Consider the following 144179-nt stretch of genomic DNA (forward strand, 5'->3'; position numbering starts at 1 on the left):
AATGTGAGATTTACAAGGAGGGAAAACAGTACACCTCTCTGAACAGTGTCTGGGAGGCTGTGGTTGCTGCTGCACGCAATGTTGATGGTGAACAGATCAAAACACTGACAGAATCAATGGATGGCAGGCTTTTGAGTGTCCTTGCAAAGAAAGGTGGCTATATTGGTCACTGATTTGTTTTTGTTTTGTTTTTGAATGTCAGAAATGTATATTTGTGAATGTTGAGATGTTATATTGGTTTCACTGGTAAAAATAAATAATTGAAATGGGTATATATTTGTTTTTTGTTAAGTTGCCTAATAATTATGCACAGTAATAGTCACCTGCACACACAGATATCCCCCTAAAATAGCTAAAACTAAAAACAAACTAAAAACTACTTCCAAAAATATTCAGCTTTGATATTAATGAGTTTTTTGGGTTCATTGAGAACATGGTTGTTGTTCAATAATAAAATTAATCCTCAAAAATACAACTTGCCTAATAATTCTGCACTCCCTGTATATATGTGTGTGTGTCTATATGTATGCATGTATGTGTGTATATATGTCTATATTTATCTGTGCATGCATGTGTGTGTAGATGGATATATACACTGCTCAAAAAAATAAAGGAAACACTTAAACAACACAATGTAACTACAAGTCAATCACACTTCTGTGAAATCAAACTGTCCACTTAGGAAGCAACACTGAGTGACAATCAATTTCACATGCTGTTGTGCAAATGGTATAGACAACAGGTGGAAATTATAGGCAATTAGCAAGACACCCCCAAAAAAGGAGTGGTTCTGCAGGTGGTGACCACAGACCATTTCTCAGTTCCTATGCTTCCTGGCTGATGTTTTGGTCACTTTTGAATGCTGGCGGTGCTTTCACTCTAGTGGTAGCATGAGACGGAGTCTACAACCCACACAAGTGGCTCAGGTAGTGCAGCTTATCCAGGATGGCACATCAATGCGAGCTGTGGCAAGAAGGTTTGCTGTGTCTGTCAGCGTAGTGTCCAGAGCATGGAGGCGCTACCAGGAGACAGGCCAGTACATCAGGAGACGTGGAGGAGGCCGTAGGAGGGCAACAACCCAGCAGCAGGACCGCTACCTCCACCTTTGTGCAAGGAGGAACAGGAGGAGCACTGCCAGAGCCCTGCAAAATGACCGCCAGCAGGCCACAAATGTGCATGTGTCTGCTCAAATGGTCAGAAACAGACTCCATGAGGGTGATATGAGGGCCCGACGTCCACAGGTGGGGGTTGTGCTTACAGCCCAACACCGTGCAGGACGTTTGGCATTTGCCAGAGAACACCAAGATTGGCAAATTCGCCACTGGCGTCCTGTGCTCTTCACAGATGAAAGCAGGTTCACACTGAGCACATGTGACAGACGTGACAGAGTCTTGAGACGCCGTGGAGAACGTTCTGCTGCCTGCAACATCCTCCAGCATGACCGGTTTGGCATTGGGTCAGTAATGGTGTGGGGTGGCATTTCTTTGGAGGGCCGCACAGCCCTCCATGTGCTCACCAGAGGTAGCCTGACTGCCATTAGGTACCGAGATGAGATCCTCAGACCCCTTGTGAGACCATATGCTGGTGCGGTTGACCCTGGGTTCCTCCTAATGCAAGACAATGCTAGACCTCATGTGGCTGGAGTGTGTCAGCAGTTCCTGCAAGACGAAGGCATTGATGCTATGGACTGGCCCGCCCGTTTCCCAGACCTGAATCCAATTGAGCACATCTGGGACATCATGTCTCGCTCTATCCACCAACGTCACGTTGCACCACAGACTGTCCAGGAGTTGGCAGATGCTTTAGTCCAGGTCTGGGAGGAGATCCCTCAGGAGACTGTCCGCCACCTCATCAGGAGCATGCACAGGCGTTGTAGGGAGGTTGCAGGTAAGGAGAAAGAAGGTCATACAGGTTGTAGGGAGGTCATACAGGCACGTGGAGGCCACACACACTACTGAGCCTCATTTTGACTTGTTTTAAGGACATTACATCAAAGTTGGATCAGCCTGTAGTGTGTTTTTCCACTTTAATTTTGAGTGTGACTCCAAATCCAGACCTCCATGGGTTGAAACATTTGATTTCCATTTTTTTATTTTTGTGTGATTTTGTTGTCAGCACATTTAACTATGTAAAGAACAAAGTATTTCAGAAGAATATTTAATTAATTCAGATCTAGGATGTGTTATTTTTGTCTTCCCTTTATTTTTTTGAGCAGTGTATATATATATATATGTGTGTGTCTATGTATCTGTATGAATGTATGTGTATATATGTGTCTATATATATATATATAATGTGTGTCTTTACGTGTATAGGTACCTATTGTCTATGCATGTACAGTTGCAAGAAAAAGTATGTGAACCCTTTGGAATGATATGGATTTCTGCACAAATTGGTCATAAAATGTGATCTGATCTTCATCTAAGTCACAACAATAGACAATCACAGTCTGCTTAAACTAATAACACACAAAGAATTAAATGTTACCATGTTTTTATTGAACACACCATGTAAACATTCACAGTGCAGGTGGAAAAAGTATGTGAACCCCTAGACTAATGACATCTCCAAGAGCTAATTGGAGTGAGGTGTCAGCCAACTGGAGTCCAATCAATGGGATGAGTGTGGAGGTGTTGGTTACAGCTGCCCTGCCCTATAAAAAACACACACCAGTTCTGGGTTTGCTTTTCACAAGAAGCATTGCCTGATGTGATCGATGCCTTGCACAAAAGAGCTCTCAGAAGACCTACGATTAAGAATTGTTGACTTGCATAAAGCTGGAAAGGGTTATAAAAGTATCTCCAAAAGCCTTGCTGTTCATCAGTCCACGGTAAGGCAAATTGTCTATAAATGGAGAAAGTTGCTACTCTCCCTAGGAGTGGCCGTCCTGTAAAGATGACTGCAAGAGCACAGCGCGGACTGCTCAATGAGGTGAAGAAGAATTCTAGAGTGTCAGCTAAAGACTTACAAAAGTCTCTGGCATATGCTAACATCCCAGTTAGCAAATCTACAATACGTAAAACAATAAACAAGAATGGATTTCATGGGAGCATACCACAGAGGAAGCCACTGCTGTCCAAAAAAAACATTGCTGCATGTTTACAGTTTTCACAAGAGCACCTGGATGTTCCACAGCAGTACTGGCAAAATATTCTGTGGACAGATGAAACCAAAGTTGAGTTGTTTGGAAGAAACACACAACACTAGGTGTGGAGAAAAAGAGGCACAGCACACCAACATCAAAACCTCACCCAACTGTGAAGTATGGTGGTGGGGGCATCATGGTTTGGGGCTGCTTTGCTGCGTCAGGGCCTAGATGGATTGCTATCATCGGAGGAAAAATGAATTCCCAAGTTTATCAAGACATTTTGCAGAAGAACATAAGGCCATCTGTTCACCAGCTGAAGCTCAACAGAAGATGGGTGTTGCAACAGGACAACGACCCAAAGCATTGAAGTAAATCAACAACAGAATGGCTTAAACAGAAGAAAATACGCCTTCTGGAGTGGCCCAGTCAGAGTCCTGACCTCAACCCGATTGAGATGCTGTGGCATGACCTCAAGAAAGCGATTCACACCAGACATCCCAAGAATATTGCTGAACTGAAACAGTTCTGTAAAGAGTAATGGTCAAGGATTACTCCTGACCGTTGTGAACGTCTGATCTGCAACTACAGAAAACGTTTGGTTGAAGTTATTGCTGCCAAAGGAGGTTCAACCAATTATTAAATCCAAGGGTTCACATACTTTTTCCACCTGCACTGTGAATGTTTACATGGTGTGTTCAATAAAAACATGGTAACATTAAATTCTTTGTGTGTTATTAGTTTAAGCAGACTGTGATTGTCTATGGTTGTGACTTAGATGAAGATCAGATCACATTTTATGACCAATTTGTGCAGAAACCCATATCATTCCAAAGGGTTCACATACTTTTTCTTGCAACTGTATTTGTCTCACTCTCTGTCTATATATATAAACATTTTTTTTGTATGTATGTGTGTCTCTGTGTGTGTGTCACCATCACCATGCCCACGGTGTTCCTATGTCTTGACGCAGATGCATCAGGACGTTCTGTGCGGGGCAAGAAGAATAAGATGGAAGAGGAGGCAGCACCGCCAGCATGAAGTCCGTGGGAGAGACACAGGGAGGCACACTAAGGACGTAGGTAACACTACCACATTATCTACACTACTGTTATCTGTGGTTTTACATAGGACTGCAGGTAACACTACCACATGATCTACACTAGTGTTATCTGTGGTTTTACATAGGACTGCAGGTAACACTACTACATTTTCTGTAATCAGAGAGCCATCACTGTGTTATTTGTGGTGTTACGTAGGACTACAGGTGACATCTACTACATTATCTGTACTGAGAGCGTTATCACTGTGTTATTTGTAGTGTTACATAGGACTGCAGATAAAACTTTTATGGAATATCCACAGGAGTCCCATAGATTCAGATACCACAGGGTTTTGTTCCTACAGCATTCCTTTTGCCGCAAAACTGACCTGTGCCCTTCATTCTCTGGGTCAGTACGAATACGTACAAATGTATGTATACATTTCTTTATTGGCAAATGGGGAGGTGGCAGGGGAGGAGCCAGAACAGGAGATGGAATGGGCCAGGGGTGGGTAGTGATTCTTGCTATGGAGCCCAGTGATTTCTATGTACGCCCCTGGTTCTTCCTATTATTGGTGACCTTGGTTCCTATCTCCAGTTGGCGAGGAGACAGCAAGGATTCGATTTCTTGGTTGATGACACGGAGCAGTTCCTCCCCAGTGTGACTCAGTTTGCCAAGGCTGACCAAGTGCGGAACTGCTTGACAACGCCATGCTTTGCATAGGTGGTATGCTGGAGGACCACTCTGAACTATGCCTATAGTGGAGGCTGAGGAGGACATTAGTTCAGAAATCCCACGATTACACCTGGCCAAGTTGCTGGTGTGCCTGGGCTGGAATTTACCAGGTGGGCTGTAAAGGACATATATTGTCCTTGACCATAGCTACAGCTACACACGTCAGCGCTGGTATGAACTGTACCAGACACCGACAGGCCTAAGGACTGGCCCACCTGCTGCTCACCATACGTGTACATGGCTGTTACAGCTTTTTTAGAGACTTAATGAGGTCTTGGGACTCTCCACATTTGGTGGGCACAAGCCATCAGTTCTCTGAAATGTTCAGAGTCCTACGATATGGAAGCAGAGTGCACAATATGGAAAGGGAGGGACTGTAGTACCCGCAACATGGTCATTCAGCTTCTGAACCATTGAATGAGTGCACGCATACTATTGTCTCTTTGCAATCGCCTTGGTGAACGATTGCTGGCGAAATACATGACGAGGAGGGACAAGGAGGAGCAGCATCAGGAGCAATAGATGAAGGGAAGGAACGACAGCTTTCTTCTGCTGAGGTTGAGGAGCTCTGACTGCTGGAGGTGTGCGGGCTGCTGGGAGATGTAGCTGTTTCAGGCTGTACCACTACATTAGTGCAACGGTTTTCCTAGGCCACTTTATGGTGATGCTCCATTTGTTGAAACAGGGCCGGGCTGCAACCATTAGCACCCTGACCGCGCTTCACCTTCTACCCACAGATCATGCATACCGCCACGCTAACATCCTCCAGCGACTTGATAAATAGTGCTTCCATACTGCTGGCTCATCGGCACGCTCCCACCTTGCTGCTGTCTTACAGGCCTGCTGCCACCCTTATCCCCTGATGATGATGTTGATGCCTACTCTTCACCCAGCTCCAATCGACTACATCATTATCTACTACAGTCTGGTCGTCACTTATATCACTCTCGCTAGTCTCATGGCCACGTCCCTATGCTCTCCCTACAGTGTCTGAAAACTCTTCCTATGATCTCCCTACACTGTCCCGATCCAATACTGTACAATTAAAAGCTTTGTTAACCACTGTCCCTAGCACTTGTCACATCTCTCGCTATGCTCAGCTCACAGTAAAATTGCAGAGACCGAGCAGGATGAGGCTTTTATTAATCTGCTGATTCGCTGGCTGCACGGCATTATGGGTCATATTGCGTTTCCGGGCTTCTTACTTTTATTTTGTAACACGTGTAGCTGCCATTTAAAAAAATGGATCCGTTACCACAAAGCGCAAGGAAATTCAGATTTGTGTCAAATCGAATTGTTTGAAATTCGGATCGAATTCAATTCATTTCACTTCGTAAATTAAACACTAACTACAATGTTTAATTTACACATTTTTTGATAATAAAGAAACGAAGACAACCATAAAGACGGCAGTTCTCCAGCTTGACTGAACAAGTTCTGGGTGTTTTCCTCTTGAACTCCTGATACAGGTTATGGAGTTCAGTGAATGCCTTATCTGATGAATTTACTGTTTACAAGGAAAATTCAGGAACAAGAAAGAAGCAGGAAGTGTACAGTAGGGTGCGCTGTACTACTGGGGTTCTGCAGCACTGGGGATTTTAACTGTGCAAAGTAAAATTTACACAGTGCTGCTGATCTATTTTAACCACCTCAGCCCCCCTAGCTTAAACACCCTTAATGACCAGGCCACTTTTTACACTTCTGACCTACACTACTTTAACCGTTTATTGCTCGGTCATGCAACTTACCACCCAAATGAATTTTACCTCCTTTTCTTCTCACTAATAGAGCTTTCATTTGGTGGTATTTCATTGCTGGTGACATTTTTACTTTTTTTGTTATTAATCGAAATTTAACGATTTTTTTTGCAAAAAAATGACGATTTTCACTTTCAGTTGTAAAATTTTGCAAAAAAAACGACATCCATATATAAATTTTTCTCAAAATTTATTGTTCTACATGTCTTTGATAAAAAAAAAAATGTTTGGGTAAAAAAAAAAATGGTTTGGGTAAAAGTTATAGCGTTTACAAACTATGGTACAAAAATGTGAATTTCCGCTTTTTGAAGCAGCTCTGACTTTCTGAGCACCTGTCATGTTTCCTGAGGTTCTACAATGGCCAGACAGTACAAACACCCCACAAATGACCCCATTTCGGAAAGTAGACACCCTAAGGTATTCGCTGATGGGCATAGTGAGTTCATAGAACTTTTTATTTTTTGTCACAAGTTAGCGGAAAATGATGATTTTTTATTTTTTTTTTCTTACAAAGTCTCATATTCCACTAACTTGTGACAAAAAATAAAAACTTCCATAAACTCACTATGCCCATCACGAAATACCTTGGGGTGTTTTCTTTCTAAAATGGGGTCACTTGTGGGGTAGTTATACTGCCCTGGCATTTTAGGGGCCCAAATGCGTGCAAAGTAGTTTGAAATCAAAATGTGTAAAAAATGGCCGGTGAAATCCGAAAGGTGCTCTTTGGAATGTGGGCCTCTTTGCCCACCTAGGCTGCAAAAAAGTGTCACACATCTGGTATTGCCGTACTCAGGAGAAGTTGGGCAATGTGTTTTGGGGTGTCATTTTACATATACCCATGCTGGGTGAGATAAATATCTCGGTCAAATGCCAACTTTGTATAAAAAAATGGGAAAAGTTGTCTTTTGCCAAGATATTTCTCTCACCCAGTATGGGTATATGTAAAAAGACACCCCAAAACACATTGCCCAACTTCTCCTGAGTACGGCGATACCAGATGTGTGACACTTTTTTGCAGCCTAGGTGGGCAAAGGGGCCCACATTCCAAAGAGCACCTTTCGGATTTCACCGGCCATTTTTTACAGATTTTGATTTCAAACCACTTCTCACACATTCGGGCCCCTAAAATGCCAGGGCAGTATAACTACCCCACAAGTGACCCCATTTTGGAAAGAAGACACCCCAAGGTATTTCGTGATGGGTATAGTGAGTTCATGGAAGTTTTTATTTTTTGTCACAAGTTAGTGGAATATGAGACTTTGTAAGAAAAAAAATAAAAATAAAAAAATCATCATTTTCTGCTAACTTGTGACAAAAAATAAAAAATTCTAGGAACTCGCCATGCCCCTCACGGAATACCTTGGGGTGTCTTCTTTCCAAAATGGGGTCACTTGTGGGGTAGTTATACTGCCCTGGCATTCTAGGGGCCCTAATGTGTGGTAAGTAGGTAAATGACCTGTGAAATCCTAAAGGTGCTCTTTGGAATGTGGGCCCCTTTGCCCACCTAGGCTGCAAAAAAGTGTCACACATGTGGTATCGCCGTATTCAGGAGAAATTGGGCAATGTGTTTTGGGGTGTCTTTTTACATATACCCATGCTGGGTGAGAGAAATATCTCTAAAAGACAACTTTTCCCATTTTTTATCCAAAGTTGGCATTTGACCAAGATATTTATCTCACCCAGCATGGGTATATGTAAAATGACACCCCAAAACACATTGCCCAACTTCTCCTGAGTACGGCGATACCAGATTTGTGACACTTTTTTGCAGCCTAGATGCGCAAAGGGGCCCACATTCCTTTTATGAGGGCATTTTTAGACATTTGGATCCCAGACTTCTTCTCACGCTTTAGGGCCCCTAAAATGCCAGGGCAGTATAAATACCCCACATGTGACCCCATTTTGGAAAGAAGACACCCCAAGGTATTCAATGAGGGGCATGGCGAGTTCATAGAACTTTTTTTTTTTGGCACAAGTTAGCGGAAATTGATTTTTTATTTTTTTTTCTCACAAAAGTCTCCCTTTCCGCTAACTTGGGACAAAAATTTCAATCTTTCATGGACTCAATATGCCGCTCACGGAATACCTTGGGGTGTCTTCTTTCCGAAATGGGGTCACATGTGGGGTATTTATACTGCCCTGGCATTCTAGGGGCCCTAAAGCGTGAGAAGAAGTCTGGAATATAAATGTCTAAAAAATTTTACGCATTTGGATTCCGTGAGGGGTATGGTGAGTTCATGTGAGATTTTATTTTTTGACACAAGTTAGTGTAATATGAGACTTTGCAAGAAAAAACCAATAATTTCCGCTAACTTGGGCCAAAAAAATGTCTGAATGGAGCCTTACAGGGGGGTGATCAATGACAGGGGGGTGATCAGGGAGTCTATATGGGGTGATCACCCCCCTGTCATTGATCACCCCCCTATAAGGCTCCATTCAGATGTCCGTATGTGTTTTGCGGATCCGATCCATGTATCCGTAAAAAACATACGGACGTTTGAATGGAGCCTTACAGGGGGGTGATCAATGACAGGGGGGTGATCAATGACAGGGGGGTGATCAGGGAGTCTATATGGGGTGATCACCCCCCTATAAGGCTCCATTCAGATGTCCATATGTGTTTTGCGGATCCGATCCATGTATCCGTGGATCCGTAAAAAACATACGGACGTTTGAATGGAGCCTTACAGGGGGGGTTATCAATGACAGGGGGGTGATCAATGACAGGGGGGTGATCAGGGAGTCTATATGGGGTGATCACCCCCCTGTCATTGATCACCCCCCTATAAGGCTCCATTCAGATGTCCGTATGTGTTTTGCGGATCCGATCCATGTATCCGTGGATCCGTAAAAAACATACGGACGTTTGAATGGAGCCTTACAGGGGGGTGATCAATGACAGGGGGGTGATCAATGACAGGGGGGTGATCAGGGAGTCTATATGGGGTGATCACCCCCGTCATTGATCACCCCCCTGTAAGGCTCCATTCAAATGTCTGTATGATTTTTACGGATCCACTGATACATGGATCGGATCCGCAAAACACATACGGACATCTGAATGGAGCCTTACAGGGGGGTGATCAATGACAGGGGGGTGATCAGGGAGTCTATATGGGGTGATCACCCCCGTCATTGATCACCCCCCTGTAAGGCTCCATTCAGATGTCCGTATGTGTTTTGCGGATCCGATCCATGTATCAGTGGATCCGTAAAAATCATACGGACGTCTGAATGGAGCCTTACAGGGGGGTGATCAATGACAGGGGGGTGATCAGGGAGTCTATATGGGGTGATCAGGGGTTAATAAGGGGTTAATAAGTGACAGGGGGGGGGGTGTAGTGTAGTGGTGTTTGGTGCTACATATTACTGAGCTGCCTGTGTCCTCTGGTGGTCGATCCAAGCAAAAGGGACCACCAGAGGACCAGGTAGCAGGTATATTAGAGGCTGTTATCAAAACAGCGTCTAATATACCTGTTAGGGGTTAAAAAAATCGCATCTCCAGCCTGCCAGCGAACGATCGCCGCTGGCAGGCTGGAGATCCACTCGCTTACCTTCCGATCCTGTGAGCGCACGCGCCTGTGTGCGCGCGTTCACAGGAAATCTCGTGTTTCGCGAGAGGACGCTTATATGCGTCCAGGAGGAATGGAATGAATCAGCCACCTCCAGGACGCGTCGCTGCGTTCGGCGGTCCGGAGGTGGTTAATTCTTTCAGCCCAAGAAGTTTTTGATTTTTGCGTTTCTTGGGCCATAAAATTTTTATTTTTCCTTTCACATAGCTGTATGAGGACTTGTTTTTTGTGGGTCAAGTTGCACTTTCTAATTCCACCATTTAAATTTGTATACGATATTATGGTGGGCTGGAAACAAAATTCCAAATGGGGTGAAATAAAAAAACAAAACAATACCACAACCGTTATATGGGTTTTGTTTTTACGGCATTCCCTATACAGTAATACTGATTATGGCGATACGACATATGTATGGTTTTTCTTGCGTTTTAATACTGAAAAAAATAAAAACCTTAAAAAAATATATATTTTTTTTTTCATCGCCATGCTCTGACCCCTATAACTTTTTTGTAGTTATGTGTACAACGCTGTGTGAGGGCTTATTTTTGCAAGGAGATTTGAGCTTTTCATTGATACCATTTTAGGGTGTGTTTGCCTTTTTGATAACTTTTTATAAAAAAAATTGTGGGAGGAGAAGTGACCATAAAATTACGAATTGGACATTTTGAAATTTTTTCCATTTTGCTGTTTGCCATATGGGCTAATTTAATAGTACAGGCGTTTTCGCACATGGCACTGCCCATGATGTGTATTTTTTTTTATTGTTTACATATTTTTATTTACACTTTGGGAAAAAGGGGTTGATTTGAATTTTTATATATATATATATTATTTTTTTTACCCCGTAAGGAAATATAACAAGCAATCATCAGATTGCTTCTCTCATACACGCCAATGCATTAGCATTGGAGTGTATCAGAAATATTCTATGGGGGTAATTTACGATCAGAAATACAACTATATTTGGTGTATTTCTGTCAGAGATTGCGGCGCAAAGGTTACCTTTCCCCGCTCACGCCAGTGGGTGTGGTGTGAGTGGGGAAGGGGGACAGGCCGGCAGGTCTGTTTTAGGCATAGAAAATGGTCTAAACACAAGCCGGCTAGGAAGCTGTCTTACATTTAGACCAGTGTTGAATACACTGAAGTTATGTAGAGGCTGGCGCCTCTACATAACTTCGGTAGATCCAGCTCAGAGACTTACTAAGACCGGCGTCTAAAATGCCAGTCTTAATAAATGATGCCCTATGTTCCTATGAAGCCCTACCACAGGCAGGGGCTCCATAAGAATAAATGTGTCGAGGCTTCTTGTCGTTTAGGGGGACAGAGGCTGCTGCACACTGCATCTGGCTTCCCCGAACTTCGCCCACAGATGCCGGAGCACACCCGGAAGCGCCCGCCTCGAGGTTTTTGGTCGTACTAAGGCTCCATTTACACGTCCGCAAAATGGGTCCGCATCCTTTCCGCAATTTTGCGGAATGGGTGCGGACCCATTCATTCTCTATGGGGACGGAATGGATGCAGACAACACACAGTGTGCTGTCTGCAGCCACAATTGCGGAGCGCGGCCCCGATTTTGGGTCCGCAGCTCCGCAAAAAGATAGAGCATGTCCTATTCTTGTCCGCAGCTTGCGGACAAGAATAGACATTTCTATGGGGGTGACGGGCTGGTGTGTTGCGGAATGTGGTCACATTTGACTGTGGCATCTGAAGTTAAAAGTCTGCAATTGGAGTTACTGCTGATCCCAGGTGCCTGCTATTTAAAAGAGCAGGCATTTGGCGGCTATGGTGCTTGGTCTGCTCGCGAGCGGGCCCATATTTAAAGTCCCGGCTAGCATGTACGGCACTGGTTGGGAAGGGGTTAACTATTGTGAGACAGGTGCAGTCCTCATGATGACATAATCTCAGTGGGATAGATATAAGTACTAAGACTGACATTAAAAATGCCAGTGTTAGTATGAAGTCCGTTGGTGTATAATATGTCAAATTTATTAGGAGACATGGGGCTCTTAATAAATATGACACACTTCCAAGCAGTCCATATGCCAGAAATTTAAACCAACAGCTATGAGCTATTACCAGTATCTGGAGTAAATGACAGTAAATCTGTTGGGCAGCAGGAGGCTATTCCCCTTCACGTTAAGACCAATCCTCTTTTCTTGCCCATTCTCTCAACGCTTTTCAGAAGTGAGAAGTTGCAACTTATGGTACAAATATAACTTGATAAATGTTCCTAAATGTGTTCTTTTGGACTGCCATGATAGTCAATGGGGGAGATTCATCAAACATGGTGTAAAGGAAAACTGGCTTAGTTATCCATACCAACCAATCAGATTTCACCTTTCATTTATCAAGGAAGCTCTGAAAAATGAAAGGTGGAATCTGACTGGTTGCTATGGCCAGGAAGCCAGTTTTCCGTTACACCAGTTTTGATAAATTCCCCTATTGTGTTCTTTTGGACTGCTGTGGTAGTTCTGTGTTACCATCAATCAGTAGCATTACGGAAAGTCTGTGTAGCCCTAGTCTTATATATAATAAGAACGCTATATTTTTATAATTGTAGACAGAGCTCTGAGGGTAGATATTTAGGTCTCTTGATGCAACTTTGTCAGCCAAAACCAGAAGTGAGTTCACAAAAGAGAAGCTGTATATGTGTTCTTTATAGTTTTCCTCCTTTTATGATCCACTCCTGGTTTTGGCTTCCAAGGAAACCTGAACGTGTAGCCCTACCAGGCATGGGATTCAGCCGGTACCCTCCGGTTCTCCAGATCCAATTGTTAAAATTACAGCCGGATCGAAGAACTGTGTTACTGGATGAGTCCCGATCTAGCACTCTGGTGGCGGTGGCAGCACTCATCTCCCTACATTCATCTGTATTGATGTCCTCAGGACAGCGATACAGATGATAGCTGCAGCAGGTCAAGGGAGAGGTGTCTCCCTTTTCTGTTCCTCTGATATTAGGCCAAGTTTTATTGGAATTGATACAATAGTAGCAAATCTCCATCTTTGAGAAGTACAGTAGGTCTGAGTTTGATCCACAGGATATTAACAAGAATGTTCACAGTCTCTGAGAGCAAGTAGAAATCTTGAAAAATGTGAGAAATTAACCTTGTATAACAGAATATTTCTTAACTGTAGTGATTAAAGGGATTTTCCAATATCCAAAATCTAAACTTTTTAATCATCATAACTAGGGTTGTCCCGATACCACTTTTTTAGGACCGAGTACAAGTACCGATACTTTTTTTCAAGTAGTCACCGATACCGAATACCGATACTTTTTTTAAATGTCATGTGACCGTTTTGGGGGATCTGTGGATCTGTGGATGACGCACTGTCATGTGGGGGATCTGTGGATGGCACTGTTATGGGGATCTGTGGATGGCACTGTTATGGGGGATCTGTGGATGGCACTGTTATGGGGGATCTGTGGATGGCACTGTTATGGGGGATCTGTGGATGGCACTGTTATGGGGGATCTGTGGATGGCACTGTTATGGGGGATCTGTGGATGGCGCTGTTATGGGGATCTGTGGATGGTGCTGTTATGGGGGATCTGTGGATGGCACTGTTATGGGGATCTGTGGATGGCACTGTTATGGGGATCTGTGGATGGCACTGTTATGGGGGATCTGTGGATGGCACTGTTATGGGGGATCTGTGGATGGCACTGTTATGGGGGATCTGTGGATGGTACTGTTATGGGGTGGGATATCTGTGGATGGCATTGTTATGGGGTGGGGGGATCTGAGGATGGCATTGTTATTTGGTGGGGGATCTGTGGATGGTGCTGTTATAGGGGATCTGTGGATGGAACTGTTATGGGGAGGATCTGTGGCTGACACTGCTATATGTCATCCACAGATCCCCCTCATAACAGTGTCCCCCAATACACCGGGCCCCGCCGCTCACCGAAGTATTTATAAACGTGAATCCTTATCCTGTTGTTAAGTTGAACTAACGCTGCCCTCTCCCATGTTCCCATGTCCCCCCTGTATCCCCATAGCACTTACTTAAGCTTCCATAGCAGGCAGAGCGGACGGCACCAGTAACGTCACTCACTGACGTCGCGCGCCTGCTCCGCCTGCTTCACTCATAAAGTGGGCGGAGCAGGCGCTCTACGTCAGTGAGTGACGTTACTGCTGCCGTCTGCTCTGCCTGCTATGGAAGCTTAAGTAAGTGCTGTGGGGATACAGGGGAACATGGGAGAGGGCAGCGTTAGTTCAACTTAACAACAGGATAAGGATTCACGTTTATAAATACTTCGGTGAGCGGCGGGGCCCCGCCCATAGTTACGCCCATAGTATTCTATTTATGTATCGGGGCGGGGTATCGGCGGCTGAGTACCGCCGAGAAAACTCGGAATCGGTCCCGATACCGATACTAGTATCGGTATCGGGACAACCCTAATCATAACTAATCCCATTGTTAACTGCCTCAAAACTCTTTATTTCCTCTGTCCTCTGTTACAGTGCTCATCGCCATGGGCCCAGATATTTACAGCATGAACTTCTGTGTTTTGAGGTGCATGTGCAGCGAGCCCCTGAGTAGCCAGAGCAGAGGATGAGAATGGTAGTAATACTGATGGTGATGATGTGTCATGGTGTACTCCCTCAGGCCATTGCTCCCTGCGGTCAGTGCAGTGAAGTAGAGGCATCCTATGTTCCCTCAGGTCACTCCCTGTAGCTGTGGGCTCCCTGCCTGATGATGGTTTTGGGGTGCTCATGGTGTGCTAGGCATGGCACGTGTTGGAAATGCAGTGGCCAGCATGTGGCGTTAAAAGAGTCAGACACCAGACCAGATTATGCAGAACTGAAGTTATAGTACATTCAACAGTAGTTTGTATAAAATTAAAAGTCCTTCCAGATATCCCAGCATGAGGTAAGCCGATGAATACTGCATTGACCCTCAGATTACTCTGACTAAAATATCTACTATAGAGATCTCTGACTAAGGGCTTGTTCACACGGTTCCATGTGCATTCCGCATCACGGATGCGGACCCATTCACATGAATGGGTCCGCAAATCCGGAGATGCGGAACGGAAGTACAGAACGGAAACCCACGGAAGCACTATGGAGTGCTTCTGTGGAGTTCCGTTCCGTACTTCTGTTTCGCACAAAGATAGAACATGTCCTATCTTTTTGCGGAACGGAGGGATGTGGACCCATTCAAGTTGAATGGGTATGGATCCGTCCCGGAGGCCTCACGAACGTTCTTCGTGCATTGCCGACCACAAATTGTGGCCCCAATGCATGGAACGGAGCCCATACATTCGTGTGAACAGGCCCTAATACAATAGCTGTGCTCAGGCAACTGTAGCTGCAGTGTCCATCATTCTGAGGTACATAGGGTGTCTTAACTTGTTAGCCCTCTGCAGCAGTAGGGTCTGGATCACCTTAAACTGGGTTACCTTGCAGTCTCTCTTTCTCTCTCTCTCTGAAGCCATGCAAATCCTTCTCCCTCTATACAGCTCCTCTCCTAGACTATTCTGGAAACAGGGGGTGGAGCAAGCCCACACCCTAAGCTCCAGAGAGGGCTGGGTTAGGATTGTTACCTCTGTCTTTGCCTGGCTCATGCTGGAACAACAAGTGTGCAGTACATAGCATTAGAAACATTATATAACAAGCCAAAGTTTCCAGATACCCCCTGTAACGGCATACAAGGGAATGCTCCAAACTCTGAATGGAACCTCACGAATAGCTGCTAGCAGACGAATAGGAAAACGCACCCAAGCGGCTTACACTCCTAGCAATCAGTCTCTAACAGCAAACAGTGAATCCCCCCAAGAACGAGACGAGGCTCCGTGTTGAGGGTCAAGCAGTGGACAGTCAGAGCTGTGTGTTTATTGTTCTTATATAACATTGTTACACACTAGTACCACCCACAGGGTTTTGTAAAAACAACCAATAAACACGTACAATACAGTAAAACACTCCCACACAAAATCCTCCCCTCTGCCTGTGATACAATTACCTTACACAATGGGTTGATGTAATTATCACAGGCAGGAGAATACACAATGTCTTCTGTCCTGGAGACAACCGAGGAGTAATTCAATTATCTCTCAGGACAAAAGGAAATCGCCAATACACACGTGGAGACAATAGGACAGACATCACTACTCAAATATACAATGTCCCAACCATTACAGTAAGCATAGACATTTAACATATTCCCAGATGGCTTGGATCTGAGTGCTCAATATATCCAAACAGTGCTCAGATGCCACAAACACAGTCAAATCGCCATGGGGTTTAGGTTTAGCATGGGCTGATGAGAGGGCCCATAATCCTGGGGCAAGAGGCTGGCAACCAGGCTTCTCCACCACCCAGTGGTGAGGTTGGTTTTGCCACATTTTTCCCCTTTTCCAAACAGACTAACAGGGTATCTGACCTTCTGCCGATCAGTGCCCTTGTTAGTCCAGCAGCCCACCCACAAAATAGAAACAGCAGTACAGCCCACCCACAATAAATGGTTACTACACCTTTGCAAGGGATAAACTTGTCCATGTCCATGTGCCTCACTACGGCTTCTCCACCAGTGGCGAGGTTGGTTTAGCCACACCCCCAGTGCACATACACAGTAGTCTGTTAATACTGCGCATATGTTGGGGAAATGCTTCTTCTACTAAGCTTCTAGACTGCAATGTATGTGACGCCAGTGATATCGCCCTTACACTGCATGGCCCGGAAGAGAGACCTCTGCATCTAGAATGACATATCAGCAGAAGTGCTGAGAAAGAGACAGGGGGTGTCACATGACCGCTGCCTTGATGAAGAAAACAGGGTTGCTTCACACAGGTAGGTTATATTTAATTAATTGTATAACTTTCAATTTGTACCAGAAAACCCCTGCAAATCTTAGGCCACTTTCATACAGTCAGTGTTTGATCAGTGATTGTGAACCAATGGAGGCTTCACAAAGATAAGGTATGACAGGAGGATTTGCTGTTATTCTGTGTTTTTGACCTGCACCTGGTTTTGGCTCACAATCACTAATAGAAATCACTGATCAAATACTGACTGTGTGAAAGCGGCCTTTTTTTTTTTTTTACTTAACACCCCTTTCAGGCCAGAGCTCACGGCAGTATTCATGCTTTATACAGTATGTATGTAACTATGTTTTATGTCATAGCAGTCACTTATCAAGTGCGTCAAAATGCTAGTTACAACTTGATTTCCGGAATGCAGAGGATGCAGTGTCCGGCTGATGCAGATAAAGTAATTCAGATTCTGAAGCACTAATCTTCTCAGATGTGAAACGCCTCTGTATTTCAAGCAGTACAGCCTGGTCCCTCTTTTCTGCCAACCTATTAAACTACAAGAAAAATATCTGTAAGGTTATTCGTTTTTACAAAGTGAAGAACTAAGCTACAAAAGTAATTTCTAGAATCTTAATTGTACTACTAAAATTGTTAGTGATCGGTCACCTGCCCTGGATTATGGCAACCATCAACAGGAGTAACATTTTTCATTTACCAATGAACTGGTTATAACGACCATATTGTTAGGCCTCATGCACATGACCGTATGGCTTTTTCAGTGTTTTGCGGTCCGTTTTTCACGGATCCGTTGTTCCGTTTTTTGTTTCCGTTGTGTTTCCGTTTCTGTTCCGTTTTTCCGTTCCGTTTTTTCCGTATGGCATATACAGTATACAGTAATTACATAGATAAAATTGGGCTGGGCATAACATTTTCAATAGATGGTTCAGCAAAAAACGGAACGGAAACGGAAGACATACGGATGCATTTCCGTATGTGTTCCGTTTTTTGCGGACCCATTGACTTGAATGGAGCCACGGACTGTGATTTGCGGGCAATAATAGGACATGTTCTATGTTAAAACGGAACGGAAAAACGGAAATACGGAAACGGAATGTATACGGAGTACATTCCGTTTTTTTTGCGGACCCATTGAAATGAATGGTTCCGTATACGGACCGTATACGGAACGCAAAAAACGTCCAGTAAACGGGGGAAAAAAAACGTCCGTGTGCAATAGGCCTTAGATGTTTACCACACAGGACACAGATGAAGCTTCTAGATCTGCAAAAGTTTCCATCAAAGATGCTTCTAGTATACATGTAAAAAGTCAAAGTTGATGTCACAATTCTGTGTATTGCTAGAGGCAAAAATCATGCATGGTATGTAGCTAATGGAACTTAGAAGTTAAACACGTGGTATTTTCAGATGGTGATAATGTCAGGTATGGAATCCAGTTTCAGGGTGCTGGTAAACAGCTGGATAACCGACCTGTAATGGAGGAGGAGGAGGAGACCCCACTACTGCAGTTCCTGAATGTCTATTACTAAATAAACCCCAAAATTTCCATCTTAGTGTTCAAGACCATTGGAACTATTGTCCTAAATTCGTAGATCATCCTAGACATACGTGTTAACAAATCTCCTCCTCTCTATTCTCGATTAACAGTATGAAGCGATGCAAAGGAGAGGCCTTTAGGATCACTTCCATGTTTCAACGTAAAGTATATATTAATCACTGAAGATCTCACCACAGATGGATCTTTAACGTTCTTGGTTCCAGCACTCAGGTCTCTGAATTCCCTCTTGTTTTTCATTGCTTGTTCTACCAGCTGGAGGAATTTTTCATTGAGGACATCTATTGCCTCTTCCTGTCATGCAATAGAAGTAGTAAAAATGTTTTATGATATACAGTATACTGTAAAGGTTGATCATGAATTCTACATTGTGAAAACATAAGCATGCAAGATTGGATGGATCTGAGACCAGGGCCATAACAGGTAGGTAATGGCTCCCTGGGCACAATGCGGAATGGAGCCAACCCCAACCTTACAACAGTTCAGAAAAACAAAATGTAATGGTGATTACAGACTATATCCCGATGTCTTAAAGGGGTTGTCTGGGTTCAGAGCTTCACCCAGGAAGCCTCCACCTGGTAGTGTAAAAATATTTACAAAAAAGCCTTTGCGCTGTGCGATACAATGCAGGGCAAGGGAGAGCATTGGAACATGAAATGGTCCAATGCTCATGTCAGAGGGGCCGGAGGGGTGAAAATGGGGATATGTCCGGATTCAGTTCTGAACCCGGACAACCCCTGTAACTTCCCCTTGTCTCTGTCCTTGGCTTCAATGTGTTCTTTCATCCAGTAGTGTGACCCTCTTAATCACTGGTTTCTGTGAGATCTGCTATGGCCTGAAATACTAGATAGTAAATACTTCATACAATATGTAATCCAAAGATATTAATGACCTACCTGCATAGCCATCTGATCTGAACTCTGCTCTTTGGGACTCTCTCTGAGACATCCAGAATTCTTTATAAACACATTTTCCATGATTCTCTGGTTTTTAAACTTGCTGTAAAATTCACAGCTGATAAAAGATGACAAGAAAATAAATGTGGAGAACGCCGATAAAGCCAGATCAATGTGCAGATTTGTGTAATGACATACAAGATGCTGTGGATAATATGGGTTGTTACATATATAGGCGACAAGGCATAAGTGTGTGATTGGCAGGGGTCAGTCCTTTGGGACCCTGAGAACAGGAGCCCTGTCTTCCCTCAATTTAATGGAGTGGCAGTAGATTAAAAAGCTTGGCTATCTACGGCAGTCCCATAGAGTTGAATGGAGAGGCAGTGAGCATGTGAGACCACCACTTCATTTAAATAGAAGCCCACAGTGGCCCCATTCTCTTGATTGGCAAGGACCCAGTAGTCAGAGTTGGTAGTCGGACCCCCAATTCTGTTTATTTGTTCTAGCATAGAAATAAAAAAAATAGAATTGCTGTTGGACACCACTGGGATCTCAAATTTTTTAGAATCTTAGTCCTCTTGTTCCCTCCTTTTGTTCCTGAAAAGTGCAATCATAATACATTGAGAGGACTTATGAGTTCACACTCAGAAGGCCCTCTCCATTAAACTGGTTTCAAAAGAATTCAATATCGAATCCCACTGACTATAACGCATACCTCCCAACTTTTTGGACGGTTAAACAGGGAATCGTATGGTTCATTGTGTGAAAGTCAATTTTTCATGTATATTTATACACTTTTGTAGTTTCCTTAGTGCACAATAGTGCAAAAATGATCTAAATATAGAGATTTCTAAAATCCAAATTGCATCCAATAATGAAATAATATACAAGGTAGGTTCTAATATACAGATAGGAACCAGACAAACACTTTCTTGATTATTATTAGAAATGTAACAATGCAAATCTATACCTCAGATCAAAAAGAGGGACATTTAAGGAGAAAAGATCAAAAAGAGGGACACTTGGTGGGTCTGTATAATGGGGTCTGCCGGGTTTCTAGTATGGATTCCATTATTCTGCCAGACAAAATATCGCTGAATACAGTATTTTTTTTTGTGGAACCTCCACTGCAGAACCAAGCCTAAGGCCTCCTGCGCACCGTGCGCCCTGTGGCCGTGCTGCAGGCCACAATGCACGAATACCGACTGTGGGGCAGCCGCAGCGGATCGCGGACCCATTCACTTTAATGGGTCCGCGATCTGCCCGTTCAGCAAAAAGATAGGACATGTTCTAGCTTTTTGCGGAATGGAAGTACGGGACAAAACCCCATGGAAGCACTCCATAGTGCTTCCGTGGGTTTCCGATCCGTGCCATTCTGCATCTCTGGATTTGCGGACCCATTAAAGTGAATGGGTCCGCATCCGTGATGCGGAATGCCCACGGAACGGCACCCATCTATTGCGGATCTGCAAATGCGGTCCGCAATACGGCCACGGGGTGCACACATTCGTATGCAGGAGGCCTAAGGATATATAATTTTTTTGCATTCCAGTCTTAATAAAAAAAATACTCCATAAGATGGGTCAAATTTACTAAGAGGCCTATGACTGTTAAAGGAAAGTTGTCACCTCCCTGGACTGCTATTAGGAGCAATACTACATGAATAATACTGCTACTACTAAGCTGGGATCTCTACACTGATTTCAGAGGATTTTAATATTTGTGGCCTGTCCTCAGGAAAGCTCATCAAAAAGGCTATGGGCACATTTGGGTGCACTCTTTTATTTATTTATTACAAATTTTAAACAGTTTTTGTTCCGCAGTCTTCACTTTCAGTGCATCTACAGACCATTTATTTTAGCTTTACAGTGAATCTGTAGGGAAGCTGCTCTGAGGGTTGAAGTGTATCCCCTATCTCTGAACTCCTGACAACTCATATACACTCATTATAACTAAATTATGATCAAACTGATAACAATATGGGTTAAAGGAGTGCTAATGAGCAGCCAGGTTTTCGGTGATCAGTGGCTATGCAGTGAACCACCATAGCAACAACCTGATCAATTCAGTGTAAAACAAAAAGCCAAAGTCTGCAGATAGACTGAAAGTGATAGCTATAGAACAAAATCAGTCCAAAATGGAACCTAAGCTTAGGATAGTCCATCAGTATTAAAATACCAGAGAACCCGTTTAGGTATGTGTGGGTCAGAGTCCTCTCAATATATTACAATGATATTAATTATTGATATGAATAATAATTGATATATAGGGGTATAATTGAGTATGTCTATTATTAGCCCATTATTAATAGATGGTAAAACTTTAAGATGTGATTATAATAAATCATCTACTGATGACTCTGTAAGTGCTGGGAAATAGTATGATATTGTCTGCATAATGACCAATTTGGTCTTCCTATCCCTCCACCTGTATCCCATGAATTAGTGGGCTATTCCTAATCCGGATGACCAGAGCTTCTATTGCCAAGGCAAAAAGAAGTGGCACATGTTTTTTAGGGACTTCACCTGTATTTCCTGAGAAACCACTGTGTTATGGGGTTTAAAGTTCTGCTATTTATTTTCTTATGTCTTTATCTGCTCAATGTACACAGCTTTGATAAGTGAGGTCCAGTTTAGAGTCCTTTTCAATTGAGTTATTTGAGCCCCAAATGAGCATTTATCGATAATATTTAAGTCTACTGGCACTCTTTTGCACACTTTTTTTTTAAACGGTCTGACAAAAACTGAAAGGAGGACGATCAGTCGTTACTAGAATCTTTGGTCCCTTATTCAGTTTGCATGATGTTGGCATAGCATGATCTGCTGCCAACAAGCAACAGTTTTTGGTGTCGCACAATCAATGCTAATATTTGCTCATTTGGCAGGTGGTTGCTGGCAAGTTTATATACGCCAATGGTCAGGAATGAGCATTTTCTGTTCCCAATAATAATCAGTCCATGGAAAAGGACCCTTATCTGCATTGTCTACTAATGCTCAATGTATTTTAAATTCCATCTAGTGTCTCAACAGATGTGTAAGGGTGCCTTTGCACATATCAAGATTTTGTTACAGAAAATTTCTGCAACCAAAAATCAGTTCCATTGATTTGAATGGGTTTGTTTTGGTGGGAAGCACATGGATTTCTGCAAACCCCAATCAGATGAATGGAATCGATTTTCAGTCTTTCTGCGACACAATATGCCACGTGCGAAGGCACCCTGTCTCTTTCTCAAGCTTACGTTGCAGCCATGCTTATTCAGATTACAGAAGCTACTGTTTAAAAGCATGAGCTCAGCAAAAAGACAGTTCCTGAAGATAGAGTTACAGCAAAGAGCTAGTGGCCACAAACTACTACCAACCAAACTGGGAGACCTCAGGCTCCTCTGCTGTCTAACAGGCTTGTCTGTATGTATGTGGGGGGGGGGACTAGACTTCTCTTTATAAAATAATTGCTATGACAAATCTAATATGCAATTTGTTTTCCTTTTGTGTTACCTGGAGAATACGACACCTACCTTCTCTGCTTATGACAATGATCCGGTAGTTTGTGGATCATCAGAAGGTCTCTGAATGCGGTTTTCATGTCAGACTGTCCTTCACCCATGTCCTGGAACAAGAAGGTCAATGTGAGAATCATACGAAATAAAAAGAATAGGAAAGAGGGTCGAGGAATTTGGGTGATTCAGGCTTAGCTTCAGATGATGAAAGAAACAGATATTTCATTGTTTTGCCTCATGGATGAGGCTGCTCTTGATCGGTCTCGTGAGTTCCTGGAGCTTTATGCTGGGTTCACCAGGATGCTCATACAGTATTACCAAAACTGCACTTAAATAAAAAATAAATAAAAAATACTTATTTGATGGGATTTCTTATTGGGAGGTATTCTCTACAGCATGGGTGTCAAACATGCGGCCCGCAATGAATATCTTTGCGGCCCGGCAAAGATGCAGCATCGCAGACTGCTATGTATGAGCCGGGAGAGAGGAGGGGCTGGAGTCCGTCACTAGGGGCGGGGCCCGGTGCAGTCACTGTACTCTTACACCGGGCCCCGCCGCTCACCAAAGTATTTATAAACGTGAATCCTTATCCTGTTATTAAGTTGAACTAACGCTGCCCTCTCCCATGTTCCCATGTTCCCCTGTATCCCCATAGCACTTACTTAAGCTTCAATAGCAGGCAGAGCGGACGGCAGCAGTAACGTCACTCACTGACGTCGAGCGCCTGCTCCGCCCACTTTATGAATGAAGCAGGCGGAGCAGACGCGCGACGTCAGCTCTGCCTGCTATGGAAGCATGTTCGTAAGTGCTGTGGGGATACAGGGGAACATGGGAGAGCGCAGCGTTAGTTCAACTTAATAACAGGATAAGGATTCACGTTTATAAATACTTCGGTGAGCAGAGGGCCGGTGTATTGGGGGACACTGTTATGAGGGGGATCTGTGGATGACATATAGCAGTGTCATCCACAGATCCCCCCCATAACAGTTCCATCCACAGATCCCCCCACCTCATAACAATGCCATCCACAGATATCCCACCCCATAGCAGTACCATCCACAGATATCCCACCCCATAACAGTTCCATCCACAGATCCCCCACCTCATAACAATGCCATCCACAGATCCCCCATAACAGCACCATCCACAGATCCCCCACCCCATAACAATGCCATCCACAGATCCCCATAACAGTGCCATCCACAGATCCCCCATAACAGTGCCATCCACAGATCCCCATAACAGTGCCATCCACAGATCCCCCATAACAGCACCATCCACAGATCCCCCATAACAGTGCCATCCACAGATCCCCCATAACAGTGCCATCCACAGATCCCCCATAACAGTGCCATCCACAGGTCCCCCATAACAGTGCCATCCACAGATCCCCCACATGACAGTGCGTCATCCACAGATCCCCCATAATAGTGTCATGCACAGACCACCATTAATTCAAAGCCCACCAAAAGCACAACTTTTGGTTAAAAATATTTTTTTCTTATTTTCCTCCTCAAAAACCTAGGTGTGTCTTATAGTGAAGTTTAATATTTGTATATATATATATATAGGTCTCACTTGTGTTATTGGGCAACGGGATGTTGGGGGTCAGCAGTCATGAAACAACAATGTTGTTCTATGAAAATGTACGATTTTTTTTTTGATGCGGCCCACATAAACTTAAATTTTGTTTTTTTGGCCCATGTTAGCCTTTGAGTTTGACATGCTTGCTCTACAGGGCTGATTCAACAGTAACTGCATATGTCAATAAGTGTCAAATATGTATATAGTAGCTGCGGAAATATGTATGTAACTCCACCAGCATTGCATTCATAGAACATACCCATGACTACCAGTAACTACGTTATGCAAAAATGCACGTTCCCCATCAATCAATGCAGTCAATCAGCGCTGACATCCTCAAGTATGGTCTGATGTGTATTGTCTGACAGCACTTACTGTGACCTTCTCCGATCTCTCTGCACCCCAAGAATAGAAGAACGCATGGGATAGTGCCCTGAAAGATCCATTCATGCACTGTAGATATTCACTATTAATGGGTGTCTGATGCATCCCTAAGAACAAAAGCAACGTTTCAGCCATATTGTACGTTGAAAATTGTCAATATTGTAAAAGGTTACATATAGAGTTTTCCAGTACATGGTTATTGATGGCCTGTGGTCAGAATAGGTCATCAATATCATATCAGTGAGGGTCTGATACCGCGCACCCTCATGATTAGAGGTTTCGGGCAGCTGTTGGTGCCAGAAACCATACAGTGGACAGAGCTTCCTTTCACTGAGTGAGAAACAGCTGCTTGGTGGAACTGTGGGGTTTTGGACCCACACTAATCTTATATTCTGAAGATAGGCCATCAAGTAAGGGAAGCCCTTTTATTAAAAAATATATATATATATTCTCATTTTATAACAGTGGCTTAATTCATTATAATCAATGGGTTTATGGCCTCTCTGATATTTACCTGTACTGATCTGTGCCACCGCATGCACAATGACCACTGCTAGCTCCCCAACATGATCCAGGCATGTAGGTGGTACAAACAAAATTTTATTTTCTGCATCATAATAGGAGTCTCCAAGATGCAGATCCTCCTTCTGCTGCCCAAAACTCTGTATTCTTGGAATTGCTTGAGCGATCAGAAGTAGCAGAGGATATTGGGAGCAGCTATGACATACAAGATGGAGGAGAGCTGAGCCAAAGCGGAACACAATCAACTGACGGGGGGAGAGCTGGCTCATGTCCATTGGAACAAGAGTGCCAACAGTTACTGGCTCGCAGCTTCCCTTAACCTCTTTCTCTGAAAAACAGAAGACAAATATTGAGTAGAGAGTAAGGAGGATGTTGTAATGAAACTTTTTTATTGGCTACAGGCAGCCCGCACGCTATCTTTTAGGAACTGCCACTAGGTTTATGCAATAATATCTTAGGGCAGAGTAATATAGTGACTGACACCCTTATTTTAGTGCTATTTTTTTGCTTACTTTAGTAATTTTCATAAAATCAGTTTATCAGGAGAGAACTACAGGTCTACAGTCATTTGGCTTTTTGGTTCCTTTGAATACACATGCTCTAACCTTGACAAGTATTCAATAATGGAGCTTCCCCAAAACTAACGTCATAGAGTCATGGGTTCCATATTCAGATGAAGGCTAACAAGCCTGAAGTAGCTGATTGCAAGTTAGAATAGTCTGCTCTGTATGCAAAGTCCCATTGGTTCAATACAAATGGCCGGCTACAGGGGCATAAAGAAACAATTTGCCTCTTTCCCTCCCCTACTGACAGAATGAGGATGAACCTTCTCATTTTGTGCATATGCGATAGAAGATAAAATAAACACATTCTCTAAATAAATTTGCTGATTTAGTGGAAAAGATAAAATAAAATTTTCAACATGGAGAAGACCAAACATAAGCAACACCTTTTTGAGACTGTTTTTTTAGTGCTTCTTTGATCTCCTCTAAAGTCTTTGTTAAAGGGCTGGCAGTGATCAGTTTCTTCAGTTTCTCCTCTCTGTACAACGCTGTCATAAAAATCATTGGTGGAAACTGCAAACCTAGGAAAGAGAACAGAAATCTACATATTCATATCCTAATGAAACTGAACATAAAGGTCCTCATTCGATTGCTATATATCACGCACCTACAGAGGAAAGCATTGGTATGTTGCCGTTGATGAGACCTTCGTAAGCATTCTTATTGGCCAAGGTCTAAAATAAAGTAACACAACATTCAGAATATAGCAATTATTTCACTTAGTGTAGTGCAATGCACAGTGCAATTTTCATTGAGGCCACCTTCACACAGTCAGTATTTGATCAGTAATCTATGAGGCCTTGTGCATTTGCCTGTTTGGCAGAGAGGCAAAGACTGCCAATGTCTTTTTGAGTTCTGCTCCCCCTGATTTGCATCAATATTTGTAAGCCAATACTAGGAGTAGAAACTACAAAGGAGAAGTACAATGGGAATATTTGCGCCTCTTCAGTATTTTGGACGCCCTCCTGATTTTGGCCTACAAATACTGATAACAAAAATACTGGACAAATACTGTCTGTGTGTACAGTGGCCTGAGGGAGAGGAACTGGGTAAATGAAAGCATTTGCATGATAACCTTTAGATGGAAGGTGTGTGAGCTGTAATTTTTTCTGCTACCGTAGTAAAAACCAGACAGTGACACATATTCTTATTCTTTAATCTGTTTTTTATTTTATGATTGTGGATTTTTTTTTTCTGAACATGATTATGGGGGCTGCCATCTTTCCTGAGATGCATGTAGAGATATACTTGTGTAGCAGCCAACATGGTCCATAGATAGAGATGAGCGAACTTCTGTTTTAAGTTCGGCGTCTAAAGTTCGGCTTCCGGTTAGCGGAGGATCCCGATATGGATTCCGAATTCCGTTGTGGTCCGTGGTAGCGGAATCAATAATGGCCATTATTGATTCCGCTACCACGGACCACAACAGAATTCGGAATCCATATCGGGATCCTCCGCTAACCGGAAGCCGAACTTTAGACGCCGAACTTAAAACAGAAGTTCGCTCATCTCTAGCCATAGACACAATGGACAGGTGTGGACCTCATGGACATTTATAGGAGAGTTTTCTAGACATGTTCTGTGACCTGTGCAGAGGTCATTGTCCAAGGAAAGGATAAGCTTTGACCATCATCTATTGTGAATGATGAATCCTGTAAATATATGTTAAATATTCACATATACTACTTACAAAAAGTTAGGGATATTTGGCTTACGGGAGAAATTTATGGAAAATGTAAAAAGTTCACTCTACAGTGATATTATATCATAAAAGTAGAGGATTTAAGTAGAAGCATGTAATGGTGATTTCCTCATCTCAAACAATTTATTGAAACAAAAGCCAACACCAGTGGTGGGTATACCTCCACAAAATGTCAGTGTCTCAATCACTTTTCACGTGGCCTTGTCTGCTGAGGCATGGCTTTCCACTCTTCTTGAAGGGTGGCCCTCAGGTCATTGAGGTTCTGGGGTACAGAGTTACAAGCCTCTACACGGCGACTCAGCTGACCCAATACTGTAGGTTTTCAATGAGATTCAGGTCTGGAGAAAGTGCAGGCCGGCCACTCCATTTGAAGTACCAAAGTCCCCAGCAGCCGTTTCCTAATGATGCGACCTCGATGAGCTGGCATATTGTCGACTATTAAGATCTAATTAGGCCTGTGTTGTTCATGCAGAGGCACAATGACTGGATTAATGATGTTATTTAAGTAGTATGGGCTTGTCACTGTACCATTCACAAAGTGTAGGGCAGTTCTGTATTCACTAGACACACCTGCCCACACTGTAACGCCACCACCACCAAAGACTCATCTGGTGACAACAGTGGCTGATGCATAGCGCTCTCCTTGACATTTCCAACATTGTTGGTGGTCATCATTTCTGCTTAGTGTGAATAGACTTTCATCAGTGAACAGCACTGAGGCCCACTGATGCTTTGTTCAGCGTAGATGCTCCCTGGCCCATGCAAGACGGTGACTCCTGTGCCTGGTGGTGTGGTCAGGTACCCTTGCAGGTCGTCTAGCATGCAAAACACGCTGATGTAAACAGTTTTGAATGGTGTACACTCACCTCCTTCAAATATGCCTGGAGTTGTGTGGCATTCAACATCTGGTTCTGCAGGGCAATGAAGCAGTCATCAGTGTGGGATGTGGCCAAAGGACGTCTACTTCTATGCCTTTCTGTGACTCTTCCAGTCTCTCTGTATCTCTGTGAGATTCTAAGCTCAGTGGCCACTTCCGTCTGAGAACATCCTGCTTGAAGCCTCACAATGGTAAAGTACTGTTGATCAGTTGTTAGGTGTCATTTTGGTCTCATTATGTCAAAATGTGAACAGCATGATGAGGAGGACTGTTTAAATACCAATTCTAATTCAACCAGGAAATTTATTGGGCGATTCATGGATCAAACACTTGTTGTGAATTTTGCCATTAAGCTCCTTGTTAGAGAACAGCAAGTTGTGCAAAAAGTACTAAAACACTGAACAGTTGTACATCTTCATTCAAAAGTTTAGAGAAGGTCACATTAAAGTGTAACTGCCATATTATTTTTTTTGGTAATGTGTAGGGGCAGTGATACTGACCATTTTTGTAATATACTTTTATTACTGAAATCATACATTTCTATTAGAAAAGTAGCTCTAAAGTGGCCCATTTTGAGCCTTAGCAACGCTCCTCTGTCTCTGTTTATATAACACGGTCAGTGTTAGCAAGTCTCCACAGTTATGTAAACAGAAGACAGAGGAGCGTTGCTAAGGCTCAAAATGGGCCACTTTAGAGCTATTTTTCTAATAGAAAAGTACGATTTCAGTAATTAAAGTACATTAGAAAAATGATCAATATCACTGCCCCTAAACAATTCACACAAAAAAATAAAAAAAAATAATAGAATGGGAGTTACACATTAAGTTCACCTGTAAAGGTTAGAGAGCATTTTATGATAAGTGCAAGATAATGCACCTGGGACGTAAAAACCCAAGAGCAGAATATAAAATCAGTGATACAGTCCTAACCTCAGTATCTGAGGAAAGGGATTTAGGGGTCATTATTTCAGAAGACTTAAAGGTAGGCAGACAATGTCATAGAGCAGCAGGAAATGCTAGCAGAATGCTTGGGTGTATAGGGAGAGGAATTACCAGTAGAAAGAGGGAGGTGCTCATGCCGCTCTACAGAGCACTAGTGAGACCTAATTTGGAGTATTGTGCTCAGTACTGGAGACCATATCTGCAGAAGGATATTGATACTTTGGAGAGAGTTCAGAGAAGAGCTACTAAACTGGTACATGGATTGCAGGATAAAACTTACCAGGAAAGATTAAAGGACCTTAACATGTATAGCTTGGAAGAAAGACGAGACAGAGGGGATATGATAGAAACTTTTAAATACATAAAGGGAATCAACAAGGTAAAAGAGGAGAGAATATTTAAAAGAAGAAAAACTGCTACAAGAGGACATAGTTTTAAATTAGAGACGCAAAGGTTTAAAAGTAATATCAGGAAGTATTACTTTACTGAGAGAGTAGTGGATGCATGGAATAGCCTTCCTGCAGAAGTGGTAGCTGCAAATACAGTGGAGGAGTTTAAGCATGCATGGGATAGGCATAAGGCCATCCTTCATATAAGATAGGGCCAGGGGCTATCCATAGTATTTAGTATATTGGGCAGACTGGATGGGCCAAATGGTTCTTATCTGCCGACACATTCTATGTTTCTATGTTTCTATGTTCATCCTGAAATTTCATCCACAAGTGATATGTCATTGTAATCCTGCCTGTGATGATAATTAGATGACTTCTGAAAAGTGATCTGTACAGACCAAAAAGAGGCTCTATTATTAAGCTTAGTGGCCAGTGCAAAAACTGCAGGAATAATAGATAGTGACAAGGAAAACTAAAAATAACCAAAAATTCTTTAGAAATATGTTTAACATAAAAACTTGATTTAAAGGGGTATTATCATCTTATTGATCAGTGTTAATTAAAATCCTTTGCCCCCATTGAAGACTTTTTCCTATACATCTCATAAAAAATATCCTACCATTCTATTTAAAATTTCTTCTTTCTCTTAGTGCTGTTTATTTGCGCTTCCCATGGATACGGCCACATCTCGCCTGCCGCATTCATGGGCCGCGCCTGCGCACTGCAGCGTCTGCGATCCTGCGGCCGGCCTGTTGAATAACTTGTGAACGCGCACGTCGCTATCTATTTCGGGTGGCCGCGCATGCACAGAATATCCATCCCGTCTGAGATAGAGCCGCGCATGCGCGGCCGTACGAACAGTTCGGGTGAGGCAGCGGAGTGTGTGGACGGACATCGGAGGACCTGGAGAGACTATTTCCTAATAGGTAAGTATCATTTCTACTCGCCCCACTAAATCCACCAACGATTACTGAAGATGGAGGCACTTGAGGGGGCAGATGGAGGCACTTGAGGGGGCAGATGGAGGCACTTTTGGGGCTATATGAGGCATATGGGGGGTATATGAGGCATATGGGGGGCTATATGAGTTATATGGGGGCTGTTTAATACATATTGGGGGCTGATGGGGGCTGTTTGAGGCATATTGGGGGCTGATGGGGGCTGTTTGAGGCTGATGGGGGCTTTTTGAGGCTGATGGGGGGCTGTATGAGGCTGATGGGGGGCTTTATGAGGCTGATGGGGGGCTTTATGAGGCTGATGGGGGCTGTATGAGGCTCATGGGGGCTGTATGTGGCTCATGGGGGCTGTATGAGGCTCATGGGGGCTGTTTGATGCATATTGGGGGCTGTTTGATGCATATTGGAGGCTGATGGGTGCTATTTGAGGCATATGGGGGCTGATGGGGCAATATGAGGCATATGGGGGGCTGTATGAGGCATATGGGGGGCTGTTTAAGTCATATGGGGGGCTGTTTGAGGCATATGGGGGGCTGTTTGAGGCATATGGGGGCTGATGGAGGCACTTGGGGCTGATGGATGTAGCAGAGCTGAATATCCTGCTGTTCAGCCATAGTTCTAGTGGGGAAGGGAATAGACAAATGTAGCAGGGCTGTATATGTGTCGGGTCAGCATCAATGCTGGTGGAAGAGAGAAACTGATGTAGCAGGGCTGTATATGTTGCGGGTCAGCATCAATGCTGGTGGAAGAGAGAAACTGATGTAGCAGAGCTGTATATGTTGCGGGTCAGCATCAATGCTGGTGGAAGCGAGAAACAGATGTAGCAGAGCTGAATATGTGGCTGTTCTGACACAGTGCTGGTTGAAGAGATAAACAGACAGATGTAGCAGAGCTGTATATGTAACTTTTCAGACACAGTGCTAGCGGGGGAGTAGAATAAAGATGTAGCAGGGCTGTATAGGAAGCCATTCAGCCAAAGTGATGTTAGGGAACTGGAGAAGACACATGTAGCTGAGCTGTATATGCATCTATAAAGATACATAGTGTAAGGTTTATACACAACTGGAGTACAGCTGTAATGGAAACAAATCTGCATCAGTGCTGGTGGGTGGGGGTTGGTCAAGCTTTTGGGCTAATGTACTGTATAATATGGAATTATAGTTTTTGATGCCCAGAATAGGTTTGCAAAAGATCAGACTGAGATTTTGTGTGTAAAACTGCAGAACAGCCAGGTGTTACTGTACACTGAGCTCACTTCACATGGCTCTCTGATTCCCCAGCAGGGGGAGGGACTCACAGACACTGCAGGCTGCCAGACTGATGAGTCATACTATTCACATGAACTAGCACGCAGGACTCAGCTCTAAGTGTGATGTCATAATGAGGTGTGGCCGGCCTTCACTCTAGCTGCCTAAGCCAGCCCAGCCTTAGCTGCAGAAAACCAGGAAGTGAACAGCTAGCTGGCAGCAATTGAGAATGAAGTAGCAAGATGAGAATACCCCTTTAAACAATAGATAATTTTATAATGACGACTTGCTGACCACCCATTTACTTCATACGTCCAGGTGGTTGGCACATATCTCGGCATGGACTTTTGTAAACGTCCTTGCAGGGATCAAAACTGCAAGAGTGGGGAGACTGATGTCACTGACCATAGAGAAGGCAACAATGGGTTTTCACCATCCCTGCTTTCACCATCCCTGCCAACGAGCGCTGTGTATAGAAGTCAGCAATAAATAAAATAAAAATGTAATGTTAAATGTCCCCCACAGGGGGCAACAAAGTGTAAAATAAAAAAAATGGGAATTAGTTATACCAGTAATTGGTTTTCCAGGAGTCCAATGTGACAGCACCACAGGAGGTTGTCCTTACAGGCTTTTGTTGAGAAGGAACACCAAGAGGTAAAATCCTCCCCCATCCTCCAGTGATTTTCCCAATTACTACATCAGCATAGATGCAGTCAATTTATTTATATACTAACAATGTTGCATCACATCGCAGTATACTGAACATGGCAAAAAAGAGAGGGTAAATCAGGGTGCTATCATGTTAGACTCTACAAACACTATCCGCTGCATCACTGTTGAAGAGCTGCAAGCAGTATCAGCCAACATAATCCAACCTCCCCAAAGATGCATCTTTTGTGACTTGTGGGCAATTAAAAAACAAACAAAAAAAACAATCAACTTTCTGGTTCATCTTGTCATACTATCACTGGTGGCGGGCTACTTTTTCGTGGGCCATCCTGTATTAGGGGTAGCCTTTATGTTCCGCAAAATGAGGTATGCACACAGCCAGCATCCGTGTTCTATGGATCCGCAATTTGTGGACCGTAAAACACCAAACGTTTGGGGCACAGTCTGACGGTGTGACAGATACCTGGGTCAGTATGCATAGCTTTTTGCTGATTGTATGATAACCTAGCAAAGTATTGTGTTTGATAGTGTCCGTAGCATCCAGGGTCGGTATCCCTGACTCTGTAACCATACATTGTGGACAGGATAACACTTTGTATATGCACTGATTATACTTTTCCATATATACTCTTGCACTTTATCTATATGAATGGTAACTGCCATACACCCGAAGTCTGATGGTTGATTTTAAATGTTCTTAATGTTGTGAGGCCAGCAATGGTTATAACTCTGTGAGTACCAATAAAAATGATGATTATTTGAAAGCAATTGTTGATGGAGTTATGATTTGTGATTTAATCTTATCTATGTATCTATGATTGGTTGCGCTATTGGTGATACTGGATCGCTGATATAATAAATTTAAGGGAAATAAGTGTTGGTTGTTTGTGTGCATGAGCCTTAAGGTTGAGATACAGATTTTTACGGTACTTGGTCTAAGTCCACCATTAAAGAGGACCTTCATCTGTTTAGCCCTAGTCTAATTAGGGTCTTACCTTATAGGGCGGCCCCCACTAATGTCATCGCTCATAGCCATGGAGAATGAGCACCTCCCTGGCAAAGAGCGGTGCGCTCTGATTGGATGCGCTCACAGCCAGGGAGAAGAGAACCGCTCCAGTCTCTGCCTAGTATAACCAAGTCGGGTAATTAGAATATAAGGCACCGAAATCAACGGGGGACAACATCCTTAGGATAGGTCATCAATATTAGATCGGCTGGGGGTCTGACACCCGGCACTCCCGACAATCAGCTGTTTGAGGAGACAGCGTGCGCACAGCGCACGTGCTGTCTCCCTTCTCTCTTCCTGCTCTGCTGCTGTATGTCTATGGGACAGCAGCAGTGAACAGCACGCGCCGTCTCAAACAACTGATCGGCGTGGGTGTCGGACGTTGGACTGTGATTTTAGCACATTATTACAAGATTTTGCCCAGGGCCACATTTTGTCTAAACCCGGCCCTGCACCCAGGTATTTATCTTTGTGGCAAATAAGTCTATCTGAGGTGTGCCCCACTTGAGGGTTAGTTCGTGAAAACCTCCAGCCTGTTTCACACTTGCATTGTAGCATTCCAGTTTTGAGATCCAGCAAAGGATCTCAAAACCTGAATTAAACAGATCTGTGCCATTTAATACATCCAGATGCATCCATTTTGGCCGGATTCGGTAGTATTAAATCAAAACTGAACAAACCAGATCTGGTATGAAAATCATTGTAAGTCAATGGGCGCCAGATCTTTTTTTTTTTTTTTTAACGTATCTCGCGCCCATGACTTACATTGATTTTCATGACAGATCTGGTTTGTTACGCAACAACGGAATGCATCCTGAACAGCTTTGTCCCCATTGACAATGAATGGGGACAAAACTGATCCGTTTTGGCCCAGTTTTGAGATCCTCTGCCTGATCTGAAAAACAGAATGCCACAACATAAGTGTGAAATAGGCCTTCTTTGTTTAGGAACCACTCCCCTGGGTCAATAAGATGTTTGCTTAAGAAGTCTGTTGTGGTGTTCTCCATGCCTCTTTCGTGAATAGCTGATATGGAAAAAACATTCTCTTCTGTCCCGGAAAAATATTTGATGTATTAACTATTGACTGTAGTCATATTGTTGGACCATATTCTCAGATGGAAACTTTGAAGAAGAGCACTGCTTTGTGATAAAGTCCATACTGCTCTTTGTTCTCTGAAATTGGAAGAATGTTCTTTGATTCCCTAAGGCCAGAGACTTTAAAAATACTGATTCTTTATATGAGCTCCGCAGCCCCGCTTGCTGGCATTCATAGTGATCATAGGAGTCATGTTCCAGGTTCTCCTGGTTGGTCCACCATAATAGGGAGCACTTTATCCTTTCTGATAGGTGAATTCTTCTGTATAGAGACAGGTAGCTTTTCATCCAGGTGGAAAAAAAAAATCCTCTGTCATTGACTCTTTTTGGATAACTCTCTTCCTTACTTGTAATTACTTGTAATTAAAGAACTGTTAAATGAAAGCACAGCATTCTCTCAGATTTCTCTTCCAGAAACCTTTTTTTATATGCTGCCTTCTGCAAAATGTTATCTAGAACTAGTCCAAATATATAATTCCTGAGAAGGAATTGAACATAATTTATTCTTGGAAAGTATATCATGCCCGAAGTCTTTAACCAGAGGGCATGTCTTGCGGTATTAAATAATGCTCCATACCTGGCGGCGAATTGGACCGACTATGCCGAAGTGTCAGCCATAAACTCTGTGGTCAACTTTAGCAGAGGAAGGAAGTCAAGAATCTCTTCCCTGGAGGTCTTCATATTAAGATGAAATTGAAGCTGATTGATCTAGTTACATTGATCTAGCTACCGACATGGCAGCTATATTTGTATTAATTAAGGCTGAAGCAGATTCCCAGGTTTTCATTACATGGCTATCCCAAAAATTAAGCCATTCCTGAACTCAACGTTCTCCAGCAGACTGAAGCATTGGTCAACCCCAGAGGAGAAGCGAGAGAAAAAAAAAATACTAAAATAAAAATAAAGCCATATATATGCAAAAATCATCTACATAACCCGAATGGAAAAAACTTAAAAAAATTTGTACTAAACAAACAGGAGGGAGAGAAAATGGCCCGGTCTTGGACTGGTTAAATTCATTAGTTTAAATGCTTAAATGCGAGAAACAAAGGTGTGCACATGGAATTCAGCTTCAGACACAAACAAGTGTTTAAATATATCTCATACAATGTCATTATGGCTAAGGCTACATGGCGACACTGGTTGTGCAACAGCTGTTACAGCCAGGATTGCAGGATAGCAGTGATCCCCTAGAAATGAATGGGATTGCAGAGCGAGTTGGAAAAAATCCAACTCTGCAATCCCGGCCGCAACAGTTCTCGAGCGACCAGTGACGTCATATAGCCCTAGCCTAAGATAAATATAATTAATGTGCTGCAATCAATTACTGGAGTTTCAAGATGATATCTGCTATCATCCAAACATTTAAAGGGTATACCCATGTTATAAAGTTAGAGCATATCACTAGGATATGGCATTATTTTATGATTGTGGGGGTCCAGCCTCTGGAACCCTTACCCATCCAGAGAATAACTCTAATATAATGCTGGTGTAGCAAGCACCGGAGTAGCCAGTGGAGAGGATTGGAGTGGTAGTCGCCCTGATGAGATGATGTGCCACAGTATGTAAATATGTACTCCCTCAAGTCGTTGCTACCTGGGGATCAGTGCAGTGGAAAGGTGGTATAAGGAATCAGACCCGAAGTGTTAGATCGAAACGCGTTGGGCGTTACCGATTAGCATGCAGAGATGTATTTGTAGATGAAGCTTAAAAAGACTGAAGATTTTATTTTCATCTTAGTCCTGGACATCTTAATCCTTGCACAAGAGGCTATACGGGTAGTGCTGGCTTGATTACTGATTTACACAGTCCACTGGGTAATGCAGGCTTTTTTATTTGACCTGGCCTGGATGTGATCTGTGATGTGATGTAAGTGATGGGTGTCTGAACCATAGTCTCTCAACTGCAGCAAAGCTTGGATAGCTATGGTTGCTGGTCTATCTGCTGACTGTAAACCCTGTAGCTTTACAGAATATCTGTAGTTTTGTCTTTGAAGTCTCTCTGGAGTAGTGGTCTCACACATAAGTTTGTTATCTGGTCCCTAGGAGCAGGAGCCATAGGAGGTGCTTCCTTACTCCTCACAGTCCTAGCTAAGACTCCCATCTCCTGCCAAAGAAGTAGAACCAGCCGACTCCTACAAAGATGCCAACAATACCTCACCTGCTGTGTACAGTGCAAACATGACATAACATTACCTAACAAACCAAACTTTGCAGATACTCCCAGGTCTGGGGTACTACACTGAGTTCTCTCCTAAGTTTTCCCTGCACAGCTGCCCCCTGACCACCAGGTTTTGCAGGGAAATTCAGTCAGCTCCATTCATCATATATGATTAAATAAAATAACTCAGTATAAAGACCAGTGTTAAATATTATCTGACCTGGTCTTGCTCAAGGGGTCTAGCAGCTCTGGGTTCAATATGACCCTTCACATGGTTGTGCTGCTCCAGTGTCGATATATTTTTCTTTGCTGCTAGTTCAGAGGTGACTTTCATCAATGAGAGCTTTACGATTTTCATAAGAGCAGTGGCTTCTTGCATGAAAACACCTAGAATTATATACTGACCATAAGAATGTACACATTTGTATAAAAACACACGCATTGTTACTGCAGGTTATTGTCCTGATAAGATGGAAGAAAATGGAACTTAATATGCCCCTATTAAGTGTAAATTATGACGGGAATCAAGTTAAAAGATCCCTCTTAAAGGGCATTGATATAGAAATATTAATAGTAGAAATCCGCTCTCATCAGACTTTGTGTAAGGACAGGCGAATCCCTCAACCGCAGTCAGACAAAGGTGTTACCATCTTGAGTTCTTCTGATCAACTGCCCCTCCTCCACAGTCTGCTCACCTTTTATTTAGTCACAGTAACAATAGAAAGGGGCTGGCCCATCACCTGACCACTTACTTCATGTAACAAGAATACAGGAAGTGATGACACAGGAAGATGAGAAAGTTCAGGTACATATCAAAGGACAGGGGATTGCATCAACGTGGCTGGACAGTGCAATGCACACACCCTATCCCTGTATAAGGAAGGATGAGTCATGTCCATTGTCTGATCAGCCAGATGGCCGCCCATCCCCCATCACTGTCAGCATGGACCCCATTCAATACTGCTCAAACTGACCAGTATCTGGTGAAGATCATTCTACTGGTTCTTATAGGTTTGAGATTATCTGCGAGACATTGCTACAGCTATTGTCAGTATATGGTACGAGTATACCGACAAGGCAGATATGCATGTCTTAAAAGCAGATATGTTTCCAGAAAGGGATAGCGAAGCCGGCGTGGTTTAGCATGGTTAGGGGCATGGATTAGTGGGGTTTGGGTGTAGCCTATGATGTCCTATGTTTTGGGGTTATGCAAGTGGCCACCCTAATGGGAACATTGCATATTAAGCATAACATAATGGGCTTACAATAATTATGAAGTGATGATGCAAGAGACGTAAATTTTTTTTACACATGCTCAGAGAAATCCATGTTATGACATTGTTGGTTGGATTTTATTAAATATCAGCCTGGTTTATAAGTGTATTTTACCTATACTGCCCCTACAGGTATAGAAGGAGATGCTTATGCTAACCTGGTTTCCAGGCCTTACCTTGAGTCTGGTTGGCATTATACGCCTGGTTCATGATCAGGGATGAGCTCTGACTCTGTTGAGAAGTCATTGTGGCTCTTGTACTTTCCTCTTCACCTTCAAGTGGAATTTTCCTCCACTCAACACATTTATTGGACCCCAGTTCTATGGTCTGTAACATTTCCTGGAACAGATAAATACCGTATTTTTCGCTTTATAAGACGCACTTTTTCCCCCCCAAAAGTGGGGGGAAAATGGCAGTGCGTCTTATAAAGCGAACACTGCCATGTTTACTTTGGTGACGCTGATACATCGCAAGCCGCAATGTATCAGAGGGGTGGGAGGAGGGGACGGAGGCTGGCAACACTCGCGGCGGGGCCCGGTGCAGTAACTGTACTGTAATTCATCGGGCCCCGCTCACGGCAATTATCACATGTACAGTCTATAATCTTCAAGCAGTATCTCTGCTTTTAACTAGGGCAATCCTCTGTAGTGCAACTCACTATGAAAGCGGCAGGCAGAGCGGCAGCGTAACCTTGCGATGCTCACTCATTCACGCTCCTCCCACTTCCTTCATGAATGAAGTGGGAGGAGCGTGAATGAGTGAGTATCGCGAGGTTACGCTGCCGCCCTGCCTGCCGCTTTCATAGTGAGTTGTACTACTACAGAGAATTGCCCTAGTTAAAAGAAGAGATACTGCTTGAAGATTATAGACTTTACATATGAAAACTGCTTCATTACAATCTGCTTTCTTCTATACCAGTACTCACTATGAAAGCAGCGGTCCAGCCGGCGCGTGACGTCACTCACTCGGTCATGCTCCTCCCACTTCATTAATGAAGCTGGCAGGAGCGTGACTGACTGAGTGAGTGACGTCACGTGCTGCTTTTATAGTGAGTACTGGTCTAGAAGAAAGCAGAGCATTTAAAAGATTTTACATATAAAGTCTACTGTGTGCCCTGAGGTGTAATGGGGGTCACTATTCGCACAGGGACAATATACTGTGACACATATGATACTGTGACCAGCATAAGATGATCTTATGCTGATCACAGTATCATATGTGTCACAGTATATTGTCCCTGTGTGAATAGTGACCCCCATTACATAAGATGCTATATATGATGCTACATCCCCCATAGTAGTGTATCATCCACACATCCCCCTCATAACAATGCGTCATCCACAGGTCCCCCCATAACTGCGTCATCCACAGGTCCCCCCATAACAGTGTCATCCACAGGTCCCCCCATAACAGTGTCATCCACAGGTCCCCCGATAACAGTGTCATCCACAGGTCCCCCATAACAGTGTCATCCACAGGTCCCCCCATAAGTGTCATCCACAGGTCCCCCCATAACAGTGCGTCATCCACAGGTCCCCCCATAACAGTGCGTCATCCACAGATCCCCCCATAACAGTGTCATCCACAGGTCCCCCATAACAGTGCGTCATCCACAGGTCCCCCCATAACAGTGCGTCATCCACAGGTCCACTAATAACAGTGCGTCATCCACAGACCACCATTAGTTCAAAACCCAGCAAAAGCACACCTTTTGGTTCAAATATTTTTTTTCTTATTTTCCTCCTCAAAAATCTAGGTGCGTCTTATCATCAGGTGCGTCTTATAAAGTGAAAAATACGGTAATATTTTATGCATATAAAGTCTATGATTACTGTTCTCTGGAAACTGCACTTTAGGGCTACTTAGAGCGAGGGACTACAGGGGGTTGCCCTCATCAGTGTGGTATCAGAGTTTGGCTTTTAGGGAATACTAGGAATAGATACATCACTTGTCTCACCTTCTAATATAAGCCCATTTGACCTGGTAAGAGTCTTCCAATGATGCTTTATTCGGATACAATTGCATTGTATGATTTTCTCACCACACTTTTGCCCCTTCATATAGGTTGTAAGTGCATTTTAATACTTCTTGTGGCAACAATACTACTGTTAGGACTGATATACTACTGTTAGGACTGATGTTATCACATCTTATATGTTTATATTTCTAATGTACTTAGTAAAAGTTATTAAGCGGTATTCCGGTTGTTACAAGTTACAGGACAGAGGATAACTATTAGATCCATATGGGTCCTACCGTTAGGATTAGGGATGAGCGCTCCATACAGTATTAGAATGTATTGGCTCAGATGAGCCGAAGTTATTGCTTCGAGACTTTGCATAATAATTTAATAAATTAATTTTTACTGTAAAAAAGCATTTCCCGAACTCGGGTTCGGTTCCAAGCGGTACCTAGCTCAGTACAGTATTCAAATGAGGTTATTATGCGAATTGACTTTCATCCGAAGTTGATTCGCTCATCCCTAGTTAGGAACCTCACTGATCACGGGAATTGGGACCTGATACCCCTCAGAGCAGCAGGTCAAGCATGCACAATGCTGCCCCACTCATCTTTACAGGAGTTTTGGAAACAGCAGAGTACAGTGCTCGACTATTTCTGGAACTTCCATAGAGATGAATGCAGCCGCAGTTTGTATGTCCAACTTGCTGCTCCATTGATTTTGGGGGGCTCCATGGGGTCCCCGTGATTGGTGGGGGTCCCAGCGGTAGGAACTGGAATACACCTTTAAATTCTAATACTTTCACTCATGCTGTGAATATACTGTAATAAAGGAGTTTTCCGGGACTCAGCAGGTTCCAAAACTCACTGGCTTTCACCAACGGCATTTGCTAGGTTTCCAGGTCTCAGGCCCAAACTATTCCTCTCCCTGATGCATGCTCAGATGAGGTAGATTCAGGAGTTTGCACATGCGCCAGGAAGAGGAATGGCCCTAACCACAGATGAAGTGACATCCACAGCCCAGGCTAGAAGCTTGATAAAGTAGGTGACATTGGCAGGAGAAAGTTTTCAAGAAGCAGAGTATTATGTGACTGGATTGCCAAGAGGCTGATCCACATGACTTTGGAATGGAAAGTACAGTTGAAACCAGAAGTTTACATACACTATATTAAAAGACACATATGCATGTTTTTCTCAATATCTGACATGAAATCAGAACAAACCTTTCCTGTTTTTGGTCAATTAGGATTACCATAATTATTATTATTTGCCAAATGCCAGAATAATGATAGAGAGAGAATGTTTAAAGGCATTTTTATTACTTTCTGCAAAGTCAAAAGTTTACATACATTTTATTAATATTTGGTAACATTGCCCTTAAACTGTATGACTTGGGTCAAACATTTTGGATATCCTCCCACAAGTTTCTCACAATAGTTGGTCGGAATTTGGGCCCATTCCTCCTGACAAAACTGTTGTACCTCATCCATGTTTGTTGGTCGCCTTGCTCACACCTGCCTTTTCAGCTTTGCCCATAAATTTTCAATAAGATTGAGATCAGGGCGTTGTGATGGCCACTCTAAAACACTTACTTTGTTATCCTTATGCCACTTTGTAACCAGTTTGGCAGTATGCTTTGGGTCATTGTCAATTTGGAAGACCCATTTCCGCCCAAGCTTTAACTTCCTGGCTGATGTCTTGAGATGTTGCTTCAGTATTTCCACATAATCTTCTTTCCTCATGATGCCATCTACTTTGTGAAGTGCACCAGTCCCTCCTGCAGTAAAACAACCCCACAACATGATGCTGCCACCCCCGTGTTTCACAGTTGGGATGATGTTTTTAGGCTTCCAAGCTACTCCCTTTTTCCTTCCAATGTAACAATGGTCATTATGGCCAAAAAGTTCAATTTTAGTTTCGCCAGACCACAGGACATGTCTCCAAAAATGTAGGTCTTTGTTCCTTTGTATATTTGCAAACATTAATCTGGCTTTTTTATGTTTCTTTTGGAGTAATGGCTTCAACCTGGCAGAGTGGCCTTTCAGCCCATGTTGAAGTACTCGTTTCACTGTGGATATTGACACAATCTTACCAGCTTCTGCCATCATCTTCACAAGGTCTTTAGCTTTTGTTCTTGGGTTGATATGCACATGTCGGACCAAAGCACGTTAATCTCTGGGACACAGAACCCGTCTCCTTCCTGAGCAGGATGATGGCTGGACATTCCCATCTTGTTTGTACTTGCGTATTATTGTTTGTACAGATGAACATGGCACCTGCAGGTATCTTAAAATTGCACCCAAGGTTGAGCCGGACTTGTGCAAGTCCACAATTATCTTCCTGATATCTTGGCTGATTTTTTTAGATTTTCCCATGATGCTACACAAAGAAGCAGTGTGTTTCAGGTGTGCATTTAAATACATCCACAGGTGTGTCTCTAATTAACTCAGATGTTGCCAACAAACCTAACAGAAGCTTCCAAACACATGACATCATCATATGGGCAGTCCAGAATTGTTTAAAGGCATAGTATTCTTAGTGTATGTACACTTTTGACATTGCAGAAAGTAATAAAAATGCCTTAAAACATTCTCTCTCTCATTATTCTGGCATTTGGCAAATAATAATAATTATGGTAATCCTAATTGACCAAAAACAGGAAAGATTTATTCTGATTTCATGTCAGATATTGAGAAAAACATGCATATGTGTCTTTTTATATAGTGTATGTAAACTTCTGGTTTCAGCTGCATATTACAAGTATATTACAAACTTTCTTCTGCAGGCATGTTATGAGTAATTACTGTAGATTTGCAGGACCTGCTGCTTACCAGAAACCCCTTTAATTGTAGAAAGTTCAGTCAGTGACACAAGTTGTATTCCTGGGAGGAAGACAACAAAGACTACAAGGCTCATTTATTAAGACCGGCGTTTTAGACGCTGGTCTTAATAAAGCTCCTGCGCTGGCAGTGGATTGCGTATCCAGCGGCGCTTCTAAATGTAAGCTAATTTCCGAGCTGGCTTACATTTAGACCAGTTTCTACGCCTAAACCAGGTGTAGAAAATGATGAACTAGATGGGCCTGCTGGCCCGCCACCTTCCCCACCCATGCTATGCGCACTTTTTTAGACCTGACATGAGCGGGAAAAAGTTGCAGATTGCAGCGCAACTAACCACTGAATCACAATCTACGCCTGTATTACGCCTAAAATACGCGGATTTCAGGTTAATGAATGACCCCCTACATGTATAGCTGATGCATAGCCAAGAACAGAACATTTCATAAAACAGATAAACCTGGGCTTACCTTGAGCACCTGTATCCTGTGTATAAAGGCCTTATAGAAGGAGAGAGTTTCGCTCCTATGTCTTCCCAGCTGGGATGTCAAGTGAAGATTTTGATCTTCAAGTTTGTCAAACAAAGTCCGTACATTAAAATCCTCCAAGACACGTATTGAGTTCCTTTGATCTGAAACAAAAAATGTTTAACATGCACAAGGTTTCTGTGGCCACCATAAACATAATATGTAGAGGAAGTATAATTTACTTATATAGAGCAAAGGTATGCAACTATATGTTAGGACCCAGTTCAAGGATTTACTTTTGAGATCCCCAAAGTATCAGTTAAATTATTAAAGGGTCCCATTTATAGCGGTCCAACATGAACGGCACAATGACCAGCTAAAGAAAGGCTAGACACCATTGATTATAACAATACTGCATGTCTGTACCTAATCCATAGAATATTTCTTTCTTCCCATTATCCAGTATCTCTCCAGAGCCATGACGTCCAACCGCTTCATAAAACTGGAGACTGAGTAAGAGAAAACATCCAGATATCATAAAAAGCTGTACGGAGAGGTGGTGTGCATAGAGACAAGTATGGCAGAAAGTCACATGTAAAAGTATTATCTGTTACATGAAGATTTACAATATACAAGGTCCTCTAAGGTGTTTTGTATACTGCATATATGAAAGATATTTTATATACTGTTTATAAGGAGGTCACATTGTACATTGTATATAAGGAGGTCATATGTGGTATATTACGCATATGACGGGTGCATGTTATAATGTGTATAAGGAGCTCCTGTGTGGTATATATGGAGGTCATATGGTATATACTGTATATAAGAAAGTTAAGTGTGGTACACTGCATATAAGGAGGTGATATGGTATATAAGGTCATATGGGCTATATCGTATATATAAAGAGGTCACATGATATGGTATAATACTGTATATAAGGTCATGTGTTGTACAGCCTGAATATATGCTTTATAATATACTGTATTTTAGTAAGGCTTTGTTCACATCCCATTTTATCTGTATACATTGGAGGTATACATCAGGGGCATTGCCTGACATATACATCTGACGTATGTCACTATATAGACAGCTCTTTGCGGTGGCCCACCGTATGTACTAGGCGTTTTCCTGGCGTATACACCAAAAGTATTCACCTGAATGTGATGTGAACATGGCCTAATACTGAACATCATATGAACACATGTATCACCAGGACAACCTGTCTCTTGTGAGCACATATTCTGGTGGGATATAGGGTTCTCCAAGACTCCTCCACCTGGGCTTCCAGTTTTTTAGGGGGCTGGGGGTGTAGAGTGAGGGTCGTAGTACCCAGGTCAGGACCAGCAGAGCTACCATTACTGTGAAGAGCAGCAGCAGAACACCTAAATAACATGCAAAGTAGCAGCGTTATTATTAGAGCTGTGGGAGCAGGTTGATTTCTGATATAACATTTAAGAGCGCAGTAATAGGACAGCATGCTGAAACACTTGCCCTAATGGCTGCACAGGGATGAGAGCATTGCACAGTGCATTACCCAGGATTGCTGCCCAGTTTGGTGCCAAGTTGAGTCTCTGCTGAGTGACTATACCCTGCTTGACAAGCTGATAAGGAGAAGATGGCTGGATACGGGAAGCTGCTGGATCACAATACACATTATTCTCTTTCACGGTCACAAAAAGGGATCGATCCCTAATCCCGTTGTCCAGGAACACATATGTACCAGGATCTGTGAATACGTGGGCAAATCTACAACACACAGGTAACACACAATCAGTGCTCTGTCACGGATTAGATGTGATGAAAACTGTGGTCATACAGTGGCTACCTGGAAACATTAATATGGGTCTCCTTGATGAGATGATCAAGTCTCCTGAAGGCTCCAAAGTCCCAGTGCGAGTTGGTGTTAAACAAGTGGTCTTTCTGATACAATGGATAATGACTGGACATCCGCTCTGTAATTTGCAGGTAAGTGATAACTTTTATTGTCAATAGATATGAGACTGATATTAGGTAAACATATGAGATAGATATATGAGATAGATATGACACAAATAGACAGACAGATAAAGGAGGCTGTCCACCTCCGAGACATGTTGCTCTCTGTTTTTATTTTATTTATCAAACTACCATTTTAGTGATCAGCACCTGAAACCATTTTTTTCTCTCCTCTTCATCATATTGTTGTCTCCCTTTTTGTAGTCCCGAGTGGTGGGAGCAGCAGTCACATGCATATGTCTACTCCAGAGTTGTGCCTGAGCGCTACTCTGAGTGCAACTGTCTCCGGAAAGCGCAACCATAACGCTGAGTTTATGCGAATACCTATACAGTACTTCACTAGGAAGCTCACCTTCTCCCTGGCTGTGACTGGATCGCGGCACAGCCAGGAAGAAGGAGACGCCCATTGAGAAACCCTGGCGTCTCCTCCTCCCTGTACCGATGCTGAGTATTAACATACTGAGCGGGAAAACTGCTGGGGGGCACAGCGGGGCGCAGGAGCAATATTTGAAAAAAACAGGCAGGGTGGCAGCATCAGTGGGGGGTACCCCACAAGTAAAGGTATTTATCTAAACCAAAAAAAACATGAAAGGTCCGCTTTAACAAAAGATAACTATACTTGTAATACCGGTACAATGCAGTGAGAACACAGAGAAAAGGTCTACACTGCATATTGTTCTCAGAAACTAACTTAAAGGGAGTCTTTCACCTAAACTGACCATTATAGAACACTAACACCATTATCAGCATTATAGTCCCCATATTGGAATGCTACTTACTGTTTAGCTGTCCGTCGCCTATTTTCTTCAAAAAACACTTTTATTCAATATGCAAATTAGGTCTGAAGGTGCCCAGGGGCGACGTTCAAGCGGCCAGTGCCCAGGCCCCTCGTCGCTTTTCATATGAAACCCCTCCCCTTTCACCTCTCTGGCCCGCACTAGGTTCTTCAGAAATCCAGCGCCGTTCACAAGATTCACCGCGCCTGCGCACTTCATTCCCCATTCCGGCACATTCCGGCACATGCGCATTAAACGCCCTTGTGCCTCTGCCCATAATGGGGAATGAAGTGTGTAGGCACGGCAAATCTTGTGAACGGCGCTGGCGCTGGATTTCTATAGAACCTAGGGCAGGCCAGAGGGGTGAAAGGGGAGGGGTTTCATATGAATAGCGACGAGGGCCCTGGGCACCGGCGCTTGAACGCCACCCCTGGGCACCTTCAGACCTAATTTGCATATTGAATAAAAGTGTTTTTTGAAGAAAATAAGCGACGGACAGCTAAACGGTAAGTAGCATTCCAATATTGGGACTATAATGCTGATAATGGTGTTAGTGTTCTATAATGGTCAGTTTAGGTGAAAGACTCCCTTTAAAGGGAACCTGTCACCGGGATTTGATGTATAGAGCTGAGGACATGGGTTGCTAGATATCCGCAATACCCAGTCCCCATAGCTCTGTGTGCTTTTATTGTGTAAAAAAAACTATTTGATACATATGCAAATTAACCTGAGATGAGTCTTGTCCCTTAGATGAGTCCTGTACATGAGATGAGTCAGGGACAGGACTCATCTCAGGTTAATTTACATATGTATCAAATTTTTTTTTTTACACAATAAAAGCACACAGAGCTATGGGGACTGGGTATTGCGGATGTGCTAGCGGCCATCTAGCAACTCATGTCCTCAGCTCTATACACAAAACACGGTGACAGGTTCCCTTTAAAGCAGATATGAAAATTACCTAGAGTTACATACTGTGCAGGAAATCAAATGTGAGTCTTATAGACATTTAAAGGGCATCTGTCCCTTGTTCATATGGGCCCCCATTGCTGAGAAAAATTTGTTGTAATATATGCAAATGAGGGGGGGGGGCGTTACTGCTGGAGGCTCTGATCTCTCTGCAACTGCCACATCTTCTGCACATTGATTGCCAGGGACAGGCATGATGATATTTACACTGCCTGGCCCTGTCAATAAAAGTGGAGAGGACACAGCAGTTGCAGAGACAGCAGAGCCCTCTAGGTGTAATTGTAACGCCCCCATTGCTCTTAGAGGATCATTTGCATATATTAAAACTTATTTTTTTCTCAGTAATGTGGGTACATAGGATCATGGGACCAACACAGATGCCTTCAGCTGCCAAGCGCACATGTAACAGGTCAGCCAGGGTCATAGGTACAAATCTGCTGACAGAACATAAAGCATGTTAGGCCGCTGCCACACATTGAGGTTTTCTGATTTCTGAAGCCAAAATCAGGAGTGGATCATAAAAGAAGAGAAATTATTAAGGACAGATACTTCTCCTCTTTTTTGAATGTATGACTAGTTTTGGCTTAGAAAAAAGGCCATAAAAACCTCAACGTGTGGCTGTAACGTGTGTAAGTGTATACAGTAATGTGATAATTAAAGAGGACCTTTCACCGATTCTTACCCTATGAACTAACTATACAGATATGTAGAGCGGCGCCCGGGGATCTCACTGCACTTACTATTATCCCCGGGCGCTGCTCCGTTCTCCTGCTATGCCCTCCGGTATCTCCGCTCACTAAGTTATAGTAGGCGGAGATACCAGTCCCTAAGTTATGGTAGGCGGAGTCTGCCCTAGAGCTGGCCAATCGCAGCGCAGAGCTCACAGCCTGGGAGGTTATTTTCTCCCAGGCTGTGAGCTCTGCAATGCGATTGGCCAGCGCTAGGGCAGACTCCGCCTACCATAACTTAGGGAACGGAGATACCGGAGGGCATAGCAGGAGAACGGAGCGGCGCCCGGGGATAATAGTAAGTGCAGAGAGATCCCCGGGCGCCGCTCCACATGTCTGTATACTAAGGGTACTTTCACACTTGCGTTGTTTGATTCCGGCAGGCAGTTCCGTTGCCTGAACTGACTGCCTGATCAGGCAAACTGTATGCAAACGGATGTCATTTTTTCTGACTGATCAGGCATTTTTCAGACTGATCAGGATCCTGATCAGTCAGAAAAATGCCTGATCAGTCAGAAAAATGCATTGCAATACCGGATCCGTTTTTCCGGTGTCATCAGGCAAAACGGATCAGTTTTTTTTTTTTTTTTTTTCATTTTTAAAGGTCTGCGCATGCGCAGACCGGAAGGACGGATCCGGCATTCCGGTATTTTGAATGCCGGATCCGGCACTAATACATTCCTATGGAAAAAAATGCCGGATCCGGCATTCAGGCAAGTCTTCAGTTTTTTTCGCCGGAGATAAAACCGTAGCATGCTACGGTTTTCTCTTTTGCCTGATCAGTCAAAACGACTGAACTGAAGACATCCTGATGCAAACTGAACGGATTACTCTCCATTCAGAGTGCATGGGGATATGCCTGATCAGTTATTTTCCGGTATAGAGCCCCTGTGACGGAACTCTATGCCGGAAAAGAAAAACGCAAGTGTGAAAGTAGCCTTAGTTCATAGGGTAAGAATCGGTGAAAGGTCCTCTTTAAGCTTTAATTGGTTTCAAAATGGCAGCTTGCAATGGTGGATCATGGGAGATGTGTATTACAACAAAATAATTTATCGATTAACCTGACCTCCTATGGGTGCACTGTCTATAGAAAGATAAAATTTCCACAAACAGTTGGGTCACTATGTAAATATATCACATTACATAATCTGCCTGTACTGACGATCACAACTGCAGTCGCAAATGTAAATGGAAACGGACATCAAGCTTGTGGACAGACATTCACCCTCTCTTCTACATCAGATGACTGTACATTGCCTGGTGTAAAGACGACACTTTCCAGAACAATAAAAAAGTGCGCCAGCTCTGTGCAGACACTGAATAAGAAAGGAATGCTTGGAGATTTCAGCTCTGAAGTTAATAGACTTGTGACTGCAGTTCAGGGGTATAATACAGGCAATAATCCAAGATTAGAACAAGATACATAATGCAATACAAGTAATGCAGTCCATTTTTATAAATGACTCATCTATGTAAATGATGTACATGTACATCTACCGTATACAGACATTGTAAAATGCTGTTGGTGGGAATGTGTTACAGATATTGGGCTAAAGTGGAATTATAATTAACAATTAAAACTTATTTGTCAACTGGTCACATCATTACCGTTCGGTGATATGCTCAGCTGAAATAAAACAACGTCGCCCTTTTTGAGGCACAGGATAGGATTGGGTATTCTGGGCAAAGATACAGCGCCTGCCGATGTGAGGACCTGATCAACAGCACGTGATTTCCTGGGTGTTGGCACTGACCACGAATCTCCTAAAATAATTGAATAATAAAAAATATTCAGATACAGCTCGCAAACTCAACACTTTATAAATGCAAACCTTCTTCTGACCTGTCAGAAAGGCTTCGATGACTTGAGCGCTGGAAAGAATGACACCGAATACCCCACTAGGACTGAACAATACAAGGTGCACTTGCTCACTGCTCCACGTGTGGTGATCAGGACCCAGGACATTCATCACCTCCTGAGCAACACAGAAAGTAAAACTCTAGTTGTAACTCCACTAATAAACGGATAAACGGTTACCACTGGTCCGAGACAGATATCTGGCCTGAATATCACTAGTGATGACATTTTTTAGGAAGAGGTTGTTCCATGTGATTTTTTTTCCAAGTTTATTTTTACAAATTTCATTAATGAGCATCACCAAACAAACATTTTATATCATCTATACTATGACTGGAAAATTCATTAGTAGGTAAAGACTGGTGTAGATTTAATCTAAACTTGATGCCAGTTTTCTGGCATAAATTATGATAAATGTGTCAGAAAGAGAAGGCCCTGTCCACCTCTTGCTAAGCCTGGTTCATTCTTTGGAAAAGTGGTGTTAAAGCTGCTCTCAATCAAAGCCAAATAAATTTGCTCTACTGCTCCAAATTATCTTAATCTTAGGATTCTACATGCATGGAAGAAACAGCACTGACACCAGACTAGGGTCAAAGCAGTTCTAATTTATTACAGGAAGTTAAGCATCCCCCCTGAGGGTCGTGGCATTGTTCCATTGGCTAGAATACAAAAATAAGAAAAGAGATAACACTTGGCATCTGCGCATTGTGCATACATTTACTAACTTTGATATGCAAAATATGTAAACATCTAGGTGCCAGCGCCATATTGTAATGGCTTCACACTAACAGCAGTACAGCAAATGTCATATATGACACATCAGGGAGGAGGGTCCTCTTGGATAAGGTGAATAAGGCGTTAGCTAAGAGCTGGAGGATATGGGGGCCATCTTAGTTTATCAAGAATGATATCCACATCTCTATCAGTGGCATGATCATCATGAAATCCCAAAAGTCACACATTTTTCCCCAAAAATGCTGCCTATGTATAAATGTGTGACTTTTGTATGTCAGGAAACTGGTGTACAGCTTAACAATTTCACCTCTGTGTCATATTTTACTGGTGCACTAGTCAGTCGCTAGAAAATATTGGTGGCAAGCTACTGTGTGCCTTCTCAAACAGTTGATCTGTCGGAGTGCCGGGTGTTGGATTCCCACCGATCAAATACCGATCACCTATCCAGATGATAGGCCTTCAGTATAAAAGTCCTGGAAAACCCATTTAATACAGTACATGCCAATCTCTTTCTAACAAAGCTAGAACCAGTCCTGTACCCCACATGGATCCAGAGATCTCCTCATTCATTGCTCTATTCCATTTATTTCAAGCTGGCAGCTCAGAGGGGATATCCTGTTCAGGAGGTGTGTCGTTTTTCAGGGGGTGTTTTCCTTTCACAGGTTCGAACAGTATGGCTGGTGGCAGTAGTATGGAATTGAGCACGTGAGACCACCTCAGCAAAGTAAACAGAGTAATGCGTAAAAGAACAAACAGCAGGAGCCGTTATACAGGCAGCTTTTATTGAATAACTCAGTGGCTATACTAAATTTTTAACTACATGTGATTACATAAGTATTCACTCCAAGTTCTGGTTTGAAACTTGTAGGTTATTTTTTATGAGACAACCCCTTTAAAAGTTAGAAGAAAAGAGCAGCAGTTATATCTGAACGACCAGAGGAGATTTTTGTTTTAATGCCCGCAATAAAGGTAAGCATTCATTCACTCTATTTCTACCAGGCTTATTCTCCTATTCCAGCCCCAGGAGAGTCTCTATCATGTAAAGCACAGGACGCATTCTACACTTAAATACAGAAGATCAAATCAATCAGAATGAGAAACATGACAAAAGATCTTCTGCAAACAGCCATGTCACATTACAGATGCAAACTGACACCGCATACAGTGCACTGCAGATCTTCACCCAGTCTGTGAACTTGTGCTATGACTCATTGCAGCTTTCTCAGAAAAGTTATATTTGTGCAGGATATGTTGGCTTGTGCATGTTCCTGATACACTGTATTCGCGCGTTCTGAGAATTCTAGTTGTAACATAGCAGGAAGGGCGTGAATTATGTGCTAACTATACTTACACAAGTAAAATTATGATTTAACCACTAGCATAATAATAATACTATAATACTCAAATTATATATACAGTGGATATAAAAAGTCTACACACCCCTGTTAAAATGTCAGAACTTTTTCCACCTTTAATGTGACCTATAAATTGTACCACTCAATAGAAAAACAAACTGAATTTTTTTAGGTGGAGGGAAGAAAACAAACAAAAAAAAAAAACTAAATGTGGTTGCATAAGTGTGCACACCCTCTTATAACTGGGGATGTAGCTGTGTTCAGAATTAAGCAATCACATTCAAAATCATGTTAAATAGGAGTCCGCATACACCTGCCACCATTTAAAGTGCCTCCGATTAACCTCAAATAAAGTTCAGCTGCTCTAGTTGGTCTTTCCTTAAATTTTATTAGTCGCACCCCCAAGCAGAAGCCATGGTCCTCAGAGAGCTTCCAAAGCATCAGAGGGATCTCATTGTTAAAAGGTATCAGTCAGGAGAAGGGTACAAAAGAATTCCCAAGGCATTAGATATACCATGGAACACAGTGAAGACAATCATCATCAAGTGGAGAAAATATGGCACAACAGTGACATTACCAAGTCCCTCCAAAATTGATGAAAAGTCGAGAAGAAAACTGGTCTGGGAGGCTACCAAGAGGCCTACAGCAACATTAAAGGAGCTGCAGGAATATCTGGCAAGTACTGGCTGTGTGGTACATGTGACAACAATCTCCCGTATTCTTCATATGTCTGGGCTATGGGGTAGAGGGGCAAGACGAAAGCCTTTTCTTATGAAGAAAAACATCCAAGCCAGGCTACATTTTGCAAAAACACATCTGAAGTCTCCCAAAAGCATGTGCGAAAAGGTGTTATGGTCTGATGAAACCAAGGTTGAACTTTTTGGCCATAATTCCAAAAGATATGTTTGTCGCAAAAACAACACTGCACATCACCAAAAGAACACCATACCCACAGTGAAGCATGGTGGTGGCAGCATCATGCCAAGGGGCTGTTTTTATTCAGCTGGAACTGGGGCCTTAGTTAACCTAGAGGGAATTATGAACAGTTCCATATACCAGTCAATATTGGCAACAAATCTTCAGGCTTCTGCTAGAAAGCTGAACATGAAGAGGAACTTCATCTTTCAGCATGACAACGACCCAAAGCATACATCTGAATCAACAAAGGAATGGCTTCACCAGAAGAAGATTAAAGTTTTGCCATGGCCCAGCCAGAGCCCAGACCTGAATCTGATTGAAAATCTGTGGGGTGATCTGAAGAGGGCTGTGCACAGGAGATGCCCTCGCAATCTGACAGATTTGAAGTGTTTTTGCAAAGAAGAGTGGGCAAATCTTGCCAAGTCAAAATGTGCCATGCTGATAGACTCCTACCCAAAAAGACTGAGTGTTGTAATAAAATCAAAAGGTGCTTCAACAAAGTATTAGTTTAAGAGCACACTTATGCAACCATATTATTTTATTTTTATATTTGTTCTTCCCTTTACCTAAAAGATTTCAGTTTGTTTTTCAATTGAGTTGTACAGTTTATAGGTCACATTAAAGGTGGAAAAAGTTCTGAAATGATTTATCTTAGTCTCATTTTTTTTACATCACAGAAACCTGACTTTAACAGGGGTGTGTAGACTTTTTATATACAATGTATCTCTCTCTCTCTATATATATACACAGTATATATAAAGGCAATGAAATCGGCATCAGAGTTTCTGCCTACTGTGCCCGTGAACACCAGGTAACCATCCAGAATAGACAAGCAGCAAAAAGACCATGGCATCGCAGGCTTTAAATGCAGCTCCAAGGCATTTTATTCAAGCAGTCATGTCCACCACAAAGATAATCAATGTTTCGGCAGTGCAACTGCCTTTTTCAAAATGACTTGGGGTTGCATTTGAAGTCTGCAATGCTGTGGTCTTTTTGCGGCTGATTATATATACTGTATATACTCATCCGTTTCTCCAGCGCTGCTCTCATATCTTCGCCGCTGTTTGCGGTGACATGCCTGGATAAGGCACATTATAGCTGCATCCAATCATTGTCCTCAGAAGTCTACACCTGAGGCCAGTGATTGGCTGCAGCAGACAAATGCTGTATCTGGGCAAGTTACGGATACTGTTTGAAAACAAACAGTGGCAGGAGTACTGGACCAGCTCTGCAGAGAACAGCGTTGGAATAACGGGTGAGGATGTAATATTATTATTTTTTATTATAAGACATCGTAGGAATTGTCCAACATTTTTAATCATCTCAGACAACTCCTTCAAGCAGAATTAAAAAAGTGTAGCAGTGTTATCTCAGAAAAGGATCCTGCCTATAGACGTAAATGTTTGTAGAAGTTCTGCAGAACACTACAGTCAGGCTCTCCCAAGTGGTTGGTAATAAGATGAAATAGACTGCATGTGTCTGTCTGATCCACTGCAGAAATATCTGCGACTGGCCTGCTCATCTGAAATTTATGCACCTGTTGCATCCAATTCACATATGTGGAACTGATCTTCAGCTACGGAATTTTCTACAACAAATATGACCATTTAAATTGTATATATTTTACAGCTAAAGAACTCCACCTTGTGGCCATCATGTGTGCTACGCATTTCAAAGTTAATTTGTTAATTAATCTTGTGGGTTCCCTAGGCAACACAGTGGAATTTATATTTTCTTATCATCATTTGGGTAAGAAACAAAAATGATAATCTATGGCATATGGTAGAATTACTTGTAATTTGTTGCTAAAAATTCAGAATGTGTGCCTGATTTGGAGGGATATAGTTAATGGCTACCAGTATATAACTATATATATAACTTCATACATTATGCAATGAATGCGGCGGGCCGCAGGGGTGGTTCGGAGGATAGGAGGAGTTGTACTCATGGTGGCAGCTTTTACTCCAGTGCTCCCTCAGGCCATGTAGTGGTAGGGGGCACACTCTTTGTTCCCTTGGGACACACTCAGATTCTAGGGCCCCCTTTCTGGTGGTAGTAGAGGTGCACTTTATGTAAATAGGTTTTTGGGGTACAAGACAGAGTCCCTAAATGTGGAAATGCAATGTAAATGTTGGAGCAGACAATGAGGAGGCCAGTATTCCCACAAACAAACAGGTGATGCTTTACTGAGCAGCTCGGCATCCATGTACTTGCAAGGGTCAGTCCAGTCTTTTCAGATGTTTTAGACAATTTCCCCCAAGGCTGTGGTCATGGGAGTGTAGGCTGTTTACTAGTCTCTTGTGAGTTTCTGTCCAGATAAGCAATGGAGCCTCTCTATATTCTGCGTAATCTCCTTGAATTAGGCCAAGGGGTGCTGTCTTTCTCTCTTGCAGATTTCTGCACTCTCATACTTTTTCTGTGTAGCCATGGTTTGTCCCCTATATGATAGAATAAGTTGTGTTCCTTTCTCAGGTTGCTGACTCTCTCAAAATGTGGCACTACAATGCCCAGCTAGCTCAATAAGTACTTCTGCTGTACCCACTGCGGGCTCAGATTATAACAGGTGCTCATGCTGTTTCTTAAGTATGGCAGGATATCTGAAACTTCTATTCTCACCAAATGGAAGTGAAGTCCATAGCCTTAATTCATACCTCCCAATCATTCCAGATCCGACGGGACAGTCTCAGGTTTCAATGGCTGTTCTGCAGTCCTGGAACAGCTGAGATATGTCCTGCTCTCATAGGACGCAGAGACAGCTGACTGTAATGGTGAAGCAGGGAGCCACCCGCTCCCCGCTTTACCATTCAGCTCAGCTGCCGGCCCTCCACAGCAGACACAATATGCTGTCACACATCGCCTGGTCTGTGTAGGAGGAGCAGTACAGGCTGGGAACTAGCTGGTGCACTCCTCCTACACTGCTCAGCAGAGCCATGTGTGACACCATATTTTGCCTGCTGGGGAGTGCTGGGTTAGCTGTGATGATCATTGGGTGACCATTTATGTTTTTTTTTTACTTCCTGTAAAGGGGACACATCTGGGCATAACTACTGTGAGGGAGCACATATCTTACATAACTACTGTGAAGGGACAATGTGGGCATAACTACTATGAAGGGACACATCTGGGCATAACTACTGGGAAGGGTGCACAAGTGGGCATTACTACTGTGAGGGGACAATGTGGGCATTGCTACTTTGAGGGGCACAGTGTGGGCACTAATACTGTGATCGGGCACAGTGTGCACACTACTACTGTGACAGGGCACAATGTGGGCTTAACTACTGTGTGGTGGAATAAAGGGGAAATAATTACTATGTGGGGGCATTAAGAGGACTGGGTGTGTATAGTTATGTTTTGGGTGGAGTTAGAGGCCTAGCCTAGTATGAAAACATGTGCCAGTGTCTTGTATCCCTCAGCACTCTCCTTTGTACTTGGTAACTTGTTTTTCAGGGCTGTTATCTCCCTGTTGTTCTGTTGCTGCACTCTCTCACACAGCCACACACTGAGGCCTCACATTTCATTTTTTAAGAGACGTGCTATCCACATTTTCTGCGGACAGCACACGTACCCATTGATTTTAATGTGTTTCTTCACACATCTGTAGTTTTTTACATCTGTGGGTCAGTAAAAAAAAGTCATGGAGATATGCGCTACCTTGGTCCATGAAGTGGACCAGACACACCCATACAAGTGGAAAACCTGCCTGCCACATACCAGTTTCCGGCTTCTTCTCTTCTCAGACTCTTCAATTTGTAGCTGGAACCGCATGTTGGATCCAAAGCTCATTGATATACGTGGTGCCTTCATGAGGCAGAAGCGATCACACAGTTCTTCAGCTGAGACATACTGTAGACACTGGCACCTGAATAAGATAATATAGACATCGGCTTAACCAAATCAGAGTTCAGTTTACCATTCTTCAGCTCATCAAATTATATACATTTCATTAATTGTACCCTGTACTAATCCGAATTACAGCCTGTATTATACTCCAGAGCTGCACTCAGTATTCTGATGGTGGAGGTACTGTGTACATACATTATATTACGTATCCTGTACTAATTCTGAGATACATCCTGTATTATACTCCAGAGCTGTACTCACTATTCAGCCAGTGATGTCAATGGGAGACATCTATCAATGTCTTTATGTCACTAATGTGGTGTAAAAAAGTTGCAAATGATGGCGTTCACCATATGTGCACCAAAATCCCTTGGTTGAACTTGATGGACTTATGCCTTTTTTGAACCGTATTAACCATGTAAAGGTCAATTCACACATCCGTGTGTGTTTTGCGGATCCGCAGATCCGCAAAACACGGACACCGGCAATGTGCATTCCACATTGCAGGCACTTAATAGAAAATGCCTATTCTTGTCCGCAATTGCAGATAAGACCTGGACATGTTTTATTTTTTTCGGGAACGGAAATGCGGACCCGGAAGTGCGGGTCCGCATTTCCGGATCCGGGCTGCACATCGTGCGGCCCCATAGAAATGAATGAGTCTGCAATTCCGTTCCGCAAAATGCGGAACAGAATTTCGGGCGTGTGAATGGACCCTAACTATGTAAAAATTTGCTACTTTTTAAGCTTTTCGATACTCTTCCCATGTGCCTAGAAAAGGGATGGGGCTTACTGGAAGGGGGTGGGGCGTCGCAAAGCCTGTCAGATTTACTATAACTTTCACTGGAAAGCGATGCAAGTTATAACTTAAGTCTACGCCAGTCTGTAGCTGGTGTAGACTTGTGCCTAATTTATTAAGAGGTATCTGCCTCTTAATAGGGGGTCATGCACATGGCCGTTGCCAGGCCGTGCTGTATTGCTGCCCGCAAACAGCAAGTCCGCAATATGCGGGCACCAGCCATGTGCACCCCTCATGACGGATGCAGACCCATTCACTTGAATGGGTCTGCAATCCGGAAGGTCCGGTTTCTCTCCATGCTTCCGCGTGCTTTTCGTGGTGCGGTCGGATCACGGACCCATTCAAGTTGAATGGGTCTGGATGCATCTGAGAAATCCGCACGGATGTTGCCCGTGCATTGGAGACCACAAATTGCGGACACCAATGCACCAAACGGCCGACCAACGGCCGTGTGCATGAGCCCTAAATTAGATGCATCTCACACCAGTGCAGTGAGATCAAGACTGGCATATGGGTATGCCAGTCTTGATAAATGTTCCCCATTGTGTACATACATTACACTACTTATCCTACAATGTTCCTGAGTAACATACAATAGTATATGCCAGAGCTGCACTTCTATTCTGCTGGTGGAATCACTGTGTACATACATAACATTACTTATCCTGTGCTGATCCTAAATTATAACCTGTAATATACTCCAGAGCTGCATTTACTATTCTGCTGGTGGAGTCACTGTGTACATACATTACTTATCCAGTACTGCTTCTGTGTTACAGTGTATTCTGTATTATACTACGGAGCTGCATTTACTATTCTGCTGTTGGATTTACTGTGCACAGTTTATACATTACTTAACACTTACTGATCCTGAGTTACATCCTGTATTATTCTCCAAAACTGCCCTCCCTTTTTTGCTGATTGAGTCAGTATGTACATTACATTACTTATCCTGAACTGATCCTGAGTTACATCCTGTATTATACTCCAGAGCTGCGCTCACTATTCTGCTGGTGGAGTCACTGTGTACAGACATTACTTATCCTGTACTGATCCTGAGTTACATCATGCATTATACTCCAGAGCTGCACTCACTATTCTGCTGATGGAATTACTGTGTACATACATTACTTATCCTGTACTGATCCTGAGTTACATCATGCATTATACTCCAGAGCTGCACTCACTATTCTGCTGATGGAATTACTGTGTACATACATTACTTATCATGTACTGATCCTGAGTTACATCCTGTACTCTGCTAGAGAAGTTACTGAGGAATATTTTTCAAAACTGGTGCTCCCATACACTAATCTTGATCCTTTGCTGGAGACTTCAGCTATAACTTACACCCGTTTCTGGTGTAAACTATACTAAATCTGGTGGACTGTGCGAAGCCCCGCCCCTCCTGATAAACCCCACCCCTTTACCAGCATTTTCGAAACAGTTTGTGAGAACCTCTATAAGACGCAAATATGGCGTGCACCATAATCTACAATTTTTGAACTGCACTATTGTGTAAATACATGACATTACTTATCTTGTATTGATCCTAAATTATATCCTGCATTTAACTCTAGAGTTGCATTCATTGTTCTGCTGGTATGGTGTCTGTCTGCCTCCTGTACTGTTCCTGAGTTACAACCTGTATTATACTCCAGAGCTGCACTCACTATTCTGCTGGTGGTCTCTGTGTACATACATTACATTACTTATCCTGTACTGATCCTGAGTTACATCCTGTATTATACTCCAGAGCTGCACTCACTATTCTGCTGGCGGAGTAACCCTGTACAACCATTATATCACTTATCGTGTGCTGATCCTGAGTCACATCCTGTACAATACTCTAGAGCTGCATTCACAATTCTGCAAACTTCAAAGTTGAAATCTCCTTGTTGGTTCTCTGTCTGCACAGGGCTTACTCTGTAAATTGAGGCTGTAACACCATTCATTTATAAAAAAAAAAATTCTATGTAGCTCATTTGTAGGCAAACTGGACATACTGTATGCTTTAACCAATCAACAAATATGCTAAATGTCGCCGTACAGAGGCGACTAACTAGATGAGACTGACATTCCCAGCTCTGCGCTGAGCTCTCCGCCCTGAAGACCGCATGATGGCGTACAGTCATGATGCTCCGGGTGTACACACTTTCTTGTAGATGAGAGGCGCACTTCAGCACTAGAACAGCGTTCTGCCACCTGCACGTAAGCATGGAAACACAATTTCACATACACTCAGCGTTAACATTTGGAAAGTTAAAAAAAGGAAATATAACACTCAAAAAGGCGGAAATCGGCAATGTGTGAACTCAGCTCTATTTGGCTAATACTCAATACTCTATGGTGCATTAGTCCTATATGCCAGTGGTCACCAGCTGCTGTAAATCTACAACTCAAAGGATGCACTGGTGGGCAAAGGCTGCAAAAGCATGTTGAGAGTAGTAGTTTAGAAACAGCTAGAGAGCAACAGACTAGAGACCACTGCATCCTGCTATCTCTAATCATCCAGATGGCTGTCTTATTTTCCATGCTGAGAACACATTTGCCTGTTCTTTTTGCTGTACCTGTGGCTGGCAGTCTAAGTCACTGTTGCTGTCCGATCTCTGTTGCTCCCGGTTGTCATAAAACACAAATCCAGCCTGGCAGATGCAGGAGCCATCAAATTCCTGAAATGAGCGGTTCAGTCCTCGGCAGACACAGCTCTTGGAACCTTAGGGTCGTTTGCAACAGAAAAACCATCAGGATAAATGAACCTCACCATGAGATAAACCATTAAAGGGGTTGTCTCATCATAGACAATGGGGGCATATCGCTAGGATATGCCCCAATGGTCTTATAGGTGCGGGTCCGACACCTATATCGAGAATGGTGGCTGTAGGACTCCGGCCACCACCAAGCCGGCTCCCCATAGAAATGAATGGGAGCGTACCACGCATGCGCAGCCCCCGCTCCCATTCATTTCTATGGGGCCGACGGAAATAGCCGAGCTATTTTTGCTGGCCCCATAGAAAATGAATAAAGGGCGGCTGCGCATGCGCAGTGCGCCCTCCTTCACTTGTGGGGCTCCATTCTCGATATAGGTGCGTGTCCCAGCGGTTGGACCCGCACAAATAAAACAATGGGGGCATGTTTTAGCGATATGCCCCTATTGTCCATGATGAGACAACCCCTTTAAGTAAGAGAAGGCTTGGGATAACCTTCGTGAAACTTAGAATGTCAGCACAGTATATGGTCTGACCGCAGCAATAATTGTATGTGCTACACCTGCCTGTACAAATATATGTGCACGGCCGGTATAAGGCCTCATGCACACAGCCATATCCGTTTTGGCAGTCCACAAAACACGGATACCGGCCATGTGTGTTCAGCATATTGTGGATCGTTACATTCTGCTCTCTGTTAACATCACATTTTTGTCATCTGTTTGACATATACTTTGGGGAAAAAAAGATACAAAAGAGCAGCACACCACGGTTTTGCATCTTGCAGAGTCCGGTGAAAAAAACGTGTACATTAACGTGTAGTTTTTTTTTTAACTCTATGGTGAATGGATGCCACTGTATGGCATCAGTCTGAGGCATCCATTAACACATGTTTTTTGTATACGTTAAACAGATAACAAGGACAAGAACAGGACATGCTCTATTTTTTTGGTGGGGCCGTGGAACGGACATACAGATGCAGACAGCTCCATTGAAATGAATGGGTTTGCAAAAAATTTGAATCTGATATGGACATGAGGCCTAAACCTGCCTTTACACACAGGTTTTTGCAGACATTTTTCTGCACTTTCAAATTTTTAGGGGTGTTTTTTGTGCCTGCCTTTTTGTTAATTTGGTGGCTTTTTTATTTTTCTTACTTCTTTTCAAAAAACGAAGCATGCTAGAGCTCTTAGGCCTCTTTCACATGGGCGTCACGTTTTGGCTCCACATGTGTCCTGGGTGCATTGTGGCAAACCCGCGCGTGTAGGTACGCAATTGCAGTCAGTTTTGACTGTGATTGCGTTCTGTTGTTCAGTTTTTATCGCGCGGGTGCAATGTGTTTTGCACGCCCGTGATAAAAAACTGAATGTGGTACCCAGACCCGAACTTCTTCACTGAAGTTCAGGTTTGGGTTCAAGGTTGTGTAGATGTAATTATTTTCCCTTATAACATGGTTATAAGGGAAAATAATAGCATTCTTAATACAGAATGCTTGGTAAAATAGGGCTGGATGGGTTAAAAAAAAAATAATTTAAGATTTAACTCACCTTAATCCACTTGTTCACGCAGCCCGGCTTCTCTTCTTTCTTTTTTCTTCAGGACCTGGGTAAAGGACCTGTGGTGATGTCACTGCGCTCATCACATGGTCCATCACCACGGTGATGAATTATGTGACAGACCATGTGATGAGCGCAGTGACGTTACCACAGGTCATTTTCCTCCTGCACAGCAAAGAAGAAGAAAGAAGAGAAGCCGAGCTGCGCGAACAAGTGGATTAAGGTGAGTTAAATTATTTTTTATTTTTTTTAACCCCTCCATCCCTATTTTACTAAGTATTCTGTATTAAGAATGCTATTATTTTCCCTTATAACCATGTTATAAGGGAAAATAATATAATGATCGGGTCCCCATCCCGATCATCTCCTAGCAACCGTGCGTGAAAATCGCACCGCATCCGCACTTGCTTGCAGATGCTTGTGATTTTCACTCAGCCACATTCATTTCTATGGGTCCTGCGTTGCGTCAAAAAAAACGCACAAAGTAGAGCATGCTGCGATTTTCATGCAACGCACAAGTGATGCGTGAAAATCACCGCTCGTGCACAGCCCCATAGAAATGAATGGGTCCGGATTCAGTGTGGGTGCAATGCGGGTGCACCTGCGTGGAAATCTCGCCTGTGTGAAAAAGGCCTTAGCATTTTTTCAGGCGTTTTCACATCACCTTCTCTATAGGGGAAGCATGCCATGAAGAAAGTGGCAAGACAAATCTCCGTCATTGTATCAAATTGGTGTAAAGGAAAGCTGGTTTAGTTACTCATAGCAACCAATTAAATTCCACTTTTCATTTTCCAATGGAGCTCTGAAAAATAAAAGGTGGACTCTGATTGGTTGCTATGGGCAACTAAGCCAGTTTTCCTTTACACCAGTTTTGATAAATTGACCTCACCGTGTGCAAAAAATGGCTGAAAAAAAAATGCCAAAAGCATGCGGCAAAAACAGCAGATGGCCAATGAAAAATGCATGCTGTTATCCTGCCTTGTTTACTGGCAAAAAACACCAGAGAAAATGCACTTGTGTAAGGATCCTAAGAGTAGCATTGTAGTGCACATCTGTATATTACATGGATAACTATTCATGTGAACACCTACCATGACATTGAGGCAAGGGCTATACGGCGACACTGGTCGTGCGACACCTGTCACGGCCAGGACCACTGAGTAGTGGTGATCCCATAGAAAAGAATGGGATCGCCGTGGCAGTTGCAAGATATCCATCACCGCTGCTCTGCAATCCTGGCCGCGACAAGTGTCGCCGTGTACCCTTGCTTTATTTCCAAAAATTTCTTTCAGACCATTTGGGTGATTTTACAAACCTGGCTGGGAATAGGATGAGCTTCCACACAGAAAGCATGACACCTGGCCTGAAAGGTGGTTGTAAGTGCCAGCTGGGCATGGCTGGCAGTCATCTAATTCTCTTCCTCGAGTGCTGTTACCATAAGTCCCAGGTGGACAAGGCACTGGTGCTGTGGCACTGGATGGGCAGTAATGGCCAGCCAGGCAGGGGAAGGACTTGTAGTTGTCCACACCTATAGTGGAGAGGATGGAAAGTACATGGACACATTAGGTGCTACACATACAGTTGTTTTTTTTTTACCTTAATGAGGTAGTGCAAGAATGAGGAGATTTTTGGCAAACGTCTCCATTCTACTAGACCTGCAAAGGGAAGATGACTTACCTGCTTCCTGGCGCTGGCTTCCTGCACCTTTTCCTGCAGGCCTGCAATGCTCCACTGAGCTACATTGATGTCAACCTGCAGTTTGCCATCGCCGCAGCCAATCACAGGCCATGGTGGTTTCTGACTCCCTTTCACGTCATGAGAAATAGTAACATGGCACAAGGGGAGCTGGACACCTCTGTGGCCAGTGATTTGCTGCGGCAATGTCAAACTGGATGTTGATATCGATGAAGCCTAGCAGAGCAAGCCTACAGGAAAAGGAGCAGGGAGCCGGAGCCTCGAAGCAGGTAAGTCACCTTCCCTTTCCAGGTCCGACAGATTTGGGGGGTTGCCATTCTTGCATAACCCCTTTAATCATTTTAGCTATGGGCCCTTTCTGAAACACCAGGGTGAGACCACAAGGCTATGTACACCTTTAGTCCTATATTTCTCCATGATAACATAGAACACATTTTCTGTAATGTAATCCTGCTGTCTTGCAGTCTTGTATTTTCTCCCATTTGTCCCCTACTAGGGATTAGTGAATAATGTTGATATAAATTATTTTTTTTTAAGTCAGATTCTACCAAATTTGGGTGAGAGGCATAGAGAGACAGAAAGAGAAAGAATATAGAGAGATGGAGAGAGAGAGAAAAAGAGAGAGGGAGGCTTTTCCAGATAATTAGCACTTTCAATTTGGGTAGAATTTATTCCGACCAGAATCAAATTGTATGGGTGAATCAGCTGAATCGGACCAAAATCAAATTTTGAAAAATTCGGATCTCTGTCCCATACTTTGTTCTATTTGTTAGGTTGGGCTACTGTAGTTTCACACTAGTGATAGAGATCCGGTAGAGTGTTCTGGCAGCGAACAGCCTGCTGGATCTTTTTGCATTCCAGCATTGCCAGAAGCTGGCAAGTCCTCGTCAGGCCCATTAACTATAATAGGGACCGGAGGAGATCCGTTCGCAGTCCAGCAAATATGTTGAGAATTGGCCAGAAGAAAACTGCTGCAGCCGGATCTCTGCCGGGCCCCATTATAGTTAATCAGAATGGAAAGAGATCCAGCGGGCTGTTACACGGCAAATAAATTGGCAGTAACAAGCACGGATCAATAGCACTCGTTTATTTTCATTTTTCTGTTGCAGTTATCATGGGGGGGTTGTACAATCATTAGTGCGTTCTTTTATTTCTCCCCTCCTCTCATGTAGCACATCCTCTTTTTACACAAGGGAATAGTCTGTCGACAAATGTTAATTTTCATGTCATCCTAAAAGATGTGATAAACGACTAATGCACGTTTTATCGTTTGATCACTGGGCATATTTACACTGGTCAAGAATGAAGGTTCATACTAACTACATATCATTCAGGCGCTCTTAATAATGAATTCTTACTCTGTTCAACTGACTTCCTAGAATACATGACAACGGCCCTTTTACAATCTTGCTCAGTTATTTTTAAAATTCATTGGCCAAGATTTACTAATGTGCCTGCGCCTACAAACTGGTGTAAAGTAGAACTGGCTTAGTTGCCCTTAGCAACCAATCAGAATCCATCTTTAATTTTTGAGAGCTCCTTTGGAAAATGAAAGGTGGAATATGATTGGTTGTTGTGGGCAACTAAGCCAGTTCTACTTTACACCAGTTTTGATAAATCTCCCCCAATGTGGTCAAAATTGTTCCATAATTCTGATGTAAAATTCTGTCTCAAAGTAAACTAGCCAATAGTTAGAGAAAAGTGTCTATCCCTGTGCCACATTTATCATCCAGCCCAAGCCCCTCTGAACAATCTGGTGCAGGTCTAGGCAGCTTGTCTAATTTTGCGCCATCTATAATGGTATGACCACACTGCATGGTTATGATCCTGGCGAGTCGCGGCCAGTTGCAGTCAAGAACCACGCAGTCAATTAGACTGCAGCTGTCTGATATGTTACTATTTAAGACTAATATAACCAATGAAGTATCTTGAATACTGCACGGCCATTTAAGGGGTTGTGTCACTTCAGCAAGTGGCATTTATCATGTAGAGAAAGTTAATACAAGGCACTTACTAATGTATTGTGATTGTCCATATTGCCTCCTTTCCTGGCTGGATTAATTTTTCCATTACATTATACACTGCTCGTTTCCATGGTTACGACCACCCTGCAATCCATCAGCAGTGGCCGTGCTTGCATACTATAAGAAAAAGTGCCGGCCTCTCTAAGGTTATGCTGGTGCTTTTTTCGAAAGTGTGCAAGCGTGATGGAGAAATCAATCCAGCTAGCAAAGTAGGCAATATGGATAATAACAATACATTAGTAAGTGGCTTGTATTAACTTTCTATTCATAATAAAAGCAATTTGCTGAAGTGACACAACCTGAAGTCTTCATTAGTTAAATATAAAGCATCTGCATCCTAATTGTCCACAGCTGGCTGAGATCTGACCGGATCACGACCACGCCGGGTGGTTGTACACTAAGCTTAGTAAATCTGCCCATTATTCTTTTTTTTTATAATACCCCACCTGTATTTTTGGTGCATAAGACAATTATGTGATGGGGGCATGCTTTACAGTTTCAGTGTTGGGCAGGTGGTTCTTGTCCTGTCCAGTCTCTTTTAGTGCAATGGCATACAGGGTAATAAAGCAATGCAGATATGATCTAATAGAGGGAATGTTTAGAGAGGAGAGCAAGGATGTGGAGGTTTTCTGGAGACTTGAAAGTAAGCTGCTGGATTGTACTGCAAGGGAATATAAAGGGGCACATGACAGCAAGAGGATCAGAAGCATAGTAAGAACATTAGGAAGGGATTAAATGGGTTTTCCAGGATTTTGATACTGATGACTGTAGCTGGCCAACTAATACCTGTCCTAGGTTGCTAACATAGCTTATATGTTTATACAGCTAGACCTGCCAATAACCTTAATACAGTTCCTATGTTTGTGTGTTAAAGACAAAAGCTGATTTATTTACAGTGACTTCATGTTTGGATGTCATAAAACTGTTATATATATTGTGTTCACAGAAGCAGAAAAGATAATATGCCTTTAGGATTCATCATATGATGTGAGGTAAGCTCAATGACACAGCAGAAACAACAGAAAGCATAGAGTTAAACTGTTGTTGATGAGCAGGAGTCTAGACCAATCACAGCCAGCCTCACACACAGCAGGAGTCTTGGCCAATCACAGCCAGCCTCACACACAGACTGTGTGGGAAATTCCCTAGCAGGAGCGACTAGAAATTATTATTCACCAGAGAGAGAAGCTGAACAGACATTCACTTCACTAAGAGCTGTGATTTAAGGAAGCAGATAGGCCAAAATAGGTATTTAAAACAGTTATATAATGTTCCTACTGTTAATATAGTGATTAGAATTGTATACTGAACCAGTTATGTGTGTTTATTTACAGTTCCACCAACTGCAAACTACAAAGTTCACAATCCAAATTCAAATTCCAAATTGCAATCCAAATTGCATACAACCATACCAGATCATAATCAACCAATCTGCAAATAGTTACTGCTAACTGCATATTGCAAATTGCGACCAAATTCAGCAAGTGAACTATTAGTTAGACCTCAGATATACCTCTCAGAGAGATCATAAAGTGCTAAAATAACTTAAAGTGAGAGTACAGATACTCAAGAGAGAAATATATCCACCATTTTATGTTGAATGACAAGATTGAACAGTTGAACCACCATCCTATGCATACTGCCATTTTGTTATATCTTTTCAACACCTGTTATGTAAATGGACGATCTGCTGCGGAGGCGGCAGTGTTATATGAAGAAAAGTTGAAGTTAATAAAGAAGTTATTTCAAGCATTTGGTGTGCTACTTAAACCTACTGTTTCCATAGAACGGCACTAGAGGAATTACAGAGTAATAGACAGTCTGGTTAGACTAAAAGTCGAAGATATCAAAATTCTTCTAATGCCACAGCGCAAAAGGCACTTCATAGTGCTGCGCCTGCCACAGTGGAACTATTACCCTCAGAGGGCGAAGCGATAGCGCTCCTCAACTTGCACAGAAAAGAGCGCATTAGAGCAGCGGAGCGCCAGCATATACAGTTGTGCAGCAACTGATCCCTGAGTGAGCAAGCAAAGACGCCTCAGCGGAGCTACCATAGAGGCCATTGAACGTGTGCATTAGTCATTCTGCAGCTGACTCTTAAAGTGGCAGAACGGCAAAGGCAAAATAGTCAGAGAAAGAGCGCCAACCCTCCTGCGATCCCTAGAGAGAGAAAGAGACGCATGGTGGGAGGCCAAAGTCCAGAGCTAGAGTGCCCGCACCGCTATCCACGAAGAGGCAATGTAGTGCAGCCAGCTAGTTCCCACCACTAGGCCCAAAGCCTGCAGGGGCGTATCCAAGCCAGCACATCGCAAATCAGCGTATTCAAGCTAGCGCATCGCAAGACAGCGTATCTAAGCACAGATTATCGCAAGTCAGCACGGTGCATCGCAAGTCAGCACAGAGCATCGCATCACATCAAGAAAAGACAAGTCTCCTTTAAGACTGACGTTTGTTTGAGCAACCTACAGATCACAGTATCCTGCTTTTTAGAATAAGGTCAGAGCTTTCCTTTAATACTTCTCATTGCATATAGGCTTTGGCATAAAGAGACATTTTCGTGTTTAGGAATAAAGTAAAACAAAGGACAGTTTGTATTACACAGACTCTAAAGTATTTAAAGTGAAAGTCATTTATTGTCTGCATATATTGCTATTGCATTTAAGGTGAAAGTCATTTATTTCTGCATTTGTCAGTATTGCATTTAAAGTGAAAGGTTTTTTAAAATTCGTATTGATTGTTATAGCATTTAAAGTAAAATGTCTGAACCTGATATTCCTATGCTACTGTTAGAGGATGCAAAGATAGATAAAGTAGAGGGGGAAGAGCAAGAGAACCTGTCTTGAGTTAGAAGAGTCTGATACAGCATTACTCTTGCTTTAAACAAATATAGCCCAAACAGATTAACTTTGGAAGTTGCACTCTGACAGTGCCAACTGGTGGCTGAATAGGAAGCTGAAATCGAGGCACAACACCAACAGATGAAAAGTCTGGAAAGGCAAAAAGAAGTTAAGATCATAGAAGCCAGACTTAGAGTACACAAAGAGCATATGAATCAGAGTAGTCTTAGGTTCAAATCTGTACTAAGTGAAGAAACAAACTCCTATTTTCCTCCATACGCCCAGGAGAATGGAAGGAAATCTCCAGCACTTAGTGAGGAAATAAGTCATTATCCTTCCATCCCTGCTCAGAAAGACAAAGAGAGACCTAGTCCAGTGTTAGGAAAAAGGTGTGTGAACTTACCTTCTATCTTTAACGGAAAAAATGAAGAGGACTCCCCTAATTCAGAACTAAATAAGAAAATAGAACTGGATGATTCTATTCCTAGATGTCACTGCAACTGTCAGGAGAATGTTACAACCATTGTCCCAGTAAGACCACAGAGAACAGTCCTCGCTAGACTTCCTGTTCCGGAACTTACTGTATTTTCAGGAGAAGTACTGAAGTTCATAGAGTGGAAGGCAAGTTTTGAAATGATCATTGAGCATCATTGCTTCAGTCCAGTCGACAAGTTATTCTACCTTCAGAGATATGTTGGGTGGAGAAGCCAAGGAAGTTCTTGAAGGTAACTTCTATAGAAGAGACGAAGAAGCCTACAAACAAGCTTGGGAAAAGTTGAATGCAAGATATGGTCATCCTTTCTTAGTACAAAGAGCCTTTAGAGAGAAACTGAATAACTGGCCTAAAATAGGTCCTAAAGAACACTTCAGACTCCAAAAGTAGGGTGACTTCCTGCAAGCATGCAGCAATACCATCCAACATGTTCAAGGAATGGAAGTACTGAACGATTATCTAGAAAACCACAGGATGCTAACTAAGCTACCTGAAGAAGTGGCTTCTAGATGGAATCGCTATGTGACTAAACAGTTAGATCTAGGTAAGAACTTCCCAAGTTTTAAAGAGTTCTCTGACTTCGTCAATGAGGAAGCACGGATAGCATGTAATTTAGTAACATCATCTTACGTCTTAAAATCCTTAGAAGAAAGGCCTGTAAGAGAGATAAGACATGCCAGAGCAACTAGCATTGCAACCAACACAGCAGCTAAAGGTCCAGATACCTACAAGAGCAAGTTCAAAGTCACTACTGGGATCAGTAGAGAGACAGAACTGACAAATCTTCAGACTACCTTCAAATGTATGTTCTGTGGAGAAAACTACTCCATACACAAGTGCCAACAATTGAAGGAGAAGTCCTCAGAAGAAAAAAAAAAATTGTACTGGATACCCAACTGTGTTTCAGATGTCTAAGAAAAGGCCATGTAAGAAAAAGTCCACATGCAGCGTTTGCAAAGGACACCATCCTACACCACTACATGAAGAACATCCAAAGAAAGATAAATTCTCAATACTTAAAGATACTGAGGAAGGAAAGAAGGTATTGGTATTGTCTTGCAAAATAAGGGAAGGAGAAAGCAACGGCACATCAATAGTTGTACCAGTGTGCATTTCAAATCCTAAAAGGAGGAACAAGAAGGTATACGCCTATGCGCTACTGGATGCCCAGAGTGACGTCACCTTCATTGATTAAGAAATCTGCAAGAAATTACAAGTGGCTACCGAACCAGTGAGGCTCAAACTCACCACAATGACGGGGAAAACACAGTAGTGAACAGTCAAAGGGTCAAAGGACTAAGAGTTAGATGACTTCATTCAAATTTCACATTAGATCTACCTCCAGCTTATACAAAAGATGATATAGCTCTAGATCAAGATTGCATACCTACCTGTGAAACAGCCAATAAATGGGAACACCTATCTGTTATATCTAATGAAATGTCCCTGCTGAAGGAGTTTGTTGTTGGACTGTTAATAGGCTACGATTTTCCCGAAGCCTTGGTACCATGAAAGGTAATCACAGGAGGAAAGGGTGAACCCTACGCTGTTCAAACTGATCTAGGATGGGGTGTTGTTGGAGGAAAACAGCAGATTGCAAACTCAAGACAGGTGACAGGATTGTGTCATCGAATATCTGTCCAAGAGTTACCAACTGTAAGTCCAGCAAAAGTAATCAAGATCCTTGAATCTGAATTTGCAGACATAAGTTCTAAAGAAAAGAGTGTATCCCAAGAAGACATAAAGTTTGTACACACTCTACAAGAAAGTACTCAGCAGAACCAACAAGGTCATCTTGAAATGCCCTTAACTTTTAGAGAACGACCTCGTCTGCCAAATAACAGAAATCTTGCCCTAGCAAGATTAAAATGTTTGAAGAAAAGGATGGTAAGAGATCCCAAACTGAAGAATGATTATTTGAAATTCATGGAAGGCATCCTTGAAGAAAGACATGCAGAGAAAGTTAATAATTAGCCTAAAGAAGGAGAAGTGTGGTACATCCCACATCAAGGTGTCTACCACTCACAGAAACCAGATAAGATTAGAGTGGGATTTGATTGCTCACCAAAGTATGATAATGTTGCATTGAACGATCATCTACTAAAAGGACCAGATCTTACAAACACTCTGTCTGGAGTACTCTGTAGAATTAGAAAGTATTCCGTAGCAGTCATGTGTGACGTTGAAAAGATGTTCCACCAGTTTCATGTGAAGAATGAATATAGAGACTTCCTGAGGTTTCTATGGTGGGAGGATGGCGATACAGATTCAGAGCCAGCAGAATACAGAATGAAAGTACACTTGTTTGGAGCCACATCGTCTCTAGGTTGTGCCAATTAAGGTATGAAGAACCTGGCCAATCAGAATGAAAAGGATTGCCCATTAGCAGCACATTTTCTGAAGAAAAACTTTTATGTAGATGATGGTCTTATAAGTCTAGAGTCCACAGAATCTGCAATCAAACTAGTGAAAGAAAGTCGAGAGTTATGCGCGAGAGGAAACCTGCGCTTTCACAAATTCTTCTCAAACAACAGAGAGGTAATGGAATCCATCAGTGACTCTGAATGTGCAGCAACAATGAAGAATGTAGATCTCAATTATGATAATCTTCCAGTTCAAAATGTACTTGGATTGGGATGGAATGTAGAGAACGACAAGTTATTCTTTAAAGTATCTATTAAAGAGAAAGTTGCAACTAGACGTATCATTCTTTCCGCAGTGGCTTCTATATATGATCCATTGGGATTCCTGGCCCCAGTAATCCTCAGAGTAAAATGAATACTACAAGAATTATGCAGACAAAAGTTGGGATGGGACGAGTCCATACCTGAAAATTTGAGGCCAAGGTGGGAGAGTTGGATAAGAGACTTGCAAAACTTAAGAGAGGTTCGGATACCAAGATGTTTTGTACCTCATGATTTTGGTAAGTACAAGAAAATAGAACTTCATCACATTTCAGATGCCAGTAGTTATGGTCAGTGCTCCTACATCCGAGTGATAGGAGAAGAAAAGATACACAGTGCCCTGGTTATGGGGAAGGCCAGAGTTGCACCTACCAGTATTCAGACAATACCAAGACTTGAACTGACAGCAGCCGTAGTTTCAGTATTAGTAAGCAAGTTTCTGAGAGAAGAATTGGAGTTGAAAATAGATGAAGAATATTTTTGGACAGACTCACAAGTTGTCCTAGGATACATAAATAACGAAGCTGGAAGATTCCAAATCTTTGTCGCCAACAGAGTTGAGAAAATTCGGGAAATAACAAATCCAGAACATTGGCATCACATTGACACAAAGCATAACCCAGCACATCATGCTTTAAGAGACCTGAATGTAACAGAATTGAAAAAGTCTAATTGGTTCACAGGCCCAGAGTTCCTTTGGGAAAAGGAAATTATGCCCAGTAAAGGTTACACAGAATTGTCTAGGGGTGATCCAGAAGTAAAAGTTATACAAACATTGAGCACTGCTGCCAAGTGTCAAGATGACACACTTGAAAGACCAGCCAGATGTTCAAAATGGAATACGGTCATAAATGTAGTAGCTCGAATTCAACATTTGGCAAACTGAATCAGAAAGAAGGAATTGTTGAATATAGAAGAAAGAATGAAAGCTAAAGAGACAGTCATAATACTCATTTAACAGAGATTCTACAGTGAAGAGTTGAAGAGAATTAGTCAAGAACCTAAAAGGCTTCCAAACAACCACCCATTGTACTAGCTTAAAGGGGTTGTCCGGGTTCAGAGCTGAACCCGGACATACCCTTTTTTTTTCACCCAGGCAGCCCCCCTGAGGCTAGCATCGGAGCATCTCATGCTCCGATGCGCTCCCGTGCCCTGCTCTAAATCGCGCAGGGCACGGGCTCTTTTGTTTACAATAACACACTGCCGGGCGGTAACTTCCACCTGGCAGTGTGTTCGGTGACATCACCGGCTCAGAGGGGCGGGCTTTAGCTCTGCTCTAGCCGTTTTACTGGCTAGGGCAGAGCTAAATCCCGCCCATCAGTGCCGGTGACGTCACCAGGGTTCCTGTAAGCCCCATGGAGAGCCCCGGTACGTCACCGGAACACCTAAAAATGCCTTTGCCCTGTGCAATTTAGCGCAGGGCAAAGGAGAGCATCGGAGCATGAACTGCTCCGATGCTCATGTCAGGGGGGCTGCCGGGATGAAAATGGAGGGATGTCCGGGTTCAGCTCTGAACCCAGACAACCCCTTTAATCTTGTTCTGCAGGATGGTATACTGAAGGTGGGAGGGATACTGGAAAATGCATTGTTACCTATCAGAGTGAAACATCCAGCAATTCTACCCAAAAACTCTACCTTTACAAGATTTATTATTGATCACTACCACAACAAATCCTTGCATCAAGGAAGAAGCTTTACCCAAAGCTGTTTAAGAGAAGATGGTTACTGGACTGTGAAAGGAAGCAAAGTTATAGCAAAGTATATAAGTAAATGTGTAGTCTGCAGAAAGGCACGTAGACCTACCGAAGAACAAAGAATGGTAGATTTACCGGCAGATCGTGTAAACCCATTACCACCATTTCTTAATAGCGGAATGGATTTTTTTGGCCCATTCATCACTAAACAGAACCGCAAGGCGTACAAGAGATATGGACTAATATTTACATGTCTGAGCTCCAGAGCAATTCACCTGGAAATGTTAGAGGATATGCCAACTGACGCATTCATCAACACCTTGAGATGTTTCATAGCCATTAGAGGTACTGTCAAAGAGCTTAGATCTGACCAAGGATCTAAGTTTGTCGGAGCAAAGAATGAATTGAAGAGAGCTCTAAAAGAGATCGATAAAGAAAAAGTAACTGAGTATTTGTTAGAGAATGCTCCACATGCAAGCCATACAGGAATAATTTGGGAAAGACATATCAGAACTGTAAGAAATGTGTTAAGTTCAGTGTTGAAAAGGAAAGCCAGAAGAATAGATGATGCTTCACTTAGGACCCTATTCTATGAAGTAATGTCTATTGTTAACAGTCATACAGTTGATAACATCAACGATCCAACAAGTTTGGACCCTTTAACTCCCAACCATCTACTTCACCTTAAAGGGAACCGGTCACCAGTTTTATAGTGTCCTAACTAAGGGCGACATACATAAGTGACTGATTCTTTTAGCAAAATGCTGGCTCTCTTTCTTTAATTGACCCAGTCAATCTGCCAACATGTTGTATTGAAAAGCTCCAGCTCATAATGATGAGTCCTGAATATTCATGAGCTCCTGACATTCCCCGCCTACCTGCTGCTGATTGACAGTTATTTTCCATATGAATCAGCAGCAGGTGGGCAGGGGAGTGGCTATAGCTCTGAATTAAAAAACGCTGGACTCGATGACATCACGCTGGACTCAAATCAGCTCATTAGCATGCGGCATGTGGCATCTTTGTGTGTATATTATGAGGTAACCATCTGTCACACCAGTAAGTGAATACATCTAAGGTACTTTTTAGTAGTTAATAATTGTATATAATTAGTTAGATTATAATCAAATATCCACATGACAGGTTCCCTTTAAGTCTGATTACATACAGCCACCACCTGGCAAGTTCATCAAAGAGGATTTATATGCTAAAAGGAGATAGCGAAAGAGTTTAATATCTATCAGATCAGTTTTGGAATAGATGGAGAAAAGAGTACTTAGCCAATCTTATGCTAAGAAGTAAATGGAAAACACCCAGAAGAAATGTCCAAGTTGGTGACATAGTGTTAGACCTCATACACACGACCGTTTTTGTCCGCATCTGAGCTGCCGTTTTGTTGGCTAGGATGCGGCCCTGCTAAAAAAATATAACATGTCCTATTCTTGTCCGCGCTTTGAGGACAAGAATAGGCATTTATATTGCCCGCGCCTGTTCCGTTATGCAAATTGCGGAAGGCAACATGGGCGGCTTCCGTTTCTTGCGGATCCGCAGTTTGCGGACCGCAAAAAACGGCACGGTCGTGTGCATGAGGCCTTAGTGAAAGAACAAGATTTACCTAGAAGTCAATGGAAATTGGCCAAAGTTCTAGAAGTTCAAAAGGATGAAGACAAACTAGTAAGAAGAGTGTTGTTACAAATAGGAGACTCAAAACTTGACAAAAATGGAAAACGTCTCACTACTCCACTCAAGTTGGAACGTCCAATACAGAAGTTAGTTTTTCTACTTGAGAGTGATAAAAGACACTTGAGAGTTGAGAGCATGATGTAAAATTCCTCAAATTCATGTTTAAGTCCTACTACTGAGAACATAGAATTATAGGTAATTTTGGTGGGAGTGTAGCTGGCCAGCTAAGACCTGTCCTAGGTTGATAACATAGCTTATATGTTTATACAGCTAGACCTGCCAATAACCTTAATACAGTTCCTATGTTTGTGTGTTAAAGACAAAAGCAGAGTTATTTACAGTGACTTCATGTTTGGATGTCATAAAACTGTTATATATATTGTGTTCACAGAAGCAGAAAAGATAATATGCCTTTAAGATTCATTATATGATGTGAGGTAAGCTCAATGACACAGCAGAAACAACAGAAAGCATAGAGTTAAACTGTTGTTGCTGGGCAGGAGTCTAGACCAATCACAGCCAGCCTCACACTCAGCAGGAGTCTTGGCCAATCACAGCCAGCCTCACACACAGCCTGTGTGGGAAATTCCCTAGCATGAGCTGCTAGAAATTATTATTCACCAGAGAGAGAAGCTGAACAGACATTCACTCCCCTAAGAGCTGTGTTTTATGGAAGCAGAGAGGCCAAAATAGGTATTTAAGACAGTTATATAATGTTCCTACTGTTAATATAGTGATTAGAACTGTATACTGAACCAATTATGTGTGTTTATTTACAGTTCCACCAATTGCAAACTACAAAGTTCACAATTAGAGTTCAGCGGACACCTGGATGTTCTTGTTCGACGGGTTCGGCCAAACTTCACAAAAAAGTTCGAGTTCGGGACCCGAATTTGACCCCGAACCCCATTAAAGTCAATGGGACTTTTGAGCACTAAAATGGCTGTAAAAATGTCATGGAAAGGGCTAGAGGGCTGCAAATGGCATCAAAATGTGGTTAGGAGCATGGCAAGTACTCTGCAAACAAATGTGGATAGGGAAATGACTTTAAATAACATAAAATAAGTAAAAATAAATAGTAATCTTGATCTAGGGGGACGAGGTCCATATGGAGTAGGAGCTTAAGGAGGCGGTGGATGTGGCGGTGTAGGTGGAAGCGGCAGTGGAGGAGGTAGCTACATTGCTTTTTGGTTTTAAATTTATTTTTATTTTTTAAAATTAGGGTACACCCCAAAACATTGGGAAATATAACCTGTCATAATCCCCTCTAGTCGTGCTAAACACACGTTCAGACAATACACTGGCTGCAGGGCAGGTTAGCACCTCCAAGGGGTAAAGGGCAAGCTCAGGCCATGTGCCCAATTTGGAGACCCAGAAGTTGCAGGGGCTGACCCCTGTCAGTCAGTTCGTGTAGGCGTGTGCACACTTACTGCCCTACCATGTCGCACGTCCCCGTGATGTTCACGATCCAATTTGATATCTGCTCTATTAACTTTCGATGTTCTTTTATGCGCCTACCATGGTGATCACGGGTGGCGGGGAATCAGGGTTCCACGCCAGAGAGGGAGCGTGAGAAAGAGAGACCACATCCAAGGGAGGATTAATTTTTTCAAATTTAAAATTATAGAGCGGAATTATGGGACAAATTATTAAAGCGTAAAAGTGGGACAACTTTTTAAAGTTTAAGCATTGAATGAAAGGATGTGGCGCGCATCAATTAATGAAGAATTTATTAAATTTTATTCCCTGTCAACTATGCAGAGCAGCGGTTTCTATCCGGCAAAATTAGAAAAATGTCACCTGACAATGTAACATTTTTTTAAAATGTATGTTCCTGTCACCTATGCAGAGGTGCCCCAGTGACATCCACCATCCATTTGGATATCTTCTCTATCAACTTTCGATGTACTTTTCTGAGCCTACCATGTTGATCACGGTTATCAGTGAATCAGGGTTCCACGCTGGAGAGGGAGCGTGAGAAAGAGAGACCACATTTAAGGGAGATAAATTTATTTTAAAAAATTGGGATCGAGTGGAAATATGGGAAAAGTTATTGAGGCCCAAATGTGGCACAAATGTGGGAAAAGTTCTTAAAGCGCAAATGTTGTCCAAATTAGTAAAGCGGAAATGTGGGACAAATTATTGAAGCGCAAATGTGGGACAAATGAGTAAAGCACAAATGTGGGACAAATTATTGAAGCGCAAATGTGGTACAACTTGTTAAAGTTTAAGCATTGAATGAAAGGAGGTGGCGCGCATCAAAGAAGAATTTCTGAAATTTTATTCCCTGTCACCTACAGTATGCAGAGCAGTGGTTTATTCACGTCTAAAATTGTAAAATGTCAACCCAAGAATGTAACAGAAAAATTACAAAAATTTATTAACCTGTCTACTTGGTAGAGCAGGGGTCTATGACAGAAAAAAATTGTTTATTGTCACCCGAAAATGTAAAAGAAAAATTATTGAAATTTATTAAGCTTGTGTTTTACACCCCAAAATTTGTGAATTTCACCCGAAAATGTAACTGACAATTATTTTTTTTTTTTTTTTACCTGTCTACTAGGTATAGCAGTGGTACATCACACCCAAAAATTGGTGAATTTCACCAGAGAATGTAACTGACAATTATTTTTTTTACCGGTCTAATAGGTATAGCAGTGGTACATCACACCCAAAAAAAAATTAATTTCACCAGAGAATGTAACTGACAATTTATTTTAATTTTTTTACCTGTCTAATAGGTATAGCAGTGGTACATCACACCCAAATTTTTTTTTATTTCAACCGAAAATTTAACTATGGCTGGTTAAGGCAGGTATACATGTCTATTCTGCACAAGGTACAGACAAGTCCTGTGGGATCCATGCCTGGTTCATTTTAATGAACGTGAGCTTATCCACATTGGCTGTGGACAGGCGGCTGCGCTTGTCTGTGATGACGCCCCCTGCCGTGCTAAACATACGTTCAGATAATACACTGCCTGCAGGGCAGGCCAACACCTCCAAGGCGTAAAGGGAAAGCTCAGGCCATGTGCCCAATTTGGAGACCCAGAAGTTGAAGGGTTCAGACCCATCATTCAGTACGTGTAGGCGTGTGCACACATACTGCTCCACCATGTTGGTGAAATGCTGCCTCCTGCTAAGACGTTCCATATCAGCTGGTGGCGCTGGTTGTTCTGGCGTGCTGACAAAGCTTTTCCCACATTTCGGCCATGCTAACCCTGCCTTCTGAGGTGCTGGCGGTGCCCCAGCTGCGTTGGCGACCTCTTCCTCTGCCTTCGCCTTGTGCTTCCACTGCGCCCCCGTTGTCAGGTGGGAATGCCACCAGCAGCGCGTCTACCAGTGTGCGCTTGTACTCGCGCATCTTACGATCACGCTCCAGTGAGGGAATTAAGGACGGTACGTTGTCCTTGTAACGGGGATCCAGCAGCGTGGCCACCCAGTAATCAGCACAAGTTAGAATGTGGGCAACTCGGCGGTCGTTGCGGAGACACTGCAGCATGTAATTGCTCATGTGTGCCAGGCTGCCCAGAGGCAACGAAAAGCTGTCCTCTGTGGAAGGTGTATCGTCTGTGTCCTCTGTATCCCCCAAGCCACGCACCAGTGATGGACATGAGCTGGTCTGGGTGCCACCCTGCTGTGAACATGGTTCCTCCTCCTCCATCTCCTCATCCTCCTTCTTGTCATCCTCCAGAACTGTGCCCTGGCTGGACAATTGTGTACCTGGCGTTTGTGGGTGCAGGAACCCAGCCTCGGAGCCACTTGTGAATGACTAAGCGGAAACCCTACAAAATGATCCCTCTTCCTCCTCCTCCTCCTGTGCCACATCCTCTTCCATCATCGCCAGCAGCGTTTTTTCAAGGAGGCATAGAAGTGGGATAGTAACGCTGAGAACGGCGTTATCAGCACTGGCCATGGTTGTGGAGTACTCGAAACAGCGCAACAAGGAACACAGGTCTTGCATGGAGGCCCAGTCATTGGTGGTGAAGTAGTGCTGTTCAGCAGAGCGACTCACCCGTGCGTGCTGCAGCTGAAACTCCACTATCGCTTGCTGCTGCTCGCACAGTCTGGCCAGCATGTGCAAGGAGGAGTTCTACCTTGTGGGCACGTCGCATATGAGGCGGTGAGTGGGAAGGCCGAAGTTACACTGCAGCGCTGACAGGCGAGTAGCAGCAGGGTGAGAACGCCGAAAGTGCGCACAGACGGCCCGCACTTTATGCAGCAGCTCTGACATATCGAGGTAATTTTTAAGGAATCTCTGCACCACCAAATTCAGCACATGTGCCAGGCAAGGGATGTGCATCTAACCGGCTAGTCCCAGAGCTGCTACGAGATTTCGCCCATTATCGCACACCACCAGGCCAGGCTTGAGGCTCACTGGCACCAACCACTCATCGGTCTGTTGTTCAAGGCCTGTCCACAGCTCCTGCGCGGTGTGGGGTTTGTCCCCCAAACAGATAAGTTTTAAAACTGCCTGCTGTCGTTTACCCCTGGCTGTGCTGAAGTTGGTGGTGAAGGTGTTACGCTGACCGGATGAGGAGCCGATAGAAGATGAGGAAGCGGAGTATGAGGAGGAAGCAACAGGAAGCAAACTGAAGTGCCCTGCAATCCTCTGTGGTGGAAGGACATGTTCCAAACTGCTATCTGCCTCAGGCCCGGCCACCACTGCATTTAGCCAGTGTGCTGTTATGGAGATATAATGTCCCTGACCGTGCTTACTGGTCCACGTATCCGTAGTCAGGTGCACCTTGCCACAGATGGCATTGCGCAGTGCACACCTGATTTTGTCCCCTACTTGGTTGTGCAGGGAAGGGATGGCTCGCCTTGAAAAGTAGTGGTGGCTGGGCACGACATACTGTGGGAAAGCCACCGCCATAAGGCCTTTAAAACTATCTGTCTCCACCAGACGGAATGACAGCATTTCAAAGGCCAGTAATTTAGAAATGCTGGCAATCAGGGCTAGGGATCGCTGGTGGGTAGGGGGGTACTTCCTCTCCAGTGTTTGGGAGATGGAGAGCTGAATGCTTCCGTGGGACATTGTGGAGATGCTTGGTGACCCAGGTGGTGGTGTTGCTGGAAGATCCTCTGTTGGGGTGCGCTGTGGCACTGTCACTCCAGAGGTGGATGAAGAGGCCGAGACTGCAGCAGAAGAGGAAGCAAGAGGAGCGAGAGACCTTTCTTGGTTTTTGAGGTGTCCACTCCACTGCAGCTCGTGCTTAGCACTTAAATGCCTGGTCATGCAGGTTGTGCTCAGGTTGAGAACGTTTATGCCTCGCTTTAGGCTCTAATTGCACAGCGTGCAAACCACTCGTGTCTTGTCGTCAGCACATTGTATGAAGAACTGCCACGCCAGGGAACTCCTTGGAGCTGGCTTTGGTGTGCTCGGTCCCTTGCTGCAGTGGGCAGTAGCAGGCGTACTGTCTAGAGAACGTCCGCTCCGCTTTTGCACCCTGCTCCCTCTTCTGCTGTGCTGGTGGCTGTGTGTGACCACCGCCTCTTCCTCCGAACTAAACAGGTCACTCGCATGACCTTGATTCCATATGGGGTCGAGGACCTCATCGTCCTCCACATCATCTTCCACCCAGTCTTCACCCCTGCCCTCCTTGTCGGTCTGCACACTTTCGAAAGCCCCAGCAGTTGGCACCTGTATTTCGTCATCATCCGAGACGTGCTGCGATGGTCCACCCATGTACTCCTCTTGAAAGATAAGTGGTTGGGCATCGGGGCACTCAATCTCTTCCACTTCTGGGGCAGGGCTAGGTGGATTGCCCTGGTAAACCCTGCTAACAGAGTCATCAAAAAGCAGAAGAGACTGCTGCATGACTGTGGGCTCAGACTGCTTGGCTGATTTGCAAGGGGGTGAGGTGAAAGACTGATGGACATGGGCTGCAGGTGCCAACTCCGATCTTTCAGCAGGAGACTGGGTAGGAGACAATGTGAAGGAACTGGAGGCACTGTCAGCAACCCAATCTACTATCGCCTGTACTTGTTCAGGCCTCACCATTCGTAGGGCCGCATTAGGCCCGACCAAATACCGCTGCAGGTTCTGTCGCCTACTCGCACCTGAGAAAGGGGTTTCACTTGTGCGTGTAGCTGGCACAGATCGACCACGTCCTCTCCCTGCAACAGGAGCTCCACCAGCAGCACCATGACCTGGGCCACATCCCTTATTTGATGCTCTCCTCATATTTCTTGAATTTAGGATCTTGCCCTAAATGGGTGTTTAATTAATAGTAGAATAGAACGACAGTATGTACAGGGTGTATCTCACACGCCCTGAACCAGACTAGGTCTCAATTAAATTTGTTTGCCCAAAATGGCTGTATACCTATAACCCCTGTATATAAAGGGTGTATCTCACACGCCCTGATCCAGACTAGGCCGCAATTAAAGATTTATGCCCAAAATGGCTGTATTTCAATTAACTGAATATAACCCCTGTATATAAAAGGTGTATCTCACAATGACATCTGCAGCATAGGGCTGACAAATAAAAAAAAATTGCCCAAAGGGGTGTTTGTTTAATAACTGAATATGACAGCATTATATAACCCTGGAATTTCAAACGTCTTGATGCTGCAAGGGCGGAACAATTGTGTATTTTGCCCAAAAAAGGGTGTTTTATTAATAGAAGAATACAACCCCTGTTTATAAAGGGTGTATCTCACACGCCCTGACCCACACTTGGCCGCCATTAAAGATTTATGCCCAAAATCTCTGTATTTCAATTAACTGAATATAACCCCTTTAAATAAATGGTGTATCTCACAATGACATCTGCAGCAACGGCTGCCAAATATGTTTTTTTTTGCCCAAACGGGTGTTTGTTTAATAACTGAATATGAAAGCAGTATATAACCCTGGAATTTCAAATGTTTTGATGCTGCAAAGGCGAAACAATTGTGTATTTTGCCGAAAAAAGGGTGTTTTATTAATAGAAGAATATAACCCCTGTATATATAAAGGGTGTATCTCACACGCCCTGACCCACACTAGGCCGCAATTAAAGACTTGTGCCCAAAATGCCTGTATTTCAAAAAACTGAATATAACCCCTGTATTTAAAGGGTGTATCTCACAATGATATCTGCAGCAAAGGCTGCCAAAATTTTTTTTTTTGCCCAAACGGGTGTTTGCTTAATAACTGAATATGACAGCAGTATATAACCCTGGAATTTCAAACGTCTTGATGCTGGAAGAGCGGAACAATGGTGTATTTTGGCAAAAAAGTGTGTTTTTAAATACCCAGAAAATAATGGCTGTATTTCTAGCTTAAAATGCACACTGACTAATCTAGATGTATATTGCCAAAAAAGTGGGGTTTTTTACTAACAGAATATGAAAGCTGTATATATTAAACTTGAATTTCACACTTGCAGATCTGTAAAATAGTGGATTTTGGCAACAAAAAAAAGTGTGTTTTTAAAAACCCAGAAAATTATGGCTGTATTTCTAGCTTAAATTGCACACTGACTAATCCAGATGTTGTATATTGCCCAAAAAGTTTTTTTTTTTTACTAACAGAATATGTAAGCTGTATATAACGTTTGAATTTTACACGTCCAGATGCAGCTAGGGAGGTAAAATAGTGTATCTTGCACAAAAAGGGTGTTTTAAAAAAAACTGAAAATTATGGCTGTATTTCTAGCTTAAATTGCACACTGACTAATCCTGCAAATGCACCAGATGTTGTACAGTACAGACCAAAAGTTTGGACACACCTTCTCATTCAAAGAGTTTTCTTTATTTTCATGACTATGAAAATTGTAGATTCACACTGAAGGCATCAAAACTATGAATTAACACATGTGGAATTATATACATAACAATCAAGTGTGCCCTGTCAGGTTTAATAAGTGGGATTTCTTGCCTTATAAATGGGGTTGGGACCATCAGTGGCATCAGGTCGATACACAGCTGATAGTCCTACTGAATAGACTGTTAGAATTTGTATTATGGCAAGAAAAAAGCAGCTAAGTAACTTTACTTTAAGAAATGAAGGTCAGTCAGTCAGCCAAAAAATTGGGAAAACTTTGAAAGTAAGGGCTATTTGACCATGAAGGAGAGTGATGGGGTGCTGCGCCAGATGACCTGGCCTCCACAGTCACCGGACCTGAACCCAATCGAGATGGTTTGGGGTGAGCTGGACCGCAGAGTGAAGGCAAAAGGGCCAACAAGTGCTAAGCATCTCTGGGAACTCCTTCAAGACTGTTGGAAGACCATTTCAGGGGACTACCTCTTGAAGCTCATCAAGAGAATGCCAAGAGTGTGCAAAGCAGTAATCAAAGCCTAGAATATGACATATTTTCAGTTGTTTCACACTTGTTTGTTATGTATATAATTCCACATGTGTTAATTCATAGTTTTGATGCCTTCATAGTCTTGAAATAAAGAAAACTCTTTGAATGAGAAGGTGTGTTCAAACTTTTGGTCTGTACTGTATATTGCAAAAAAGGGTGATTTTTTTACAACCAGATTATTAGTGCAGTTTTCCAAGATTGGATTTCAATGTCACAAAAGCTCAGATGCAGTGCTGGTGCACTTAGCTTGCATAAAATGGCCGCCGCCGCCGCCAACCTAACTAACAGACAGATAAAAGTCATTTTTTTCGGTCACTGGGCTCAGGGCAGGGTAAAAAGATTGTGCCCTGCACCCACACAACTAAATGTATGTCGATCGCTGAGTTAGATTCACGTTCTGAACCAAAGATTCTCTCCTATTCTCTCCATGAAATCACCAGCCGCATCCTCTCCCTACACTAGTAACAGCAGAGTGACGTGCAGCGCTACGTGACTCCAGCTTATATAGAGGCTGGGTCACATGCTGCACTGGCCAATCACAGCCATGCCATTAGTAGGCATGGCTGTGATGGCTTCTAAGGTCACAGTTAAAACACTTGTTGATTGGCTTCTCTGCAGACTTTCAAAAAGCGCCAAGAAAGCTCCGAACACCGAACCCGAAACTTCTACTAAAATGTTCGGGTTCGGGTCCGGGGTCCAAAAATTCTAAAGTTCAGCACGAACCTGAACTTTATATTTCGGGTTCGCTCAACCCTATTCACAATCCAAATTCAAATTCCATATTGCAATCCAAATTTCATACAACCATACCAGATCATACTCAACCAATCTGCAAATAGTTACTGCAAACTGCATATTGCAAATTGCGACCAAATTCAGCAAGTGAACTATTAGTTAGACCTCAGATATACCTCTCAGAGAGATCATAAAGTGCTTAAATAACTTAAAGTGAGAGTACAGATACTCAAGAGAGAAATATATCCACCATTTTATGTTGAATGACAAGATTGAACAGTTGAATCACCAACTTATGCATACTGCCATTTTGTAATATCTTTTCAACACGTGTTTTGTACATGGACTATCTGCTGCGGAGGCGGCAGAGTTATAGATTAAGAAAAGTTGAAGTTAATAAAGAAGTTATTTCAAGCATTTGGTGTGCTCTTTAAACCTACTGTTTCCATAGAAGGGCGCTAGAGGAATTACAGAGTAATAGATAGTCTGTACACGTAGTTGAGGCTGGGTTAGAGGTGGTATAAAAGGGGCATTTTCAAATGTGGGAAAGGAATGCACATGCAGTGGCAGAGCAAAGAAGTATGTGCACCTCCTTCCTCTTTTTTCGTTTCTGGATGGTATAGTTGGTGGCTCTTCTGTAGTTGCTGATATTGTTGCAACAGCAGGAGTAGAAAGGGTATTTGTGGTGGATAAACTGGATAAAAAATGGGGCAAGTCTGGGGGACGTGCCTATTGCTGACGATATTTTGGCAGTAGAACGGTTACCTAGTTTGATTAATATTCTGGTGGGAAAGGTGCCTTAGGGTCAGATGATATATGGCCATGGGAAATGTAGAAGATGGTAAATGTTTGGATAGCGTTTTGCAGCTAATAATGGGCCAGATCAAGATGCTTCTTCTGGGACTCCCCCTTTTTTTTATACATTTGTTGGTGGGAATATTGTGGCGGGGTGCTAATGGCAATTAAATATTATGTTAATTTATTATTATTTAAAGCATGGTATTTATCAAAGTGTTTAATAAAAGAACCGCTTCAGCCATTTTTCACCATACTAATGAGTGCTTCTTTATTAGTCGGGGTGGTGGTGGTATGTTAAATGGGTTTGACCTAGCGTACCTAGACTTTCACTACGTCATGCAGAATTAATATACCGTACATTCCCACCAGGAAATAACCTCACAGCCAGTTATCTTATGTGTATAGTGTCTTTTAATCATGGAAAATCTTGTAAACTGGTGTCTTTATACACGTAAACATTTCGGTATTTGTCTTGTATCTTTATGATATGTATAAAAATGTTTCCACAGCCCTATAAACTTCTGTTTCAATGTAACCTCGCTTATAGGTGCATGGATAAAGCGGCAGCTGTGTCAGCCATTCATGCTATAGGTAATATCAGGGCAAAACACACTAACATGGAAAACTACCGGCTACAGTACTATATACTGCTAGTAACTGGCCCTGCAGAACTATACTCTACTACAGATACATCACATTATTAGCATTCTGGCACATATAGCACAATAACCTGATTTACAGGTGCAGAGAAAATCTCAATGTCAGCAGCCTCCGGCACTCCAGCGGTTGTGACACTTTAACTTCCAGCATACGTGGTTGCTTGGCTGTTCTTGAAACTACTATAAAAGTCAAAAGAGCATGCTGGGAGTTGTAGTGTCACAACAGCTGGAGTCCCAAAGGTTGCTGAGCCCTGCTATAATACACCCACAATGAGAAGGATCTGTCCAATTATCAGGTGAGTGGTCACATGGTCCTACATGTTCTACCCCAGCACGCACTGCAGATGCAGAATGGACAAGTGGCTCATGTTTAGGGCATAGCATTAAAAAGTAACTAAAATATAACAACATGTTGCCCTCAAATCAGGATGAAGTGTAAATGACAGAGCGCCGTCATGAACATTTAGTCTAAAGCAACGTGATAGGTTCTGCAATCTGCAACCCCTCCTGGCACCATCACTGCAGCAACTTAAGCATTATGGTCCTGATTTAATATCAGGGTACTATTTTTAATAGGAGTGTATAGTAGAACTCGGATCTCTTGCTAAGTAAAATTTAACTTAATGTAGTTATGGTCAGGGCTAGGACAACGTCGGCGTACGCAGAGAAACCTGCCCTGAACATAGTGGCTGAATTGTGCCGGAAGCCACGGGCGCGGGTACACCAGTGAGGAAAAGGGGGCATACCTGATGGAAACCTGAGAAAAAGGGCGGGAGGGAGGGGCGTGAGGCTCGGGCGCCTGGCTGAACAGAGGGAAGGTGACTAAATAGCCAGACGCTCCTCCCACAAATGCAGGCTGGTAACAGCCTTACAATTTATGGTCAGGGCTAGGACAACGTCGGCGTACGCAGAGAAACCTGCCCTGAACATAGTGGCTGAATTGTGCCGGAAGCCACGGGCGCGGGTACACCAGTGAGGAAAAGGGGGCAAAAAACAACAGGTAGGTACAACACTTTTATTTACAAATTACAAAGCCAGAGAACGAAAGGCATGAGATATCTCGGTTTGAGTATATACCTGGTAAAGCAGGAGGATCGCCACCGCCCCATGGACCGGATGACGTGAGCCGGCACCTGATGACGGGAAGCAGCGGAGGCTGCCCCTATACGAAATGAGTGCCCTGAAATTACCTTGGGGTCATAGCCTAAACCCTGGGCGAGGGCACGGATATAAGCGATGAATTGCGAGGTGCTGAGAGGCTTGCCTGCATGCGGCAAGAGTGGACTGTCGGGCAATGAATCTCGGATGATTGCTATCAGTTGATGCAGCACTTGAACTGGGCACCAATTGTTCAAGGTCGGGTAGAACTTGATTTCAGAGGGAGGACCCGTCTGATTGGTTTTGGTGGAGGGTAGAAGCAGAGTGTAATGGCCCTGGCCCCATGACAGATGTTGCTTCAGAGGATGGTTTTTACGATTTGGACCGGCCAGAACCTCTCCGGGCCGGAGGAACCCATAAAAAGCGAGATACATATCCGCTTTCAGAATCGGGCTAGTGGAGGGCCCAAAAGGATTACCATCCAATGACAAGGAGAGATCCCTGAACAATTCGCTGGATACTGGCTGCCTATGGCTCACGGATCCCTTCCCTTCCTTTTGAATGCCCCGAAGAGTGGATTTAATAGCTTGGATGGAAATGTAGGACCTGTGATGAGGGTTGGCCAGCATAGCGTGATGTTGAAGTCCGGCCAAATAAAGTCTGATGGTACCATACGACAGAGAGAGATGCGAGTGACAATAGGCCAGGAAGGCCATGATGTAGGAGATCTCGGAGTGTTGACCCCTAGGATGATTCCTAGAGAATTTATCAAACGCCCTTAGGCCAGCCTAATAATTCCTCGCCGTATTACGTGACAACGATTTGGCGACCAGGCCCTTGGCCTCCTCTAAGAGCGAATCTAAACCAGAATGAGGGTGCTGAATTGGGGCACCGGGGTGCCTGACCGATCCGCGTCGGGCATTTCCTGATAGAAAATTGCAAAATTAGCACGGGAAAGCGCGTCCGCAGCCCTATTCTGTTCGCCTGAGATGTGTACGCAGCGCATGTGAAAATTGTGGTGGAGGGATAACCACACTAACTTGCGTAATAACGCCATGATCCTGAGGGACTGGGCCCTGCCCTTGTTGACGATGTCCACCAAGGTCTGGCTATCCGTAACGAACATCACGGAAGAGTTAGACCAGAGGTGACCCCAGGCCTGAGCAGCCGCCACTATGGGATACAGTTCCAAAAGGGGGGAAGATTTTAGAGCTGCAGAGTTCGAGGCTAATTCTGGTGGCCATCCGGCAGCCAGCCAATGAGATCTGAAAATGGCAGCGAACCCGGAGGAACCGGCGGCGTCGGAGAAAACCATGGGGGAAGAGGAATCCCACTGCGGAACGAACAAGGAAATGCCATTCCAGTTAGCGAGAAAACTGCTCCACATGTCGAGATCTGCAATGGCCTGGCTGTCCAAATGGACGACAGAATCTTTTTCCGGGGCCGAGGGCAGGAGACATAGCAACCTGGAAAGGAAGGCCCTGCCTTGAGGCATGATTCTGGTGGCGAAATTAAGCATCCCCAGCAAGGATTGGAGCTCCGCCCTGGTCAGCGAGTGAGACTGGACTGCCCGGGAGATGGCTGAGCGAATCCTGAGCAACTTCTCGCTGGGGAGGCTAGCTTCCATTCTAACGGTATCTAGAATAATGCCCAGGAAGGTGACTGTAGTGGCCGGACCCTCAGTCTTGGCCGTGGCCACGGGGACCTGGAGTCGGGAAAAAATATCCAGAAGTGAATGGGGAATGGAAGGGACCTGACTGGGCCTTTCAATGAGGAGAAAATCGTCCAAGTAGTGAACGACCATGGATAAGCCACCGTGATGGTTGAGAATTCAGTGCAGGGCTTTAGCAAGCTGTTCAAAAAGCCAAGGGCTGCTCTTGGAACCAAAAGTAAGCCGGTTGGCAAAATAAAATTTACCTGCCCACTGGATGCCGTAGTACTTCCAAAGCTGCGGGTGTATTGGAAGTAGCTTAAAAGCATCGGCAATATCTACCTTGGCCAACCAAGCCCCGACACCTGCTTGAAGAATGTACTGGATGGCCTCGTCAACTGAGGAATATTGCATGGAATATTCCTCAGACGGAATGAGTGAATTAAGACTGGGGATGGAGGACATATGAGGCGCGGAGAGATCATAAATGAGACGTTTTTTATTTGAAGATGACTTCGTGACCAGGCCGATAGGGTTGATGCGCCATGACCGGAATGGGATCTGAAGGAAAGGACCAATGACGAACCCTTTGTCGACTTCTGCCTGAATGAGAGTGGTCACCGCCTCAGGGTCACTGGAGGCGGATAGCAGATTGGGGCCCAAACAGCAGCCCTGAGGGGGCGTGATAATGCCGGTGTGAAACCCCTCTCTGCACCCATCCAATAAGAAGGCGACAAAGGAACGATCTGGGTGGTCCTGCAGGAGTGCAGCCAGTAACTCCAGGTTGAGGTCGGCTAGTCAGGAGTCCCTGGCTGACTTCCTGGGACAGGAAGGACGAGGGTGGGCCCGAAAACAAAGGGAGCAGATATGCAGTGCCCGGCACGCATTGAAAGCACACCCCTTGGCATTAAAATTATTGCACACCTGGCCACTGCCAAGGTACACAATGGGCCTACCCAGTTTATCTAATGATGAGGAAGACCTGGAGGACCCGGACAAACCTGGAGTGGGCGCTGACTGAGGATCTTGCACCGGATTAGGGCACCATTCCATGGAATGAAAGATGGACTGGCAGATGGCACACAGGGGAGCCTTCAGACCTGCGAAGTGCCGGCAGAATAACTCCATGTCCAAGTCTGCCCAGTTGGACATGAACTGAAATTGATTCAGGGCTGCGGCGGCTTTGGCAGAAAACGAACGATGATAATCGTAAAATGCCGAGCCGCCGTACTTGTGCCCCAAATCCATAACCCGGTACAAGTAAGTATCTAATTCTTCCCTGCGATTGGAATGGGCGGAGCATATTACATCCCTGTAGAGGCTGAAGGCCAGGACGAACTCGGAAACCGACAACTTCCTAATTAACCGAGCATCCTTGGCCTTTAACACCACGGAAACCTCTCCGCAATTAATCACCCGGTTTTCGGAGATATCCTGGGAGGCAATCAAAATGGATGCTAAATTAACGTCCCTGCCTGCCAAGATATCCTTCTTAATATGCTCCGGAACGAAATGGGAAGGAGCAATTTGGGGGGTGGCAGAAGGCCTACCTGCAACGTTCGAAGGAATGGCAGGAATGACTGCCGAACCTGGATATTGCGGTGAGGCTGCTGGTCTGGATTCTAAAACCGCGACCCTATTCTGAATGTCCGTGACTGAGCTAACGAGTCCGGTGATGGATGACTGGATCTGAGCTAGAGCCAGCCGGATGGAGTCGCTATTGGACTGCTCAGCTGTCGGACCCGGAGTGGTCTTTAGGAGCCGGTATAATTCGGCCTTGCGGGCAGTCGCGGGATGCCGGATCCCCCTGCGATTGAGTTCGGCGATTAACTTTGGCACAGTCCAGCTCCTTAGAGATGTGTTGCTATAATGCCCCGAGACGGATGATCCTGGCATGGAGAGGTTGTCCTCCATATCGGACATGTGAGACATGATGACCTGGGAAAAGAAGGGGAACTTAAGTCTACCGGAAAACGAAAAAGAAGCATAGATGGAAGTGGTAGTAGCGGCCGAAAGAAAGTGAGAGACTGAAGCGTGTAAACGTGACCAACGAAAGAACCTACCTGACGGAATGTGAACGGATTTGGAAAGACGACTTCCAAAACCCCGATCGATTAAGTGGAAACTAATAAAAAGAACGGACTTGAGTATCAAACTGACAGTTAACCCTACCCCAGTGACCGTCTCTGAGCCGACTTACCTGGAATTGCCTCGAAATTCCTAGATGAAAACGAAGGAGAGAACGAAAAATAACAACTGCCCAATCTAAAGGAAGGAACAACCGACATCAGAATAGATGTAAAACCCTAAGAAAATGCAGACAAAACCTGGCCGATCCAGGAACATTGACATCCTGGGCGATCCAGGAACATTGACAACCTGGCCGATCCAAGAACATTGACATCCTGGGCGATCCAGGAACATTGACAACCTGGCCGATCCAGGAACATTGACAACCTGGCCGATCCAGGAACATTGACATCCTGGCCGATCCAGGAACATTGACATCCTGGCCGATCCAGAAACATTGATAACCTGGGCGATCCAGGAACATTGACAACCTGGGCGATCCAGGAACATTGACAACCTGGGCGATCCAGGAACATTGACAACCTGGGCGATCCAGGAACATTGACAACCTGGGCGATCCAGGAACATTGACAACCTGGACGATCCAGGAACATTGACAACCTGGGCGATCCAGGAACATTGACAACCTGGGCGATCCAGGAACATTGACAACCTGGGCGATCCAGGAACATTGACAACCTGGGCGATCCAGGAACATTGACAACCTGGGCGATCCAGGAATATTGACAACCTGGGCGATCCAGGAACATTGACAACCTGGGCGATCCAGGAACACTGACAACCTGGGCGATCCAGGAACACTGACAACCTGGGCGATCCAGGAACACTGACAACCTGGGCGATCCAGGAACATTGAAAATATGGGTGAACCAAGGACCCTGGAAAATGAAAAGACCATGGGACAGAAGTAGATTGAGACGACAAAACCCACTGTCACAAAACAGTAAATTGAAAACATCCCTTGCACCTTAACCACAAATTCTGGTATTATGATGATGCTGCCCTTTTTTTTTTTTTTTTTTGTACAGCCTAAGTATAGCTGCTCTGAGTTTAAATGGGCATGTATATTAAGGGCTGTTTTTTTTTTTTTATACCGCAGATGAACTGTTGTGGGTTGTGGAGCACTAATGAAGCTGCGCCCCCCCTGAGACACAGGAATACTGCCTGCATCATAAAACCACAATTTTAGAAAACCTCCTGAGCTGGAAGCCCTAGTAGCATAACTGGATTCCAGGTAAGATTTAGGAATCAGACCATGCTGAGCATGTTTATAAAACTCATCCTGAGCCGGCATGTGACCGGCAGATCGCGGAAGCTAAGATGCCGCTCCCCCCAACCCAGCCGCCCGCAGTTCTGAGAGCGGAACATACTGGGGGAGAGCGGCATCACAACCTCACACCCAGGGCTGGAGACCAGGACGGGCGTGAAGCACAGCTGGAACGGAGCCGGCTGAGCCCCGATTACCTGGCAGGCTGGCGTGTAGCGATGCGGACGTCGGCGGCACGTGACCCAGAATACCGGAAGTAAAGACCCTGGTCGGAGGAAGGAGCGCGATACGCTGATGATGCGTGAGGCTCGGGCGCCTGGCTGAACAGAGGGAAGGTGACTAAATAGCCAGACGCCCCTCCCACAAATGCAGGCTGGTAACAGCCTTACAATTAGTTAATAAAATAATAAAGCCAAACAAAAAGTAATTTAATTCAACAGGTCTATTGTCAGGGTTCTGTAACAGGTTACTAGGTCTGAACTGAGGTCAGGTCAAATATTGAGTGCAGGTGCCAATATATCATGCATTATCATACAAAGTGTTTGACATAATTGTTCCCTGGTCTTATAACCTATGGTCTAAAGTTACTTTCTCTATTAGGCTCTAAACTAAGGTTGGGAAATGTTGACGTGGCTGTAGTCGGAGCAGCCACCCTGAGAAGAGCGACCCCTATCCGAATGGAACCACGGACCTAGATAAATTGACCCTCTCCTATACTATACAGTTGCAAGAAAAAATATGTGAACCCTTTGGAATGATATGGATTTCTCTCAAATTCGTCAAAAATGTCATCTGATCTTCATCTAAGTCACAACAATAGACAATCACAGTCTGCTTAAACTAATAACACACAAATAATTAAATGTTACCATGTTTTTATTGAACACACCATGTAAACATTCACAGTGCAGGTGGAAAAAGTATGTGAACCCCTAGACTAATGACATCTCCAAGAGCTAATTGGAGTGAGGTGTCAGCCAAATGGAGTCCAATCAATGAGATGAGATTGAAGGTGTAGGTTACAGCTGCCCTATAAAAAACACACACCAGTTCTGAGTTTGCTTTTCACAAGAAGCATTGACTGATGTGAATGATTCCTCGCACAAAAGAGCTCTCAGAAGACCTACGATCGAGAATTGTTGACTTGCATAAAGCTGGAAAGGGTTATAAAAGTATCTCCAAAAGCCTTGCTGTTCATCAGTCCACGGTAAGACAAATTGTCTATAAATGAAGAAAGTTCAGCACTGCTGCTACTCTCCCTAGGAGTGGCCGTCCTGTAAAGATGGCCGCAAGAGCACAGCGCAGACTGCTCAATGAGGTGAAGAAGAATCCTAGAGTGTCAGCTAAAGACTTACAAAAGTCTCTGGCATATGCTAACATCCCTGTTAGCGAATCTACGATACGTAAAACACTAAACAAGAATGGATTTCATGGGAGGATACCACAGAGGAAGCCACTGCTGTCCAAAAAAAACATTGCTGCACGTTTACAGTTTGCACAAGAGCACCTGGATGTTCCACAGCAGTACTGGCAAAATATTCTGGGGACAGATGAAACCAAAGTTGAGTTGTTTGGAAGAAACACACAGCACTATGTGTGGAGAAAAAGAGGCACAGCACACCAACATCAAAACCTCATCCCAACTGTGAAGTATGGTGGTGGGGGCATCATGGTTTGGGGCTGCTTTGCTGCGTCAGGGCCTGGACGGATTGCTATCATCGAAGGAAAAATGAATTCCCAAGTTTATCAAGACATTTTGCAGGAGAACTTAAGGCCATCTGTCCACCAGCTGAAGCTCAACAGAAGATGGGTGTTGCAACAGGACAACGACCCAAAGCATAGAAGTAAATCAACAACAGATTGGCTTAAACAGAAGAAAATACACCTTCTGGAGTGGCCCAGTCAGAGTCCTGACCTCAACCCGATTGAGATGCTGTGGCATAACCTCAAGAAAGCGATTCACACCAGACATCCCAAGAATATTGCTGAACTGAAACAGTTCTGTTAAGAGGAATGGTCAAGAATCACTCCTGACCGTTGTGATTCTGCAACTACAGGATACGTTTGGTTAAAGTTATTGCTGCCAAAGGAGGTTCAACCAGTTATTAAATCCAAGGTTTCACATACTTTTTCCACCTGCACTGTGAATTTATACAAGGTGTGTTCAATAAAAACATGGTAACATTTAATTCTTTGTGTGTTATTAGTTTAAGCAGATTGTGATTGTCTATTGTTGTGACTTAGATGAAGATCAGATCACATTTTATGAACAATTTGTGCAGAAATCCATATCATTCCAAAGGGTTCACATACTTTTTATTGCAACTGTATACCCTAATCTCCAACTCGTTTCGCCATTATAAAATGGCTCATCAGGGAGCAGCTTGGTGGGCTGTATAAGAGTCTGTGGCACTGGCTGCCGTCAGTGCTTTGTGGACTTCCGATCTGTGCTTCCGTTCCACACGGCACCGTATCTTCTGGATTGCGGACCCATTCAAGTGAACGGTGCGCAAATGGCCAGGGCTGGAACACGGGCACGGGCATTTTTCGGATCCATCATGAACACCGTTGAAAGTCAATGGGGGACGGATCGGCCTTGCTCCACACCACATCGTGGAAAAATGCTGCTTGAACTGAACTGAGCGGAATGCACCAGAATGCCCCATTTGCGGACAGAAAAACGCTGCGTGTATTCCATTTTGTTCAGTTCAGTTTTGTCCCCATTGACAATGAATGGAGACAAAACGGAAGCGTTTTCTTCCGCTATTGAGATCCTATGACGGAACTCAATAGCGGAATTGAAAACACTAGTGTGAAAATAGCCTTAAATAAATCATTCCCACTATTCAGAACACCAGGGGTGAACACCAGACTATGCAGAATAGGAAAAATAGGAGACTTTAAAAAAAAAAAATGGATGTGCATCAGTTATGCATATTTGGCATCCATTAGAGTCACTTCCGTCTGAGATCAGTTTTTTTAGACGGAAAAAAGTAGTTTTTACTCCAGGCGCATGGACTGCCACAGATGCGCCTAATTTATGAAGAGACGCATGCCTCGTCATAAATTAGACAGATCTTACAGCAGCGGGTGAAACTAAGGGGGTCATTAACAAACTGATATATGCCAGTTTTCTAGCGTTAAGGACCTTGGAGCTGCAATCTGCGCCAGAAATACGCCTAATTTTGGCATATTTATGTGTAATAAATGACCCCCATTGTGGATAAATCAATGAACAAATTTAAATAAAAAGTGACAGAAAGGAATGAAATGGATGTGCGTGTTTTTTTTTATATTTTTGGATACCCTTATTTACATCCTAGGTTCTTGTATTTTATGGTATTATTTTTCTTTTAGGAATTGCTGTTTTAGCTATTTCCTCCTTGGGCTTAGGGCTCTTTCACACCTGCGTTCTTTTCTTCCGGCATAGAGTTCCGTCGTCGGGGCTCTATGCCGGAAGAATCCTGATCAGTTTTATCCTAATGCATTCTGAATGGAGAGAAATCCGTTCAGGATGCATCAGGATGTCTTCAGTTCCGGAACGGAACGTTTTTTGGCCGGAGAAAATTCTGCAGCATGCTGCGCTTTTTGCTCCGGCCAAAAATCCTGAAGACTTGCCGCAAGGCCGGATCCGGAATTAATGCCCATTGAAAGGCATTGATCCGGATCCGGCCTTAAGCTAAACGTCGTTTCGGCGCATTGCCGGACCCGACGTTTAGCTTTTTCTGAATGGTTACCATGGCTGCCGGGACGCTAAAGTCCTGGCAGCCATGGCAAAGTGTAGCGGGGAGCGGGGGAGCAGCATACTTACCGTCCGTGCGGCTCCCGGGGCGCTCCAGAGTGACGTCAGGGCGCCCCAAGCGCATGGATCACGTGATCACATGGATCACGTCATCCATGCGCATGGGGCGCTCTGACGTCATTCTGGAGCGCCCCGGGAGCCGCACGGACTGTAAGTATACCGCTCCCCCGCTCCCCGCTCCTACTATGGCAGCCAGGACTTTAATAGCATCCTGGCTGCCATAGTAACACTGAACGCATTTTGAAGACAGCTCCGTCTTCAAATGCTTTCAGTACACTTGCGTTTTTCCGGATCCGGCGTGTAATTCCGGCAAGTGGAGTACACACCGAATCCGGACAACGCAAGTGTGAAAGAGGCCTTACCCCACTATCCACTGTCCTCGGTTTTTGCTATTTTCACTTTTGTCATTTCCTATATATTTAGAATTATTTCTGCATCCTCCATTTCATTCTTTTCTTTCACTTTAGTGTTAATTTATTCGTTTTTCAGTAAATATCTTTCAGAAGAGCGTTTCTACAGGGAGGAACAAAAATACCAAACTTCAAAAAAGCTAAATTTAGCCAACTAAGAGAGGCCATAGGCCTAACTAACTGGGACAAAGTCCTCAAAAATAAAAATACAGCCACAAAATGGGATATCTTTAAAAGCATCCTAAAATCTCATTGTGAGAGGTACATACCGTATGGGAATAAAAGGTTAGAAACATAGAAACATAGAATGTGTCGGCAGATAAGAACCATTTGGCCCATCTAGTCTGCCCAATATACTAAATACTATGGATAGCCCCTGGCCCTATCTTATATGAAGGATGGCCTTATGCCTATCCCATGCATGCTTAAACTCCTCCACTGTATTTGCAGCTACCACTTCTGCAGGAAGGCTATTCCATGCATCCACTACTCTCTCAGTAAAGTAATACTTCCTGATATTACTTTTAAACCTTTGCCCCTCTAATTTAAAACTATGTCCTCTTGTAGCAGTTTTTCTTCTTTTAAATATTCTCTCCTCTTTTACCTTGTTGATTCCCTTTATGTATTTAAAAGTTTCTATCATATCCCCTCTGTCTCGTCTTTCTTCCAAGCTATACATGTTAAGGTCCTTCAATCTTTCCTGGTAAGTTTTATCCTGCAATCCATGTACCAGTTTAGTAGCTCTTCTCTGAACTCTCTCCAAAGTATCAATATCCTTCTGGAGATATGGTCTCCAGTACTGAGCACAATACTCGAAATGAGGTCTCACCAGTGCTCTGTAGAGCGGCATGAGCACCTCCCTCTTTCTACTGGTAATTCCTCTCCCTATACACCCAAGCATTCTGCTAGCATTTCCTGCTGCTCTATGACATTGTCTGCCTACCTTTAAGTCTTCTGAAATAATGACCCCTAAATCCCTTTCCTCAGATACTGAGGTTAGGACTGTATCACTGATTTTATATTCTGCTCTTGGGTTTTACGTCCCAGGTGCATTATCTTGCACTTATCAACATTAAATTTTAGTTGCCATATTTTTGACCATTCCTCTAGTTTTCCTAAGTCCTTCTCCATTTGGTGTATCCCTCCAGGAACATCAACCCTGTTACAAATCTTTGTGTCATCAGCAAAAAGACACACCTTACCATCGAGCCCTTCTGCAATTTCGCTGATAAAGATATTAAACAATATGGGTCCCAGAACAGATCCCTGAGGTACCCCACTGGTAACAAGACCTTGGTCTGAATATACTCCATTGACTACAACCCTCTGTTGCCTGTCCCTCAGCCACTGCCTAATCCATTCAACAATATGGGAGTCCAAGCCCAAAGACTGCACTTTATTGATAAGCTTTCTATGTGGGACAGTATCAAAAGCCTTACTAAAGTCTAGATAAGCGATGTCTACTGCACCTCCTCCATCTATTATTTTAGTCACCCAATCAAAAAAATCAATAAGATTAGTTTGACATGATCTCCCTGAAGTAAACCCATGCTGTTTTTCATCTTTTAATCCATGGGATTTTAGATGTTCCACAATCCTCTCCTTAAGTATAGTTTCCATTAATTTCCCCACTATTGATGTCAGGCTAAGGAACAAAAAGAAACCAATGTGAATAAATAGAACTGTAAAGAAAGCAATAAATGAAAAAAAGAAAGCATATAAATCACTAAAACAGGAGGGTAGCACGGAAAAAATAAAACATGTAAAAAACAAATAAAAGCAGCCAAACTAGAGACCGAGAGATTAATTGCTAAAGAGAGTAAAACTAACCCTAAAATGTTCTTCAATTATATAAATGTTAAAAAGTATAAATATGAAGGTGTCGGCCCTTTAAAGAGTAATGAGGGCGGAGTCGCAGAGAGCGATGAGGAGCAAGCAAAGCTGTTAAGTATTTTTTTCTCCAATGTATTCACTGAGGAAAATAAACTATCAGATGAAATGCTGAATGTAAAAATAAATTCCCCATTAAAAGTGTCCTGTCTGACCCAGGAAGAAGTACAACAGCGACTTAAAAAAATAGACAAATCGCCGGGACGGATGTCATACACTCCCTTATCCTAAGTAAATTAAGTAATGTCATTGCCAGACCCTTATTTCTGATATTTGCGGACTCTATACTGACAGGCAATGTCCCACAGGATTGGCGCATAGCAAATGTGGAGCCAATATTCAAAAAGGGTCCAAAAACAGAGCCTGGAAACAATAGGCCGGTAAGTTTAACATCTGTTGTGGATAAACTGTTTGAAACATAGAAACATAGAAACATAGAAACATAGAATGTGTCGGCAGATAAGAACCATTTGGCCCATGTAGTCTGCCCAATATATCTGAATCCTATGAATAGTCCCTGGCCCTATCTTATATGAAGGATAGCCTTATGCCTATCCCATGCATGCTTAAACCCTTTCACTGTATTTGCAGCTACCACTTCTGCAGGAAGGCTATTCCATGCATCCACTACTCTCTCAGTAAAGTAATACTTCCTGATATTACTTTTAAACCTTTGCCCCTCTAATTTAAAACTGTGTCCTCTTGTGGTAGTTTTTCTTCTTTTAAATATGCTCTCCTCCTTTACCGAGTTGATTCCCTTTATGTATTTAAAAGTTTCTATCATATCCCCTCTGTTTCTTCTTTCTTCCAAGCTATACATATTAAGGTCCTTTAACCACTTACCGTCACACTAACGCCGAAAGGCGTCATCTCTGCGGCGCTCCAAGGTCACACTAACGCCGATTGGCGTCATCTCGCGTGAGCCGAGATTTCCTGTGAACGCGCGCACACAGGCGCGCGCGCTCACAGGAACGGAAGGTAAGAGAGTTGATCTCCAGCCTGCCAGCGGCGATCATTCGCTGGCAGGCTGGAGATGTGATTTTTTTAACCCCTAACAGGTATATTAGACTCTGTTATGATTACAGCGTCTAATATACCTGCTACCTGGTCCTCTGGTGGTCCCCTTTGTTTGGATCGACCACCAGAGGACACAGGTAGCTCAGTAAAGTAGCACCAAGCACCACTACACTACACTACACCCCCCCCCCGTCACTTATTAACCCCTTATTAGCCCCTGATCACCCCTGATCACCCCATATAGACTCCCTGATCACCCCCCTGTCATTGATTACCCCCCTGTCATTGATCACACCCCTGTAAAGCTCCATTCAGACGTCCGCATGATTTTTACGGATCCACTGATAGATGGATCGGATCCGCAAAACGCACACGGACGTCTGAATGGAGCCTTACAGGGGCGTGATCAATGACTGTGTTGATCACCCCATATAGACTCCCTCATCACCCCCGTCATTGATCACACCCCTGTAAAGCTCCATTCAGACGTCCGCATGATTTTTACGGATCCACTGATAGATGGATCGGATCCGCAAAACGCACACGGACGTCTGAATGGAGCCTTACAGGGGCGTGATCAATGACTGTGGTGATCACCCCATATAGACTCCCTGATCACCCCCCTGTCATTGATTACCCCCCTGTCATTGATCACACCCCTGTAAAGCTCCATTCAGATGTCCGCATGATTTTTACGGATCCACTGATAGATGGATCGGATCCGCAAAACGCACACGGACGTCTGAATGGAGCCTTACAGGGGCGTGATCAATGACTGTGGTGATCACCCCATATAGACTCCCTGATCACCCCCCTGTCATTGATTACCCCCCTGTCATTGATCACACCCCTGTAAAGCTCCATTCAGATGTCCGCATGATTTTTACGGATCCACTGATAGATGGATCGGATCCGCAAAACGCACACGGACGTCTGAATGGAGCCTTACAGGGGCGTGATCAATGACTGTGGTGATCACCCCATATAGACTCCCTGATCACCCCCCTGTCATTGATTACCCCCCTGTCATTGATCACCCCCCTGTAAAGCTCCATTCAGACGTCCGCATGATTTTTACAGATCCACTGATAGATGGATCGGATCCGCAAAACGCATACGGACGTCTGAATGGAGCCTTACAGGGGCGTGATCAATGACTGTGGTGATCACCCCATATAGACTCCCTCATCACCCCCCTGTCATTGATCACACCCCTGTAAAGCTCCATTCAGACGTCCGCATGATTTTTACGGATCCACTGATAGATGGATCGGATCCGCAAAACACATACAGGCGTCTCCCTGGAGCCTTCCAGGGGGGGTGATCACCCCATATAGACTCCCTGATCACCCCCCTGTCATTGATCACCGCCCCTGTCATTGATCACCCCCCCCTGTCAGGCTGCATTCAGATGTCCGTATGATTTTTACGGATCCACGGATACATGGATCGGATCCGCAAAACACATACGGACATCTGAATGGAGCCTTATAGGGGGGGTGATCAATGACAGGGGGGTGATCACCCCATATAGACTCCCTGATCACCCCCCCTGTCATTGATCACCCCCCCTGTCATTGATCACCCCCCCTGTCATTGATCACCCCTCTGTAAGGCTCCATTCAGACATTTTTTTGGCCCAAGTTAGCGGAAATTATTATTTTTTTCTTACAAAGTCTCATATTCCACTAACTTGTGTCAAAAAATTAAATCTCACATGAACTCACCATACCCCTCACGGAATCCAAATGCGTAAAATTTTTTAGACATTTATATTCCAGACTTCTTCTCACGCTTTAGGGCCCCTAGAATGCCACATGTGACCCCATTTCGGAAAGAAGACACCCCCAGGTATTCCGTGAGGGGCATATTGAGTCCATGAAAGATTGAAATTTGTGTCCCAAGTTAGCGGAAAGGGAGACTTTGTGAGAAAAAAATAAGAAAATATCAATTTCCGCTAACTTGTGCCAAAAAAAAAAAAAATTCTATGAACTCGCCATGCCCCTCATTGAATACCTTGGGGTGTCTTCTTTCCAAAATGGGGTCACATGTGGGGTATTTATACTGCCCTGGCATTCTAGGGGCCCCAAAGCGTGAGAAGAAGTCTGGTATCCAAATGTCTAAAAATGCCCTCCTAAAAGGAATTTGGGCACCTTTGCGCATCTAGGCTGCAAAAAAGTGTCACATATCTGGTATCGCCGTACTCAGGAGAAGTTGGGGAATGTGTTTTGGGGTGTCATTTTACATATACCCATGCTGGGTGAGAGAAATATCTTGGCAAAAGACAACTTTTACCATTTTGTTATACAAAGTTGTCTTTTGCCAAGATATTTCTCTCACCCAGCATGGGTATATGTAAAATGACACCCCAAAACACATTCCCCAACTTCTCCTGAATACTGAGATGCCACATGTGTGACACTTTTTTGCAGCCTAGGTGGGCAAAGGGGCCCATATTCCAAAGAGCACCTTTCGGATTTCACTGGTCATTTTTTACAGAATTTGATTTCAAACTCCTTACCACACATTTGGGCCCCTAGAATGCCAGGGCAGTATAACTACCCCACAAGTGACCCCATTTTGGAAAGAAGACATCCCAAGGTATTCGCTGATGGGCATAGTGAGTTCATGGAAGCTTTTATTTTTTGTCACAAGTTAGTGGAATATGAGACTTTGTAAGAAAAAAAAAAAAATCATCATTTTCCGCTAACTTGTGACAAAAAGTAAAAAGTTCTATGAACTCACTATGCCCATCAGCGAATACCTTAGGGTGTCTACTTTCCGAAATGGGGTCATTTGTGGGGTGTTTGTACTGTCTGGGCATTGTAGAACCTCAGGAAACATGACAGGTGCTCAGAAAGTCAGAGCTGCTTCAAAAAGCGGAAATTCACATTTTTGTACCATAGTTTGTAAACGCTATAACTTTTACCCAAACCATTTTTTTTTTTTACCCAAACATTTTTTTTTTATCAAAGACATGTAGAACAATAAATTTAGAGCAAAATTTATATATGGATGTCGTTTTTTTTGCAAAATTTTACAACTGAAAGTGAAAAATGTCATTTTTTTGCAAAAAAATCGTTAAATTTCGATTAATAACAAAAAAAGTAAAAATGTCAGCAGCAATGAAATACCACCAAATGAAAGCTCTATTAGTGAGAAGAAAAGGAGGTAAAATTCATTTGGGTGGTAAGTTGCATGACCGAGCAATAAACCGCTAAAGTTGTGGAGTGCCGATTTGTAAAAAAGGGCCTGGTCTTTAGGGGGGTATAAACCTGTGGTCCTTAAGTGGTTAACCTTTCCTGGTAAGTTTTATCCTGCAATCCATGTACTAGTTTAGTAGCTCTTCTCTGAACTCTCTCTAGAGTATCTATATCCTTCTGGAGATATGGCCTCCAGTACTGCGCACAATACTCCAAGTGAGGTCTCACCAGTGTTCTGTACAGCGGCATAAGCACTTCACTCTTTCTACTGCTTATACCTCTCCCTATACATCCAAGCATTCTGCTGGCATTTCGTGCTGCTCTATTACATTGTCTTCCCACCTTTAAGTCTTCTGAAATAATTACTCCTAAATCCCTTTCCTCAGATACTGAGGTCAGGACTGTGTCAAATATTCTATATTCTGCCCTTGGGTTTTTACGCCCCAGGTGCATTATCTTGAAAGTTTTCTAAGAGATGCTATCTTGGAGCATCTTAACGGAAATAAGCAAATAATGCCATAACAGCATGGCTTCATGAGGGATCAGTTATGCCAAACTAATTTAATCAGTTTCTATGAGGAGGTAAGTTCTAGACTTGACAGCGGCGAATCAATGGATGTCGTATATCTGGACTTCTCCAAAGCATTTGACACTGTACCACATAAAAGGTTAGTATATAAAATGAGAATGCTTGGACTGGGAGAAAATGTCTGTATGTGGGTAAGTAACTGGCTGAGTGATAGAAAACAGAGGGTGGTTATTAACGGTACACACTCAGATTGGGTCACTGTCACTAGTGGAGTACCTCAGGGGTCAGTATTGGGCCCTATTCTCTTCAATATATTTATTAATGATCTTGTAGAAGGCTTGCATAGTAAAATATAAATTTTTGCAGATGACACTAAACTGTGTAAAGTAATTTACACTGAAGAGGACAGTATACTGCTACAGATGGATCTGGATAGATTGGAGGCTTGGGCAGAGAAGTGGCAGATGAGGTTTAACACTGACAAATGTAAAGTTATGCACATGGGAAGAAATAATGCAAGTCACCCGTACATACTAAATGATATAACACTCGGTAACACTGACATGGAAAAGGATCTAGGAATTTTAATAAACAGCAAACTAAGCTGCAAAAACCAGTGTCAGACAGCTGCTGCCAAGGCCAATAAGATAATGGGTTGCATCAAAAGGGGCATAGATGCCCGTGATGAGAACATAGTCCTACCACTTTACAAATCACTAGTCAGACCACACATGGAGTACTGTGTACAGTTCTGGGCTCCTGTAAACAAGGCAGACATAGCAGAGCTGGAGAAGGTCCAGAGGAGGGCAGCTAAAGTAATAACTGGAATGGGGCAACTACAGTACCCTGAAAGATTATCAAAATTAGGGTTATTCACTTTAGAAAAAAGACGACTGAGGGGAGATCTAATTACTATGTATAAATAAATCAGGGGTAAGTACAGAGATCTATCCCATCATCTATTTATCCCCAGGACTGTGACTGTGACGAGGGGACATCCTCTGCGTCTGGAGGAAAGAAGGTTTGTACACAAACATAGAAGAGGATTCTTTACGGTAAGAGCAGTGAGACTATGGAACTCTCTGCCTGAGGAGGTGGTGATGGTGCGTACAATAAAGGAATTCAAGAGGGGCCTGGATGTATTTCTGGAGAGTAATAATATTACAGGCTGTAGCTACTAGAGAGGGGTCGTTGATCCAGGGAGTTATTCTGATTGCCTGATTGGAGTCGGGAAGGAATTTTTTATTCCCCTAAAGTGGGGAAAATTGGCTTCTACCTCACAGTTTTTTTTTTGCCTTCCTCTGGTTCAACTTGCAGGATAACAGGCCGAACTGGATGGACAAATGTCTTTTTTCGGCCTTATGTACTATGTTACTATGTTTCATTTTCTTTCAGAATGTATTTTCCCTCAGCGGTTATTTCATTTTAAACCACCATTAACACCCACCATTCCTTTTCACTTTCACTTTTCTGACCACCCCACGCATCGCTCACTGCATGGCCATGTTTTCCTTTGTTCATTGAACAGAAGGTTGTCCACTGTTATATTCCATTGCATAAAGCTTTATAAAGGGAGCAACGAAGGGAAGGCATTTGTGACAAAGCAATATTCATTAAACATGAATATACTGTCCTCGTGAAAGATGGGAGTGGAGTGGTTTTGGAACTTTTTTTTCTGAAAGTCGCAAATGATAAATAAGACCAAAAAAATATATCATGCAACTACATGGCAAACCCACTAAATATTCAGAAAAAGGAGACTGGAGCAGTTACTTAAGGCAAGAAATAGGACAGTCGCAGAATCTAGATAAATAAGACAGATGTGACTGAGGCTACTTTCACATGTGCGCTTTTTCTGGATGCGTCAGGAATCAACAAAAACGCTTCAGTTACTGATAATACAACCGGCTGCATCCATTATGAATGGATCCGCTTCTATTACCTTTACAATAGCAATGACAGATCCGGCATGAACACTATTGAAAGTCAATGGGGGACGTATCCGTTTTCTGTTGTGTCCGAGAAAACGGATCAGACACCATTGACTTGCATTGGGTGTCATGCCAGATACGTTGTGCTCAGCATCCCATGACGGAAAGATAACTGCAGCTTGCTGTGCTTTTCTCTCCGGTATGGGAACGCAATCAAATGTAACGCATGAATAGGGACAAAACAGATTTTTTTTTCTCCATTATTGAGATCCTCTGGCGGATCTCAATACTGGAAAAGTTAAACATAAATGTGAAAGTAGCCTAAGGCCTACTGCACACGAACGTCTGCTTCCCGTTGCCGTTTGGCGGACCGCATTTGCGATCCGCAATACACGGGCACCGTTCCATGTGCATTCCGCATCACGGATGCTGACCTATTCACTATGGAGTGTTTCCGTGGGGTTTCATCCGTACTTTCGTTCAGCAAAAAGATAGAACATGTCCTATCTTTTTGCGGAACGGCCTGATCGCGGACTTATTAAAGTGAATGGGACCGTGATCTGCTGCAGTTGCCCCACGGACGGTGTTCGTGCATTGCGGCCCGCATTTTGCGGGCCGCAGCACGACCACGGGGCGCACACGTTCGTGTGCAGGAGACCTAAGTCTATATTTAAGGGCTCATGCACATGAGCGTGTGTGCCCTGTGCTGCAGATCGCAAGTAGCTATGTGCACACCGTTTACACATGCAGACCCATTGACTTGAATGGGTCCGCGATCCACAAGAGTAAGTCCGCACTGCAAAAAAATAGGACATGTTCTATTTTTTTGCAGTGCGGAGGCACAGACCAAAATCCCACAGAAGCGCTTCTTAGTGCTTCTGTGGGCTTACAATCCATGCCTCCGCTCCGTATCTTGAGGATTGTGGACCCATTCAAAGCAATGGGTCCACATTCGTGATACGGAGTGCACTCGGCCAGTGCCTGTATATTGCTGACCTTCTGTTTGCAGTCCGCAATACAGGCTCGGGCACACACATCTCGTGTGCATAAGCCCTAGGTCAAATGGAAATCAGGGCCTTGTGATGCTACCACAGAAGAGGGATTGACTGCTTGTTTTTGGTTTTAGAAATTACCTTGTGGACAGCTGTATCCGGCTGGACATGGTTGACACGCGAACTCTGAGGCACTGGCTCTACGATATGTTCCTGCTCCACATTTACTACATGATATTTCTGCTGAATCCCGAAGCGTGATCCCATAAACAGCTGTACTCCCTCCTGGACAGGACATCATGCGTATGCTACCAGAGGGGCAGAAATAGGGGAAGGTGCAGCTGAAAAACAAAAAGGACACCCGCAGAGGCTGGTCAGTGGTTAGTTGGAATTATAGAATTTATTACTTGCTGGTGATAAGGTAAGAACTTTTCATTAGGATATGCAGAATATACTGGTGCTATACAGACAGTGGCAAAAAGTATATGAATATGTCCTTGTCTTGGGGAGTTTAGATAACTCATATACACTTTTCATTTTCCTCTGAGAGTAGATGATTGTAGGGGTTCTTGTGAGGGGCCCGCCATTGATCAGTTGAATTTTCCAGTTCATTCTTTTCCCTGAAGCAGGACATGGTTCCCACTGAAATCAATGAGATGTCCACGTAGGGCTAGTTTCGCACTAGCAGGGTTTTTTTCTGGCACTAACGTCAGAAACAGGCTGGATCCCCATATAGTCAATGGGCCCTGACGTTGCTCCAGTCCTTCCCGTGTATCCCAGATACGATGAACTCTGGCAGGTTGTTCCTCTACCAGAACAGCCTGCCAAAAGATTTTAATGCTAGTGTGAAACTTGCCTAAAGCATAGATGAGTTGCTCACATGGAGTGGATTGGCCATTCACGTCACAAGGAAAAATTCCAGGGAGCCAGTCAGGTTACAATGAATCATGAGGCTGGCTGCCCCAAAAAACTATTCAGCAACTCAGTATTTCCAGCCTGTGAGTCAGTGATGACCTGTAAACCACGCTACAGTAAGTGTAGGATGCTGTGTACTATTATACGGCTGTATGTGTAATAATATGACTGTAAGGTTGTATGTATTATTCTGGTGCTCCATATATCACTTAGTGCCGTATATATAATTTTGGTGCTCCTTGTCTCACTATAGGACTATATACTGTAAGTAATGACTGGGCTCCACATATCACTATAGGGCTGGATAGAAAATGTTGATTATACCCTAATGGGACCGGCAGAGCCGGATCCGGTTCATACACAAATGCGAAGATGTGCAGGTAGTCTAAGTTAGCCAAAGTTGGTCCTCCAGAATTACATTACATTTGCAAGGCATTATGAACTATATAACAGTGCAGCATATGCTGGGATTGTCTAATACCCGATTTGCGTAAAACTCATCACCTGAGGTTAGATATACTCACAGTTGTGCACTGGTGTTGTAGGTGGCAGATCCTTCAGGGCAGAAGAAGCCACCAGGACACGTTGGGGGAATTCCTGTACGTGACGTGCAGTACGATCCCGCTCTGCAAGATGATTCGCTGAGAGAACCTGGTACAATATAATCATTGATCATTTATCTTCTGTTGTTTTTAGGTATCAAGATAACATGTTAAAAAAAAACTCTTGTGTGATTTGAAGCACTGAGTAGAAGTCCCACTATTAGGTCTCTTTTACACATCAGTGAATCGTTGATGTATGCTGTCTCCATGGACCGCTCTCATAATTATTGACGTTAATGAGTGTATTTACACACCAATGGCTTTTCATGGACTATGGGTCTGTGGTGTCACCATGGAAGCATTCCCTAATTTTGGCCATGATTACATATCCCTCATGCATATTATAGTCTATGGATCAGAGAAAGCCACAGACACAAGATAGATGCCATCTACGTTTGATCCCTGGTTTTCATGGATTGTTGATATGGATGGTTGCTAGATGCTCTGGAAATAAATTTTCAGCCTAGAAATGTCCGTGGAACACAGATGACACACAGATGGCAAAAAGTGGACACGATGACAAAACGCAGATTCTTCATAGACATCTTCACGGATGAACCACTGACCATCTTGTCACGGATTTCATCATGGACAGGGACATGTGACTGAGGCCTTACAGCTCACACATCTTTCCTAGATCACTGAATGGCAAATCACTTGGTTGCATATATATTGATGCAATAACCTCTTCTGGATTACTACATAATATGGAAGATTTGCCATTCAGAGCTCTGAGATAGTTGGGTGGATGGACTTGTTTGCAACGTCAGAAAACAGGATAGATTGGGGACTTATATGTACTGTACTGTGGCATTTTCTTTATGTGTAGATTTTTTGAAGATTTCATTGGCAAGGTGCAGCAATATACTCACCTAAAGAATTATTAGGAACACCTGTACCTATTTCTCATTAATGCAATTATCTAGTCAACCAATCACATGGCAGTTGCTTCAATGCATTTAGGGGTGTGGTCCTGGTCAAGACAATCTCCTGAACTCCAAACTGAATGTCAGAATGGGAAAGAAAGGTGATTTAAGCAATTTTGAGCGTGGCATGGTTGTTGGTGCCAGACGGGCTGGTCTGAGTATTTCACAATCTGCTCAGTTACTGGGATTTTCACGCACAACCATTTCTAGGGTTTACAAAGAATGGTGTGAAAAGGGAAAAACATCCAGTATGCGGCAGTCCTGTGGGCAAAAATGCCTTGTGGATGCTAGAGGTCAGAGGAGAATGGGCCGACTGATTCAAGCTGATAGAAGAGCAACGTTGACTGAAATAACCACTCGTTACAACCGAGGTATGCAGCAAAGCATTTGTGAAGCCACAACACGCACAACCTTGAGGCGGATGGGCTACAACAGCAGAAGACCCCACCGGGTACCACTCATCTCCACTACAAATAGGAAAAAGAGGCTACAATTTGCACAAGCTCCCCAAAATTGGACTGTTGAAGACTGGAAAAATGTTGCCTGGTCTGATGAGTCTCGATTTCTGTTGAGACATTCAAATGGTAGAGTCCGAATTTGGCGTAAACAGAATGAGAACATGTATCCATCATGCCTTGTTACCACTGTGCAGGCTGGTGGTGGTGGTGTGGGGGATGTTTTCTGGGCACACTTTAGGCCCCTTAGTGCCAATTGGGCATCGTTTAAATGCCACGGGCTACCTGAGCATTGTTTCTGACCATGTCCATCCCTTCATGACCACCATGTACCCATCCTCTGATGGCTACTTCCAGCAGGATAATGCACCATGTCACAAAGCTCGAATCATTTCAAATTGGTTTCTTGAACATGACAATGAGTTCACTGTACTAAAATGGCCCCCACAGTCACCAGATCTCAACCCAATAGAGCATCTTTGGGATGTGGTGGAACGGGAGCTTCGTGCCCTGGATGTGCATCCCTCAAATCTCCATCAACTGCAAGATGCTATCCTATCAATATGGGGCAATATTTCTAAAGAATGCTATCAGCACCTTGTTGAATCAATGCCACGTAGAATTAAGGCAGTTCTGAAGGCAAAAGGGGGTCCAACACCGTATTAGTATGGTGTTCCTAATAATTCTTTAGGTGAGTGTATATGAATGATAACTACATTCCATATCCAGAAGATCCTGAAGATTGGATGATGTCTCATCTGCAGAAAAGGAACTTCCCATGGTTTCATGGGATAATTAAAGGGTTGCTCAGTCTTAGGGCTCATGCACACGAACGTATTTTCTTTCCGTGTCAGTTCTGGTTTTTTTGCAGACCGTATGTGCAACCATTCATTTCAATGAGTCTGCAAAAAAAACAGATGTTACTCCGTGTGCATTAAGTTTCTGTATGTCCGTATTTCCATTCCTCAAAAAAATAGAACATGTCCTATTATTGTCTTCATTACAGACAAGGATAGTACTGTTCTATTAGGGGCCAGCTGTTCCGTTCCGCAAAATACCGAATGCACACGGATGTCATCCGTATGTTTTTGCGGATCAGTTTTTTTGCGGACCGCAAAATACATACGGTCATGTGCATGAGCCCTTATGTAAATCAAATGTATTCAGTGTAATTAACAGAAATGTTCTGCATTTTCCAATATACAATTTCTTAATATTTTCAAGATCTGAGATTCATGCCAGTGAATTTATATTTATATTGACAAACAGAAGGTAGAAACCTGTCATGAGCTAGTGCAGTGTCCTACTCGTGTTCGTGGGTACTGCAAAGTTGTTATATTATATGTTATATCATGCTGTATTGCACCCTTATGTAAAATCCCTGTTAACAGGCTGGTAGGTGTAATTCACACATTCCACCACTAGATGGGGATATAACCATAGTGTATATATAGTTCAGCTCAGACCTAGCTAGGTGAGTTAGTGAGTGGGGAAGTTGAGGAGTAGTAGGAGTGAGCAGAGTCACAAAGGAGGACATTAGCCATTTTCCTACGCTTTCAGGCACCTTTGTATACAGGTGAAGGACGTATAGCTTCCGGCAGCCTCACCGTTATTTACTACAAGTACAGAGAGTTCATCTGTTTGTTACACTGAAGTAGAACAGTAGGGTCAGAAGCCACCGTTTACTGAGGTCGGGATCAGGCAAGGAGCTGCATATCGGAAAAGCACATATCTCTCTACACAGCCTGAAGTTCTAGCCACCCATACAGCCTGTTATCTGGATTTACAGCATACCACCCTTAACCTGCATATAAGACTGTTTATTGTCGGATGTCAATTGCTGTTAAAAACCCTGCGTACAGTAAAGTTCCTGGTTGGAGTTCACTACTAGCTTCTTCCTCATTTCCACACCAACTACCCTCATCATTTTGCACCACCAAGGTGCTGGTGTCACGATTTTACTCAGTTCAGGGGCCCAGCCGCACAAGCACGCTGAAATCCAGTCACCATCAAAGGCACCTCAATCACCACCTGGCAGGTGTCCCCTGTAGAAGAGTGTGCCCCCGGAGAATTTGGTGCTGTTCTCCCCTTCACTGCAGCCCGGCCCAGGGAGCGTCAAAACTGTGAGTAAAGAACTAGCTGCCACTATTCCTCAGTCCACCGTCACCTCACAAGTTGCACCCTTGTGGCCTGTGTGTTGCACTAGTCGTGCACACTGCTGATGATTTGCTGCATCATATCAACATCCTTTGTGCATTCAACACAGCAGCACAAACAGGGGTGTAGCTAAAGGCTCATGGGTCCTGGTGCAAGAGTTCAGCTTGGGCACCCCTTCCCTCAGTGTTTTGTGGCATGGGGCGGGGGGCACCTAACCTTTCTGCTGCCTGAGGGCTCATGCACACGACTGTATGTATTTTGCGGTCCCCCAAAAATTCAGATGACATTGTAACAATGCCCGTTCTTGTCTGCAAAACAGACAAGAATAGGACATGTTCTATTTTTTGGCGGAATTGATTTGCAGACATATAGATACGGAATGCAGTCATTTCCAATGGTTCTGCATATGAGCCACACCCCCCCCCCCCCCCCCAAAAAAAAAAAACGGAATGGATACGGACAAAAAATATGTTCGTGTGCATGAGCCCTAAAGCAAGAATTGAAACACCCCCCCATGTTCTCTTTCCTTATCTTCTCCATTTAGACGAGACCACCATGATGATTTCTTTCAGCCATCTATTGTCTCTGCGGAGTTTGACAAAAAGATATCTTAGTTTCCTACTTTTCCATCATCCTCCCACCCTTGTCAACACCCCAATACTGTGTTCACTGTACTTCCCAATACTATACTGCAAAAACAGTCCTCCTGAAAATACTAGTACTACACAGATAGTGCCCCCTCAATAATTATTGGTGCATAGTGCCCTAAAAGTAACTGTACCCAGCAAATAGTGTCCCTGACACTAATAGTAAACATAATGATAGGGGCATGGCCTGAATAGGCTTTGCCCCTCATGGTGCCATTGAAACATGGATTTTTTTGGTTCTGTGGTGTTTACTACCCCCCCCCCCCTTTTTTGTCTTGTTATTTCTCCTCAGATGTCAAGTGAGCCTGTGTTATTCTGGAAAGCTTCAGGATTGGACAATTGGATGGCTGGTCAGTGTTGCTATTGGATAAATCGGTTGCTGTCCAGTTGCTAGGCCTGCTTCTATTTTTATCTAGTTTCCTGATTGTTTTTTGGAAGTTTGTGGCGGGAATGTCACCTATTTATTGAGGCACCATACCTGTGGATTTCAGTCGCCGTGTCAAGATCAAAGAATAAGCTCGTCCATCTCGGCTTGAAGAGAGAAATTGCGGAGATTCCAGTGGCAGCGGAGTCCAGCGTCGGCGGTGAAGAAGAAGCTTCGATTGGTAGCCGGCAGCGAAGAGAAGAAACGAAGTGGAGTGTAAAGCGGCGCCTGGAGCTGTACAGCGGCAGCGGGGCTGAAGAGCGGCGAGCGGCGGTTATAGCTAGGAGCGGCTCCTTGAAGAAAAGAAGAGCGGCGGCGTTTGAGGAAGGCCAGCGTTTGAAGATGGACTCCGGCAGTGTAGAGGCTCTCCTCGGCCACAATCTGCAAAAGAGCTTTTGCCTGTGGCGGTGACGAGTGGCTGCGCAGGTTGCTGGCCGGGGAAGCGCCGATACTGCAAAGTTCCGGAATGCTGCTGGAAGACGAGAACGGGACTGCGCATGCGCCGGAAGAGGCGGAGCTTCAGGGACGTCACAGCGCGGCGACCGGAAGTGCGTCATTATCCAGTCCGGTCCAGGAAGTTGATGTTCCGGCCGGATCGCAACCTTTAGGAGCCCCAACCAGGACATCTAATAGAAGAAAGAGGCCCAGAAGGATCTATTCGCCGCAGAGGAGTGCCAGTGAAGGCAGGCACCAGCAGTCTTCTCCCAGGCCGGCGGTTTCGCAGCCTGGTTTTGAGGAGATAGTTGTGTCGCCGCCTGAAGACCCGATTCAGCAGCCCAGGGGTGAGAGCTCAGGCAGGCATTCTTTGCTGTCTGATAATTCTAACCATTCTTTTTTACAGGATTTAGCTAATATTTTTTCTGAGTTAGCACAAGGTAATAGAGCTAGGACAGATCCGGCAGTAGTGTCGCCATCATTGGCGTGGACTGACTGTCCTTCATTAGCGGCTAGTGTAGCTGCTGGTAAACGGGGACCAGTCCTTGATAATGCTGTAGGGGTTAATGAGTTATGCTTGAAAGAAGCGCTTTCTTGTGAGGCTTCGCCTCTGGGTTTTCATCTGTCAAATGAAGTTAAAGAAAAAATTGGGCGGTGTGAATATGTAGATATTTTATCTTTGCTCCCGTCAGCTAAGGAAGTTTTTAATGGTGTTTGATGGAAATGTAGGGTCAGTTTTGGATTTTAGTTGAGGTTTGGTTATGATGGGTTTAGGATTTTCAGCTATTCAAAAGACGTTAGCAGGCGTGTCTTTCTTTTTTAAGTTAGCAGGTCTCCCTCCTATTAATAACTCTTTTGTTGTAAAGCAGTTTTTGAAAGGTTTTAAGAGAGGTAGTTTTGTGGTCGATACTCGTAGGCCAGTTACTTTTGAATTGCTTGGTAGGTTGGTTTCGTCTTTGATTCAGGTGGCTTCCTCTGTTTATGAGTTTCGGTTGTTTAAGTTAGCGTTTGTGTTGGCATTTTTTGAAGCGTTTAGATTAAGTGAATTGGTGGCTGTTAATACTCGGTCTGATTCTCAGTTGTTGCTTTCTGATGTTAGAGGGCTTCTGTCACCCCCCAAAAGTAATTTTTCATTTTTGGGCTAATTAAAATCCTTATAGTGCGATTATTCAATATATAGTGCTCTTACCTTTTTCTGTGGCTTAGTTTCTTTAACCACTTCCCATCTGGGCCCTTTGCCCCCTTCCTGACCAGGCCAAATTTTGCAAAACGGACATATCTCACTTTATGTGGTAATAACTTTGGAACGCCTTTATTTATCCAAGTCATTCAGAGATTGTTTTCTCGTGACACATTGTACTTCATGATAGTCATAAATTTGAGTCAAAATATTTCACCTTTATTTATGAAAAAATCCCAAATTTACCCAAAAATTTAAAAAAAATCGCAATTTTCTAAATTTCAATTTCTCTGCTTTTAAAACAGAAAGTGATACCTCATAAAATATTTATTATTTAACATTCCCCATATGTCTACTTTATGTTGGCATCATTTTGGAAATGTCATTTTATTTTTTTAGGACGTTAGAAGGCTTAGAAGTTTAGAAGCAATTCTTCAAATTTTTAAGAAAATTGCCAAAACCCACTTTATAAGAACCAGTTCAGGTCTGAAGTCACTTTGTGGGGCCTACATAGTGGATACCCCCATAAATGACCCCATTGTAGAAACTACACCCCTCAAGGTATTCAAAACCGATTTTACAAACTTTGTTAACCCTTTAGGCGTTCCACAAGAATTAAAGGAAAATGGAGATCAAATTTTTACATTTCACTTTTTTGGCAGATTTTCCATTTTAATCAATTTTTTTCTCTAACACATCGATGGTTAACAGCCAAACAAAACTCAATATTTATTACCCAGATTCTGCGGTTTACAGAAACACCCCACATGTGGTCGTAAACTGCTGTATGGGCACACGGCAGGGCGCAGAAGGAAAGGAACTCCACATGGTTTTTAGATGCCATGTCCCATTTGAAGCCCCCTGATGCACCCTTACAGTAGAAACTCCCAAGAAGTGACCCCATTTTGGAAACTAGGGGATAAGGTGCCAGTTTTATTAGTACTATTTTTGGGTACATATGATTTTTTGATCATTCAATATAACACTTTATGGGGCAAGGTGACCAAAAAATTGGTTGTTTTAGCACAGTTTCTATTTATTTATTTTTACAGCGTTCACCTTAGGGGTTCAGTCAAGTGACATTTTTATAGAGCAGATTGTTACGGACGTGGCGATACCTAATATGTATACTTTTTCTCATTTATTAAAGTTTTACACAATAATAGCATTTTTGAAACCAAAAAATTATGTTTTAATGTGTCCATGTTCTGAGAGCTATAGTTTTTTTATTTTTTGAGAGATTTTCTTATGTAGGGGCTCATTTTTTGCGGGATGAGGTGACGGTTTTATTGGTACCATTTTGTGGGACATACGCGTTTTTGATCACTTGGTGTTGCACCTTTTGTGATGCAAGGTGACAAAAATTGCTTGTTTTGACACAGTTTTTTTTTTTGTTTTTTTACGGTGTTCACCCGAGGGGTTAGCTCATGTGATATTTTTATAGAGATGGTTTTTACGGACGCGGCAATACCTAATATGTATACTTTTTTTTATTTGTTTCACTTTAACACAATAATAGCATTTTTGAAACCAAAAAAATGATGTTTTAGTGTCTCCATGTTCTAAGAGCTATAGTTTTTTTATTTTTTGAGAGATTTTCTTATGTAGGGGCTCATTTTTTGCGGGATGAGGTGACGGTTTTATTGGTACCATTTTGTGGGACATACGCGTTTTTGATCACTTGGTGTTGCACCTTTTGTGATGCAAGGTGACAAAAATTGCTTGTTTTGACACAGTTTTTTTTTTTTTTTTTTTACGGTGTTCACCCGAGGGGTTAGCTCATGTGATATTTTTATAGAGATGGTTTTTACGGACGCGGCAATACCTAATATGTATACTTTTTTTTATTTGTTTCACTTTAACACAATAATAGCATTTTTGAAACCAAAAAAATGATGTTTTAGTGTCTCCATGTTCTAAGAGCTATAGTTTTTTTATTTTTTGAGAGATTTTCTTATGTAGGGGCTCATTTTTTGCGGGATGAGGTGACGGTTTTATTGGTACCATTTTGTGGGACATACGCGTTTTTGATCACTTGGTGTTGCACCTTTTGTGATGCAAGGTGACAAAAATTGCTTGTTTTGACACAGTTTTTTTTATTTATTTTTTACGGTGTTCATCCGAGGGGTTAGGTCATGTGATATTTTTATAGAGCTGGTTTTTACGGACGCGGCAATACTAAATATGTCTATTTTACTTTATTTTTTCTATTTTTAATTTTTTATTTTTATTCCTAACTTGGGAACTTTTTTTTTTTTTTACATGTGAAACTTTATTTTATTTGATTTTTTCAACCCTTTATTTTTTTTATTTTTTTTTACACTTTTCGTCCCCCATAAGGTCATACAAGACCTCTGGGGGACATTTGCTTCACTTTTTCTTTTTTTTTTCACAGTTGATTTCTCCTGTAACTGGGGCTGAGATTGTAGCCCCAGTTACAGGACAAATGCACCCCTATAGAGGCTGTACAGCAGCAATCCTGCGCTGTACAGCCTCACAGCAGGGCTGATCGAGGTCTCTGAGAGACCTCACACAGCTCCTGCACACTCCGGTCACGGCGGTCACATGACCGCCGGGCCGGAACAGGAAGCGCACAGCGCTTCCTGCTCTGCAGACACAGCGCTCGGTGAGCGCTGTGTCTGCAGCGATCGTGAAGGCAGGGACACCTGGGCACTGTCCCTGCCTCCTCTCTGGGTTGCCCTGCTGTCACTGACAGCGGGCAACCCGATCAGCAGCTGCACGATTAGCGTGCAGCTGCTATTTCTGACAGGACGTTTTAAAACGTGCTGTCAGAAATAGACGTCCACCCATAGGACGTTTATATCCTATGGGCGGACGTGAGGCGGTTAAAAACCGCAATTTTATAATATTTTAATTACCTCACTACCAGCAAGTAGGGCGGTTACTTGCTGGTAGTCGCCGCATCCTCCTTTCAAAAAAACGCTCCCTCCTCCTGTTGATTGATAGGGCCAGTGAGCGCTCTTCTCCTCCGGCTGGCCCTGTCTGCAATTCAAATCCCGCGCCTGCGCCTTACGTGTCTTCATTCGGCGCAGGCGCTCTGAGAGAAGGACGCTCGCTTCCTCAGCACTTCCTCAGTGCGCCTGCGCCAATGACGTCTTCTCTTTCAGGTTTAGAGGTGACGTCATAAAAATTATTGGTAGATGGGAGTCAGATTGTTATAAAATGTATGTTAGACCTAATTTGGTGTTATGATTGTGATTCTTTTTTCAGGTTCTGAGGATATTATAGTCTGGATTATTGGACATTCATTTGTTTTCTGGGCTGAGAAGAGATCCTTTGTTTGTAATTATGCTCAGCAAGTGTTTTTTAATATTCCTTCAGTTTATTTGTATTAGTTAGGTTTTAGAGGTCTGAAATGGCATCAAGTGGTCCCTATTTTAAAGGGTGAGCTACAATCCCATCTTCCTCCTCAGGTTATTATCTTTCATGCCGGTGGAAATGATCTGGGTAGGAACAAAACTTTGTATTTGTTATCAGAAATGAAAAGAGATTTAGCTTATATTAGCAAGCTTATTCCGGGGATGGTGTTAGTTTTTTCAGAAGTTATCCCTCATTTTCTGTTAAATTTTTTAGATAGAATTCGTAAAAGGATAAATCGTGGTTTAGAAAAATTTATGCCGGCAGTAAATGGTTGGTCGTACCGTCATCTTGAGTTAGACGGGTCTGTTTTGGGATTGTACCGGGAGGATTTGGTTCACCTTTCAGATATTGGGCTAGACATTTTTATTAATGGTTTACAGTCCATCATTGAAAGGGCCGCTTAATGGTTTACAGTCCATCATTGAAAGGGCCGCGGTTTTGTTGGTGGGGGGGGGGGGCAAGTTCGCTTAATACCTCACTTGCCTGTTGGGGTTAGTCGCTCAGAATTCTGTGTGGACTTAAATTAATTCAGTAATGGACTTTATTATTTATTCAGAATGGTATTTATATCTGTATTTTAAAGTTGGTTGCTTTATGTAACCCCCAAGATTTTGATAAAGACCGCAGCCTTTTCATCCACAAGAGGTTTGTGTCAATTATTTATTATTTAGTTAATTATTGTTGAATATGGCACCATGTTCCCCCAAAAATAATTGTGCTTAATATCTGTTTATAATGTGCGCCAAAACAAAAAAATACCCTCTTACAATGTACGCCAGTACAAAAAATACCAATATTGAACTGTATTAAACTGAGTGTACCTTAGTTTTGAAAATAAAATGTAACTTTTATTTTTCCTTTTATAATAAATGAGACAAAAATTCTCTAAAAAGTTCTTTAGACACATCCTTTGTGGGAAGGAGAGAGGATTATATAATTACAGTTGGCCCTAGTGTCCTTCTCATTTAATTTTGGGGGCGGGGGGGGGCACCATCCAGGATTTTCTATGCTCGAGTGCTCGATCTTACAGTCTGCTGACCCTAATCAACTCGTATAGTCAGGGAAATTACTGACAGGTTGTAGTCAGAGCACTCGCCCCTAGAAGGACGACCCCCAGCCGCTGGAACCTTGGGCCTGATCTTAAAATCCCTTATTCTCCTATCCTATTATAAGCACCAAAAGTATCATCCAACGCATTTCGCAAGAGTCAGTGGCTCATCAGGGAAAAGGTTTAGTGCTATGCAGCGCATCTGTGCAGTGGCAACGCTACATCATAATTAAGGCAGTGGCAGCATGTGTTTGAAATTGCCTCCTTTTTATTGCACTAACCACACCTCCTCATTACCTCAGTCCCAATGAGTAAGGGGGGCGCGATTGAGCCCTCCACTCCTCCAGAGCTGCGTCATCCAACCTTAGGAGGCGGAGGGGGGGGGGGGTCCGTGGTACAGCACACGGCTATCCTGGTCCGCCTACCTTTCCTCTTCACTTCCGGAGGTGACGCACTGTGTGGGAGTGTTCATTGCTATGGGGATCTATAGACACTTCCCCGACTAGGTTTCCGCCGCTTGCTTTTATTTACATGTTGTTTCTAAAGGGACTACGAGGTGGCAGCGCTGATTCTAAATTACTGCACTGGGCATCGAATTTATGCGCAGCACTTTCTTCCTAGATACTTAAGGATCTCTAAATGACCCATTGGGGCTTCGGATCCATTTGCAATAGCGCTGTCACCCTGCATATTTGATGGATTTGATGGATCACAAGAGGCATATTTAACAATGCATCCCGTAATCCATGCATTACTCTATAGTACTGAATAAAATAAAATATTGTATTCTCATGGGCTATGATATGGTAGTTTCTTATTGTTTTGACAGGGACTTTTTTTTATTCATAGTAGGTAAATGATTATTACCTATTAATTACAGTAAGTCTACTGAATCTTATTCATTTACAGGAGTCCAACCACACCTTTTAGTTGAGAGGGTAATTGCTCATGACTATGTATTTTACAAGCATTTTAAGATATGCACAAAATGAAATGAAAGAGGACATAGTAGTGTGAGGTCCTTTTGTTTTATAGACTCTAATTAGGTCTCACACTGTAAAAATAGTTTATATGACAGATACTCATTTAGTCCATTTGGTGTTACTGTCTTCTTGACAGCCAGTTGTCAGACTTATCTGGGGGCTGGTAGTCCCTTCTTTCCATGCAGGCTGCTTCAAACGCAGATCTGAGGACTCCTTTCGGATATCCTCTATCCCTGAATCTGGTCCTCTGGTCCATCAATAAGTTTAAAGCTTGCACTTTATGCACTTTAAACTCATTGATGTTCGAGCAAATACGGCGTAGCCTGAAATATTGACCTTTAGGTATGCCTCTGCGTACAGAGTAAGGATGTGCACTCTCTCACCAAAGCAGGCTATTTGTCGCAGTAGTTTTGCGATACACCAATGTTATAATATTGTTATCCAGACCTCTCTCAATAAGTACATCTAAGAAGGGGAGTGACCTATAGTCACACACTGAGGTGAATTTCAGTCCTAGGTCATTGTCATTGATTATTTTCACAAATTCAGTGAAAGAGTGTTCTGTCCTCTTCAATAACACAAATTCATCATCTATAAATCTTAGCCAAAGAACTAATTTTTTCGTGCCACTTATCTAGTTGTTCAGACCAGATATAATTGGCCTCCCACCAGCCCAGGAGTAAATTTCCCTGACTAGACAAGTTGATTAGGGTCAGCAGACTGTAAGATCGAGCACAGAAAATCCTGGATGGTGCCCCCACAATTAAATGAGAAGGACACTAGGGCCAACTGTAATTATATAATCCTATCTCTTTCCCACAAAGGAAGTGTCTAAAGAAATGTTTTGAGAATTTTTGTCTCATTTATTATAAGGTGAGGTTGAACCAAATTTACCACCTCACACTGTGCTTTATTTGGTTTTCTACAATTTTATGAACGCAAATGGGAGGTTTCCTCTCCGCAGCCCCGAATTTAAAAGCCTGGGCCACAGAGGCCAGAAATATTTTTTCTGAAAGTGAATACATTCAGACTACGTCATTAAACAGGTTAAAAAATGTCTTCAAAGATCTAACAATAACAATAAAGATCTAATAATTTGATGGTGGGAAATTCAATCATTTGAATATTACCTCAAAGAGAACATCGTACTAAAAGGTCTAAGGATCATCTATCCAGCAGATAGACTTAGGAACACAAATCTAGTCAAAAAGTGGGAAGAGGAGGCGACTGCGAGCTCCCATAGATTTATGCGCCTGCTTTTAGAAGAGAAATTGACCCTTGATACCAAACAAATAAAGGTTAACAGTTTGAGGGAACAGGCACTAAAATTTAAGGACGACACTCATATCCCCAAAAAAGAGGAGCTTCTACAGAACTCAATTGATAGGTTTCAATACACAATCCGGGAACGTAAACATCAGCAATACGTCAGGGACTCTACTGAGTTTAAAGAGAATAGGGCCTACCTCTTTCAAAATAAAATACAACAGAAAGAGATACAGAGCGAAATATCATCCTCTGAAGCAGAGGGATCAGATATAGACCAGGGAAGAGAAAAAGGTAGAGGGTGAGGACAGAGAGGGAGGGGAAGAGCAGCAAAAGGCCATCACAATAAAACTGGTGCTCAAAGGGCCGAGAACACCATAGGCCATCAAACATGTGTCACATCGGCATATACACCTACACCCTCATCCTCAACCTCCTCTTTTTAGCCCAGGCCCCTACAATGGTATCCTACCAATTAAGGAACAAAACTCCCAGGGGGACCAGAAATGCAGCGAATTTAGATAATAATTTACAAATTATTAATGTGTCCTCCTATGAACTGACTAAAAATGATATATCACTATTAAATAAAGGACTCTCCTTTGTTCCTACAGTCCAGTATGACAACTTTGAATGGAGTAAAGATATTGCCCTTTTTGTGCGCAAACTACAATGGCATAAACATTTTTGTCTACAAGATAAAAAGAAGTGTGATTAATTAAATATCAATGCCCAAGAATTAGTGGCAACAAGGACTCTAGTAGATTTGATGGAGGAGGTATAGAACAGAGGGTCAATTCACAACATTGAAGTTAAAAAGTACCCAAATGCCACCCCCCCCTGCCAAACTCCCACATCCATCTTCCACAAATTGGTCTCCAGAGATCTAGAACAGATCAACATAAAAACAAAAGGAGTAATAATCTGAGTAAAGAAGAAGGTTCCTCCCAAGATCCACAAGGGCACAATGCCACTTAAGGGCCTGCCCAATTGTGTCAGGGGTAGGGAGTCTGGGACAAAATGTCGGTATATATGTGGACAAATTGATCCGACCATTTGTGGAGGCTCTCCCATCATACATACGCAATACATCTGACCTACTTTTGAGACTTAGTGGCATATGCATTGATGAGACTACTTTGTTTGCCTCTATAGATGGAGAAGCTCTGTATAGCTCAATTCAACATCATTTGGGCCATAAGGGCAGTGGAGAGTTATCTATCTATTAGAGATAAGAGACTAACGTCACACAATTTATTCATACTGGATCTTCTGAATTTTAATCTAACCAGGAACTATTTTCTTTTTGATGACCACTTTTACCACCAGCTTAGGGGTACCGCGATGGGAAGTTCTTGCGCGCCATCTTACGCAAATCTACTCCTGTGCTGTGGAAGGCCAATTATATCTGGTTGGAACAACTAGATAAGTGGCACGAAAAAATAGTTCTTTGGCTAAGATTTATAGATGATGTATTTGTGTTACGAATGGGACAGAACACTTCTTCACTGAATTTGTGAAAATCATCAATGACAATGACCTAGGACTGAAATTCACCTCAGTGTGTGACTATAGGCCACTCCCCTTCTTAGATGTACTTATTGAGAGAAATGTCCGGAGAGGTCCGGAAAACAATATTATAACTACTGCGACAAATAGCCTGCTTTGGTGATAGAGTGCACATCCTTACTCTGTACGCAGAGGCATTACCTAAAGGCCAATATTTCAGGCTACGCCATAATTGCTCGAACATCAATAAGTTTAAAGTGCAGGCTCTTGACTTAAGGACCAGATTTAGGGATAGAGGATATCCGGATGGAGTCCTCAGATTTGCGTTTGAAGCAGCTTGCATGGAAAAGAGGGACTCTCTTCTCATTCCTAAGAGGCGCCGGCCTCTCCATAACTTTGGCGCAGCCAGCGCCAGTTCTAAATGTAAGACAGCTTCCTAGCTGTCTTAAATTTAGACCTTTTTCTATGCCTGAAACAGGTGTGGAAAATGGTAAATGAAACAGGCCTGCCAGCCTGTCCTTTTCCTTGCCCACACTAGGACCACAATTTTAGTCCTGGCAGGAGCAGGTAAAAGTAACAGATGGTGGAGCAACTAACCGTTGCGCAGCCATCTGCTCCTAAAATATGCCTACTATAGGAGTATTTCAGTATAATAAATGACCCCCATAGTTCAAATAGTGCTCTAGCTTATCCAGATGATCTTTAGAAAACTGTAGGCAGGTAGCAATGTTCTTTTTGGAAAGCAGTGGCTTTCTCCTTGCAATTCTGCCAGGCACACCATTGTTATTCAGCGTCCTCAGACTCATGAACATTAGCTAATTTGAGAGAGGTCTACAGTTGCTTAGAGCAGTGGCCCCCAACCTTTTTTGCACCAAGGACCAGTTTCATGCAAGACAATTTTCCCAGGGAGCGGGTGGGGCTTAGGGGGGGGGGCTTAGGTGGTGGGCGGGGCTTAGGTGGTGCTAGTTGGCGCTGACTGATTCATGTGCATAACAAAACACAAGGTGCATATTAAAATATATAACACTATATAACGACTATATAAACTGACTAGGGTCTCTGCGGCACTGGTCTCTGCTGCACTGTACCGCATTTTTCGCCCTATAAGATGCACCTAGGTTTCAGAGTAGAACAATAAGGAAAAAATATTTTTCATTACACCTCAGGTCAGACCATGTCAGCCCTCAGCCCCCCATTGCAGCCATAAGCCCCCCATGTCAGCCATCAGCCCCCCATGTCAGCCATCAGCCCCCCATGTCAGCCATCAGCCCCCCATGTCAGCCATCAGCCCCCCATGTCAGCCATCAATCTCTTCATTCTGCTGTCGGCTGTGTATCGCAGCGCACAGTGTGAGGTCACAGAGCAACCTCGCGCTGTGCGCAGCCCGGCACAGCCGATAGCCAAGCCGAGGACCAGGAAGCGGTGAGTACAGATCCTTCACCGCTTCCTGGTCCTCCTGTACTAATGAAGCGCCTCCATAATGGAAGCGCTTCATTAGTACCGCGTTAAAGACGGCCCTGATCACCGTGGCCCGGCAAACAATCTTCCAGGGCCCGGTCCTGGGCCACGGCCCGGCGGTTGGGGACCGCTGGCTTAAAGGTTACCTTGGCTTTCTTAGTGACTAGTGATGAGTGAAGAGAGCTTTGGATGCTTCATCTGAAGTCACTTTGTTCAAAACTTCAGAATAATACTGTACGGAGATCCGTCTCCATACAGTATTAGAATTTTGGGGCTACGATGAGCCGAAGTTAGTTAATCACGAAGTGGTGTGTGACTTTGTTGAATAACTTTGGTAATTGATTTTTAAAGTGGAAAACCACTTTAAAACTTGAAACCGAACCCGGCTTCGGTTCCAAGGTACCGTACATCCCTCAACACTATTAGTGACCTCACAGACTATTACATGCATTGTTCTTGGCATGATCTTTGTTGAACAACCATTCCTGGGGAGGTTAATAAATAATCATGATGAGCATTAATAACTCTTCTTCTGAGGTTCTCAGAAATCTCCTTTGCTCGTGCCATGATACACTTCCATAAATATGTTGTGACAATCAGCCTTTAAAACATCCCTGTTCTTTAAATGAAACAGGTTGCCCACTCACATCTGACTGTCATCCCATTGATTGAAAACATCTGACTCTAAATCCACCTTTAAAGTGTCTGTTAATACTAAAGATTCACATACTTTTGCCACTCACAAACATGTGATATTGGATCATTTTCCTCAATAATCAAAGGCCAAGTCTAATATTTTTGACTAATTTGTTTGATTTGGTTATCGTTATCTACTTTCAGAACTTCTGTGAAAATTTGATGATAAGGTCTATACTAAATAACTTTATAGAATTGCAAAATACTAAAATATAGTCATAAAGCACCTATACTGTACTAATAGATTGTCTATGAAATGTCATAAAACATGCCTTCATACCAGGTGGGCACTCATAGCCAGGTCTGCAGGGGATCCCTATAATGTTGACTTCCAGTGTCACAGCTGGGTTGGGGCAATAATATCCTGCAGGGCAGATCACACAGTCCTGAACAGATGCAGCTCCTGGTTCAGTTCTTAAGGTGCCAGCAGGACAGGCCAGTGGGTCGCTCATACCTGGGCACCAGTACCCTGGTGGGCATGGATAGTCCTCATACAGAACTGTACCTAAGAAGAAAAATATACATATATTGAACAACTGGAACTGAAAAGGACATTTTGTTAACGGAGTAAAGGTTGTGACAGCCCCGTCTAGGTGTATTGGAAAGGCCACATACCCACTAATTCATAGTAACAGAAAGTTCAGATTTACTCTATTTCTCTGATAATAAGACTCACATTACTTTTGTGTTATGTTTGCTGCTGTAATAGCAGTAATTTATTGTTTCCAACCTGGTAATTTGCAGAAATAGCCAGGGGGACAGGGCTGGCAGTCACCAGCATTCTCTGCCCCTGCATAAGCACGATAAGTGTGAACAGGGCACTCCTGAGGTCCAGCTGTAGGTCCAGAATTGGTCTGATTTCCTCCACTGCAGTAATAACCAGGTGGGCATAGGACAGGTACTGGGTTCCCTAGATGAAGACATATTTGTAGCTGTGAACATAAATCAGATTTATGAAAGAAATAAAATTAGGAAACTTGATGGCACCTTCTTTACACCAGTATCCTCGAGGGCAGGATACACAATCCTCCCTGTGCCTGCCCCCTGGAGAGTTTCTTACTGTGTTAGCAGGGCATGAGATGGGCAACACAGTACCTTCCTGGCAATAGAAACCTGGAAATTGAAGAATGAGAAGTTGGTTGGTGGATTCCATCAATTTGTATAATAAACTGTACGCTATGGGGACTTCCTGAACGCCTGGGGTAAAAGAGGTCAAAATGGTGGGATTCTAATCTGCCCACTGACATAGATCGGAAAATCTTGAGAAAACGGAAACATAAAGTATAATAGAAAATTGCAGAAATTTTCATTACACTGTAATCAAGGACATTTCCTATGCAATGCATTTGGAAAGTATTCAGACCCTGTCCCTTTTTTTTTCACATTTTGTCATGTTGCATCCTTGTGCTCAAATTAAAGAAAATGCATGAGAAAGGTGGCGTGTTCCCCGAAACATCACAGGGCGTGTGGGCACGCAAAACTTTCCACCTTTGAATGAACTGTCCTTCTCTAAGTGGGATCGTTAAGTATTGATTTTTATGGCACATTTATTAACCACTTAAGGACCACAGGTTTATACCCCCCTAAAGACCAGGCCCTTTTTTACAAATCGGAACTACACTATTTTCACCGTTTATTGCTCGGTCATGCAACTTACCACCCAAATGAATTTTACCTCCTTTTCTTCTCACTAATAGAGCTTTCATTTGGTGGTATTTCATTGCTGCTGACATTTTTACTTTTTTTGTTATTAATCGAAATTTAACGATTTTTTTGCAAAAAAATGACATTTTTCACTTTCAGTTGTAAAATTTAGCAAAGAAAACAAGATCCATATAGAAATTTTGCTCTAAATTTATAGTTCTACATGTCTTTGATAAAAAAAAATGTTTGGGTAAAAAAAAAATGGTTTGGGTAAAAGTTATAGCGTTTACAAACTATGGTACAAAAATGTGAATTTCCGCTTTTTGAAGCAGCTCTGACTTTCTGAGCACCTGTCATGTTTCCTGAGGTTCTACAATGGCCAGACAGTACAAACACCCCACAAATGACCCCATTTCGGAAAGTACACACCCTAAGGTATTCGCTGAAGGGCATAGTGAGTTCATAAAACTTTTTATTTTTTGTCACAAGTTAGCGGAAAATTATGATTTTTTTTTTTTTTTTTTTTCTTACAAAGTCTCATATTCCACTAACTTGTGACAAAAAATAAAAAGTTCTATGAACTCACTATGCCCATCACGAAATACCTTGGGGTCTCTTCTTTCCAAAATGGGGTCACTTGTGGGGTAGTTATACTGCCCTGGCATTCTAGGGGCCCGAATGTGTGGTAAGGAGTTTGAAATCAAATTCTGTAAAAAATGACCTGTGAAATCCGAAAGGTGCTCTTTGGAATATGGGCCCCTTTGCCCACCTAGGCTGCAAAAAAGTGTCACACATCTGGTATCTCTGTATTCAGGAGAAGTTGAGGAATGTGTTTTGGGGTGTCATTTTACATATACCCATGCTGGGTGAGATAAATATCTTGGTCAAATGCCAACTTTGTATAAAAAAATGGGAAAAGTTGTCTTTTGCCAAGATATTTCTCTCACCCAGCAAGGGTATATGTAAAATGACACCCCAAAACACATTCCCCACCTTCTCCTGAGTACGGGGATACCAGATGTGTGACACTTTTTTGCAGCTTAGGTGGGCAAAGGGGCCCATATTCCAAAGAGCACCTTTCGGATTTCACAGGTCATTTTTTACAGAATTTGATTTCAAACTCCTTACCACACATTTGGGCCCCTAGAATGCCAGGGCAGTATAACTACCCCACAAGTGACCCCATTTTGGAAAGAAGAGACCCCAAGGTATTCGCTGATGGGCATAGTGAGTTCATGGAAGTTTTTATTTTTTGTCACAAGTTAGTGGAATATGAGACTTTGTATGAAAAAAAAAAAAAAAAAATCAGCATTTTCCACTAACTTGTGACAAAAAATAAAAAATTCTAGGAACTCGCCATGCCCCTCACGGAATACCTTGGGGTGTCTTCTTTCCAAAATGGGGTCACTTGTGGGGTAGTTATACTGCCCTGGCATTTTCCAGGGGCCCTAATGTGTGGTAAGTAGGTAAATGACCTGTGAAATCCTAAAGGTGCTCTTTGGAATATGGGCCCCTTTGCCCACCTAGGCTGCAAAAAAGTGTCACACATGTGGTATCGCCGTATTCTGGAGAAGTTGGGGAATGTGTTTTGGGGTGTCATTTTACATATACCCTTGCTGGGTGAGAGAAATATCTTGGCAAAAGACAACTTTTCCCATTTTTTTATACAAAGTTGGCATTTGACCAAGATATTTCTCTCACCCAGCATGGGTATATGTAAAATGACACCCCAAAACACATTCCCCAACTTCTCCTGAGTACGGAAATACCAGATGTGTGACACTTTTTTGCAGCCTAGATGCGCAAAGGTGCCCAAATTCCTTTTAGGAGGGCATTTTTAGACATTTGGATACCAGACTTCTTCTCACGCTTTGGGGCCCCTAGAATGCCAGGGCAGTATAAATACCCCACATGTGACCCCATTTTGGAAAGAAGACACCCCAAGGTATTCAATGAGGGGCATGGCGAGTTCATAGAAATTTTTTTTTTTGGCACAAGTTAGCGGAAATTGATATTTTTAATTTTTTTCTCACAAAGTCTCCCGTTCCGCTAACTTGGGACAAAAATTTCAATCTTTCATGGACTCAATATGCCCCTCACGGAATACCTGGGGGTGTCTTCTTTCCGAAATGGGGTCACATGTGGGGTATTTATACTGCCCTGGCATTCTAGGGGCCCTAAAGCATGAGAAGAAGTCTGGAATATAAATGTCTAAAGAATTTTACGCATTTGGATTCCGTGAGGGGTATGGTGAGTTCATGTGAGATTTTATTTTTTGACACAAGTTAGTGGAATATGAGACTTTGTAAGAAAAAAAGAATAATAATTCCGCTAACTTGGGCCAAAAAAATGTCTGAATGGAGCCTTACAGAGGGTGATCAATGACAGGGGGGTGATCAATGACAGGGGGGTGATCAATGACAGGGGGGTGATCAATGACAGGGGGGTGATCAGGGAGTCTATATGGGGTGATCACCACAGTCATTGATCACGCCCCTGTAAGGCTTCATTCAGACGTCCGGATGCGTTTTGCGGATCCGATCCATCTATTAGTGGATCCGTAAAAATCATGCGGACGTCTGAATGGAGCTTTACAGGGGGGTAATCAATGACAGGGGGGTGATCAGGGAGTCTATATGGGGTGATCACCACAGTCATTGATCACGCCCCTGTAAGGCTTCATTCAGACGTCCGGATGCGTTTTGCGGATCCGATCCATCTATTAGTGGATCCGTAAAAAATCATGCGGACGTCTGAATGGAGCTTTACAGGGGGGTAATCAATGACAGGGGGGTAATCAATGACAGGGGGGTGATCAGGGAGTCTATATGGGGTGATCACCACAGTCATTGATCACGCCCCTGTAAGGCTTCATTCAGACGTCCGGATGCGTTTTGCGGATCCGATCCATCTATCAGTGCATCCGTAAAAATCATGCGGACATCTGAATGGAGCTTTACAGGGGGGTGATCAGGGAGTCTATATGGGGTGATCACCACAGTCATTGATCATGCCCCTGTAAGGCTTCATTCAGACGTCCGGATGCGTTTTGCGGATCCGATCCATCTATCAGTGCATCCGTAAAAATCATGCGGACGTCTGAATGGAGCTTTACAGGGGGGTAATCAATGACAGGGGGGTAATCAATGACAGGGGGGTGATCAGGGAGTTTATATGGGGTGATCACCACAGTCATTGATCACGCCCCTGTAAGGCTTCATTCAGACGTCCGGATGCGTTTTGCGGATCCGATCCATCTATCAGTGCATCCGTAAAAATCATGCGGACATCTGAATGGAGCTTTACGAGGGGTGATCAGGGAGTCTATATGGGGTGATCACCACAGTCATTGATCATGCCCCTGTAAGGCTTCATTCAGACGTCCGGATGCGTTTTGCGGATCCGATCCATCTATCAGTGCATCCGTAAAAATCATGCGGACGTCTGAATGGAGCTTTACAGGGGGGTAATCAATGACAGGGGGGTAATCAATGACAGGGGGGTGATCAGGGAGTCTATATGGGGTGATCACCACAGTCATTGATCACGCCCCTGTAAGGCTTCATTCAGACGTCCGGATGCGTTTTGCGGATCCGATCCATCTATCAGTGGATCCGTAAAAATCATGCGGACGTCTGAATGGAGCTTTACAGGGGGGTAATCAATGACAGGGGGGTAATCAATGACAGGGGGGTGATCAGGGAGTCTATATGGGGTGATCACCACAGTCATTGATCATGCCCCTGTAAGGCTTCATTCAGACGTCCGGATGCGTTTTGCGGATCCGATCCATCTATCAGTGGATCTGTAAAAATCATGCGGATGTCTGAATGGAGCTTTACAGAGGGGTGATCAATGACAGGGGGGTAATCAATGACAGGGGGGTGATCAGGGAGTCTATATGGGGTGATCAGGGGTGATCAGGGGCTAATAAGGGGTTAATAAGTGACGGGGGGGGGTGTAGTGTAGTGTAGTGGTGCTTGGTGCTACTTTACTGAGCTACCTGTGTCCTCTGGTGGTCGATCCAAACAAAGGGGACCACCAGAGGACCAGGTAGCAGGTATATTAGACGCTGTTATCAAAACAGCGTCCAATATACCTGTTAGGGGTTAAAAAAAAAACATCTCCAGCCTGCCAGCGAACGATCGCCGCTGGCAGGCTGGAGATCAACTCTCTTACCTTCCGTTCCTGTGAGCGCGCGCGCCTGTGTGCGCGCGTTCACAGGAAATCTCGGCTCACGCGAGATGACGCCTATTGGCGTTAGCGTAGCCTGGGGGAGCCGCCGCAATGACGCCTTTCGGCGTTACAGTTGCGGGAAGTGGTTAAGATTGGTATTTTAGACGCAGGTCTTAATAAAGGCCCATAGCTGACGGTGGTTGCGCCGAAGTTATGAAGAGGCACCGGCCACTCCATAACTTCGGCCCAATATAAGATAGCTTCCTAAAACAGGCGTATAAAATGGTGAATGAGAAGGGAATGAGATAGTAGCGGAAATATGCCTTATTTATTTGTATTTCAGCTTAGTAATGTATTTCATGCTTTTTCATATTGGATTAAGTAGAATTGTTTATGTACAATATATTGTTATGGATATTTTTGCTAAATGAACTGAAGCATTCATGGGAGTGCTATGTCTTCTATATATAGAAAATCCCCCAAACCAGGTGTGCACACCTTATGGCATCATACCCAAGAAGACTGGAGTAAAGGGTCTGAATACTTATGTCAATGTCAATTTTAGTTTTCCCTTTTCAATAATTTAGCAAAGATTTCTAACACTCTTATTTTCACTTTGTCATTATGGGGTATTGGGTGCAGATTTTTTTTTTTGTTATTTTAGCCGCAACATAACGAAATCTGAAAAAAGTAAAAGGGTCCGAATACTTTCTGAACGCACTGTATATCTTCATTGTACCCTGTTTATGTCCCAGATGTGGTATCTGAGGCGCCTGCTTTGATTGTTTTGATGATACTAGGCAAACAAGAGCACACTTTTATCAGACACCCTTCCATACCACTTTATCCATGAGCCACAGGTAATGCAGGAATGAAATATGAATGATTATTTTCTTCTGCACTTACTCGCTTTTTGTGATGTGCACAATGCTCACATTATGAGATATGAGTCAATTAGACTAATTGCTTTAAGCAAATAACAGTCCATACCCAGCCTGGATGGTGTGCATAGGCTAAAACAACTGCCCACAGCAAGATGACAAGTCTAACTCAATGAATATACATGAACAAATACAATAAAATAAAATGCAGTCTAATTTGTTCCTGGGAGAGGGCCTGTGCCAGCAAAAAGCTTCACCTACAGCAAACATAGATCTAGTTATCCCAGCCAAAATAATGGGGATTAGGGCACGAACAGACACATCTGTTTTCTCTTATTTCAAAGGTTTGCAGACTCGGAGAGCGGTTTTGCAGTTTTTGAAGCCAAAATTAGATGCGCATCATATAAGGAGAGAATGTATTAATGAGTCACTGTACTTTCACAAAATTTCATTAAATAGAGAATGGTGTAACTAGCAAATTTCGAAATAGTTTCATTTCACAAATATATGCCCACATCCACTTGAAAATGAGTCTGATAAAAAAAACTGCTTCTACACTGCTTCCGAACATTATAGGAGCGTCCTGTGTGTATGTAAGAAGGATTTCCCTCTCCTCTTATCTGTTCTGCTCTGGAGCTGAAAACATAGTGGGAAGTAGTGGAAAGGACATCACAGCAGTACAGTGCAGGCAGATTTCACAGAAGGGATATTCACCCTGCTTCTGAGCAAAATGCATCTAGCTGTGCAGATTAAACAGGGAATAATATGGCTGAAACAAACATCAGGTTATCCTAAAAAGACCTGCTCCTTAACAGATATGATTTTACAAAGAAGCACAGACATTATGCAAACTTTTTGAAAACCCAGGTATACTTTAAAGACAGATATTAGGTTGTCTTGTTTTTTTAAAATCCATTCCTGATTTTGGCTCCAAAAAAACTGCCCCAAAACACTTGAACTTAAACATGCATTTTAGATTCAGTGTGCCTTTACACCAATTGTCTTCAGAAACTTACTCACCTGGTGGGCAGATCCCTGCACACATCTGCCCCCAGTTACATTCAGTCACTGCACTTCGGCTGAAGTTTTGGACATATGGTGTATATTCTGAACTGCCGGATAGACAGAAATGACCAGCTGCACAAGGACCTTGAAGCTTACCTCCTCTGTGTATCAAAAAGTACAGTAGTAAGGGACTGTATTTAATTATTTTATATACTTATATGACGCTACTATATTCCGCAGCGCTATACAGACATTAGCATTACTCACTGTCCCCAATGGGGCTCACAATCTAAGGTCCCTATCAGTATGTCTTTGGAGTGTGGGAGGAAACCGGAGTACATGGAGGAAACCCATGCAAACACGGGGAGAACATACAAACTCCATGCAGATGTTGCCCTTGGTCGGATTCAAACCTAGGACCCCAGCGCTGGAAGGCACCAGTGCTAACCACTGAGCCACCATGCTGCCCATATAAACGCAGCAGTCTTTTTGCAGAAAATTTATTTGATTTTAGACATCTATTTTTTTTTTCCTTGTGCATGCATGTGCATGGATTTCTGAAAGCCACATTCAGCTGAATGGGACAATGTCAGAAATGTCTACAATAAATCTGCTGCATGCGCATTGGATGGATTTTATACAAGGATCTTACCTGCAGTAATATCCTGGAGGGCAAGGAAGACATTCACCCTTCTCTCTCAGACCACTCATTTCCAGAGGTGTATAGGTCCCATTGGGGCAAGGTAAAGGAAAAAGTGTCCCTAGTAAATGTAATATTAGTTTAGAGGATAACATGTCTAATATATTTGACTGTAGAGAACAATATGACAATATATGCCTTGTCCGATATATTTGACTCTAGAGAACAATATGACAATACATACCTGCAGGGCAATAGGAATATGGAGGACAGGGCTGTGAGTGACCAGCTACTGCTTCCTGGCAGTAGAATCCTGGCTGGCAAGGGGTGCAGGAATGAGACCCTGTATTTGGCTGGTACTGTCCAGTAGGACATGGAATAGGATGTGAAGACCCAGCAGTACATAAATGACCCTAAACAAAATAGAGAATAAAAAAATGGAGTTAAGATTTCCCAAGATGTATATAAATAAACAAAAAAGGTCTCCAACTTTTTAATCTGTTCAAATTTCAACATTTTCAAGATGCCTGATTGTTGTCTGTGAATGACAGCATTGCATTGCAGATGTGGCAAGAGGTTGTTCTAATGCATCCATTCATTTGTAAACATAGGAACACCACAAAAACTGTATCTTTCCGCAAGAGGGCTGGAGAGTGCTTCCTGCCATCATGGACAGTGCAGAGACATACCGGGCCAACACCAGGTGTCATGGCATGGGCGCCATCTGGTATTCATGGAGGGAGCATTGATCAGCTGTGGGTATGTCCAGGACATCGTGGAACCAATCTATTGCCTTTTATAAATCAGGAGACGTGGGGTTTCAACAAAATATTGCCCACCCACACACTGCATGCACTACAAAACAAGTTCTTCAGGGTATCTAGCAGACCCCCCGGCCAGCTTGATCACCTGATCTCTCCCCCATCGAGAATGTCTCGGACTGGATGGGGAGATGGATCTCCCATGCACAGTAGTTAACAACCATTTTGGCATTGTAACGGTCATATAGATACTGAATTTCCTCTTGGCCCATATTTCAACCAAAGTGGCAGCCTATATCACAGCAAGGGGTACCCTATATTAATGTCACCCTGCCTTAACATACAGTGGATATAAAAAGTCTACACACCCCTGTTAAAATGTCAGGTTTCTGTGATGTAAAAAAATGAGACAAAGATCATTTCAGAATTTTTTCCACCTTTAATGTGACCTATAAACTGTACAACTCAATTGAAAAACAAAATGAAATCTTTTAGGTAGAGGGAAGAAAAAAATATAAAAATAAAATAATATGGTTGCATAAGTGTGCACACTCTTAAACTAATACTTTGTTGAAGCACCTTTTGATTTTATTACAGCAATCAGTCTTTTTGGGTATGAGTCTATCAGCATGGCACATTTTGACTTGGCAAGATTTGCCCACTCTTCTTTGCAAAAACACTCCAAATCTGTCAGATTGCGAGGGCATCTCCTGTGCACAGCCCTCTTCAGATCACCCCACAGATTTTCAATCGGATTCAGGTCTGGGCTCTGGCTGGGCCATTCCAAAAATGTAATCTTCTTCTGGTGAAGCCATTTCTTTGTTGATTTGGATGTATGCTTTGGGTCGTTGCCATGCTGAAAGATGAAGTTCCTCTTCATGTTCAGCTTTCTAGCAGAAGCATGAAGGTTTTGTGCCAATATTGACTGGTATTTGAAACTGTTCATAATTCCCTCTAGCTTAACTAAGGCCCCAGTTCCAGCTGAAGAAAAACAGCCCCAAAGCATGATGCTGCCACAACCATGCTTCACTGTGGGTATGGTGTTCTTATGGTGATGTGCAGTGTTGTTTTTGCACCAAACATATCTTTGGCCAAAAAGTTCAACCTTGGTTTCATCAGACCATAACACCTATTCCCACATGCTTTTGGGAGACTTCAGATGTGTTTTTGCAAAATGTAGCCTGGCTTGGATGTTTTTCATCGTAAGAAAAGGCTTTCATCTTGCCACTCCACCCCATAGCCCAGATATATGAAGAATACGGGAGATTGTTGTCACATGTACCACACAGCCAGTACTTGCCAGATATTCCTGCAGCTCCTTTAATGTTGCTGTAGGCCTCTTGGTAGCCTCCCAGACCAGTTTAATTCTCGTCTTTTCATCAATTTTGGAGGGACGTCACTGTTGTGCCATATTTTCTCCACTTGATGACTGTCTTCACTGTGTTCCATGGTATATGTAATGCCTTGGAAAATCTTTTAACAATGAGATCCCTCTGATGCTTTGGAAGCTCTTTGTGGACCATGGCTTTTGCTGTGGGATGTGACTAAGAACATTTCAGAGAAGACCAACTAGAGCAGCTGAACTTTATTTGGGGTTAATCAGAGGCACTTTAAATGATGGCAGGTGTATGCTGACTCCTATTTAACATGATTTTGAATGTGATTGCTTAATTCTGAACACAGCTACATCCCCAGTTATAAGAGGGTGTGCACATTTATGCAACCACATTATTTATTTTTATTTTTTGTTTTCTTCCCTCCACCTAAAAGATTTCATTTTGTTTTTCAATTGAGTTGTACAGTTTATAGGTCAAACTAAAGGTGGAAAAAGTTCTGAAATGATTTAGCTTTATCTCATTTTTTTACATCACAGAAACCTGACATTTTAACAGGGGTGTGTAGACTTTTTATATCCACTGTATACCCTGCTGCGAACCCAAAATAAAGGGTGCACCACGTTGGTTGTGTGATTATTGACCAAGCACCACATGCACCACTTTGCTTTTCAATGAATTGTATTTAAATAATCCCAACATATTGGGGGGAATTTACTAAAACTGGTGTTTCTGATGCCATGCTTATCAATAAATCCTCATGGCATCCGATGCACCAAAATTCTTCCTAATAATTCTGCATCTCCTATTAAGTCTATGCCAGCAAGCAGTTTGCATAGTTTTCTGTTGTATATTGTGTGCCAGTTTTCTGGATCAATATTGGGTGGAGGTTTTGTCCATGTCCTCTGCCGCCCATGCTCCATACACTTTTAGTAAAACAGAAAAAGGCATACATTTTGAAGCAAAATAAGCCTTGTGGCAAAGTTTTTGTCTTTACTACATCAGAAAACTAGCATACCACATTGATACATTTCTCCATTGTATTGCAGATTATTTCTTTTTAACATCTGATTTTTGCAGTGATTTGTAAAACTGGGTGTTCTGTTCTCAAATAGCATCAGTCATTCATTGCATCATTTGTTAGTATTCTGTTTGTTACGGGCTTGATATACTGGATGATAGCAGGGCAAATAATAAAAGAAACCATATAATAGTAATATAGAAAACAGAGAATTAATACGGAAAGTATATTGAACCCTGTCAAATCAATAACTGGTTGAGCAACTCTATACTATTTAATTTTGTGGGAGGTCACTTTGATTCCACAATTCCCAATATGCAATTTAAATTCCTTGTGTCTCAGGGAGGGACTGGGATAAACATAAGCCTTGCATTGACAGCATCAACAGAGGTATGTAAATGTACAGTATAATGGCAGGAACAAAACTGAATTTACTGCAAGTAATAAGGAAGCACGGATGACAAAAACCAGTCCTATCCTGTAGAGCAGGATTCAGCAACCTCCGGCATGCATACTTACTCAGTTGTTCTTTTAACTTCCATAGAAGTTAAAGGGCTTCTGTCACCCCACTAAACAGTTTTGTTTTTTTTGGTTACTTATAATCCCTATACTGCGATTTATGCATACATACTGTAATTAATCATTTTGGTTCAGCAGATTATGTTAAAAACGTACTTTTAAAATATGCAAATTACCTTGCTACCAGCAAGTAGGGCGGCTACTTGCTGGTAGCAGCCGCATCCTCCTATCCTAAAGACGCCCCCTCCGCATGTTGATTGACAGGGCCAGCGGACGGGATCTTTCTCTGCTGGCCCTGTTTGCATTCAAAATCTGGCACCTGCGCCGTACCTGTCTTCAGTCGGCGCAGGCGCACTGAGAGGCGGAGGCTCGCTCGGCCGCTCCATCCTCAATGCGCCTGCGCCGATGACGTCACATCTACACCCGGCGCAGGTGCATTGAGGAAGGAGCATCCGAGCGAGCGTCCTCCTCTCAGTGCGCCTGCGCCAACAGAAGACAGGTATGGCGCAGGCGCCAGATTTTGAATGCAAACAGGGCCAGAAGAGAAAGATCCCGTCCGCTGGCCCTGTCAATCAACATGCGGAGGGGGCGTCTTTAGGATAGGAGGATGCGGCTGCTACCAGCAAGTAGCCGCCCTACTTGCTGGTAGCAAGGTAATTTGCATATTTTAAAAGTACGTTTTTAACATAATCTGCTGAACCAAAATGATTAATTACAGTATGTATGCATAAATCGAAGTATAGGGATTATAAGTAACCAAAAAAAAACAAAACTGTTTAGTGGGGTGACAGAAGCCCTTTAACCACCTCAGCCCCCAGTGCTTAAACACCCTGAAAGACCAGGCCACTTTTTACACTTCTGACCTACACTACTTTCACCGTTTATTGCTCGGTCATGCAACTTACCACCCAAATGAATTTTACCTCCTTTTCTTCTCACTAATAGAGCTTTCATTTGGTGGTATTTCATTGCTGCTGACATTTTTACTTTTTTTGTTATTAATCGAAATTTAACGATTTTTTTGCAAACAAATGACATTTTTCACTTTCAGTTGTAAAATTTTGCAAAAAAAACGACATCCATATAGAAATTTTGCTCTAAATTTATAGTTCTACATGTCTTTGATAAAAAAAAAATGTTTGGGTAAAAAAAAAATGGTTTGGGTAAAAGTTATAGCGTTTACAAACTATGGTACAAAAATGTGAATTTCCGCTTTTTGAAGCAGCTCTGACTTTCTGAGCACCTGTCATGTTTCCTGAGGTTCTACAATGCCCAGACAGTACAAACACCCCACAAATGACCCCATTTCTGAAAGTACACACCCTAAGGTATTCGCTGATGGGCATAGTGAGTTCATAGAACTTTTTATTTTTTGTCACAAGTTAGCGGAAAATGATGATTTTTTTTTTTTTTTTTTTTTCTTACAAAGTCTCATATTCCACTAACTTGTGACAAAAAATAAAAAGTTCTATGAACTCACTATGCCCATCAGCGAATACCTTGGGGTCTCTTCTTTCCAAAATGGGGTCACTTGTGGGGTAGTTATACTGCCCTGGCATTCTAGGGGCCCAAATGTGTGGTAAAGAGTTTGAAATCAAATTCAGTAAAAAATTACCTGTGAAATCCGAAAGGTGCTCTTTGGAATATGGGCCCCTTTGCCCACCTAGGCTGCAAAAAAGTGTCACACATCTGGTATCCCCGTACTCAGGAGAAGTTGAGGAATGTGTTTTGGGGTGTCTTTTTACATATACCCATGCTGGGTGAGATAAATATCTTGGTCAAATGACAACTTTGTATAAAAAAATGGGAAAAGTTGTCTTTTGCCAAGATATTTCTCTCACCCAGCATGGGTATATATAAAATGACACCCCAAAACACATTCCCCACCTTCTCCTGAGTACGGAGATACCAGATGTGTGACACTTTTTTGCAGCCTAGGTGGGCAAAGGGGCCCATATTCCAAAGAGCACCTTTCGGATTTCACTCATCATTTTTTACAGAATTTGATTTCTAACTCCTTACCACACATTTGGGCCCCTAGAATGCCAGGGCAGTATAACTACCCCACAAGTGACCCCATTTTGGAAAGAAGACACCCCAAGCTATTCCGTGAGGGGCATGGCGAGTTCCTAGAATTTTTTATTTTTTGTCACAAGTTAGTGGAAAATGATGATTTTTTTTTTTTTTTTTTTTCATACAAAGTCTCATATTCCACTAACTTGTGACAAAAAATAAAAACTTCCATGAACTCACTATGCCCATCAGCGAATACCTTGGGGTCTCTTCTTTCCAAAATGGGGTCACTTGTGGGGTAGTTATACTGCCCTGGCATTCTAGGGGCCCAAATGTGTGGTAAGGAGTTTGAAATCAAATTCTGTAAAAAATGACGAGTGAAATCCGAAAGGTGCTCTTTGGAATATGGGCCCCTTTGCCCACCTAGGCTGCAAAAAAGTGTCACACATCTGGTATCCCCGTACTCAGGAGAAGTTGAGGAATGTGTTTTGGGGTGTCTTTTTACATATACCCATGCTGGGTGAGATAAATATCTTGGTCAAATGACAACTTTGTATAAAAAAATGGGAAAAGTTGTCTTTTGCCAAGATATTTCTCTCACCCAGCATGGGTATATATAAAATGACACCCCAAAACACATTCCCCACCTTCTCCTGAGTACGGAGATACCAGATGTGTGACACTTTTTTGCAGCCTAGGTGGGCAAAGGGGCCCATATTCCAAAGAGCACCTTTCGGATTTCACTCGTCATTTTTTACAGAATTTGATTTCAAACTCCTTACCACACATTTGGGCCCCTAGAATGCCAGGGCAGTATAACTACCCCACAAGTGACCCCATTTTGGAAAGAAGACACCCCAAGCTATTCCGTGAGGGGCATGGCGAGTTCCTAGAATTTTTTATTTTTTGTCACAAGTTAGTGGAAAATGATGATTTTTATTTTTTATTTTTTTTTCATACAAAGTCTCATATTTCACTAACTTGTGACAAAAAATAAAAACTTCCATGAACTCACTATGCCCATCAGCGAATACCTTGGGGTCTCTTCTTTCCAAAATGGGGTCACTTGTGGGGTAGTTATACTGCCCTGGCATTCTAGGGGCCCAAATGTGTGGTAAGGAGTTTGAAATCAAATTCTGTAAAAAATGACGAGTGAAATCCGAAAGGTGCTCTTTGGAATATGGGCCCCTTTGCCCACCTAGGCTGCAAAAAAGTGTCACACATGTGGTATTGCCGTACTCAGGAGAAGTTGAGGAATGTGTTTTGGGGTGTCTTTTTACATATACCCATGCTGGGTGAGATAAATATCTTGGTCAAATGACAACTTTGTATAAAAAAATGGGAAAAGTTGTCTTTTGCCAAGATATTTCTCTCACCCAGCATGGGTATATATAAAATGACACCCCAAAACACATTCCCCACCTTCTCCTGAGTACGGAGATACCAGATGTGTGACACTTTTTTGCAGCCTAGGTGGGCAAAGGGGCCCATATTCCAAAGAGCACCTTTCGGATTTCACAGGTCATTTTTTACTGAATTTGATTTCAAACTCCTTACCACACATTTGGGCCCCTAGAATGCCAGGGCAGTATAACTACCCCACAAGTGACCCCATTTTGGAAAGAAGAGACCCCAAGGTATTCGCTGATGGGCATAGTGAGTTCATGGAAATTTTTTTTTTTTGTCACAAGTTAGTGGAATAGGAGACTTTGTATGAAAAAAAAAAAAAAAAAAAAAATCATCATTTTCCACTAACTTGTGACAAAAAATAAAAAATTCTAGGAACTTGCCATGCCCCTCACGGAATACCTTGGGGTGTCTTCTTTCCAAAATGGGGTCACTTGTGGGGCAGTTATACTGCCCTGGCATTTTCCAGGGGCCCTAATGTCTGGTAAGTAGGTAAATGACCTGTGAAATCTGAAAGGTGCTCTTTGGAATGTGTGCCCCTTTGCCCAGCTAGGCTGCAAAAAAGTGTCACACATCTGGTATCTCCGTACTCAGGAGAAGGTAAGGAATGTGTTTTGGGGTGTCATTTTACATATACCCATGCTGGGTGAGAGAAATATCTTGGCAAAAGACAACTTTTCCCATTTTTTTTATACAAAGTTGGCATTTGACCAAGATATTTATCTCACCCAGCATGGGTATATGTAAAATGACACCCCAAAACATATTCCCCAACTTCTGCTGAATACGGAGATACCACATGTGTGACACTTTTTTGCAGCCTAGGTGGGCAAAGGGGCCCAAATTCCTTTTAGGAGGGCATTTTTAGACATTTGGATACCAGACTTCTTCTCACGCTTTGGGGCCCCTAAAATGCCAGGGCAGTATAAATACCCCACATGTGACCCCATTTTGGAAAGAAGACACCCCAAGGTATTCAATGAGGGGCATGGCGAGTTCATTGAAAAAAAAAAATTTTGGCACAAGTTAGCGGAAATTGATTTTTTGGATTTTGTTCTCACAAAGTCTCCCTTTCCGCTAACTTGGGACAAAAATTTCAATCTTTCATGGACTCAATATGCCCCTCAGCGAATACCTTGGGGTGTCTTCTTTCCAAAATGGTGTTATTTGTGGGGTGTTTGTACTGCCCTGGCATTTGAGGGTCTCCGCAATCATTACATGTATGCCCAGCATTAGGAGTTTCTGCTATTCTCCTTATATTGAGCATACGGGTAATGAGATTTTTTTTTTCCGTTCAGCCTCTGGGCTGAAAGAAAAAAATGAACGGCACAGATTTCTTCATTCGCATCGATCAATGTGGATGAAAAAATCTCTGCCAAAAAAAGAAAAAGGAGGGGAAAGGCGTCTGCCAGGACATAGGAGCTCCGCCCAACATCCATACCCACTTCAGCTCGTATGCCCTGGCAAACCAGATTTCTCCATTCACATCAATCGATGTGGATGAATAAATCATTGCCGGGATTTTTTTTTTTATATATACAAAGTGTTTGCCAAAGTATATGAACACCGCCACCTCCTCAGCTCATATGCCTCGGCAAACATATCTTTTACTGCAGAGGAGAAATATCGTCTTGCAGCGCCGCATACACCGACTTGCGTGTAATCTGACAGCAGCACAATGCTTCTGTCCGAATGCACATCAGTGCTGCAGCTGGTCGATCGGTTGGTCCACCTGGAAGGTAAAAAAAACAAAACAAAAAAGAAAAAACCAGGCCGCAAAGCAATAACTTTATTAACTTTAGAACAGAACATATTAACTTTTTTAAACTTTTTTAACTTTTTTACTTACCGGTAATTTTTTTTTTGTTTCGTTTTTTTTACCTTTATAGAACAAACCTCTCCTTCCCCATGGGACAATGTGCAAAGCGCAAATCGCCCAAAGATGTGGCGAAGTACGTTATGCACTTTATCCCAGGTGAAAGGAGAGGTTTGCAGCAGCTGAGAGTAAAAGGGCCCTAATAGCCCTGTGTGCCTGTCCTGTGAGATGCAATCCCTATGCTAGGTGTACCTGTGTGTGGTACTTCCGGAAACACTCACCAAAGCATAGGGCAGGGTGGTCAGGACAGTCAGGACAGAAATAGCGGGTGTCACGCCTTATTCCACTCCTGCTACAGACACGACATCTTTTTCGGGGTGACGGTTGGGTTGAGGTACCAGGAACGACACTGGGGAAATGTCGCTCGTGTAGACGGCTAACTACACTGGGGGATGGGGCCACGGAACCTCCTGGGTAAAGGAGGTTCTCGATGATCTCTTCCTGGAATTTGAGGAAAGATCGTGTTCTCCCAGCCTTACTGTAGAGAACAAAACTATTGTACAGCGCCAATTGAATTAAATATACAGACACCTTCTTATACCAGCGTCTGGTTCTGCGGGAAACTAAATACGGAGACAACATCTGGTCATTGAAGTCCACCCCTCCCATGAGCGCATTATAGTCGTGGACACAGAGGGGCTTTTCAATGACACGGGTTGCTCGCTCAATTTGGATTGTCGTGTCTGCGTGAATGGAGGAGAGCATGTAAACGTCACGCTTGTCTCTCCATTTCACCGCGAGCAGTTCTTCGTTACACAAGGCAGCCCTCTCCCCCCTTGCAAGACGGGTGGTTACAAGCCGTTGGGGGAAGCCCACGCGACTAGTTCGCGCGGTGCCACAGGCGCAAATCCGTTCTAGAAACAAATGCCTAAAGAGGGCCACACTTGTGTAAAAATTGTCCACATAAAGATGGTACCCCTTGCCGAATAAGGGTGACACCAAGTCCCAGACTGTCTTCCCACTGCTCCCCAGGTAGTCAGGGCAACCGACCGGCTCCAGGGTCTGATCTTTTCCCTCATAGACACGAAATTTGTGGGTATAGCCTGTGGCCCTTTCACAGAGCTTATACAATTTGACCCCATACCGGGCACGCTTGCTTGGGATGTACTGTTTGAAGCCAAGGCGCCCGGTAAAATGTATTAGGGACTCGTCTACGCAGATGTTTTGCTCGGGGGTATACAAATCTGCAAATTTCTGGTTGAAATGGTCTATGAGGGGCCGAATTTTGTGGAGCCGGTCAAAAGCTGGGTGGCCTCTGGGACGGGAGGTGGTGTTGTCGCTAAAATGCAGGAAACGGAGGATGGCCTCAAATCGTGCCCTGGACATAGCAGCAGAGAACATGGGCATGTGATGAATCGGGTGCGTTGACCAATATGACCGCAATTCATGCTTTTTTGTCAGGCCCATGTTGAGGAGAAGGCCCAAAAAAATTTTAATTTCGGAAACTTGGACTGGTTTCCACCGGAAAGGCTGGGCATAAAAGCTTCCCGGGTTGGCGGATATAAATTGTGTGGCATACTGGTTGGTCTCTGCCACGACTAAGTCCAAGAGCTCCGCAGTCAAGAACAGCTCAAAAAATCCCAGGGCCGAACCGATTTGAGCCGTCTCAACCCGAACTCCAGACTGGGCGGTGAAAGGGGGAACTACAGGTGCGGCTGAAGTTGGTGACTGCCAATCAGGGTTTGCCAGCACCTCAGGGATTCTAGGGGCTCTACGGGCCTGTCTTTGCGGTGGCTGCGACGGGGTAACTAGTGCACGTGCCACCGTACCAGCTTCAACTGCCCTTCTGGTGCTCGCCACGTCACCATGTTGTACGGCAGTGCTGGTACTAGGTCCAGGGAGGGCTGCGCTGCTGGTGTATGCCTCACCACGTGATCCGGCAGCGACAGCCCCACTCTGCTGCTCTTGAAGCGGATCCTGCATAACCTGTGGTCTAGCGACATGGGGCCGGGTACGCCTGGTGCTGCCAGGGACCTCCACTTCCTCGTCCGAACTTTGGGTCAGAGAGCCACTGCTTTCTACAGGTTCATATTCTGACCCGCTAGATTCGTCAGATGAGGGTTCCCACTCCTCATCCGACTGGGTCAGAATCCTGTAGGCCTCTTCAGAAGAATACCCCCTGTTTGACATTTTGGACTACTAAATTTAGGGGTATTCCCTGAGACTACCCAAGAAAAAAAGCAAGCCTGTCTTACAAAGGGGAGGCTAGCGAAGTACCGGAGGCCGCTGCGGTTGATAAAAAATATCAAAACAGATTTTTTTATCGCCGCAGTGCGTGTAAAATGAATGTGCAGTGATCAAAAAATATATATTTTTTGTCACTGCGGTGGGGCGGGCGTGGGTGAACGCACGTGTGGGCGACCGATCAGGCCTGATCGGGCAAACACTGCGTTTTGGGTGGAGGGCGAACTAAAGTGACACTAATACTATTATAGATCTGACCGTGATCAGTTTTGATCACTTACAGATACTATAAAAGTACAAATGCTGATTAGCGATACGCTATTCAGCGAATAAAAGTGACTGCGGTGCGGTGGGGTGGGCGCTAACTGACGCTAACTACCTAACCAAGGGGCCTAAACTATCCCTAAAACCTAACAGCCAATACTAGTGAAAAAAAAAAAGTGACAGTTTACACTGATCACTTTTTTTCCTTTCACTGGTGATTGACAGGGGCGATCAAAGGGGTGATCAAAGGGTTAATTGGGGTGCAGGGGGGTGATCTGGGGCTAAGGTGTAGTGTTGGTGCTACTCACAGTTCAGTCTGCTCCTGTGCTGGATCCAACCGACGAAATGGACCAGCACAGGAGCAGAGAAGGCATATAACAGATCATATTTACTAATATGATCTGTTATATGGCTTGTGATTGGATTTTTTAAAAATCGCCAGCCTGCCAGCCAATGATCGTTGCTGGCAGGCTGGTGACGAACTTGTTCTTTAACTTTTGCCGGCCCGCGATGCGCATGCGCGGGCCGGCTTGGAGCGAAATCTCGCGTCTCGCGAGATGACGCGTATATGCGTGACTGTGCGCAGCGCTGCCACCTCCGGAACGCGAATCTGCGTTAGGCGGTCCGGAGGTGGTTAACCACCTCAGCCCCCAGTGCTTAAACACCCTGAAAGACCAGGCCACTTTTTACACTTCTGACCTACACTACTTTCACCGTTTATTGCTCGGTCATGCAACTTACCACCCAAATGAATTTTACCTCCTTTTCTTCTCACTAATAGAGCTTTCATTTGGTGGTATTTCATTGCTGCTGACATTTTTACTTTTTTTGTTATTAATCGAAATTTAACGATTTTTTTGCAAAAAAATGACATTTTTCACTTTCAGTTGTCAAATTTTGCAGAAAAAACGACATCCATATAAAATTTTGCTCTAAATTTATTGTTCTACATGTCTGATAAAAAAAAAATGTTTGGGTAAAAAAAAAATGGTTTGGGTAAAAGTTATAGCGTTTACAAACTATGGTACAAAAATGTGAATTTCCGCTTTTTGAAGCAGCTCTGACTTTCTGAGCACCTGTCATGTTTCCTGAG

At 43.3% G+C, this 144179-nt stretch overlaps 1 protein-coding gene across 1 annotated transcript; it reads right to left on the minus strand.

The window, feature by feature from the left end:
* Positions 1-17245: 17245 nt before the first annotated feature.
* Positions 17246-62517, minus strand: LOC120997173. Its single transcript, XM_040427188.1, has 21 exons — positions 62463-62517; positions 60105-60250; positions 59612-59739; positions 56607-56754; positions 49870-50002; positions 49635-49790; positions 45384-45510; positions 45093-45304; positions 44778-44940; positions 43982-44064; positions 43559-43719; positions 38469-38631; positions 37239-37405; positions 26581-26647; positions 26360-26494; positions 25403-25738; positions 24880-24995; positions 22939-23030; positions 19425-19542; positions 18703-18822; positions 17246-17509 (listed from the first exon to the last, which is right to left on the minus strand). The coding sequence occupies exons 1-21, from the start codon at positions 62515-62517 to the stop codon at positions 17354-17356; spliced, it is 2982 nt and encodes a 993-aa protein (XP_040283122.1). The 3' UTR covers positions 17246-17353.
* Positions 62518-144179: the final 81662 nt, after the last annotated feature.

The sequence above is a fragment of the Bufo bufo genome, chromosome 1 (assembly GCF_905171765.1).
Source record: "Bufo bufo chromosome 1, aBufBuf1.1, whole genome shotgun sequence".
NCBI classification, from domain to species: Eukaryota; Metazoa; Chordata; class Amphibia; order Anura; family Bufonidae; genus Bufo; species Bufo bufo.

Bases quoted from the DNA above. Each gene is read 5' to 3' on its own strand.
- LOC120997173 (XM_040427188.1), bottom strand. From the start codon at position 62,517: ATGACGGAGATTTGTCTTGCCACTTTCTTCATGGCATGCTTCCCCTAT. The intron at 26,648-37,238 runs GTCAGATAATAT...ACTTTATTTTAG, and splicing joins GACCCCTTGAGCAAGACCAG to ACCTTGGCCAATAAGAATGC. The intron at 19,543-22,938 runs GTAGGTGTCGTA...ATCTTTTATCAG, and splicing joins CATTGTCATAAGCAGAGAAG to CTGTGAATTTTACAGCAAGT.